Source organism: Tasmannia lanceolata, unplaced genomic scaffold (assembly GCF_043159265.1).
Source record: "Tasmannia lanceolata isolate RefF3 unplaced genomic scaffold, GAP_Taslan_0.1 ptg000037l, whole genome shotgun sequence".
NCBI classification, from domain to species: Eukaryota; Viridiplantae; Streptophyta; class Magnoliopsida; order Canellales; family Winteraceae; genus Tasmannia; species Tasmannia lanceolata.
In genome coordinates this window covers 127608-244422 of record NW_027518714.1, presented here as the reverse complement: position 1 = coordinate 244422, position 116815 = coordinate 127608, and the positions used below count along the sequence as shown (strand labels likewise).

At 40.1% G+C, this 116815-nt stretch overlaps 5 protein-coding genes and 1 pseudogene across 6 annotated transcripts; all 6 read right to left on the bottom strand.

Moving 5' to 3' along the window:
- Positions 1-6119: 6119 nt before the first annotated feature.
- On the bottom strand, positions 6120-7224 carry LOC143860097 (putative ubiquitin-like-specific protease 1B). Its single transcript, XM_077370618.1, has 3 exons — positions 7039-7224; positions 6851-6948; positions 6120-6765 (listed from the first exon to the last, which is right to left on the bottom strand). Exons 1-3 carry the CDS (start codon positions 7138-7140, stop codon positions 6618-6620), a joined length of 348 nt encoding a protein of 115 aa, XP_077226733.1. The 5' UTR covers positions 7141-7224; the 3' UTR covers positions 6120-6617.
- Positions 7225-18764: 11540 nt separating this feature from the next.
- On the bottom strand, positions 18765-69109 carry LOC143860772 (protein SGT1 homolog B-like). 2 transcript variants are annotated; one of them, XM_077371587.1, is made up of 10 exons: positions 68789-69109; positions 59694-59757; positions 37981-38105; positions 32590-32743; positions 24866-24962; positions 24482-24547; positions 23854-23992; positions 19880-19965; positions 19631-19735; positions 18765-19098 (listed from the first exon to the last, which is right to left on the bottom strand). In XM_077371587.1, exons 1-10 carry the CDS (start codon positions 68946-68948, stop codon positions 18991-18993), a joined length of 1104 nt encoding a protein of 367 aa, XP_077227702.1. In that variant the 5' UTR covers positions 68949-69109; the 3' UTR covers positions 18765-18990. The 2 variants fall into 2 exon arrangements, with proteins under 2 accessions (XP_077227702.1, XP_077227701.1); XM_077371586.1 differs by having other exon boundaries at positions 59694-59763; positions 68789-69107.
- On the bottom strand, positions 69058-80161 carry LOC143860227 (aspartic proteinase A1 pseudogene; annotated as a pseudogene).
- A 643-nt stretch (positions 80162-80804) lies between these two features.
- LOC143860226 (uncharacterized) lies at positions 80805-83851 on the bottom strand. The gene is made up of 3 exons (XM_077370789.1): positions 83471-83851; positions 81444-81896; positions 80805-81272 (listed from the first exon to the last, which is right to left on the bottom strand). Exons 1-3 carry the CDS (start codon positions 83849-83851, stop codon positions 80805-80807), a joined length of 1302 nt encoding a protein of 433 aa, XP_077226904.1.
- A 69-nt stretch (positions 83852-83920) lies between these two features.
- Positions 83921-86602, bottom strand: LOC143860225 (uncharacterized). The gene has a single exon (XM_077370788.1). It carries the CDS (start codon positions 86600-86602, stop codon positions 83921-83923), a length of 2682 nt encoding a protein of 893 aa, XP_077226903.1.
- Positions 86603-86985: 383 nt separating this feature from the next.
- On the bottom strand, positions 86986-94367 carry LOC143860224 (aspartic proteinase A1-like). The gene is made up of 4 exons (XM_077370787.1): positions 94317-94367; positions 93343-94134; positions 87295-87417; positions 86986-87183 (listed from the first exon to the last, which is right to left on the bottom strand). The coding sequence occupies exons 1-4, from the start codon at positions 94365-94367 to the stop codon at positions 86986-86988; spliced, it is 1164 nt and encodes a 387-aa protein (XP_077226902.1).
- Positions 94368-116815: the final 22448 nt, after the last annotated feature.

Here is a 116815-nt window from a genome sequence, read left to right as displayed (position 1 = left end):
GGAAACGAATGGGTGCTTTTTCATTTAGAACACCAAATGAGTTTTCTGCATCCTACAAAAACCGCAGACAACAAAGCCCTATTCTTTTATTTTTTATTTTTTTTCGAGCTTTTTTATAAAATGTGGTTCCCTAGTGGTTCCGGCGTATAAAATGTGGTTCTCTAGTGGTTCCGGTGTAGAAAACGTGGTTCTGTAGTGGTTCCGGGGTATAAAATGTGGTTCATAAAATGTGGTTTCGTAGTGGTTCCGGTGTATGAAATGTGGTTCCCTAGTGGTTCCGGTGTATGAAATGTGGTTCCCTAGTGGTTCCGATGTATAAAATGTGGTTCCAGACTGGTTTCGGGGTATAAAATGTGGTTCCGTAGTGGTTCCGAGGTATAAAATGTGGTTCCCTAGTGGTTCCGGCGTATAAAATATGGTTCTCTAGTGGTTCCGGGGTAGAAAATGTGGTTCCGTAGTGGTTCCGGGGTATAAAATGTGGTCCCCTACTGGTTACGGCGTATAAAATATGGTTCCGGTGTAGGAAATGTGGTTCCCTACTGGTTCCGGGGTAGAAAATGTGGTACCCTAGTGGTTTCGATGTATAAAATGTGGTTCCGGACTGGTTGCGGGGTATAAAATGTGGTTCCCTAGTGGTTTCAGCGTATAAAATGTGGTTCTCTAGTGGTTCCGATGTAGAAAATGTGGTTCCGTAGTGGTTCCGGGGTATAAAATGTGGTCCCCTACTGGTTACGGGGTATAAAATGTGGTTCCCTAGTGGTTCCGGTGTATGAAATGTGGTTCTCTACTGGTTTCGGGGTAGAAAATATGGTTCCCTAGTGGTTCCGATGTATAAAATATGGTTCCGGATTGGTTGCGGGGTAGAAAATGTGGTTCCCTAGTTGTTCTGGGGTATAAAATGTGGTTCTGTAGTGGTGACGGGGTATAAAATGTGGTTCCCTACTGGTTCCGGTGTATTAAATGTGGTTCCCTAGTGGTTTCGGGGTAGAAAATGTGGTTCCGTTCCGATGTAAAAAATGTGGTTTCGGACTGGTTGCGAGATATAAAATGTGGTTCCGTAGTGGTTCAGAGGTATAAAATGTGGTTCCCTAGTGGTTCCGGCATATAAAATGTGGTTCTCTAGTGGTTCCGGGGTAGAAAATGTGGTTCCCTAGTGGTTCCGGGGTATAAAATGTGGTTCCGTAGTTGTTACGAGGTATAAAATGTGGTTCCCTAGTGGTTTCGTGGTAGAAAATGTGGTTCCCTAGTGGTTCCGATGTACAAAATGTGGTTCCGGACTGGTTGCGGGGTATAAAATGTGGTTCTGTAGTGGTTCCGAGGTATAAAATGTGGTTCTGTAGTGGTTCCGGTGTAGAAAATGTGGTTCCCTAGTTGTTCCAGGGTATAAAATGTGGTTCCGTAGTGGTGACGGGGTATAAAATGTGGTTCCCTAGTGGTTCCGGTGTATGAAATGTGGTTCCCTAGTGGTTACGGGGTAGAAAATGTGGATCCGCAGTGGTTCCGATGTAAAAAATGTGGTTTCGGACTGGTTGCGGGATATAAAATGTGGTTCCGTAGTGGTTTCGAGGTATAAAATGTAGTTCCCTAGTGGTTCCGGCATATAAAATGTGGTTCTCTAGTGGTTCCGGGGTAGAAAATATGGTTCCGTAGTGGTTCCGGGGTATAAAATGTGGTTCCCTACTGGTTACGGGGTATAAAATGTGGTTCCCTAGTGGTTCCGGTGTATGAAATGTGGTTCCCCAGTGGTTCCGGTGTATGAAATGTGGTTCCCTAGTGGTTTCGGGGTAGAAAATGTGGTTCCCTAGTGGTTCCGATGTATAAAATGTGGTTCCGGACTGGTTGCGGGGTATAAAATGTGGTTCCGTAGTGGTTCCGAGGTATAAAATGTGGTTCCCTAGTGGTTCCAGCGTATAAAATGTGGTTCTCTAGTGGTTCCGGGGTAGAAAATATGGTTCCGGGGTATAAAATGTGGTTCCTTACTGGTTACGGGGTATAAAATGTGGTTCCCTAGTGGTTCCGATGTATAAAATGTGGTTCCGGACGGGTTGGGGGTATAAAATGTGGTTCCGTAATGGTTCCGAGGTATAAAATGTGGTCTACTAGTGGTTCCGGGGTATAAAATGTGGATCCGCAGTGGTTCGAAGGTATAAAATGTAGTTCCAAGAGTCTAACGTATTGTTCCAATTGTGGTTCTAACATTCTAAAGTGGTTGTATCATTGTAAATGGTTGTTCATAGTTTGTATTAAAATTTTATGAGGGTTTAATAATGGTTCTTATCCTAATAGGGTTTGCGAAAATGGTGGAAAGAAGGGCTTCTTTTATGTTACACGTTGATGGGTACTTAAAGGATGAAGTATCATTTGAGTATATTGGCGGGACGAAGATGTCTTTAATTGTGAATCGGCATATAAAATTTTCAGAATTTGAGACTCTAGTTCACCAAAAAATTCAGATCATAGCAACCGGTATCTCACAATCTATAAAATGTCGATATGTCGTGGATCCATAATAAATCTTGTTGTATGACATTCGAAATGATGATGACCTAGCTATGATGATGATGCTTTTTGAGAATAGTCTCTTCAATTGTATGAGCCTGTACATAACCAAAGACTACAAAGTAGGAGGAATTAGTTCTACACCGATCCCCATCCAGAGGTAAAATATTCAGTCAGGTGGAAATTTTCATTCTTTGAACTCTCATTCGATTACACTATTAGGTGATGTGAAATTTGTCATTGCTCAGGAACATGAGGGATAGAATTCAACATTATGAAGATCCCATTTTATATGGAAATATTTGTGAACCTTATTCTCGTCCTCTTGAACCGCCATTGAACCTCATAAATAATTCTATCCGTGCAGCCTCAGCAACACCTAATCGAAATGACGTTGCTGGTCCGAAGAACATACAAATATTGGGCAGAATCCGAGAAGATACCAATATTCCTCGGAATCCGAAAAGATATTCAGTAGACTTGAACCAAGACTATGAGGACCCTATTTTTAATGAGACAGAAGAAAATACAACTCAACATATGAGCACTGCCATGTAATATTCTAATTACTAATTACATTTACTTGGCCAGTTCTATGTTTCTCTCATACAATATTCATTATAACGTAGTCCCTACTGTGCAGGCACGATGCAGAGTTCAGCAGGGATTTCCATAGTGATATGCATGTTAGTGATGGCATTGAATGCGATGATGGTAACAGTATAAAGGGTGATGATTCATTTGATGATGATGACTTTGTTGAGGACAGTGTGCGCGAAGGTGACTTTGGTAAGGAAGATGAGTGTGAAGCTGTACGCCCCCTCGTTGGTCTACAGAACATTGTGGGCGACCCGTTGTGTAATACGTATATAAGGGAGCGGTTGGAAGTAGATGAGATGGTTGTAGATGAATTAAATGAGGGACGTATAGGACTTGAGGAGATGAAGGTGGAGGGAATCTTCCCGAATTTGAAAGTTTTTAAGAACAAAGTCAAAGAGTACACAATTGAACGGAAGTTTGTATTCGTCCCAGTAGATTCAAAGCCTACAAAGTATGCTGTTAGATGCAAGGATAAAAGTTGCCCCTTCAGAATCAGTGGGAGAAATTATTTGGATCCTGTTATGGTAAAAAGGTTTGTGCCAGAGCATACATGCTCACGTACTTTGAGGGGTAATGACCATCTCCTTGTCACAACAGATTGGGCAGCAGACACTTGCCTTGGGTTATTTTCCTGCCCAGGAGACGTGAGGTCTACTTTGATAAGAGCATACATCAAGGATAAGTGGGGTATAACCATAAGCTATGTGAAGGCTTTCAATGCGAAGGTCATTATACACGAAAAAATGTGTGGAAATGCCGAAGTGTCTTACCGCATCCTTCCTGCATATGCTGAAGAGATGGAGAGATGCAATCATGGCACCATTATGTGTGTATATCGAAGTCAGGAGCTATGGACGGGTGCGATGGAATGTATTAAAGCGAAGAACGCAAAAGCAGAGAAATGGATATCTGAGATTCCTAACGAAAAGTGGGCTAATGTATACTTTAAAGGGTCTAGGTGGAATATGTTGACAACTAATGCCGCGGAGTCCTTCAACAACGTATTAAAGGGCACACGGGAGTTACCGATCGCGGCTCTAGTCGATCACACTAGATGGAAAGTACAAGAGTACTTCCACCTTCGCCGCAAGGCTGCTTCTGAATGGAAAACGCATTTAACCCATAATGCAGAAAAATGGTTAGCCAGATCATGTCTGTATGGCAGTAAGTTTACACCCCGGCCGTGTAGTTGGAATGAATATGAAGTGATATCGTCAACTAATACGGATCGTGTGGACTTAGAGAAGAGAACGTGTACGTGTGGTCTTTTCCAAATTATGGGATTGCCGTGTGGGCATGCCATAGCAGCCATGGGAGTAAACAAGCCGGACAAATATAGGTACTGCCAGGATTGGTTTTTAGTTTTTGGCTTCAACTTATCAAACTACATATGACGACGTGATTCACCCTACTTTAGATCGCACACAATGGTCGGATCCATCCCATGTTTTAGAAGTAGTGTTGCCACCACGAGTAAGAAGACAGCCTGGACGACCCAAAAAAGTACGAATGGAAAGAGGGCTGTAATTTGGACAACATCACAACTGCAAATCATGTGGGGAACCTGGACACAACAAAAGAACGTGCAAAAATCCCCCCCTTGTAAATCGTCAGTTAAATATGACGCCCATCGGTCCATCCGCACCTATAGAAAATAGGCATGTCCCATTATTACTCACTCGATATGATTTCTCTATCAAACCCATCATTTTATTGATTGTTGCTAGTTTTTGTTGTAGGTCCGGTGTCTCATTCGCACCTCCTTTCTTTGCTTAGGGATGGAGTTGTTGGTTTGTTTGTACAAAGTGGCATTGATTTTGGGACACTTCATACTGCACATGATATTTACTCACACAGAATTTGTATAAATTAAACGTTATTATAGACTTATAGTATTACATTGGTTGTATAGCTGATTGTGACTGTTGTAAAAGTGATCATTAATGTATCATTGGTGTTGGAAATATCATTGGCTCGAAACACTACCGAAAAGTCAGTCGCCCCACATTGTTTGGATCATCCAAAGTGTTCATTTGATGGGCCGTCACATATATAGGGTGTGCTCAAATACGAGGGTCCATTGGATCATCGTAATCCTTCCATCTGTGGACGAACAAAGTGTACGTACGTTTACTCGAAAGTCCGAACCCAACGTCGGACTTCCGAATGAATTCCAGTAGAAGCGCAATTCCACTGGAGTTCCGTCGGAAGTCCGATACATTGCTCGAAATTCCGACTCAAAATTCCGAACAAAAGATCGAAGGTCCGACGGAACTCCAGTAGAAGCGCTATTCGACTGGACTTCCGTCGGAAGTCCGATAATGTTGTCGGAATTCCGAACCCAGCTTCGGACTTCTGAATGAAGTCCAGTAGAATCGCAATTCCACTGAACTTCCATCGGAAGTTCGAGACATTGTTCGAACTTCCGCCACGGAATTCTGAAATAATGTTCGGACTTCCGAATGAATTATAGTGGAATGGCAACCATACTGGAATTCATTCGGAAGTCCAGTGGAAATGCGCTTATGCTGGATCTCATTTGGAAGTCCGACGCTGGGTTCGGACTTCCGAGTCGGAAATCCAAAAAAAAGTCCGGACATCCGAAGGAGGTCCAGTAGACTTGCCATTCCACTGGGCTTCATTCAGAAATCCGAAAGGTTATTCGGATGTCCGTGTCAGACGTCTGAACACAGTGTCGGACTTCCGAGTGAAGACTAGTACAATAAAAAGCCCATTTCAGTGGACTTCATTCCGAAGTCTGAAACAAAGTTTCGGATTTTCGATCTAACACCAATTCAAATCCCAGTGTTTGGAAATGGGAATGGGGTTCGGAGGGGTGTATGGGGTCTTCATTACCATTGCTTGTGTTTGAAAGAGGGGGCTACCTTATACAAAATGAAACCTTTAAGAGGAGTTCGCCCTAATATCAAAACATTGTAGTGCCAATATCAGCGAAAATAATAAATTGCAGATTACATTTATAAATAGTGAGAGACCAATGGCGGAAAGAAAAATTAGCACCTACCTCTTGGCTTCATTGAACATAGGGACTGAAACAAAAAGTCCCAGCTGTGTCAGTTATGGGTTGAAAATAAAGATACAATCAACATTTAGAAGTTAAAACAAATAAAAAATTTCAGTGTGAACAATGAGTACTACTACTAAAAAATCATATGAGACAATCTGTTCTGTAACATCCACGACTTCTTCAACTTCCACTTCTTTGGCTTCATATTCTTCCTCTTCATCACTTGCTTCGCCATTTCATGCAACTGTCTCCAGTGCTTCTCCCATCTCTCCCATTCTTACTGCAACTTCTTCCGTTTCTCCCGATCCTGGTCACTCAGAAGCTTGCTATTGAAGAAGCAGATGTTGAAGCCATTCCTCACCCTAGCAGGTTGATTTCCGCCACCTACTTCTGGAACGAAGAGAGCAAGTATCGGATCAGCTGCCAAGCAATTGAAGTCTAATACATGTACAACCAACAACAATGTCTCCCAGGTAAGAATGTCAACAACTTATAGGGATACTGTCCCATAGACCCCATTCAACATTTTCGAAAGTAGCGAAGCTCGCATAGCCGTAATATCTTTCTGGGTGAAATCGAGGCTAGTGTCACGGGTAATGTATTTCATCTCTTTCAAAACGAACAGCCCACAGTCGTGGCTGCAAAACATGAAGAATATATGCAACAAGAAGAATTAATCGTTTAAGGAGGTTTCGTAAACTGAAGTAATTGCACGTAACGTACCTGTTACCTTGTATGGGCCGATCGACCACTACATCAATGGGGAATGCACTTATATCAATGTCTTTGACCCTTCTGAACCATTTAACAAGGTAATCGACCTACAAATAAAAAATTCCGTACGTTAGGGCAGTAGTCAGAAAAAATTAATTAATAATTGGCCTACGAATCAAGTTAAGAGTAATACTCACAAGGGGTTGCACCCTCCTAGAATCCGTGCGACTGTAAAGAGAATCGTAAAGAAGGAAGGTACGATGCCCCATATCCAACACTAGAAGAACCCAATGAACCATATCTATGTTAATTGGAATGAGTACTTTTCGTATGTCTTGAAGAGGGATGTTCTGTAGACGATTTATGAATCTGGAACATGCATCGGGACGTTCACATCTTTCGTCAAGAATAAGTTGCTGTAACCAGAAAAAGAAATGTTAGAATTGCCCGCAGCTTCAAAAACAAAAACCATTTCTTATAAGTGAATTTAATCTCACAGCTAGATGGGTAGTAAGGCAAATGCATGATTCCTTTTCTGTTGTTCGCAAACATTTGTCCCGCAAGTTCAAGTAATCCGTATATACATTAACAATCTACAGAACAGACCATACGTCAACGAGAAGGAATTTAAGAAGATATGTGTAGCGACGCATTATTCACTCTTTACGTTACTAACTGAACCATATAACATCTTACCGGAGATGATAACCACCATCTACGATCGGTTAGTATAAGCAAGTCTTCTTTACACATGTGGTACCCATCACTGTGAATGACTCTCTCACTGCAAATCCAGTAAAAAGTCACCTACCTTTATGGACCTTTGGTCATATAATTGTACTGAAACAACCTATCTATGAAATTAATCGGAGAAATTAGAATTCCAAAACAATGTAGGTTGTACAAAAATTTACCTAGGTTCTAGCGCTGCCAATGCATCCACCTTCATCGCTGCAGGCCCGGTGACATTGCGAAGAGCATAAATGCTTTTCCGGTTGCTTATGAGATACGGTGAACTGAGTGCTCTACTAGGTTGTAACTTCCTTCGACGTTGCTTCACATTTTTTTCAATGCTCCCAATCAATTTTTCATCTTCTTTCTTATTTGATTTCTTACTCTAACTGAGGTTCAAATCAGGACTGTCAAGCAAGATAACCATATTAGCTGCAGCATCCCTGACATCCCTAGTAATTAGGCTATCAATAGAGATATGTTCTATGCTATCATCAACTATGTGTTTCCCCATATCATCTACAAAAACTCCATCCCCTACTTCCCCCTTCGCAGTCACTATCTCGGCTTCCCCATCCATATTGTCGGCCTCTCGTTCCCTCTTTCTCGTTATCTTCGATGGGATATCATTCCCTGACTCCAAACCTTCCCTCTTTCTGGAATCTCTCCCGAACAAATGAGTTTTTATCTCCCTCATTTCACGTTCAACTTTGGTTATCCTCTCCAACAATGAACTCTTTGTAACAGATTTATCTACTTCGGACTTCTCATGTGCCCCACTTCCTCTCCTACTCCTCCTCCTTCTTTCCATCCCCTGCTCTGCTGTAGTTGGCGCCATTGAATCCCCCACTACAGGCACAATTGGACCCATGCCATCCCCCACTGACCTCTTTGTAACGGATTCATGTACCTTAGACTTCCCATGTTCCCCTCTTCCTCTCCTACTTCTCCTCCTTCGTTGCCTCCTCTGATATGTCACAATTGGCCTCATTGGATCCCTCAGTACAGGCAGAGTTGGACCCATGCAATCCCCCACTGCAACCACAATTGAACCGACTGAATCGTAAGGAATACTAGCATCGTCGTGTTGATCATCGACTCGAAGTAGAGATTCTTCCCTTGCCATAGCTTCGACCCTCCTAACCACCTGGAATACATTCCATATTATTAATTACAAATACGACTGTAAAAATAACACGAATTACATACAACGACCAACATGCATTATACTCTCACCTCTGAGGCTTTCACCGTCCCATGAAGAATACAGTTAATCAACTGTTGATGCTCCATCTTCTTCGTATTCATCTGAGCAGTCCACTTAAATAGACGCGGATACGCATGAGGAGAATTAGGTGCCCATAACGTGGTATGCTCAAATAGCCATACCTGATATCAAACTAGATTAGATTCGCATAAGATAGAAAGAAAAAAACTATATGCAATGAATGGAAAATTACCTGTAAAAGGATAGAGCAACCCAATATATGTCCCTTTCCACGGAGTGCAGCATGTGAATCTAATGATCTGACCAAGAACTCATCAACAGGATAAGCCCATGCAACATTTCCTACAGTCTGCAGATCAATATACATAAAGAGGCAAGAACATGCCTTGTGGTCCCTCTGCACAAACAAGACAGTGCTGTAGAATAACAATATCAAATGCTTCACAGTCGACTTCACGAAGGCTTCTTCGTCTGAATCCATATCGGCATGAATAATAACCTTGACCACCTCCTCAAAGGTGGCGGTTGGAGCCCCAAACCTCCAACCATCCACAGTATCCCTGCTACACCAATCTAATTGCGGTCTTTCCCCAATCATACTTAAACCTAATATTTTCGCTACATCACTAACTAGAAATGGGAGTACGATGCCGCCCAAACGAAATGCTTTCCGTTTGGGATCCCATTTATTTACCAATGTCATCAAAATCTTCTTCCGCAACTCCACATCTTCGAGGCCCTCATGCAGAATCAAATCTGTAAATGGGGTCTCCTTTATGAAATCCCTATGCACATCCCGTAACCGAATATTTTGTAGGGACTCGTGAAACCGTGACGGACAGCATCTAGATAAGACATATTTCGCCTGCAAAAAATGGCACTATTAAACAGTTGACGTAGAAACACAAGGAGATGCAGACGGAAAATAGAACAGTTACTCACCATGACGAAGATGGAAATAATTGATGGGAAAGATCAACAATTTTCTTAACTTCGTTTGTATTTGTCGAAACCAGTAACAATCACTTCAAACACAATATTAGTCTATTCAAACACAGTATTACTCAATTGAAACAACAAGGATAGAGAAACCATATGTAATCACTTGAAACAACACAGGGCTCCCCAAGTAACTTCAAACAACCATACGTAAAGATCATCAACACCAAATATGACAACCGTAGCTAATCCCTTCAAATATAAACAATCAAACATCGCTTCAAACAACATACGGCTCCCCAACTAATACCAACCATAACAAACCGTACGAGACTCAAGCTAAACCATTCAAACTTAAACCACCAAAAATCACTTAAAACAACCATAGCTATATAGATACTTGAATCAAATTCATAACAACTATCAGCATGCAAGCAAGACACAGAAATAGAACCATACTAACATTTCATCCATCCATCCATCCATAATAACATATGAAACCCGTATATAACATAACATCCATCAATCCATAAATCAACCACAACAACCATTATAATATACGATCCATATACATGCCAAAAACAGTAAAGAAAGAAAAAATTGCACAGCAACGGTCTAATGATCTGGGGGCAACAGACGGCGGACCAAGTTGGTGAGTGAAGAAACCTGCTCCGTGACTGAGGTGACCGCTGTGCCGTACTCCTGGCGGAGGGAGGTCACTGCTGTGGCGTAGTCCTGCCGGAGGGTGGAGACCTTGGTGTGTAGCCCAGTCAAAGCTTGATGAGTCGCCAATTGGTCCTGATGATGGGATTCTAGAAGCTGATGAACCGCGGTGAACTGCCCGTCAAGGTACTGACGATGTGCATGAAGCTCCTGCGCAACAAACTCCTGTGATGCAAAACGCTGACCCGGCTGACGAGGAGGAGGAGCAGGGCCCTGTATATCAAGCCGCATGGCCTTTATAGTTTTAGCATTGAACATAGTAGAGGGACTAAGCGTTCTTCACCACCTCGTATCAACTTCTCATGGTTGAAGACATGCGTGAGAAGCATCCCGAATGGTAGACTAGCCAAGGCCTTCGTCCTCGTGTCCTCCATGAACCTAAGGAGGATATAGCCAAGGTGAAGGGGTGTGCGGCGAAGAAGTCGGTGCATAATAAAAGCCTCAAAAGGCCGGACCATGTCAGCATTGCCTCCGCGAGGTGTGATATTGCTCGTCAAAATCTTGTGTAGGACTTTGCAGATAGGCCTGAGGGAATTGTACGATACTTAGGTTGACCCGTCAGTAGGTGGGCCTTCGCAATCAAGCTCCCCATAGGCGGCGACCGGATCATGTATACAGGCACTAATGTCATCCATATTACCGGGCCAAAAGTAGATTTTGTCGCCTGTGGTGGGAAGAGAGACAACTTCACAAAACTTTTCAAGTGTCATATGGATGGTTTTATTGTTTACTCTGGATTGGAACACCTTCAAATCTCTGTCGAATCTGTAATTGGCATAGAATTGCTTCACGAGAGTCGGGTACGAGTCACAGTGAATTTCGAGAAAATTGACCCATCCAAAGGCCAGAAATAAGGGTTTCACATTAAAAACTTCGACATCTTGAAAAATGACTTTCCTACCTCGGAGTATGCCCTTCGTTTCTATACGACTGAGGGACCCAATCTCTACATCTTCATCCTCATTGCCCATATCCGCGTCAGAGGCAGGAGGACTAGGGGAGGGCTCACGGATAGCCTTCCCACGCCGTTTGCGGGTGGAAGACCCTTCATCTACATTCACATTCTTCTTTCTTTGCTTCGCGCGCTGCATGACTATAGGGGTTTTGGCTTAGGTGCTTAGTGGGGTTCACAAAGTAAAAAGGGAGCCGCTTCCGGTCCTTATCTGCAGAAAGCAGGAGAATAAACTTGGAGGGGAAGATACTTTAAGTAGAAGATAGTTCAAAAGTTGAAAATAAAGATACTTCGAAGAAAACCATGTTTCAGATAGTTCGTACGATACCCAATATTTAGAGAATTCGAACCAGTTCAAACCAAACTTAGGATAGAGGAACTACGGAACCACATATTAGAAAGTTCACAAATACGATAATTGGAACCACATATTAGAAAGTTCAAACCACAATAACTGGATAAAGGAACTACGGAACCACAAATTACACAGTTTGAACCAGTATTACTGGATACAGGGTCCATGGAATACTGGTTCAAACTTGGGCAGAATATGTGGTTTCATGGATCCAACTTTCATGGAATAACGACTCTAACTTTGAAACCCCTAATTGAAACCCTTCAAACACATTCAAAACATTGCAACCATTGAAAAGCATTGAAAACCATGGAAACCCCAAATGAAACCCTTCAAACCATTGAAAACCTATATGCAACCATTGAAACCCTAAATGAAACCAGCCAAACCATTGAAACCATAAATGCAACCCTAAACCATTGAAACCCTTTGAAACCAAAAATTTAACTATTGAAACCCTTTGGAACCAAAAATGGTTCCAACTATATACAAAAAAGAAACCAAAGATGAACCCATTGAAATATGCCGAAATAGAGGATCCTTGTTACGTGCAGAATCTGTACCAGTTATTTACTTATTTTCTTTTCTGTTAAGTGTATGTAGGGTCAGTCCCATGTATGTAATGGAGTTGGTTTTCAGTCATTCTGGTGTCAGTTATGGAGTCCTGTTACTAGTACGTGGAGTCAGTTGTGGTAGTTGTCATTTGGAGAATTGTATTGTACTTAAACTCTTTTGTCATGAATGAAAGGCAGACAACTTTCTTCTCCTAAAAAGTATACTCTTTCCTGCAGGTTGGCTCCCTCGAAGTAGCCATATTTCAGGATAGGAAAATCCAACAGAAACAACGTAAGAGATTTGGTATCAGAGCTAAACGGTTCTGGTATGGCGGACGGAACCCGCTTAACAAAATTGGATGACCCACTCACAGAATTGAAGGAGACCACCATGAAAATACAGGGGGACTCTACAGCTTCAACTGATGAATGATTTCTCTCGAAGATTTTCCACACTAGACTCCAAGTACGAACAGCTTACATGAGAGCCTTTTCAAGATAGAGCGGAGGATTGAAACCGCCAATCCGTGAATAGGCAACCCACGAGTTCACCAACTGATGGGAGTGGGGGGATCGAAACGCGGTCTACCAGGTTGGACTTTCCTCGGTTCGAAGGCGCGGATCCATCAGGGTGGGTTTATCATGCGGAACAGTTCTTTCGTTATAATCAAACACCCCCCAATCAAAAGTTGCAACTGCCTTCTTTCCATTTACAAGGAAAGGGGTTACAATGGTTCCGATGGATGGAAAAAAACGGAGGTCTTACAGATTGGGACTCTTTCTCCAAAGCTCTTGAGGTTCGATTTGGGCCGACTGAGTATGAAGATCCTACAACAGCGCTTGCTAAATTGCTTCAGACGACAACCGTATCTGAGTACGAAACAGAATTTGAAGCGCTCGCGAACAGTACCGAAAGTTTGAATGAGTCATTTATGATAAGTTGCTTCATTGGTGGCCTTAAGGATGAAATTCGCTTCGACGTCCAGATATTTCGACCACTCTCCCTCTCAGCTGCCTTTGGATTGGCTCGATTACAAGAAGAAAAGATGATAGCCCGTCGCCAGCGAGGCCAAATTGAAGAAAGCAGAGCCTCTTTCTCAACCGGTGCATTGCTCCCTAAACCTTATAGACCACAAATTAAACGGCTTACCGAAGCTGAGCTGAAGGATCGACGTGATCGGGGACTTTGCTATAATTGTGATTAGAAAAACTGACCTGGAGGAACCTTTACTGGAGGAAGTGGAAGGAGATGCCAATTTCGAACCCATTGATGCAGCAAATGTTGAAGGAGATCCCACCGCCGAAATTTCACTACATGCCATTGCGGGTGCACCAACGCCTCAAACTATGAGACTGAAGGGTGTTATTGGTCAACATCAAATGCTGGTTTTGATTGACTCCAGCAGTAAACATAACTTTCTTCATCCGAGTATTGCTCGTAAGGTGGGACTACCAATTAGTTTGGGTGGCCACTTCAGGGTGACGGTGGCAAATGGAGAAAAGCTTGCAAGTGAAGGCTGTTGTTTGGGAGTTACTATAATAATACAAGGTTTTCCCATAACCACTGATTTTTATTTATTACAATTACGAGGTTGTGATGTGGTTCTTGGAGCCCATTGGTTGACGACCCTTGGCCCAATCTTGTGGGATTTTGCTAATCTCTCTATGCAATTTACAATTGATGTGAATACTCACCAATTTAAGGGTGAGGTGACAAAAAGAGGTAACTGTCACTAGTGGGGATGCAATCAAGACGGCTTCTAAAACTGAAACAAGGGAGTACTTCTCAAATTACTTAGTGTGGAGGGGACTCTGCCGCAACTAAATCCCAACTCATATCTCAACACATTGCTGGCTGAATTCCAAGATGTCTTTCGAGAACCAAAAGAACTACCACCTCAACGCCAAATGACCACATATTTCCTTTGCTTAATGGAACTCAGGCAATCAGTGTTAGGCCATATAGATACCCTCACTGTCAGAAATCAGAAATTGAGAAGTTAGTAAGAGAGATGATACAGCATGGTATAGTTCGACCAAGCGAAAGCCCCTTTTCCTCACCTGTCTTGCTAGTGAGAAAAAGTGACGGAAGCTAGCGTATGTGCGTGGGTTGTCGTTCTCTCAATCAGGCTACTGTCAAAGACAAGTTCCCAATCCCTGTAGTCGAAGAATTGTTGGATGAGTTGCATGGTGCCACAATCTTCTCCAACCTTGACCTTCGTTCAGCCTACCATCAGATTCGAGTGCATCCGAACGACATTTCTAAGACAGCCTTCAGGACTCATGAAGGCCACTACGACTTCCTTGTAATGCCCTTTCGGCTCACCAATGCACCATCAACTTTTCAAGGTTTGATGAACGAGGTTTTCAAACCCTACCTACGCAAGATTATTCTTGTTTTCTTTGACGACATACTTGTGTAAAGCCAATCATGGGATGTACACCTTTTACATCTTCGTACGACCTTGGAGTTATTAAGATCTCACAAGCTCTATGCAAAGGAGTCTAAATGTAGGTTCCGTTGTCACAAAGTGGAGTACCTTGGTCATGTAATATCAACAGAAGGAGTACCTGCCGACCCAAACAAGATTTCTTGCATACTTAGTTGGCCTTTACCTACTTCAACTAAAGCATTACGCGGGTTTTTGGGGTTAAGTGGGTATTATCGGAAATTTATAAGGGATTATGGTAAAATCGCAGCACCTTTGACGGCTATGCTAAAGAAGGATTCTTTCAAATGGTCCGATGTAGCAAGGGAAGCTTTTCAAGACCTAAAAAAGGCAATGGCTGAACCCCCAGTGTTGGCTCTATCCAACTTCTCCAAGCCTTTTCCCCATTGAGTCTGATGCTTCAAGAAAAGGGGTCGGTGGTGTCCTCATGCAAGAAGGGAGGCGGCCTTCTTCAGTCAACCTAGTATTTTCTTTTCATGTCTCTTTCCTCAAGAAGAAGTTGGGAGAGAGCATTCCAACCCAGACCTCGCTGCCACCAGTTACTGATGAGGGATTAATCCAACCTCAACCTGAAATCATCTTAGATCGTCGAGTTCTGAAGCGTGGGAATCGAACCATGACTGAAGTGCTAGTGAAATGGCAAGGAGCTGAAGTTGAAGATGCAACCTGGGAGTGCTACCATGATCTATTGAAGAGGTTTCCAGATTCAAACCTTCAGGACAAGGTTGCTTGAAGTGGAGGGGAGTGTTACGTATACAATCTGTAGCAGTTATTTAGTTATTTTCTTTTCTGTTATGTGTGTCTAGGGTCAGTCCCATGTATGTAATGGAGTTGGTTTTGACTCATTGTGGTGTCAGTTATGGAGTCCTGCTACTAGTACGTGGAGTCAGTTTTGGTAGTTGTCATTTGGAGAATTGAATTGTACTTAAACTCTTTTCTCATGAATGAAAGACATACAACTTTCTTCTCCTAAAAATTATACTCTTTCCTGGAGGTTGGCTCCCTCGAAGTACCCATTTTTCACCATAGGAAAATCCAAGATAAAGAACGTAACAATCCTTCAAACCACAAATATGAGGGTTCAAACCAGAAGTTACATAGTTAGAACCACAATTGAACCAAAATTGACAATTGAGATAAATATTTCCACAGAAGGAACAATAGGAACCACTATTTTCAGACTTCGAACCACTTCAAACACAGTATTAGACAGTTGGAATCAAAATCACTACTTACAAGGATCCTTGGAACCATACTTACTGGTTTCAACGGTTCTAAAGTATGAAAAATCTCAAAAATAATGGTTCTGCCTCTTTCCCTTCTGTCAAAAGAGTGCAACAGAAAATTGATAACGGTCCTTCTGCCAACGAAATCAAATGAGACAATTTGAAAACATAAATAAAACCCTTGCCCACCAAAATGAAACCCTTAAAAATCTAAAAATCTTGAACGAAATCCTAACAGACCACAATTACACCTTTCATAACAAATGGAAACCTTTAGAACCCTAAATGAAACCCTTTAAAACATAGAAACCCTAAATTAAATCCTTCTAAACCATAGTCAAATACATGGAAACTAAGAAATTTTTTGCTTTCTACAATATATTTCTTTCATTCCATCCAAACCCTAAAAAAATGAAAATCAACAACATCAAACCCTTTCCAAACCATTTCAAACCATTGATAATCTAGAAATCAACTCAAACCCTTTCAAACCCTAACAGAGGAACTAATTATAGCTTTATACAATTTCAATAATGGTTCCAACTATTTCATATCCAACCCCCCAACAACAAAACCCAAAAAATGAATCCTAGATTAAATGGTTTAAAAATAACCTTGGGAGAGTTCAAGTAGTGGGATTAAATGGTTTAAAAATTACCTTAGGAGAGTTGAAGTAGTGGTTTCCGCAAGATGAGCTACACTTTCCGGCGAGGAGTGAATCTTTCCGATGCCGACTGAAGCTTTCCGGCAACAATAGTCACCGTCGGTGAGGTAAAATGGGGAGGAAGAGGGACCGAAGCTTTCCGGCGAGGACCGAACCTTTCCGACGCCGACCGAAGCTTTCCGGCAAGAATAGTCACCGTCGGCGAGGTAAAAGGGTGAGAACGAGTGAAAAACACGAGTGAAGGAGTGAAAAAACAGAGAAAATGGGGAGAAGGGTAAAAACGATGGAGGGTATTTTTGTCATTTTACATACCCAAACGTACCTGCCAGCCCTTTTCTCCATATTTTCAAAACCCCACCCTTTATTCACAATTTCGAATAAACTTTGCATTTTTTTCATCATTTGCCCTTAAAAAAATCAGCCCATTCACTTTTCTGGTCGCACTTGTGGCCAAGAGGTGAAATCCAATCTCCTTCATGCCCCTTAACTTAAACTTTCCAAAATCCATTCACATTCCTTCTATAATTTTTTATATTTATTAGGGAACCAAGGTCGTGGGGCCCATTTTGTAGATCATCTGCTCACCAATTATATCAACAGACCCAATCACATGGCATGCTTTGGACCCAAAAATTGAAGGATTGAAAAAAGAAAAAAGAAAAAAAAAACCACACACACACACACGTAATTTGGAGAAACAAATAATTTCAAATGAATGAATGCTTTTGATTCATATAAATAAACTCATCCTCGTGCAAATATTCTTAAGAAGCAATAAATTCTTGGTGATGAAGCAACGAAGATGTCTGGGAATAAGCATCCACCAACTTTGTACTAGAACCCACAGTAAGATGGATGATAGATGATGATAAAAAGCTTAACACCTCTTATTCTTATTACTTCTTAAGTAAAAAATAAACAAAATAAGTTCTTATTGAAAACCCCAATTATTGCATCCGTTCTCTCCTACCCTAGGTACAAGGGGCCACATATGAACTATTCACATGGTGTGATTCACCTTAGGTTAGTCATAGGCTCATAGCTCAAATATCTTTTACCTTTCAATAAATATTTCGGTCATTGAATTTGGGCTGTTAAATGCTTATATGTTGTACCATTTTATTTATGGTGTTTGTCTGTTTGACAGGATAGTTGTATCACCCGATCTTAACAAATTATAGGCATGGAACCATCAAAGGTGAGTCCCAAAACATTTAACAATTTAGATAAATCACGATTGGCCCATTTGTACAATAGACACTAGGAAGTATGATAGCACAATGCATCTAGGTGTGCATCTGACCATTCCTCCACACACAGTAAGTATACATATTAATAATATTACTACAGAGAGAAGTTCCTATTATTGGGGATGTTTTTCACAGGTATAGCAAGCCAGGGTTTATTTTATACTTGGATAGGCCTGCTATCCTCGGTTCACAGCAAGAATAGCAGCAATGGGTACGATTCACTATAAATGCAGGGTAACCAGTCCCAGGAATAGCGTATCCAACATGGTGAACAGCCATGATGCATTAGTCATTGGGCCACATGTCAGCTATTATTATTATATCATAAACCATGGGAATGTGGTTGGTCCTATTTTTCACTGTCGGGAATGAAGTGAGCAGAACATACTACTGGCTCACAAGTTTTTGGAGAATCAACCAAGCCAAGAATAGTAAAAGTAGGTTCTTCGAACAAGTAATGAGAATCTATTATTGTTGGAAACCACGCCAATGTGATTCATTCCAGGCGGGGGAACGATATAAATAAATCAAAGGAAACATTGCCAAATGGGGGACATGAAAATAAGAGAATTGCCAACAGGAGACGCACTTTTGAAAAATTGTTAGAGAGGGACGAAATGGGGGTTGTCAAGTCTCTAAAAGGGGGTTATCAACCCTCTAAATGGGGTTATCAAACTCTCAAAAGGGGGTTATCAACCCTCTTTAACAATTTTTCAAAAATGTGCCCCCCGCCCTGGCAATTCTCTTATTTTGATGTCCACCATTGGCAATTCTTCCTAAATCAAAAGCAGAATGATGGCAATTACAAGAAAAAAAAAATATGAAGAGACAGAAAAATGAAAGAGAAACATGCAAAAATAAGCAATTCTAGAATTATAAGCTTATGACAGTGGACTGATTGAAACATGGACCAACTGTATGTTGAAGGGATATTACAAATTGAATCGTTCAGTTTAAAAAAAAACATTATCTATCCACACAATCTATCGCAAAAGATGACATTTGGCACCAAAATTCAACCCGTCCATGAAAATGAAAATAACCATGCAAGGGAAAGACAAAATACCCGAAAACAGTCAGTACTCCCATTTTTTCATCTCCATACCTTCGGGAGGGCTTCCCTCAACCTTCTTCGAACCTACATCTTTCCAATTCGTTGATAGCACTGTGCCATTTGACTCCACCTACACATAAAATTCAAGAAATTGAATTAAAAACGCAGACAAATAAATGAACATCATAAAGAAAAACAAATGAAAAAGAGGCAGCTAACAAGAAAGCCTAGAAAAAAGAGACTGCAAGAACACAACTATCACAAAACAGAAAATTAGGTTAGAGTAACAGAATAGGATCCTAGAAAACTGAAGGATGTCAGTGGCATAGAGATGAGTTCCAACCCAATTATGGGAGTTGATATGCAACCTAACCCAATGAAATTTAGTAAAGCTCCACGCCATTATTTCAATATTATAGAAAACGAAGAAAGCTCTTTCTCACACATTACTACAAGAAAATGTCTCTTTTTCTGATATTTTCAAAATTCAACTATTTTAGACCTGCTGGTTGATGAAACAGCCCACCAACCCCAACCAAGGTTAGGCTATCCAAGCTACAGACAGCCACATAGGTCAGTGGATAGAAAGAAAACATCCATAGAAATGTCACTCTTGGTATCGCAGTCATCAACCAAATAAGTAGGGTGGTGTCAGGAATTACAAAAGATTTTCTCATAGCCCGCCTTGTGTCCTCATCTGCATCTTGGTAAATGTCACGGAATAGTTTGTTTACAGCTGCATCACCGTCTAGCTTCTCTTCTTTCTCCTAAAAGATGACAACAGAAGTTACATCTCAATTGGAAAATAAGACAAGTATCTTATGTGTAGAGTGCAGCTTGTCAGCCATATCTCATATAAAAACTATACACCAAAGGAGATATAAAAGTCTACATTAAAGTCACTGACAAACCTCCATCTTGACTTGTGCTTCCAGCTTATCCCAATCAACCGCTCTTGATTTTGAAGATGGATACGTGGGTCTCTGGGATTGAAGACCTGCGAGTTTAACAGCAGAAAATGGAGAGGCATCAACGCCTACCAACTAGTTGAAAATAAGTATGGGGAAGAGCTGGAGAATTTTCACTTCAAAACTCAGCATAGATAGTTCTGAATTGATTTCATTACATTCAAGACTTCAGATTGTTAACTAACCAACTTCTCCAAAAGCTTAAGCTGTTGGAGAAAGGCGTTATTTATCTTTTATACTTTAACACTCCCCCGCACGTGTGGCCCACTTGGCAAACACGTGGCACATGTGGTCCCACTTTGGGCCGACCATCGCATGTGGATATTTGCTATCCGGGAGGTTTGAACTCGAGACCTTTGGCTCTGATACCATGTTAACTAACCAACTTCCCCACTAGCTTGTTAACTAACCAACTTCTCCAATCGTTTAAGATGTTGGAGAAAGGCGTTATTTATCTTTTATACTTTAACACTCCCCCGCACGTGTGGCCCACTCGGCAAACACGTGGCACATGTGGTCCCACTTTGGGCCGACCATCACATGTGGATTTTTGCTATCTGGGAGGTTTGAACTCGAGACCTTTGGCTCTGATACCATGTTAACTAACTAACTTCTCCAAAAGCTTAAGCTATTGGAGAAAGGCGTTATTTATCTTTTATACTTTAACACTCCCCCGCACGTGTGGCCCACTCGGCAAACACGTGGCACATGTGGTCCCACTTTGGGCCGACCATCGCATGTGGATTTTTGCTATCCGAGAGGTTTGAACTCGAGACCTTTGGCTCTGATACCATGTTAACTAACCAACTTCTCCAATAGCTTAAGCTGTTGGAGAAAGGCGTTATTTATCTTTTATACTTTAACACAGATCAAGGTGAAGAAAAAGGTCAAATAACGGAGGTTTGACGGGTCAAAAACAAATAATTGGAAAAATGAATACGAAAGGAATCTTGAATCACTTTAACGGAGATTACTGTTTCATTTCAATTTTCTTAATCATATGTGAGTCTGTGAACATACGCCTTCGTATACACACATGTTTCATTTCAATTTTCTTATCAAGTGAGTGGGTAGCTTGAGGGCTTTTGTAAAAGCCAAAATAATTACAATGAGAAAATACATTAGATTTTTTTCATTTGCAATTTTTCCTTGATTGTCTCTTACTATTCTTTGCAATTTCTCTTTTCAATAAAACGTAGTAGAGCAGATGAAAGAAAACTTCTCATGAGAGAACAATTAATAAGCTACAACAAATAAACAAACTAAATAGTATCGCATCATATTCCGAAATACGGATATTCCCGAAATTCGGCCGAAATGGTCGGAACGACAAAAAATGGAAAGATGTTATGATTTGCATTTCATTTCCTTTCATTCACCTAGAGAATGATATTTGGTAGGTGGCATCATTGAACTACACAACAAAGTAACAATATCTCATGCATGGGATGTCAGATCGGCATGAGATCAATAATAGCTTGTAACTCTATGTGGTATTGACATTGAGTAGGGGTCCTTGGAGGCGTGACGGGTCATTGTACTCTGTTATTGACTTTACTATTCCAGACATGTCACTAGGTGTTCAACGTGACTAAGCCATTATAGATGAGTTTCTTACTCATGTGATATATTCTAAGTATGCATATATGCTTATTCTTACATTTCCAAAGTTTCATCTTAAAATTTTATCATTTACATATGTTTCCATGATTTTACAAGATTCTACTGAAATTTTGGTTTCGGTCATCAACGAAACAGAAATATTTCAGTTTTGGAAAGAAATTTCGGCCGAAATCTTGTAAAATCATCACGGTCGAAATCCAGGTAAGATTTTTCACCCTTGGTTTTTATTTTATTTTTTGTCATATTTTAGAAATCTCTTAAAGGAATCTCTTTGCTCCTCTTTTAAGTGAGTGGAGTTGATTTTTGTCAAGGTTTATGTCGAAATACCGACATTTCAATCGAAACTTTGCTTTTTTTATCTGAAAGGTTGCATGTTTAGCATATTTTGGGCAAAATCCTAAAATTTCGAGTGAAATCTGATACTTTTATGAGATCGAATGGATTTCGTTTCGATAGTAGCCGAAATCGAAATATTTTGGCTGAAACAAAATGTTTCAGCCGAAATTTAAAACCATGGATGTTACTACTGTTGAGTACCTCGCCAGCTCCAGTGCTGCTAGCGCACGTGCACGTGTGGATGTTAAAATCTTCACAAAAATTTATCGGATGCAAATAACCCCCATTTGAGTCACAAATAAATAATCTAATCTTGTTTTTTTGTCTCTACAAATGTTTTCTTTAATGACAAAAATGCCACCGTAGCATGTAACGTGAAGGGAAACAACATGATTTCTTTCTTTCTTTTTTTAATGGTGGACATGATTTCTTCCTTTGACTTAAGATCATTCAAGAACTTCAAGGGGAAGGTCACTTTGGGAGAGCTAAGACTACAACTTTGCTCCAAAGATTACCTTTGGCAATCTTTGCGTAACTGTTTCAATTCATCAATCGATGTCATGTGTGCCACTATTTTTTGCCATCTCTACACAAAATACCTCTATCAGAAGCTCCTTAGATAGATGTGAGTATGCAATTTGTCATGTGCCTTCCAAAAACTATGTACGGATTTTGTATTTGTTGTAGTGGATCGATTTTCAGGGATGACGTAAATTGTAGCTTGCCACAAGAGATTGTTCGCTTAGTTGGAGTGTAAGCGAACAATCTCTAAGGAGTGTTAAGTTCATGTAAACAAACAATCTCATGGCAATCTCATGGAACTTAACACTCCATGTGAGAGAACAATCCCATGATTATTACCATATTTCGTCTTTGAACTCAGTCATCACAATTTCTAACTAAGACTTCAGATGCAAGAGCGTCATGACGATAAAAATGGTTGATGTGGATGTGTCCTCCAAAAGTAAAAAACTTTCTAGAGAATTGAACAATTGCACAAACTAAACAATAGATCTTCAATGCTCGAGGCAGATAAAATGATAACAGATGTGATCAAAATTTCATTAAAGTAGGGTATAACCCAAAACTCCATAGGCTCATAACTATACTTTTACCTCTTGAACAGTACGTCAAAACTTCATATATAAAAATCCTATATTAATCCTAACCATCTGTATGTGTTTAATTTTATCCCTTAGATCAACCTAAATAGCATAATTTCTATTTTAGAATAGCAAAAAAAAAAAAACAGAAAGTGTTCTACATGTTTTTTTTTTCAGTGGCAAAAGCGTTCTACATGTTCTTGCAACCTATTAAAATTTACCCAAGATTTAGATGAATATCATTCAAACATTAATAGTTTACCACATTCTCATCAATAACCATGAAATAGATATTAACTTAGAATATAGAAATCAATTAATGTTTTAACAACTTACAATCTGAATAGAGTTTTCTTTATATCGCACATTATATTGAAATATCAAAGATAGTAGAACTTCATTAAATATATATTTTTGACCAGTGTACTTCATTAAATATTTTGAGTACTAGAACCTAACCGACAAATACATTTAGCCGCATAAGGTACATAATATTCAATTTATGGAACACGCATCATGTATAATAAAATCAACAATCAATTCTAGAAATGAAAAAGGTCATATATAACAGCATGGTATGCCCATATGGAAAAGTTCAAGCGTCCAAGCACAACTAGCACACACAGAAGTACCAAATGCTACTAACATAAGGTACATAATAGTCAATTTATGGAACACGCATCATGTATAATAAAATCAACAATCAATTCTAGAAATGAAAAGGGCATATATAACAGCATGGTACGCCCAAATGGAAAAGTTCTAGCATCCAAGCACAACTAGCATGCACAGAAGTACCAAATGCTACTAACAAGCAAAGCCAGCATTATACATTCAGCAAGCATCAAGAACTACCTGAAGTTACATTTATCTTCTGAGGAACTGTATGATCCTTACTAAATTCCAAAGAAGGCCAATTAATAGCTTCAGCTTTTGAGAGACAGATCTCAATTTTGGTAGATAACAATTCATATCTGCATTTTTCGGGGATTATCTGTTTTATCACAAATCCATCAAAAAAGGCATACAAATTAGCCAACAAAAGCATAAACAAAATAAGTGATGGGTAAGAGAAAACTCACTAATCCTGTCTGCAAAAATTGGAGGAGCTTGTGCAAAGATTTGAAGAGCTTAAAAATAACATGTTTACTTTATAATGTATCAGTGCAGACAAGGTCAGATGATTTACTCTAAAAACGGCCAGAAAAGATAGGTAAATGACTATTAATAATACCATTAAAAATACAAGGAAATGGGGCATTCCTATGGATGCCAATTTTCATGGGAAAGTTTCATATTTTTAATGCCCTGGAAAAAAATTTATCATTAAAAAAAATACAATTAAAAATCTACATGGGTTAATTCTTTCTTGATAACAAAACAAAGAAATATAGTGCTCCAATATTTATAGGTAGGAGGCTTTAGTACATAACGATGGCGACATTTATTCGTAGATAAAAGACATCCGGGTCAAAAACATTACCTTCCCAAACAGACGTGGTTGAAAATGATATACATCTTCACCAGGGATATTGATGGAAACACTTAGCTGAAAAGCAAGAACATAATAGATGCTTTACAATCTTAAGCCCATTATTTTTTTTCCAAAATAACTTGGTCCCAAGCATTAAAAAGGGATTCGCTAGGGACCATCGCAGAAGGCATTTCGCGGCCCGGTTGTTGCATGAGAGAGCAGCCACATAGGCTCACTTTTCAGCAGATTTTGTCTTACTCATTTAATTCATCTGAGGTGGTTGCAATCTCATGCAACAGCCGGCCCGCGAAATGCTTTTTGTGATGGTCCCTAGCAAATCCCTTAAAAAATGTGTAAAATTAATGATACAAATTGTGCAAATGAGAAACATACTATCTGTTCACCAAATTCAATCGCCACATTTTTTGCAGGTACAGCCTTTGCAAAAATGGTTACCACTACTTCAGTTGGCTTCTGGTAATATGCATGCCTGCATCACAGGTTCTTTTGTCAATATAACAGAGATGCCAATACAAGTCATACATACTGGCAAGTATAAAGACACTTATCTACCATTCAAACATTTTTATTGATATTTACTATTTTAAGTTTAATAGAAGCCAGCCTAGGGCAAAAACATCCCACAAGTCCAAAGCCAACATGACTACCCAAATAGGCAAGCCAAATCCAAAACATTTAAATAGTACAAATCACTGATTAGCAAGAGAATCTCCCATCACATACGCCTTCTCATCAATATTGGTAATTGGAAAATTGATCAACTAAGAGAATGGGCGAGGTGCTCAACACTAGCATGAGGTGAGGCGTAACGTAGCCATCACGTTTTAAATTTTCATATTAAAAAATCTATAAAACTAAAGAGAACATAAAAGTATTAAGAAAAATATAAAAGTCTAATGAGGCAAGGCATACGCCTCAAGGGCCAAGGCAGAAACATCGTGATTTATTTTCTAAAATCTGAAAAAGGAAATATAAAGAGAACAATTAAAAAAAGAGAGAAACAGAAAAAAATAGTATATGTTCTAGGAAGAGAATGTGCTTCTTTTCAAACATAAATCATCATTCATCTAAGAAAAAAGAAAATAAACCCGAAGCATCTAAAAAGATAATACAATCTAGAAATTCAATCGTTTCATTCCACAATGTGTTTCAGGGAAGTGATGTGTTAGGCCCTTCACATCAAGGTTTTAAATTTCGGCCGAAATCTGAAATTTAGGTCGAAATTTCAGGAAATTGAATTTAAAAAAAAAAAATAGTATTATTCCGAAATATCGGTAATTTCGGCCAAAATTTTGGATATTACCGGATTTCGGCCAAGGCCGAAATTGGGACCGAAACCGAAATTTAAAACCATGCTTCACACCACCAGCATCCCTCTGCTTACATTCAATGAATGTCACAACAAAATCCTTTCCTCCATATAATACACTCCAAACTACTCTAAAACAACTCAATTATGAACAGATTAAATCTTGAATCTACTTCTGATATCCAATCTGATCGTAATATCATAATAATAGGTAGAAATTGGATCCCTAAGTCAAAATCACACAAAACAAATGGGAAAAGGGAATAGAACTTAGTAGAAGAGAAGGTAGAAAGGAAAAAAGTAAGAAAATACGATTTTCTTCTCACCGATGCAATAAGTGCTCAGCCACCACAAACCCCACATCCAAAAGGTAGATATTGAATAGAGAAATCGTCCCAACATAGCGGATTTCGATTCATTTGAGAAATGATGTGCCCCAAAACTACATTCAGTTTGCGAGGGTCTTAAAGACGGCCGAGTCTGGACTGGTTGTGATTATAGATCACACTAGAAAACATTGGAAGCACCTAGGAATTGTTAATTAGTTCTAATAGTCCCATATCAGTCCAAAGTCCAAACTGCCCTAAGCTGTAAGGTCTTGTTAGAAAATCCTTGAAAACAAGGAAAATAATTAGGTTTTTGTGTTAAAATATTAGAAAATAATAAATAATATTGAGAAAGTATTAAAAATCAAAATGGACAAGGAAATTATATAAATAACACAATTATAATAGGGAAATGATAAATGCGCCCCTTTTCATTACTTGGGACACCCAGCTATAGTGTATCTATGACTACAAAGGTGCTGATGTAAATCACATTTGAAGGAATGAAGTGACCTGATTGCCACGTACAATGCAGCTAGGTGTCCCAAGTGATGAAAAGGGGCGCATTTATCATTTCCCTTATAATATTATAACTTATTTTATACTTTCATTTAAAATAAAATATTAAACTTTCAAAAATAAATAAATTAAGGCACATGCAGATATAGCCATGGCCTATTATATATAAAATTTATGAAACATTTTCACTATTTATTATTTTTTAAATGTTCAATAAAATATAAAAAAACAATTTAAAAAAAAAAAAACATTTTTTGCCATCTAGTGTATTATGTGGTATATTTACTATAATACATGTCTTACATAATTATAATTATATGATTTACATGTGAACTGTGATATGAATGAGTGCATATTTTATGCATAAATAGTAGGCTTTTGCTTGTTATATGTTTTTTTTTGGGAACGGAAGGAAGATTTTATTGAGAACAATAAGGGCGATAGAGGGAGTCAACCCAAAGGATACAAAGACAGGGAAAAAAAACAAAACCAATATGTAAAAGGAGAAACTACAGAGCTATGCCCAAGTCAAGGTGGGAGATAATCAAAACAGTCCTAGGCCAACCTATCTATTCCCTCCTTTGCCAAGCGATTGGCCACACTGTTAGCCGATCTCCTCACGTGATAGAAAGTGATGGAGGATCCCTCAATCTTGTCAAAGATCACATCAAAATATTGAGCAAACGTCCAAGGGGGAACCAGAGATCCCCTTAACCATCGAATGGTATTTAGTGAGTCACCTTCTACTATCACCTTGTCAAGATTTTCACTTGCCAACTGAAGGATTCCTTGGTGAACGGCTCTAACCTCAACTTCACTAGCATCTGGTACACTGATTGGCCCAGAGAAAGCCCAAATTACTTCACCATTTTGGTTCCTTAGCACCCCTCCAAAACCCCCCAGGCCTGGATTCCCTATATTGGAACCATCAAAATTGAGTTTCACCAAGTCACGGTGAGGGGGCTGCCAAACTTGCACAATAGGAGATCGATGTTCCTCGCTAAGACAAATCTCCCTCCAACCTTCCCATATATCAAATGCTGATACAAACGAGAAAAGAGGAAGACTTTTCAACCACGCGATAATCAAGGCTATGACTTTGATGAAAAGATAATAGGATGATTTGGCTATCCCCATCAAAAACCCTTGCATTCCTTTCTTTCCAAATAACCCAAGGGGTTGCTAGGAGATACAAAGACCAAAGCACCTTCCCCTTTTTCTTCCACGGCACCAAAAACCAACCTTTAAGCAAGCCTGATAATTTGGAAGGGAAAACCCATGCAATGTCAAACCTGGAAAGAATGCTACTCCATACCGCTCTGGCAACTGTGCAATGGATAAAAATGTGGTCTACCGTTTCTCCAGCCACAATGCACAAAGTGCAATGATCAACAATCACAAAGTCGCACTTCCAAAGAAAGTCCACAGTTTGGATTCGATTCTGAAGTGCCGCCCAACTAAATGTACAAACCCTTGGAGGAGCTTGAATCTTCCACATTTTTGCTTCAATAGGGGAAGCAGGACACGTAACTAATTTATTGTAAAAAGATTTGACAGTGAATACCGCAGTAGAGTCCAAGATTCATACCCTGTTGTCCTCACCAGATCGACAAATATAACAGCCTTCTAACAACTCAAACAACCTCATAACCAAAGAGACTTCTCTATCAAAAAAATTCCTTTTGAACGCCAGTTTCCAAACCACCCTATTCCCAGTTCTCTCAAGACAATCCTTCACTAAGGCATCTTTATTCAGTGCAACAACAAATAAAGACGGAAACATGTCTTTTAAAGAAGACGGGGAGCACCAATTCTCATGCCAAAAGCTAATTTTGTCCCTCGAATACACTCTAAAACAAGTTCCTTGGTTGAAATGATGGCACATTCTCATAATGTCTCGCCAAACAGTGACACCCGGCTTTCTAAATAGGTTTTTGGGCTCCCAATGACCTGGCTCAGCCCCATATTTACTCGCAATCACCCATTGCTTGTTATATGTTATTTATGTGTTGTTTATGTTTTTCATAACTATCACTATCACCATACGCCCACGTCATTGGGGTAGGGATGGGGATGATCATGATATTGGTTGGCAACATGATCAACCGATTGATGACAATGAGCAAAGGACTCCACGCAATTATTGTGAGAAGAGCATGGCCAATGGTGGTGTTAGAAGATTAAAACAAAACATTATGGAAATGTGCAAAGTGCACAGCTGTCCCTAAGGAGGATAGGAAAGTCATCTCAAAGGCATTAAAGGAAGAAAAACATGAGAAGCAAGAAAGTGTAGAAAGAGGAGGATTTCATGGATGAAGATGATGATGATATTGCATATCAATCTGACATTAAGACAGATAGACAGACAAGATGAATTATTGAGGAGCCATGAGAGAGTCATTGCTTTTGAGTATGACAAGATGCAAAAGCTGAATATCAAGCCATGGCTACCACCCTAATTGACCATGCCTGATTTTAGACATTTCCTACAAGAAGTATATAATAAGAAACCATCTTCTCAACCATTCATACATCCCATACTCAATATTCTACTTCGGTTTTTCTTAATATGTATGTCAAAGATAGTTTACAACTTTGATAAACGATGTTTTGAGTGCATCCCTCATGTTAATTCTAGAGATTAGGGATGACACTGAATCTACTGATTCCATCATGTGTTTCATGCTATGTCGCATGGATTCTTTGCCCCCTATGTGGCTGTGCCAAATCCAAGTCGACACATTTCGAAACGCAAATCGAATATGGATTTGCAAGGGACACATCTGAATTCTTCTCGTAGGCGTGTTCCGCATGAATTCGACACATCATTGTCTCTTTTAAAATGTGAATCTTGTATATTTTTCCTTTAAACACATTTTCTTAGTTACATTTTTTTTTATAAAAGCACTGTCTGCCCTATCTTAATAAAAACCTAGTGCCACGACCCTCCACCCTCAAGCATTGACCCCCTTTCTCATTATTCGATTCTCTTAATAAAAACCCTAACGACTCGACCCTCAAAATTTTCATGAATATACCAATATATATAGAGGAAAGTGTTGGTGAGCTTAAGCTCACCAAACTTATGGCGAGCTTAAGCGCCCCAATCACATGGGTCCCACATTTTCTGTGGTGATCCAAACCATTCATTTGCAAGGCCCTATCATAGATAGGGTGTGTACCAAAAATCAGCTCCATAGGATCATCCTAACCCCTCCATTTGTGGAGGACAAAAATGGGCAGATTTGTGGACAAATAATGTCTGTCCATTTTGACCTCCACAAATGGATGGGTTAGGATGATCCTATAGAGCTGATTTTTGGTACACACCCCATCTATGTAAGGGCCTTTCAAATGAATGCTTTGGATCATCCTAACAAAGTAGGCCCCAATGTGATTGGGCGCTTAAGCTCACCAACACTTTCCTCATATATATATATATATATATATATATATATATATATATATATATATATATATATATATATATATTAATAGAGGAATAAGATTGTACGCTCGACCGTACCTAAAGTTAGGTACGGTAGAGTGCCAAATCACATGGGTCCCTCATTTTTGGTGGGCATCTAAACCATTCATTTGCAAGGCCCCATCATAGATAGGGTGCATACCAAAAATCAGCACCATTGAATCATCCTAACCCCTCCAAAACTGGAGGCCAAAATGGGCAGATTTGTGGACAAACACTGTCTGTCCATTTTGGCCTCCACAAATGGATAGGTTAGGATCATCCTATGGAGCTGATTTTTGGTATGCACCCTATCTATGATGGGGCCTTGCAAATGAATAGTTTAGATGCTCACCAAAAATGTGGGACCCATGTGATTTGGCACTCTACCGTACCTAACTTTAGGTACGGTCGAGCGTACAATCCTTTTCCTCATATTAATATTATATTTTAGTTTTATTTAATAAAAATTACTAAATCAACAAATCCTACTTTGGGGCTTGCCGAATCCGATACCTCGAACCCGCTTCAGAGTCCAACAGGGGAATCCAAATCCATGCAACACAGGTTTCATGTGATGCTGTAAATTTTATAGAACAAGTACTCTACGTGATTACCAATCTTTTGTAAGAGGCAGGATCCAGTGGATACACCTAGTGCCAAGCCTTCTTATCATGATACAATCCTTGCTGACAATAATACAACTAGTGCCAAGCCTTCTTTTCACGTTACAATTCTTGCTGACAATCATCCTCAGCTTTTCCCTCTCTTGATAAGTCCATGAAAGTGATCTGGATACGAACTTCCGAAAAGACTGCACCGCCACATGCCCAGACATGTTCCGAGAAGAGCCTTAGTGAGCATGTGTTCCCCATATTTACCAAAGGCATAGAGCACACGTGTTATTCAGTGTTGGGAGGTAGTGGGTCAAATAATACCAAAGCAATTTAAATGTGGACAGATTGGTCGTGTGTAGGCCTTCACATGCTTTTGGAGGACATTTTTTTTCCAAGGAACAGTTATTGTCCTCCAAATTTTTTTTTTGGGCGATGATATTTTCACTCCCCCTGCATTACTCATGTGCCCCCCTTATAATGTGATTTGACGTCAAAAAGCGTTAAAGTTGCCCACTTTTCAGGTCAAATCACGTTTTAAGGGGAGCACATACATAATGCATGGGGAGTGAAAATATCATCTCCCTTTTTGTTTTGAAGGACAGTTATCATGTTATAAAAAAGGCTTTGGAGACTTGTTTATTGGAAGAATATACGAAAAGGTGTCAAGAATCCAACCATCAATGATGTCACATGTATATTTGTCAAGCCCTTCAACCAGACGACTGGAATTGAAGCTCAACATTTATAGAAGCACACAGGCCATAATAATATGGTGAGACACCAGGTTGCACCATTGGACAATAGTGAACAACTATCATCTTATAACAAAGGCTTCCTACACAAAGTTATCGATTGAAGGAAAGTAAAAAGAAATGTACAAAAACCCATGCATATTTATCAAGCCACTAAGGGGATGGTGAAGTTTTAGTTTAACATGAATAGCATAGCAGACATAGGTCAGAATATGTTGAGAATATGAGGAACCTTTGGTTAATAAAGATGCAATGACGGTGGAGTCAAGAGATAACTCACGAATGACAACCCTATACTTGAAAATAGGTAATGTGAGTAATACTTTAATATGCCAAGTACAAAATCAACGCTAATCACTCATCTGTGCTATATCGATGCTGCATATGGGTATCATACCTTCTCATGGTTGAGATTCGTGTTACCATTATGAGATCAACACACTCTTGTATGAGAGATTGTCTCGATGTGATCAGCTAAGCAAGGTTGGATATGGTAAAGACTAAAGAAGAGCATCTCCGAACACTTACAACATCATCATTCCAAGGATTTCTCAAGCCTTGAACAACAAGTTTAAACTCTATAACAGTTACATTTTCTTTCAATTCTAATTAGAAAAAGGAATCCCAAGTCAGTGGCTATTTATTGGCACTTAAGTTTTTCATAGAGATAGTTACTGCTGTTGTGATTTCTTGGTTTATATGCATGTCCAGAAAGAAAGGTGTTTAGCTATAAAGAATGAAATCAATGCGTCAAAAAAAGCAGGTCAAACTATTTAATTCAACCTGTAATCTCCAATTATTAGAAAGGACTAATAGTTCTCATTAGACACCTTCTTTCTAAGGACTGCTCAATTAACAATGATATGAAAACCAGACGACATCTTATACATGGCTTTCCAGCAAGATCTAGGTTTTTTTATTCTTTTTATTTTTAAAGAAACAACATATGATCTAGGGTTGGCTCCAAAATATCATGAACATCACACAATCTCCAAACTCCCTGCAGCCTCAATAATCAGGCATGCTGCAAGACAAACTACAAGGTTCTTTTAGTGGATAAATGTAAGATCACAAACGAATAGCAACCACAATAGAAGTGCCAACTACCTGTACGTTGGTTTAGTTGATGTCGTCCCCATTGACTGACGGGATATGTCATGACATGGCCGGGAATCTTTTACAGTTCCAGAAATTACATCTGAAGAATGTGAGAATCCTGGGGCATTATGTATCACTTTCTTTGGTACATCAATAGTTTCCTCTGCATAAGCATACAACAAATGCATCAATGGAAGAGAGATACCTGATGTTCATAAAACATGTCATGGGAAAAACATTTCAGACAAAGTAAGCATATCAGTACGAGGAGTTTACAAAATAGTATGCTTTTTTTCGACATAAAACCTCTCTTAGACTTTCCTTCACCATTATCCATCTAGCAGCCCAACACCAAAGATCACCACATGTAAACAACTCTAAACATGTAGAGGTCCACTTCACTCCTCCATGAGAGACCTGAAATGGTCCTTCACTCCATTCTACTGGAACAAATGATGGGAAGGTGGGACCCATTACTTTCCCAATGAAAAGTGCAAAGGGCGTCCTCCCATGTAAGATGGGACTTTCCCCCTTACATTTAGTCACATGCCAATATGATACTTCAACTTTTTGATCAAACAGTTTGTTGAGAAAATCAGCCGGGCAAATCTGATCCAATCGTGCACAAATAAAAGTAAAAATAGAAAGTAAGCCACAAGATGAACACCAAGATTTACGTGATTCAGCCAAGCCTATATCCACGGGCGAGAAACACGATCTTCCACTATGAGAAAAACAATACACAAGGATTACAATGGATTAAACCCAAACCCACAAACCCGCAACCCTTTCCTTGCTTCTCAACCAAGACCGTACACACAAAAGAACCCCGAGAAAATTACCATGAGAAAACCCAAAAAGATACCCGAAGAGGAACCCGAAAAGAAACTCTCTCTCTCTCTCTCTCTCTCTCTCTCTCTCTCCTTGGAGTAGGCGACACACCCCAAGCCTCTTGTGCAGCTGCACACAAAGACTCTCATGGGTCTTCTTTTATACTTAGGTTTTCTAAAACCTAAAGGCATGTTTCTAGTTTGCTTACTTGTCTTCCCAACCAAAACCCAAGTGGGTGGGAAATAAGGCAACTTTCCCAACAATCTCCACCCTCGTTTATTTCCCAGATACCTGAAGATTTCCAGTTGATGTCTCCACCGGTCCGTTGTCGCCGCAAACCACCATGGGCTTTCTAAAGCACCAGCTACACACCCTAAAATCATCCTAGTTATGACTCCTCCCGATTCGATTAAAACGGCCAATGCACATGTGTAGCTGCCAACCCGTTGACTTGCCTAGTCAACCCTGGAGAGGGATCTCGATCATCCTCCCCAACGCAGGTACTGTCACCTTCTCACCATCGTCTGTAACTTGGAAACCTGTCTCCGCACCAACTCCAAAAGAGAACTTACGCATGCGCGCACTTCCACTCTGTTTAGTCACCGTGCCTCTGACCAGACGATATAACCCGCCAAACTTCTTTACTTTCATCAAAACGCGTGTGATTTTCATGTCTCCAGCCGCAGCTGAATACCTGCAACCCCTGGAGTCCAACCGGCCAACTGAAACTAGATTCTTTCGCATCGTTGGGACACATGCCACATCACCGAAAGTACAAATCACTCCATCGAACATCTTGATCTTCACCATTCCAACTCCCGTGACGTCACAAGTAAACCCATTAGCCAAGGACACCAAACTTGCCCTTGTCTCTTGGAACGTATCAAACTATTCGCTCTTGGAGCATACATGAACAAAGCACTGAATCTAGAATCCACTCATCATGAAAGTGTGATTAACTAAGGAGACTGTGAGAACGTCTCCAACCTCTTCGCTCTGCTCATTCGTTACTGCCACCACAGTATTTGTAGCACCATTGTCCACCTGGTCAGCTCGCTTCGAACAATCATGTTTGATGTGGCCATATTCTTTACAACAAGAACATTGCACGCCCTTTCCGATGACCCTGGATCTTGATCTGCCTTTTTCTGATCTCCTGCTAGACGACCTTCCTATTTGATTCCCACCATGAACAATCAGCCCATGCTCTTGACTCTCATTAAGAACATACTTCTTCCGCATCTCATTCGATAAGAGCGACACCGTGACTTCCTCCAACTTTACTGTATTCTACAACAAAGTCATCACCAGGTTGTCATACGAATTAGGAAGCAAAGTAAGAAGCAAAAGGTCTTCTTCCTTCAATTTTTCATCAACCTTGTAGAGCTGATCCACAAGCCTGTTGAACAACGTAATGTGATCCAGAAGATTCTCGCATTCCTGCATCTTCAACCCGTACAACTGCCGCTTCAGATACGATTGGTTGGCCAAGCTTTTTTTACATGTAAAGCTTTTCCAACTTCTCTCATAATTTAGGTGCTTCATCTTCTTCCATAACATAATGTTATCTGCCAGACATAGCTGAATCGTGCTGACCGCCTTCGACTCAATGTCTTCCTACTCAGCATCCGTCATCTTCTTCGTCTTCCTATTCCTTCTCTTCAAAACCTTAGCTAGGCCCTGTTGAACTAGGATGTCCTTCACCCTCATATGCCATAGGGTGAAACTGCCCTTTCCGTCTTGTCGATGTTGAATTGGGTTGAACTCGATTTTACAACCATCTCAAATAACTTCTCACTTCTCGGTAGCGATCCACATTGAACGAGAAATTTTCTTGGACAATCTTTCCACTCCCAAAGATCACACTAACAACGATCCAACCACAACATCCATGATCACTCCACCTGACCTCGACGATCGCTCCAGCCACAGCTCTGATACCATTTGTAGAAAATCTGCATGGCAAATCTGTTCCGATTGTGCACAAAGTCAAGACGCCCCCGTCTGCACTTGGTTCACCGGCATTTGGCTCCCAAGATTCAACCATCCTTCAAGATCTCTTCCATGCAGACGGAAAAGTAAAAATAAATCCTAATCGATTTTCATGGTGATAGGGAATAATGCTGGTCACATATAACCAAGGGCGGAGCCAAGAATTCGCTTCAAGGGGGGCAAATTTTTTTTTAATAGAATAATTTCCCTAAAATTATCTAGCAACCCACATTTTAACCTACATCAAGATTAAATTGTGCTCAAACATATATATGAGTTAATTGTGCATCAAGAACTGTGGAACCAACTGTACTCTACATTCCATAATTATAATTTTGTATACCTCTAAATTTGCTATATCTCATTCATTATGGCATAGCAATTTTTTCTTTTACTTTGAAGTTCATAGTAGACAAGGAAATAAAAAAAAAAGATTTTTCATGTTACTTTCTAGGTTCATCTTTGTATTATTAAAAATTACTTGTTTGTTGAGGCATAACTACTCTCTTTATGTATCTTACTCTTTCTCATGCCAAACAATCTGTCATTATTAAGGTCTAGACTTGCTGGCCGGTGCTAATCTACTATGGTTTTTTAACTTTTTAAGTATTTTACATATTATTTACTTACAAAATGAACATATGAAAGGAATTTGCCTTTAGCCGCATGAGAGAATTTTAGAAAAACAACCCTAAAATTCAGCTTTGGTGTGATTTTGGAAACGCCTGACTTTCTTTTGGCTTGAAAATGATCGAAATCTCCTTCTCCCCATGTAACTGTAAAGAATGCTTAGAAAAAGATCCCTAAAAATCAAGCATTTTGTGATTTTACAAAAGCAAGAATTCATATTTAGTGTGAAAGGGTAAAAATCTGACATAATTCCATTTGCCCCCTCCCTCACAAAAAGTAGGAAATTTAACTGGGGCAAAGGGTACTTTTGTCATTTTCAAAATGTTGAATCGATTTTTTTCCAGATTTTTAAGGGGGCAATTGCCCCCCTTGCCCCTGCTGGCTCCGCCCTATAACCCATGACAAATCTTAATCGATTCTCATACAGTGACATGCTCGACGAATTTGAAGCCCGGACAGATCGAATAGTAATAGATCAGCGCTAAGGGGGCAATTGCCCCCCTTGCCCCTGCTGGCTCCGCCCTATAACCCATGACAAATCTTAATCGATTCTCATACAGTGACATGCTCGACGAATTTGAAGCCCGGACAGATCGAATAGTAATAGATCAGCGCTCCCGGCAAAAATCAACGTTTGCACCCTAGAAATCACAGAAGCCTTAGGGATAAGCGAAGAAGAATTTACAGTCCCTCCCCCCGCAAACGCCCAAGTAAACATTACGGTGGTTTCAGAAGGTAGGATTCCTAGGGGAAGGAATTTAAAAAAGTTGTTACTTTTTTCGAAAGCGAGATCTTTCCTATGTTATTTTTTAAGAAAGATATTCATTTCACAAAGATACGGAGAGTTCAGCAAAAGAAGGTTGCAGGTAAGGTTTAGTTTTTCAGGAAGCTAGTTGATATTAAAAAAAAAATGGCTATTTTAGGGAGCCGTTGTTATATGTATTGGGGAGGGGATCTTTTTGGAAACACATATTATTATTATTATTTTGAAATGGCAATATATTGAAAGAATGGAACCGAGATGGTCCACAAAAATACAAAGAAAGAGAAAAGTTACATCAAAAGGACTAAAAATACATTTCACGGAGGGAGATAATCAAACCATTCCAAACCCTCTTTATGGACACCCGATCTAGCAAGGGAATCAGCTTCACCATTGGCTGATCTTCTAACAAATTTAAACACTATGGATGAACCTGAAACAAGATCAGCGATCTCCTCAAAGAAGCTAAGAAATCTCCACGGTGGTGCAATCTTCCCAGATAACCAACTGATTACGTTAGAAGAATCACCTTCCACATGTCATTAATTATTATTTTTGTATTGAATGAAAATAGAGTATTTTCTAATAATTTTCTACTCTCTTATAAGAGTGATGTACGTATAAATCAGAATTGTTCTCTTTACAATTTTTATGGTTCTGTTGCACTCACCTCTCTCTATGATTTCTTAGTAAACTTTGCCATTCATTGCATCAGCTACATGAAGGGTAGAAACTCCAATGATGCTGATAAAGATGAGTTAAAGATACTAGATAACAAAGTATGAAGTCTGCTGATTGATAGTGTTAGAAGATGATATTTGCTGCCCTGTCATTGACATCACTTTGTCCATTTGACGTAATGCTCTAAGTTATATAATTCACACACCGCATAACATAATTTCAACATTGGAGATAGGAAGAATGTTATATAAGAAACTGCTAGCTAGAGTGATTAAACCACCTGTCAACCAAATAGCACCAAATCACTGTGATCTGGTCTTCTTGTAGCCTTATAAAGACTGTATAGCATATTATGATGCCCACTTGACTGCTAAAGTTAGAGCCCAAAAATTTTTTGTAGCCTTATAGAGGCTGTATAGTATATTCTGATGCCCACTTGACTGTACGTGACTATGCTCTAAAGTTCGAGCCCAAAAAATTAAAAGTTACTAGCAAGTAGATACCTGCAATGCGCTCATCACATTCCTTAATCAAATTGGTGAATCGCAAATCATCAGGTGTTAAACAAGCACCAGCTTCAAGAGCTGCCTTTGCTGTCTGATACTCCTCAAGTTTAACACATGCAGTGCTGCCAACGGGAAATATAACACGTCAAATTTATGAAGAGATATACAGCGAGGTTATTCAAAATAAAGAAAGACAGTAATAGGCAATACTTAGAAGAACTGATGTACACTGCAAATTTAAATTGATAAACAGAGGAAACAACTAGTAATAATAAAACATGATGAGAGTTGAAGGACACCATAATGCGCATTTAACATGATAAGATACTTTGTAATGCTTGTGGACCATCTTGGTTCCCTTTAATTCAATATATTACTATTTCAAAAAAAGAAGAAGAAGAAGAAGACAAGGTAAAAACAAATTACAAACTAGGAATCTCATGCCGAAGATTCAAACTTGAACAAGAAACTCCAAAATTAGCCAATAAGTATGCTGAGGTATTTCTGGCCCTGTAAATAAGAGAAAATGTACAAAGGTACACTGTGCCCCTTAAAATATTCATAACAGTTGGAACTATTTCTACGGAGAAAATAGCTGGAGTTGCAATCACCCACGGTCAGCAACATTGAACTGGATCTTGTCTCCAAAATATTTCTTCCTGATCATTAATCTTGAACCACTCATTCTTTTAGGTCGTCTTAGTTATATGATCAGCTTCTGACAGAGGAGCTCTCCTCTTACTACCAAAGAGGTCAATCACATTTTTTTCTGAATAGTAAAGAGTTTATTAAAGAAAAGGGAGGAGTCAATCTCCCTTTTAATTGGTTTCTTCTAGATTGTAAAGTTCTTGAAACGAACCTGTTTGCTTGCCTTCCCGAGAAAGGAAAAACCCGCATTTTTTCCCGAGAATCGCGTTTTCACGTGTTCTGTTGGGTTGTCAAGAAAGTGTATTTTACAGACGTGGAAATACGAAAAAATGACGTGGAAAACGACATTTTCTCGCACTCACGGGATATGTTTTCCGCCCAAATTGGTGAGATTTTGTTTCATTTTCCCACGAGAAAGTAAAATTAGTCGAGGTCTTTTTTTTTTCCCTCACACCACGCGAACCAGCAAGAGAGAATGACGAACCAGCGAGAGGGAAACCCACTTAGTCGTCTTCTCCGCCTCCTCTCCGGCTTGGTACATCCTAAGAAGCACGGGTACTCTCCGGAGGCCCACGCACCCTTGTCGGGTTCGTATCGGGAGCGGGTGCGGGTGCTCTTGGGTACTCTTTGGGTGCGTACTGGGTACGCACCCAAACATCAAACAAAAAGAAAATTCAATTTGGGGGTTTGTGTAGGTATTGGGTGTGCACCCTGTTCGAATTAAATAAAAAATTACAGATTTACATTAGAGGAGCTGTCCCAATTAACAAAGGGGAGGGGGGGTTTGAATATATCAAAATATCTATAATATATATATTTATATATCCCATAATTAAAAACCTAACAACTTAAATTATTAGATTTTGGTGATTAATATTAGATTTTGGTGGTGGTGGTGTTGTTTTTTTTATTGTTCTCCAATTAAATTATTTGAATTCTTTAACAAAATATTTAATATTTTTATTTTTATAAATATATAATAAAATATAAAAATATATTATATTCAGCGTACCCCTAACGTTCCCGTATCCTTTTTTTTTTAAAATCATCTATCCACGTACCCGTATCGTGTCGTATCTACACCCCGTACCCGTATCCGTGCTTCATTGGGTACGTCTCTCTCTCTCTCTCTCTCTCTCTCTCTCTCTCTCTCTCTCTCTCGTGCGCACACTTCTCTGTTTCTGATTTTCTAGGGTTTTTGTTTTGTTTTGAAGGCATCTTCTCCGGCTCCTATTCGCCAAGGTACCCCCACTCCCTCTTCTCTCTCTCTCTCTCTCTCTCTCTCTCTCTCCCTTTTCTGATATTTATTTTCAGATCTAGGGTTCGTTTTTTTGTGTTTTGCCCCCAAATTGGGTTCGGATTTGGATTTTGTTCACATTGTTCAGATTTGGGTTCGGATTTTTGGGGTATTTGCAATGGGGTTGTAGATTTTGGATTTTTTCACTGATTTTCAACTTTTTTTGGGTGTTTTTTGTACAATAGGGTTCGGATTGTTGGGTTTTTTGCAATGGATTTGCAAATTATGGGTTATATCACTGATTTGTAATTTTTTGGGTCTTTTTGTACATTTGGGTTCGGAATTTTGGGGTATTTGCAATGGGGTTGCAGATTTTGGGTTTTTTCACTGATTTTGAACTTTTTTGGGTGTTTTTTGTACAGTAGGGTTCGGATTATTGGGTTTTTTGCAATAGAATTGCAGATTATGGGTTATTGCACTAATTTGTAATTCTTTGGGTCTTTTTTTACATTTGGGTTCGAATTTTTGGTATTTGCAATGGGGTTGCAGATTTTGGGGGATTTCACTGATTTTGAACATTTTTTTGGGTCTTTTTGTACAATACGTTTCTGATTTTTGGGCTTTTTGCAAAGGAGTTGCAGATTATGGGTTATTGGACTGATTTTTAAGTTTTTTGGGTCTTTTTGGGGTATTTGCAATGGGGTTGCAGACTTTGGGTTATTTCACTGTTTTTGAACTTTTTTGGGGCTTTTTGCATGGAGTTGCAGATTATGGATTATTGCACTGATTTTTAAGATTCTAGTTTTTTTGCATTGGTGGTTCTGATATAATGGCTTGGTTGTTGGGTGTTGATGATATGTGGGTGGATGGGTGTTGTACATTTGGGTTTGGTTTTCATCAAAATCCTATCTTGTTTTGCTGGTTTTGGGGTACTAAATTGATCTTTTACTGCATGTTCTGTATAGCTCTTTTTCTTCTTCTTTTCTTGTATGATCGCCTGATCGGTTATGTTTTTTGCTATGTTTATCACAATTTCAACCAATGAGTGTGGGGTAGATTGTTTAATGGATGGTTGGGTGTTGATGATACGGGGGTGTTTCTGATATAATGCCTTGGTGGTTGGGAGTTGAAGATATGTCGGTGTTTCTGATATAATGTCTTGGTGGTTTGGTGTTGCTACTATTTGGGTTTCAAAGTAGGGTTTTTAATGGATTGGAACTGGAATCTCTCCATGTAGGACTACCATCAAGCATCATGCCTCAAGAACCAGCAAATAGGAGGACGCTGATTATTCGAGCTGCAGCTTTACTAACGGCTACAGTGGCAGTTAGGATTAGACTTTACTTTGAAGAAAATATGACAAGAGCCCCTTATGAAAGTGGGTACCTAACTCGTAGGACGTTTGTTACACGTATTACGCATGCAGAGAATCATTGTGTTGCCCTTTTGCGTATGGATGTTCACTGCTTCCGCAGCTTCGTGTCCATATTTAGAAACACGGCCCTGCTTGAAGACACAATACACTGTTGTGTCGAGGAACAAGTGGCGGTTTTCTTACAAGTAATTGCCCACAGCCAAAGGAACCGTAGTATTAGGGCATCATTCAGACAATCAGGGGCGACTGTTTCGAAGTATTTTAACAAGGTTCTGGCTGCTGTGCTTAAATTGCAAGTCTTGTTCATCTCTCCCCCATCAAGAGACACACCACGTCACATTGCTGACAATCCGAATTTTATGCCGTACTTTAAGGTACTGTTCATTACCTACGTAGTGGGCATGTAAGTTGCATAACAAGTGACTCATTTTTTTTTTTGGTGACGTAGGGTGTCCCCACCCCTTTGGAAGTAGGACTATTCCCTACGGATGCACTAACATTTGACATTTTGAATGTCCATATTGTAGGATTGCATTGGTGCAATTGACGGAACACACATCCAAGCAACAGTACCCAAGGATATGAAACCTAGATTTATTTGTCGTAAGGGGTGGCCCTCTCAAAATGTGCTAGCTGTATGTGACTTCGACCTGAAGTTTACTTACGTGTTAGCTGGGTGGGAAGGGTCGGCATCAGACTCTAGGGTCTTAGCATCTGCTTTATCAAAGCCGAACGGGATTCCTTGTTAACCAGGTAGTACTGAGTTTGTCTTTTACTCTGTACCGTTGTTGTTGGTCTCGGTGATGAAACTTATATATATCCCTTCGTGTGTCTGTAGGAAAGTTTTAGCTTGCTGATGGTGGGTACCCATGCCTGAGAAATGTCATAATTCCTATCTGACGCATTGGTTACCACCTAAACGACACTAGAGGGCGCAGACCTCGAACTGCAGAGGAGTTGTATAATCAAAGGCATTCATCAACAATGAATGTAATTGAGCGAACTTTCGGTGTTGAAGAAGCGATTCAACATAATAAATACGCCACCCATGTACCCATTCGAACGACAGGTCGACATAGTGTTAGCCTGTTGCTGCGTCCACAATCACAGAAGGAGGGAGATGCCGAACGATACATACATTCCGATTGTAGACAATGAGTTGGGGATAACTGTAGTGGAGGAGGAGGATGAAGAAGAAGATCATTTTATTTCTAGGGCTGAAGATGTGAGAGCGGGCGGTCTACTTCGAACAAGAATTATGAATCATATGTGGAATGATTTCCAAGCACAATGACGTGGTCGTCATTAGAATGACATTTTTTGGGTTGTAATAATTTTATGACTTTCGATTAGACTTCTGCAACTAGGGCTGGCAACGGGGCAGGTCAGGGCCGGATGTTGGGGTCCCCTACTCCTTCCCCTCTGCGGGGAATTTTCCCCCTCCCCTTCCCCTCCCCACTGCGGGGATGGTGGGGAATCCCCCTCCCCTCCCCACGGGGAATATCTAATCCCCATCCCCTCCCCTTCCCCGCCCCGCATCCTTCGGGGACAATCACTTTACTTTGTTAAATGTTAGGTTTAAAACTAAAGATTTGCTAGGGACAATCACTTCAGGCATGTTGCGGCTTGGCTGTTGCATGTGAGAGTAGCCACACAACCCACATAGGCTAAGGTTTTGTCTTATTGATTTTATTAACATGGGGACAAAGGTGGTTGGTCTCAGATTCATTTAATTGATCAATAGTCCCTAGCAGATCCCTAATTCCCAATCCCACTTGCCAAAAAAGTACTGTACGTGCCACACCATAGGAAGATCCAAACCGTCCATTTGATGGGCACACCATACTACCATAGGCATAGGATGATCCAAACCTTCCACTTGATGAGCACATTGTAGGATAATCCAAACTGTCCATTAAATTGTAGCCTATCAAATGGACGGTTTGGATCAGCCTATGGTGTAGCCCATACATTACTTTTTGAAAAATAATGGACTATACGAGCGCACACCATATAAAATCTCATCACTCATCAGAGAGATGTTACCTTTATTTGGGGGAGGGAGATTTTCAAAGAATTTAATGTTGCCTTACAGTGATGGTTCGATGGAGAGATTTTAGGGATTTCTAAGGGTAAAATACTAATATAATGAGGGACAATGCCCAATGGATTATGGGTAAAAGAAAACATAAAAAGCTATTTCAAGGACAAAACTGTACTAATGGAAATTATGAAAATTTTGGGAGAATCTTGTAGGTATGTTTTGATCCAAGGGGTTTCTAGTAGTTTTCCCAAAAAAAAAAAAAAAAAAAAAAAATACAAGAAAAAAATGGCATTAATGCGGGGCGGGGTGGGGCCAACTCCATTTTTGGGTTGTAATAGTAATCTGTTTCATCGTACTCTATTTGATGATATATTATTGTGACTGATTATTTGGATATTTTTATACTATGTTTCACAATGTTGCAGATATAATGGAATCAACTTCAGTAGAGAAGAGGAAGAAAAACAACTCCTGGAGCGACAATATGGATAGGCATCTCATAGTAGCCATACAACATCAGATTGCCGAGGGCCAGAAGGCCCCCAACGGTTATAAAGAGGCTGCATACAGTGGCGCAGCACAGGAGCTTACTACGGTCCTTAAAAAGCAGATCACAAAGGAGCACGTTAAGAACCGTATGAAGACGATGAAAACCAACTATAGGATTCTTAACACTATCGTCAACCTGAGCGGATTTGGCTGGGATCCACAGCTGAAAAAAATATCCGTTGAAGACCAAGTGAAGAATGACTATTTGGCAGTAATTATAAGTCGTCATAATTCCTTCATTATTTTCATCACAATTTTGTCATAATCCTTACAATGCCTTGTTTTATTTTCAGAGGAATCCTGAACATCCTTGTTTCTTTAATAACTGTTGGGAGCTATATGAGGAGATGAAAGAAGTGTTCGGGGAAGATTATGCCACTGGGGAGTTCGATAGGGACAGACATGCCCCTTCTCAAGACACACAGGATGTGGAGGAGCCTTTCTCATTGACCCAGGCAGTAGGGCTCGATGATATGTTCGACGGTTCGACCCTGCTTTTACTCCTCCCCTAGCTCCTCGTGCTTCCAGATCACGTCATTCATCTCCAGTCAGAGACACCAGCATGGGCTTTAGTGACTCATTACCACTGAAAGCCCCAGCATCAGGTAGTAGGGGAAAGAGGAAGAGGCGAACAAGTGGTGCACAACTTTCATCTGATATGACTTACTTGTCAGATAGTGTTAGGATGGTTGTTGAGGCCATCATAACGACTGGTGAGGTCCATAGCCTTGCTGAACTGAAAGCCGCTGTGATGGGCATGCCTGGTTTCGCCATGATGGAGCTGATTCGGGCCTACACCTACCTGCACAAGTCACAAGGATGCTGAAGTCTTCCTTTCCCGTTCCGAGGATGAGCGTATGCATATGATGAGAGATATTATGGCGTGTTTGGCGTAAATTGATATGGGTTGGGGTCCTTTTTTGAGAATCATACGATCATAGGATATGATCGTAGTATGAGTTTGATACTTTCTGTATCTATATTTTAGAGGACTTGTTATGTTGATGTTGTTGGACTTGTTTTGATGTTGTTTACGTTGTTGAGCTTTATTGTGATGTTGTTTACGTTGTTGGACTTATTTGTCCGTCTTTTTTGTGGTTGGGCGCTTATCTTATGTGCTTGGGTCCTTATCCTATGTTATCGGATTTGTTTGTCGGACTTATTTATCCTATGTCGGACTTGTTAGACTTGTTTGTTGGATTTATTTTGTTGGACTTGTCTCTAATGTTTATGTTGTTACTTTTTAATACTTTATTTTCTATATTCTTGTAGTATTAGAGCAATATGTGGACTCTAGACATGGACAGGACTTTGCTAGCTGGCATGATGATTCAAACAGAAGCAAATAGAGGGATGAATGGATTCAATGACATGGCATTTAACAATGCCCTTATCCATCTCAACAATGCCCATAATCTGCACCTAAACATATCCCAAATCAAAAGGAGGTTGAGAACATTAAAAAAGAACTACAAACAAGTCAAGGCATTGTTGGAACATGGTGGGTTTGTTTGGGATTCAAAGAGTAAGATGATTTCCATATGCAATGAATTGGGCACATCACATATTACGGTACGTATGTCCATGCAGTATGTTTATGTTTTGTTCTCTTATAAAATTACAATACCTTCATCTCTTACTCTATGTTTTCCATGCAATCTCACCCTGAAGATTTAAGTGTGTTAACACAACGACATGACTTGTTTGACGAATCCCTTGTAGTCTTCGGGGACGATTATGCAACTGGGCAGTGGGCCCGTTCAGTAAGATCGCGCGACTAGGTTACTGATTATCTAACTGGGCAGTGGCATCTGTAGTCCAATAGTGTTTCTATTTATTTAGACTTTATGGATCCAGCTTTCCGTTCTGTTATGGCTCTTATTCTGTTTATGGCTCTAAGCCATGTAAACTTAAAGCCCCATACTCTGTTTATGTAGACTTTATGGATTCAGTAGTGTTGGCTATTTTGTTATATTTTATTTGCATTTCTGCAGGTTAATGGCAAAAAACAAGTTTTATGTGGTTTTTAAGGGAAGGGAGGTAGGCGTATATGACAGTTGGCAATACTCTCATGTTCAAGTTAACGGGTTTAGTGGAGCGTGCTTCCATTCGTACAGAAGTAGGGAGGAGGCAGAAGCTGAACTTATTGCGTTTTTACATGGCATTAGTGGGCCCAGCAAAGATAGGAAAGAAGAGACCAACATTCCTGGGGATTCCCAAGCCTCAACAAGTTCTACTGTGACCAGTTCCTCTTCCAGTTAGGTTTTATTGTGGGTTTTTTTACTATGATTTCCATTTTGTAGGCCTATAACTAAGTCAGACTATGCAATATGGTTCAATGTGACTCTTCTATTTAGCTTTCCCACTACAGTTTAATTGGCTAGTGAACAGGCGCAGGAAACCTTTTCTCTGGATTTCTCAGGTTTTCCTGCGCAAGTGAACAGTCGCTGGATTCCTTTTCCAGCACAATTTCTTTTCCTTTCCTTTCCTTTCTGCCACGTCCGATTCCTTTCCTTTCCTTTCCTTTCCCGAGAAAACAAGTGAACGGACCCTTATTGTATTTATGAGGAGAATCTTTCATGGCCTTAAAAAAAGTAGCCTTTCTCAGGCCATCTTCAGAGTTGAAGAGGCCCTGATGGGTTTGTCAAAAGAGAATTTATAAGGGCTTAATGGGCTTAAAATATTAAAAAAAAAATTCAAGATCAATATGCACACACATAATGAGGATCCTGATATTTACACTCCCGCTTTGTATTTCTATAATTTTGTTGGTAGCACGACTTTATGTTCAAGAGAGACACACAGAGGATTAAACAATGAAACATTAACTATTGTGGGTACAAGGTACGATTGAGCCTGGGAGAAACTATTTGTTGCTTTTGACAAGGTTTTAAGTTTCGGTTCCAGGATGTGTTTCTGTCGTGACGGAAAAGAAAACATGCCGGTTTCGGATGGAAATTTTGGTGGAAATCCTAGAAAATCATGGAAACGTACGGAAACATAAACAAATGATGGTCATTTAAGTTGAAACTTTGGGAAGTGATAGAATCAGCACAAATACACACTAAAAACCCATCACTTAAGGGATAGCCAAGAGTTGACATAGATTGAGCTATCAGATATTTTCACAGGTAGTTCAATAGGCCATTGTCCTCCCCAAATTTAGAAACATTGATAGCCATTCTCTCAGAAGATCAAGGGACGACCTTCAGCTTAGCAAGATTCCCCTGACTAAGGTGACACCCAGGTGGAGTCCCCCTCCCCCATACTTTGTTAAACTTAAATTTGATGGGTCAAGTTTGGGGAATCTAGGGGAATCTGGTGTTGGGGGTCTTCTGCAAAACTCAGATGGTGGTACGTCTTCTGCAAAAGTAAGACGGTGAAAATTGCCCAACTAGTGGGCCTTATTCGGTCCATTGGGCCGCTCAGATTCGACTAATGCAGAAGTGCATGCCCTCTTGACCGGCTTACGTCTTCTAGGGGAGCAGACCTCGATCATCTCATTGTGGAGGCAGACTCCCACAATGTAATTTGTTGGATTAGGTCAGGATCGTCCCATCACTGGAGATTCGTGAATGCGGTCGAAAAGATTTTGAACTGAATTGGAGAGGCATTCGATTAACATCTACCATATTTGGAGGTCGGCAGTCGGCTAATAGTGAGGCAAATAGGCTCGCTAGGGCTGGGGTGGACAAAAATTGAGTTGGAGTTATTTGACTTTCTCCCTCGACATTTTGTTCTTTTTTCCTATTTTAATTGTCCTGTAGCTGACTATCTCGATCTCTTTTATTAATAAAATTTTTGCCATCCAAAAAAACCACAATGGTTTAACAACATCAAACACCTTGTAACATGTGGTGTCTAAGACTCTAAGTACATACCCCATTTCACGGTATTTCATAAGCAATTCATATAAATATAAGAAAAGTATTTCTAGTCGGCAGACTAGAAACACTTTTCACAATTATTTAACACATTGGCATAGTATAGGCACTAATACAGTTACAATTTCGGTTTCGGTATGCGTTTCGATTTCAGTTTGTGTTTGGGTGGGGATGAAAATAGAACAATCTGAGCATTTCGTGTCGGTTTCGGTGGAAATTTAAAACCATGGCTTTTGCACAGTTACCTTTACATTTCTATAGTAGCAGTTGGGCTTGCCAAAAGTTCTATGTAACATATATTTATTTTGTGAATATGCACCACATTTGATAGAAGTTTCAACCTTAGTTATGACTTCCTTTTCGTTCGCCGTTTTGTTTGGCCACCAAAACGAAATGCTTCGGTGTTTTGGCTTGTTTCGTTCGGTGTTTTGACCTTTTCGTTTCGGTACGCTAGGACAATTGAAATTTTTTTTAATAGTCAAAAATATGAATAAAGTCCAAAAAAATCAGAAATTGTTAAAAAATAGAACAACTGGGTCATCCTCTACAACACAATCCATCATAACATCATGGTTGTAAAGATCCAACATTTACTTAAAGGAAAATCACTATCAACTGAAATGCCTATGTTGACCAGTGCCTGAGTATATGAAAAAAATTTAGAGACTAAATTATGAGATTTTTTTTACCGGACTTTTGGGATTTAATAATGTTTGGACATGATAGAATTTATGAATTTTCAAAATTGAAAAAAATACCACATTGTTTGGAAGTTAAGATTTTGACTCGGCCTGATTTTTTATTTTTTTATTTTTTTGAATTTTATACTAGAACTAGAAAGCTGACTTCTTATCCTTTTAGAATTGGGTCTTGAAACTATTTTTAATAAATCCAAATGAGCGGTATTCCCTTATTTCCATGTAAATCTTAAGTAAATGGACATTTAAAAAAATCAGGTGTTTCGGTCGAAACAGGGCATTTGGCCCTATTTCAACTTAAACACTCTGTTTCGTCTAGATTTCGAACAAAAGGGTAAACAAGGATTTAAATTTAGACTGAAACCCAAAATTTCGGGGTTTCGGTCGAGAGTTGAGACCGACACCGAAATTGATTATAGCCGAAATTTGAAATTTCAGTCGAAATTTCGTTTACCCCGAAATTTCCTTTGAAATTTAAGGGATTTCCCTCCAAAATCTAGTCAAAATTATGTAGGAGATAAATTACGCGTTTTTTTATTTCATCAGATTTCAGCTGAAACTTCAATTTCGGTGAGGACCGAAACGCATTTCGAAACCGAAATTTGAGACGGTAAAGACCGTGTTTCCGTTCCGGATATTGGTCCGGAACAAAATGTTTCGTCGAAATTCATAACTTAGGTTTCAACTGAAAAAAGAAATAAAATTAGGGACAAGGTAAGCATGAACCAATACTTCCTTCCCATCGAGTTCTTGGCATAAATGGGTGGGGTTGGAATCTATAAGCTATTTGCCAACTATGAAGCTCAATAGATGTCCAATCCTCTTGTTCTCTGCTCAACCACCTTCCCTTCAGTGACTTACCACTTCTAAGCAATTCCTGGAAGCCATTTAGTCCTCCCCTCCCCTAGGCCATTTCACCAACACAATGCATTCCAAAACAAGTGCACATGCCCTTCTGAACTTATATTCTCATGGGTTCTACACATCCATGATTTTTTTTCTTCCATGCACGAGTATTTTCCCCTCCTTATATGTTCCTTCCTTCAAATCTATCACCAACCCGATAGAGGGAACGTGATCCCACCATCTGCAATTCTAAAGCAAAAATCTGTACCTTAAGATGAGTCTTTAAGTTTTAAATACATTCCTTCAATGTTATCAAAAGGAGAGAACTCTTTTAGGAAAATTAATCACCTAAATAGGAAGCATAATCTAGATTAAGAGAAGTGCGTGGGATGAACACTTCTCGAAATTTGGAAAGCGGGAAGAATTTAGCTCCCGAAGTGAGCCTCACACCCAACTAGAGAGCTTCCATTAACTATGGTTTTTCCTTCCCAAATTTAACAACTAAAAGTGATGCCACACTCTAATTCTGATTAAACCAAGAGGAAATCCAAAATTTTCCTTTCAGGGAGCACATTAATGGCTCAATTGCTCATCCACAATCTCATGGAACTCATATTTATCTTTTGAAATGATTCAAATTTATTAATGAGAAAAAACCATGACTGAGACAGTCATGGCAAACATAGATTCCAATACAGAGGAAGGGGTGGATTGACGGACAAAATCTTATCAAGGAGGGAGAAAATTAAAAACCTCGAGAGTTGTTCGGGCCGAAACCCCTTCATGGACTCGACGATCTGTATCTCCATTAGCCGACCTCCTGACAAAGAGGAAGCGAACATGGTGTCCCTCCACTTGGTCCGATATCTCATCAATGAACTTTGAAAATCTCCAAGGATTGGTAGACCTACCGTCCAGCCATATGATAACATTGAGGGAATCACCCTCGAATCCTCGACTACGAGATTACCCAACTCGCTTGCCGCCATCAATCTTATGCCCGGTAATATCGCCCTCACTCCGCCTCGTCTGAATCCTTGATTCCAGTCAGCCCAGAAAACACCCACTTAATACGATCATTCTTGTCTCTAAGAATGCCTCCTATAGCTGTGAGCCCCGGATTCCTCAAGCTAGACCAGTCAAAGTTTAACTCCAACCACCCAGGCTCAGGTGGGTTCCATCTAGGCACAACGATCTCTTCACAGACCCTAGTAAGACAGATTTCTTTCCAATACCAACTAATATTTGTTGCCGAATACAAGTTGAAAGACGGGAGAGCTTTAACTCAAGAGATGAACTAAGAGCAACGCTCTTGAGTTCATTCTTAAAAGTGAGGGCGTTTATCTCTTTCCAAAGGACCCAAATGGTGACCAAAAGTGCAAGATTCCATAGCAACGTGCCCTTACTTGTCCATGGAGCATAAGAACAACAATCGAGGTGTTCATAAATATGAGCAGAGAACAACCAAGACATCCCAAACAAGTCCATTACTTGGCTTCATACATCTCAAGTGTACTTGTAGTGAATAAGCAAGTGGTCGACTACCTCACTAGCTCCCACACAAAGGGCACAATGATCAACGATCCACATAACAGAGATGATCAATGGACTACAACTTGCTCTGGAATGCTTTCCACCCAAACGCTCACACTATAGGGGGGCGGGATGCTCCAAACTTTTGATCACCACGAGAGAGGGGTAGAAGAAGCAAAATGGAGGTAGAATGACTTGACGGTAAATAGACCAGAGGCATTCAAGATCCAAACTTGTTTATCTTCTCCGGGACTCATATTCAAAGCCAAAATCATCGTTGGTACCAATTTTAGCAACCTCAACTCCCCCTCTATTTGTCTTTGTCAATTCGAGACATCCTTCGCCCATCATAATTTCAACTTGGAAATCAAACTTTTCAGTGCCCATCTCCTTTTACTTTGCAATGAATTCTTATGCCCTTTTGAGATGCAATTCTCCCTTACATCTCTTTAGTCCAACTTCATCGGAAGTTCAAACACCTGGTGTTCCTTACCAACCATGTTTATAGCCAACAGCCCAACTGCATATATCTGAGAATTTCTGCATCTCCTAAAAAATACAGTGCAAACAAAATTTGAGGAGACACATCTGAATATCCATATGAAACTCAACATTCTACAAGTTTAGAATCTGCATCAAGTCTCCATATTTCCACTACGGGTATCAGTTCAATGGCTCTCTAATGAACCTTCATTTGTATTCTGGGAATTCAGTATAACATTCATCTGCCGTTCAAAAAAAAAGTACAACATTCATTTCAGATAACTTGAAATCCTCTAGCCCTTTCAAATCATCTTCACTTTCATGTTTGAACCATGGTTTTAAATTTCAATTTCGGTTTCGATTTCGGTTGTAATGAAAACGGAAACGTTTGTGTAAATCGTGTAAAATCACAAAAACGTATGGAAACATACACAGATGATAGAATTTTAAGATGAAAGTTCGGGAAATGTTAAAATAATCACAAATACATACGTAGAAACCATCACATGTGCAAGACAACCATCCATAAAAGTTAACACCTATTAACATGGGTTGTCACACATGTCTGATAATTCAGTACATACTACATTTCACATGTAATACATATAAATATTTATACATAGTGCATATACCATATTTCACAAGAAATTCATATAAATATAATTGTGTACCTAATATTGATATAGTAAACCACTAATGCCCTTACGATTTTGGTTTCGGTATGCGATTTGGTTTCGGTATCATTTTGGTAGGGATTGAAATGGAAAATTTTCGGTCGTTTCATGTCGGATTTGGTGGAAATTTAAAACCATGACTTGAACATGAAAATATTGAAAAAAAAGAAATTTTCCAATTAGGCCTTTGAAAAACACTTCCTGAGGAAAAAATTTCTTGGGAAAATTTAATCTTTCCACGATTTAGATTTAGAGGAAAATGATATGATCATGGTTAATTTGAAGGAACGTTATCATAAATTGAAGATCCCTAAATAAAAGGTGAATAGGGTTGATTCAAGTTATCTTTTTTTCGTGTGTGTAAAAAAAGTAGAAAATTAGAGACGTGGTTGAGATGGACACAGCAATAGCGGATGACATTCCAGATCCAAACCCACTAATTTCCCAATTTGTTAGGCCAGGAGTAGAGCGTAACTCCATAGTAGTAGGATTCAGAGAGGAGGCGGATGGGAATTTGTATGAAACGGTTAGTAAGGGGCAAAACAACGTGGCAGAGAGCAGTCAAGATGAGGAGGTATCAGCAGTGTCAGCATGGCAGAGTGGAGAAGGATATATGATCAAAAATTTTGTGAATCGTGTTATTTCGGCTGCCTGTGTTCTGGGGTTATCACTTTTCGGGATGGAAGAGCAGCTAAGAGAATTAGTCAAACAGGCAGAGATTCGGGACTTTAACTGTAGGGATCAGTCGGATGTAGCTAAGTTGGATGCTACCAAAAGGATGCTTCATGAATTATCTCGGCTGCAATCCAGGATCAATTATGGGTCCTCTATACAAGTTTCTAAATCGGTAAAAGGCAAAGTTGGTGCGGGTAAAGGCTGCACTGGGGGGAGAGGTTCTCGAAAGCGATGTTCCCAATGAAGATACTTTCCTGGAATATGAATGGCCCTTGGTCATTGGAAAAAAAGGCACAGATGCAAAAAGTTTTATAGGCATCAAAACCTGATATAGCCTGCATTCTAGAGACCAAGTTATCTATGAAAAGTAGATCGAAAGTTAAGAGCTGTGGGATGCAAGGGCAATGGGAATTTATTTCTAAAGATGCCATTGGTGCGTGGTGGTTTTTTTTTTTTTTTTTTTGGCGGGGGGTGTTAGCGGTTTGGAACTCGAATGAAGTGGATATAGTGGACTCCTGGATTGGAAGCTACTCGGTGTGGAGCTTTCTATCTCCACACTCGGTATCCGTCATTCTGAAAAAAACAAAGTGATGATTTGAACTGGACCTTTACAGGTGTCTATGGACCTGTGGCAAGGTAGGAGAAGAATCTTTTCTGGGAAGAACTTGTTGAAATTAGAGGTAGTTGGGCCCATCCATGGTGTGTGAGGGAGACTTCAATGAGATTCGGGCCACAGAGGAAAGGGTGGGTTGCAGCTGTGTGAGCCAGAATATGATTCCATTTGTAAATTTCATTGCTAATCAAGAGCTGATTGATTTTCCATTGTCGGGTGCTCAGTTTACTTAGTCCAGAAACCCCAGCCGAAGTAGGATTGATCGGTTTCTTGTTTGCTCTAGATGGATGGAGCACTCATTATCCGACCCTTGCCCCCATTTTGTTGGACCCACGCCTCGAGACTTGGGGGCCTCCTCCTTTCAGATTCAATCTATCTTGGTTGGAGTATCCTAAAATGGAGGACAAGATGAGAGAGTAGTGGACTAATGCCAAAGTGGACGGCCTTGCAGATGTTGTGATCGGATCAAATTTGCGTCTTCTGAAACGAAAACTAAAGAATTGGAATTATGAAAGAAGTAGACAAGTATCTGAAAAGAAAAAATGGTTACTAGCCAGAATTAAGGAGATAGACATTGCTTTAGATGGAGGGTCTGCTAGCGCCTGGGAAGTGGAAGAGGTAGGGCGGTTGAAAGAGGAGCACAAAAGAATCCTCTTGCAAGAGAAGATATCTTGGAAACAGAAGTCCATAGTGATATGGCTGAAGGAAGGTGATAAAAATACGGCTTACTTTCATGGAACAACGAGTGCCAAAAGACGAAGAAATCGTATAGAAAGCTTGATGGTAAACAGGGGGCTAACGGATAGCAAGGAAGTGATAACGAAGGAAATAGTTGATTACTATAATCAATTATATTCGTCAAAAGCAGACTTGCGTCCTGGGCCGACGGTTTCTGCATTGCTTTTTTCAAAGTTGTTGGGAGTATGTGAAGGAAGATATGATGCAATTTTTCAAAGAATTTTATGATGGTCTGGAGTTGGATTGAGGAACAAGGGCCACTTTAATTACCTTAATTCCAAAGGTGAAGGTGCTTCATAAGTGTCGGAATTCCGCCCTATCAGTTTGGTTTGTTGTTTGTACAAAGTTCTTGCGAAGGTTCTAGCGGAGAGGTTGAAAAGGTCAAGGTCCCCCCCCCCCCCGGCCCCAAATCATTTCAGGAAGTCAAAGTGCCCTCGTTAATGAAAGGTAGATTCTGGATACCAGGAATCAAGAATGGGTATGGAAATCAAATTCCATTCCTATTTCATTTCCCATGGTAAAGGGAATGTGGATTCCAATTCTTGTGTTTGGTTACCCATTAACGAAGCATTTTCAGAAAAAAATAACAGGTTTAGGGTCTCACGTATGAGACGAAGCATTTGCCATAGAGAGAGAGAGAGAGAGAGAGAGAGAGAGAGAGAGAAAGAGAGAGAGAGAGATTTCCTCCCTTAAATCATGGAGATTCTTTCTCCCTAATTTTGTCAACAAAATCGAGTCTTTTTTGTGTTGGGAATCGGAGTACCACCTACCTAGGGCGGTTTCAAAATCCACCCAAGATTCCACCTAAAATTCCGGTTGGGCATTCCCTTTGCACCGAGTAAAATCACCCAAACACAAGAATCGTGGGGATAGAATCTAACACCGATTCCTTAATTCCGATTCCATCAATCCAAACACACCCTAATTGCTAATGAAGTAGTGAATTACTATTAAAAAATGGGCTACAGCGGTGTTGTGTGCAAGCTTGATATGGAGAAGGCTTATGATAGGGTGGGATGTAAATGTTTGGACTATCTCATGAGCACAATGGGCTTTGGTACAAGATGGAAATCTTGGATTGCAAAATGTATATCGTCTATACTGTTCTCTATTCCCATAAACGGCTCACCTAAAGGTTTCTTCAAATCCACAAAGAGTCTTAGGCAAGGAGACCCCTTGTCTCCCCTTCTATTCGTGATCGTAGCCAAGACTCTAAGCAGACTTATTGGAAAAAGGGAAAGAATGTGATTTATTATTTTTACTTTTTCGTTAATTTGTGCATGATTGGATTGGATTTGCCAGGCAGATTTTCTACAAGTGGTATCATAGTTGTGGTTGGAGCAATCGTCGAGGTCGGGTGGAGTGATCGTGGGTGTTGTGGTTAGATCATGGTTAGAGCGTATCTTTGGGAGTGGAAAGATTGTCCAAGAAAGATTCTCATTCGAGGTGGAGCGCTACACCGAGAAATGAGAAGTAATTTGAGATGGCGGTAAAATCGAATTCTACCCAATTCATCATTGACAAGTTTGACGGAAAGGGCAGTTTCACCCTATGGCAGATGAGGGTGAAGGACATCCTAGTTCAATAGGGCCTAGCCAAGGCATTGGAGGGAAAGGATAGGAAGACGAAGAAGATGATGGATGTCGAGTGGGAAGACATTGAGTCGAAGGAGGTCGCCACGATTCGGCTATGTCTGGCAAATAACGTTATGTATAACGTTATGGAAGAAGATGAAGCGCCTAAATTATAAGAGAAGTTGGAAAAGCTTTTACATATCAAAAGCTTGGCCAACCGATTGTATTTGAAGCGGCAGTTGTACGGGCTGAAGATGCGGGAAGGCGTAGATCTTCTGGAACACATTGCGGTGTTCAACGGGCTTGTGGATTAGCTCCACAAGGTTGATGAAAAGTTGAAGATACGCTCTTTTGCTCCACAACAGGCTTGCAGTGTTCAACAACCCTTTTGCTTCTTATTTCGATTCCTGATTCGTATGACAACCTGGTGATGACTTTATTGTATGGTAAGGATACGGTAAAGTTGGAGGAAGTCACGGCGTCGCTCTTAATGAATGAGATGCGGAAGAGGCATTGTCTTGACGAAAGTCAAGAGCATGTGCTGGTTGTTCATGGTGGGAGTCAAAGAGGAAGGTCATCTAATAGGACATCAAGAAAAGGCAGGTCATGATCCAGGGTCAACGGAAAGGGCGTGTAATGTTATTGTTGTAAGGAATATGGCCACATCAAGCGTGATTGTCCGAAGTGAGCTAACCGGCGTACAATGGTGTTACAAATATTGTGGTGGCGGTAACTGATGAGCGGAGCAAAGAGGTTGGAGACGTTCTCACAGTCTCCTCGGGTAATCACACTTCTCATGATAAGTGGATTCTAGATTCGGGGTGCTCTATTCATGTATGCTCCAGGAGGGGATATTTTGATACGTTCCAGGAGACAAGGGCAGGTGTAGTGTCCTAGGGTGACGGGTCTGCTTGTGACGTCACGGAAGTTGGAACGGTGAAGATCAAGATGTTCGATGGAGTGGGTCGTACTTTGGGTGGTGAGGGGTAAGTCTCAAAGATGCGAAGGAATCCAGTATCGCTTGCCAGTTGGACCCCAGGGTTTGCAGGTTTTCAGATGCAGGTGGAGCCATGAAAATCACATGCGGTTGTGTGGTTCTGATTAAAGGAGAAGAGTGTGGTGGGTTATATCATCTGGTCGGGGACACGGTGACTAATGTTCCTATGATCTCGACGGCTAGTTGGAAACAGAGTGATAGCGCTTGCACGCTTAGGGTCTCTTTCACAGTTGTTGTAAAGACAAGTTTCCAAGTTGCAGACGATGGTGAGAAGGTGACAGTACCTGCGTTGGGGACGATGAATAGAGATCCCTCTCCAAAGTTGAATAGGTGAGTCAACAGGCAGCTACACATGTGCATTGGTCGTGTTGATCGAATCGGGATGAGTCAGAACCAAGATGATTCGATGGTGATTAGCTGGTACTTCGGAAGGCCAATGGTGGTTTGCGGCGACAGCGGACTGGTGGCAACATCAACAGAAAATCTTCAGGTGGCTGGGAAACAAGCCAAGGTGGAGATTGTTGGGAAAGTTGCCTTGTTTCCCACGCCACATTCTCTGTGGTGGGAAATGGTAATAGGAAAATGGCTATTGTTAGCTTTTTGGAATCTTTCGTATAAAGAAAAAACGTACGAGAGGCTTTTCTCTTGCGTGAGGTCTGGAGATAGAGAAAGAGAGAAAGAGGACAGAGAAAGAGAGAGGGTTTCATCTTTTGGGTTTCGTCTCAGGTTTTTCTTCTTGGGGTTTTCTCTTGGGTTTTCTCTTGTGGGTTTCTCTAGGGTTATCTCTTGTATGGTCTTGGGTTTGAGAGGATAAGAAAAAGGTTGCGGGTTTGTGGGTTTTGGGTTTAATCCATTGTAATCCTTGTATATTGTTTCTCATAGTGGAAAATCATGTTTCTCGCCCATGGATGTAGGCTTGGCCGAACCACGTAAAATCTCGGTGTTAGTCTTGTGGCTTGATTTATTATTTTTACTTTTCCGTTAATTTGTCCACGATCGGATTGGACTTGCCTCGTGGATTTCCTCAACGCTTTTAATATGAAATACATAAGTAATCTTTGAGTAGATTCCTCAATGAGCAAAAGAGATACGAACCTACTTTCTGATGTGGCCAAAGGTTGGAGAAGTAGAGGGTAGAGGGGGAAAGAGAAGAATAGAAGTAGGGAAGGGGATGAGATTGGAAGAAAGAACAAGAAATTAGAGGGGAGAAATAGAAGAGTAAGAGGAGAAGAATATGAAAAGAAGAGAAAGGGAAGAAGAAGAGGGGTAGGGGAGAATCTCTGTTTTCAATTCATTAATTAATCATCAAAATCTAAAAACCCTAATACAAGAGGCCTATATATAGGCAATTAAAATAAGCTGGAAATAAAATAACACGGAAAATAAAATCCTTAAAAACTAAAACCTGAAAATAAAAATCCTAGAAACTCAATGACATGGAAATAAAAATCTTAAGAGCTCTAATGGGCCAAATATGCCACTTATTGGGCCTGCAATACGCATCACTTTCTTATTATATGAGCACAATGCTAATTGCACGAAAACCCATCAAAAAAATGCAGAGACAAGATGCTCATATAACCAAGAGAAATGAATTCAATAGAGATTTGTTCTACAGAATAAATTAGAACCCCCAAGACTTGAATTGATATATCCGCCCCTTTTCATTACTAGGGACACTCTTTTTTACTTTTAATACCAGCTAAGGCAGGCAGGCAGTAAGCAATAAGTGGGGTTTTCAAATTACGAAAATATCCTCCCTTCTCATTTTTCTCGCTTCCTCACGACTCTTCCCAAAATCCATTTCCATTCTAAGCATTGGTCTCTCTGTGACTGCATCCTCGTTGGATTATGACTCGCGTCAAATTTCTGACCCTCTACTTCATCTCTCTTGCAGCCGCATCGAATTTTTTAGGGTTTTTTCGTATGAAAAATGGGTCTGCATTAGGGTTTTTTGTCATGGACAATGGATGTGCACAAGGGTTTACGGATTGATTTCCATAGTTTTAAATTTCGACTGAAATCTGAAATTTCGGTTTGGACCGAAACCGAAACTATATTAGAATCAGATTTTTACATGATTTACCCGAAATTTCATTTTTCACCCTTATTTACAAAATTTCTACCGAAATGTTAAAGATTTCCACCGAAATTTCCACCGAAACCGAATAAAAAAATACGGTTACGGTAGTGGCCAAAGCCACATTTAAAACCTTGTAGATTTCTAGCCTCTTTTTTCATCTGATATTTGAAACTCTTTTTTCATACGCTGTGTTTCAAAATACCAAGAGATTGCTTTCCTACAGAAACCACTAATCATGAAACTCGTCAAGCATTCTCAGGCTCTCCTTGTCCTGTTGAAAAGGAGAAAGTAGTAAAATAAAATGGAGAAGATAAGAGTTTGGAACTGGAAGAAGAAGAAAACAATGTAATGAGAGAGAGAGAGAGAGAGAGAGAGAGAGAGATCCGTGCTTCAACTGGGAGTGGATTTTTGGCAAGAAACGGAGAGAGAAATAAAAAACGTTTTGATTTGGGTAAATGAGAGAGATAGGAGATGCGAATATTTTCATAATTTTCAAAAAAAAAAAAAAAAACAGTTCTTATCGGGTTACGAATGGAAAGCGGGTGTCCCTAGTAATGAAAAGGGGCGAATATATCAGCTCCCATACTTAAAATGTAATAGGGAAGATTATTATTGTTCTGATGCAGATATATCACATACACATACATTCCACTCTTTGGCTCCTGATGGATTTACCCTGATCTCCACCGTGTCTACAAGATAGATCAGGTAAGACAATTGTTCTGTATATTAATTTTTCAATGAACAAGAAGATAGTTTAGGGAATTCTAATGCATATTAATTTACTAAAGAACCAGTAGGAAACCCAAAAAAAGAAAAATAAATGCATCAAATGCATGACAATAGGATCTCTTTTCCATGCTTGAAAACGGGAAAGGTGATGGCAGCTAGAAAACAGCAACAGCATTTTGACTTTTCAGATGTCTACTTGTCCAAGTGCTTCTGTTCCTAATCAGCTTCTAAAAGAATACAAAAGGGACAAGAAAATGATATGAAAAAGCTACTCAAAAATCAAATCTGTGGGAGACAACTACTACCATAAGACCATAAAATACCCACCCCTTGCGCAAATAGGCTTTAGACATTGCAGGATCCAACTCGATTGCTCTGTTTGCATCAGCAACTGCCTCTGCCATGAGATTTCCATAGATTTATTATCAATTCCATGACAGAATAAAAATGCAAGAAGGAAAAAGTGAGAAAATTTTACAAATGATCATAGTAAATCCTCAATAAGCAGAAAACTGTGTCGCAAGAGGGTTCAGGTAAAATATATCTACGAATGAAATAGCCCCAACAGAAAGCAGGCAATAATGTCCAGCTAATAGGAAAACATAGAGCGCAATATTAACTACAGTCTGAACGGTTATTTATAATAAACATGAAAATGCAACCATTAAAGAATAAAAAATTAAGGAAAAAAATGCACACATACTTAATATGCAACCTGCACAAAATTTCCTCTAGGCAACAACATCGAATAAACTGAAAATGAACAAAGCAATTGGATATATATTATAGAAGTTAGAAAATGATTCCATAATGAAAAGGTCAACCGACAGAAAGTTGAGTTAAAGTTAGAGATCTTCTGGTGCGCAATCTGCAAATAGGTTTAACTTCTGCATAGTGAATACAAGCATGTCAAGCTTCCTCAATAAACTTCTTGAAGTGGTATGACGGGAAATGCTAGAACCAAAACCAAAGAAGCACTAGCCCAAATAGGTTGAGCTCCCCTGAGGAAATATTATATTCATAATGCGAACACCTCAGAAAATATATACTATTAAAGAATAAATCACCCTATTCAAAACATGTACCACTTGATAGGAACAATTTTCAAAACTGCACTCTTTATTCATCAAGTCATAAATTCGATAGCTATGAGCCTTATAATATATAGAGAGAAGTCCCACTTCTTGTCTCCTAAACAAACTTGCTGAAAAAATCATATTCTAACATATAAGCTCTAAAAGCTCTACTAACAGTCCTGATCAGCCCTGATTAAATAGGGATGGCAGCTATTTCTTTTAATCATGTAAAGAGGTTGGCAAATGCGGAGGCGGATAAATTGGCAAGAGATGGTGTCTCTACCAACAGTCCTGTTTCTAGGCGTGCCCTATGGCTTGGATAGCTTGGAAGATTAAGTTTAAGTGGTGGTTTGGGCGACGGCTAGAAAGATTTTTGGGGATACTCTTCTGATCAGATTCTAAGAAATTGGAAATTCACTTCGATGGGAAGAATCCCAAAGGCTAGGTGGTGATATCCTTCACCAAATAAAGGAAGTTGAATGTTGACATTTGCTCCCATGGCAACCCCGGTTCAGCGGGTATCGGTGGAGTTTTTTCTGACAATGATTGATGGCTGTATTGTTCACTCTTCTTCTGCGTCAATTGGCCATGCTAACTGGTTGGAGGTAGAAGCGACAACTTTGCATTATTGTTTACAAAATTCCATTATTCAGATGAACATAATATCATTAGTCAAATAATAATATGAAAGGCAACCTAGTTCTTGTAAATATGACTGGACAAGAGGTACCTAAGAGGGATATCTTTCATAAGGAAGGAGAGATTGAAGAGGATGTTAACCACAGAATAAGAGCAGGTTGGTTGAAGAGGAAGCATGCTTCAGGAGTTCTGTGCGATCGTAAAATACCTACCAAGTTGAAGGGAAAGTTTTATAAGACAGTTGTGAGGCCAGCCATGTTGTACGGCTCAGAATGTTGGGCCAGCAAGAAGCAGCATGTGCATAAGATGAGTGTAGCAGATATGCAAATGCTTAGATGGATGTTCGATCACACAAGGTTAGATCGAATTAAAAATGAAGACATCCGTAAAAAGGTGGGGGTGGCACCAATTGAGGAGAAGATGAGAAAGCACCACTTGAGATGGTTTGGACATATCCAACGTAGGCCTTTGGATGCTCCGGTGAGAAGAGGCGACTCGTGCCAAGTTGATGGAGTAAAAAGAGGTAGGGGCAGACCGAAAACAACTTGGGTAGAAATACTGACGAAAGACTTGATAGCTACGAACATAACAGAGAGCATGACCTTGGATAGGATAGAATGGAAGAAAATGATCCGTGTAGACAAACCCAACTAGTGTCGGGATTAGACTTACTCAATTTGAGACGGGTAGATCCTTTGACCTTCTTCATAAAAAATTTCGAAAGGATTCATTAACCGACCCCAACTCCGCTTATGTTTTTCACAGCCTGTCCTAAGCCAGGATAGAGCGTAGGCGTCAGGTTGGCTGCCGGCTGTAAACTTTGCAACTTTTCTATGAAATGAATCCTATAGAAAATTCGTTGGGGGCGTCACTCTCTTAGCGACGCGCTACATCGGCGCCTGGATGTAGTGTTAAATGAGCAAGAGTCTTTGCACCTTCACGGGCGGGTGCGAGGGGTGATGAGGCTAGTCTTGGGCCGTCACTCCCTTAGTGACACGCCACATCGGCGCCCGGGTGTGGTGAGAAATGAGCAAGGGTCCTCGCACTTTACTGGACGGGTGTGGGGGGCAAGGAAGCTAGTTCAAGAGAGTAGGATTCGTTTCGGCAGTTGGAACGTAGGTTCACTAACAGGTAAGCTGAGAGAATTAGTTGATACGATAAGTAGAAGGAGAGTTAATATAGCTTGCCTTCAGGAGACTAAAGGGGTAGGAGAAAAATCTAGAAAAATAGAAAATATGGGTTTCAAGTAATGGTATACCGGGAAGGAGAGGAATAAATATGTGTAGGGATTATAATAGATAAGAGCCTAAAAAGTGAGCTTATAGATGTCAAAAGGAAGGGTGATAGAATTATTCTAATTAAATTAATATTGGGTGAAGAGATGATTAATGTTATTAGTCCGTATGCCCCTCAAATAGGATTAAACGACTCGGTCAAGAGGCAATTTTGAGAGGATATGGATGAAGTAGTCCAACGAATACCACATGGAGAAAAGTTATTTATAGGAGGAGATTCAAACAAGCATGTAGGAAGAACTAGTGGAGGTTTTGAGAGGGTTCATGGAGGACTGGATTTTGATAATAGAAATAAGGCGGGAGAAGATATTTTGGAGTTTGCAGTGGCATATGATTTGATGTCAACAAATATTTTTTTAAGAAACGGGATTCACACTCGATAACCTTTAGAAGTGGCACCAACTGCAGCCATATAGATTTTATCCTCACTAGGAGAGAGGGCAGAGCTGAGTGTAAAGATTCTAAAGTCATACCCAGTGAGTGTTTAGTCACACAACATAGGCTGGTAGTGTTGGATATATGCATTAAACGTTGGAAGAGAAAAGATAGAGATGTTAGACATCTGACGACTAGGTGATGGAATCACAAAGGGGAAAAACTAAATATGTTTAAAGATAGACTGCTTAAAGAAGGACCCTGGAGTCGTGACGAAGGAACTAATATTATCTGGAATGAGATGTCTGGTTATATCAGGAAAGTAGCTAGAGAGGTACTTGGAGAATCTAGAGGGAGCGGGCCGCCATCTAAGGATACGTGGTGGTGTAATGAGGAGGTCCAAAAGGCGATTAGGTCTAAAAGGGAGGTTATAAATGTTTGCATAAGTGTAGAAATGAGAACATTGAGAAGTATAAATTGGCTAAAAAAGAAGCTACGAAGGCAATAAGGGAAGCTAGAGGCAAGGCCTACGAGGATTTGTACTTGTATCACAAGTTAGAGACGAAAGAGGGTGAAAAAGATGTTTATAAGCTTGCTAAGAGACAGAAATAGCAGGGACTTGAATCATAAAAATGCATCAAAGACGAGAATCAAAGATTTTTAGTAAAAGAAAACAAGGTTAAGGAGAGGTGGAGAAGTAAGTTCGATAAGCTGTTTAATGGAGAACGTTTAATGGAGAACCTATAACGAGTATGGGGGAACTTGATAACACTTTTGATGATACAAACCAGAGGTTTGTCCGTAGAATCCGAACATCAGAGGTAAGATTAGCTATGAAAAAGATGAAATTAGTTAAGGTTAACGGTATTCCTATTAAGACTTGGAGATACTTTGGTGATATAGGTTTGGTTTAGTTAACTAGATTATTTAACAATATTATGAAGACTAAGAAGATGCCTGATGAGTGGAGGAAGAGTATATTAGTACCTATTTATAAGAATAAAGGGGATATCCAGAGTTGCACCAACTACTAAGGAATTAAGCTAATGAGTCACACCATGAAGCTTTGGGAGAGGGTAATTGATCATAGACTAAGAAAAGAGACTAAGGAGTAAGAGAATCAGTTTGGCTTCATGCCTGGACGATCGACTATGGAAGTTATCTTCTTGATTAGGCGGTTCATGGAGAGATTTAGAAAAAAAAAGAACCTTCATATGGTTTTCATTGATTTGGAGAAAGCGTGTGATAGGGTTCCCATGAGTGTTATGTGATGGGTCCTTGAAAGGAAAAAAGTGCCTACTAAATAGTTGTATGATTAAGGATATGTACGATGGAGCAGTAACTAGTGTCAGAACTACTGATGGCATGTCTAGTGGGTTTCCAATTACAATAGGATTGCACCCAGGATCAGCTCTAAGCCCTTATCTTTTTACTCTAGTTATGGATGAACTTACGGAGGCTATCCAGGACGAGGTGCCGTGGTGTATGTTATTTGCAGATGACATAGTATTAATTGACAAAACCAAAGCAGGAGTTAATGCTAAGTTAGAGTTATGGAGACTAAGCAGAACTAAGACAAAGTACATGGAGTGCAACTTTAGTAATGTATGGAGGCGGGGCGACGATGTAGTAGATATGACTGGACAGGAGGTACCTAAGAGGGATATCTTTCGCTATCTTGGTTCAATCCTACATAAGGAAGGAGAGATTGAAGATTATGTTAACCACAGAATAAGAGCAAGTTCGTTGAAGTGGAAGCATGCTTCAGGAGTTCTGTGCGATCATGAAATACCTGTCAAGTTGAAGGGAAAGTTTTATAAGACAGTTGTGAGGCCAGCCATGTTGTACGGCTCAGAATGTTGGGCCACCAAGAAGCAGCATGTGCATAAGATGAGTGTAGCGGAGATGTGAATGCTTAGATGGATGTGCGGCCACCCAAGGTTAGATCGAATTAAAAATGAAGACATCCGTAAAAAGGTGGGGGTGGCACCAATTGAGGAGAAGATGAGAGAGCACCGCTTAAGATGGTTTGGGCATATCCAACGTAGGCCTTTGGATGCTCCAATGAGAAGAAGTGACTCGTGCAAGTTGATGGAGTAAAATGAGGTAGGGGCAGATCGAAAACAACTTGGGTAGAATCAGTGAGGAAAGACTTGAGGGCTAGGAACATAACATAGAACATTACCTTGGATCTAGTTGATCTACAGTTTGAATAAATTATAAAAATATATTCAGATCAAACCTTTAATCTACTCTTACATATACTGTTCATTGACTTCTTAAATATCATATCTAAGTTGAGATTAACAATCCATAGTGAAAACCAATCAAATCTAACCATTGAATCCGGAGACCGGGTCCATCTGTAAATCCGATGGTTGATATTAAGTCAATCCGGCTGTCAGATTCAAGATCAGAACTGTCCAAGAGGATCCTCCAAATTATTATAGTAAAACACTGTAATCAATGGTAACTTTAGAAATTACAATCACAGAAAACAAAAGAGTTCACGATATCCAACGATTCAAATTAATCAACACTTGAACAAGCTTTCTAAAAAAAATATTCAGATATAACGGTTAATCTACTCTTAAATCTCATATCTAAGTTAAGACTTAAGATTAACAAGCCATAGTGAACCAATCAAATCTAACCATTGAGTCTTGAGATCAAGCCAAAATATAAATCTGATGGTTGATATAAACTCTATCCGGCCTTTAGATTCAAGACCAGAACTGTTCAAGATGATCCTCAAGATAATTATAGTAAAACACTATAATCAAGGAGAACTTTAGAAATTACAATCACAAAAAACAAAGAAGTTCACGACATCCAAGGATTAAAATTAATCAATCCAGATATTGGAATCACGGTCGAAGTTGATAATTAGATCCCTTAGGATGTTTGGAAAGAAATTGCATAACTTAGTGAATGCATCAGTCTTCCTCCATTAATCCTACACCAGAATCACTCCAACTTGCAGTTTTACATCGTATCATACCATGTTGCAGCCCTAAGGCTTTATATCATCCATATACATTAATAAAGGACTTCTAGAGATTTTCCACAACTCAAACACAAGACAGATGGACCTCCTTTAACTAAAAATCCTAACTCTAGTAGGTTCCCACTTAAAACCCAATGAAAATAAAAACCAAAACATGTTGTGAATAGTAATCTAATTAGTAGCATGAACAGTAAATTAAAACTAATACAATAAAATCCTAAAAGAAACATATACCCTTACTACCATTCAAAAAAAAAGAAAAAAGAAAGTAACATATACCCTTACTAAAATAAAGGACAGAAATATCCCTACAAACAGAAGAAAAAAAAACTAAAGTACTAGCGATGGGCCCATCATCATATTTAGCCCTTTCTTGTTTTTCGTGAAGGATGGCCCCCATCATCAAGATGGAGGGAAGATTGCAGCGGGTGATTCCTCCAGCACGATAGCATGAACAAAAAGGCACTGCATTGGGACGTGTCATCTTGTGAGGTATATTGATGATATTTATGAGATGACTAGGGGTCACAAGATTGGCTTTTTGCACATTCAAAGGAGCAACAATGAATAAGATGATAAGTTAGCTTCGTCTAGTGTCTCTAGTCTACAGATGTATTCTGGACAGATCTTGCTCGTTGATGTGCATTTGTAATCTTTTTTCTCATTAATTAATTTCAGATATCGTGGTCACTAAGGAAAAAGACCAGCAATAATAATATTTATAATTATTGGTTTTCAAAAAATAATATTATATACATGGTTTTAAATTTCAGCTGAAATATTTTGTTTCGGCTGAAATATTTTGATTTCGGCTGCTACTTGATTTCGGGAAAAAAACACAAGATCTCACCAGAAATTTCAGTCAAAATATGCGAAACATGCAACTTCATATTAAAAAAAGTGAAGTTTTTTGGTCGAAATGTCGATATTTCAACAAAAACATAACAAAAATCAACTCCACTCGCAGAAAAGAGAAGAACGGCGAGACTACTTTAAGATATTTCTAAAAAAAACAACAAAAAAGAAAAAGAAAAACCAGTGGTAAGGAATCTTACCTAGATTTCGGCCATGATTTGGTGCCAAAATGTTTCTTTTATTTTACAAGATTTCGGTCGAAATTTCGTACCGAAACAGAAATGTTTATGTTTCGCTAATGACTGAAACCAAAACCAAAATTTAAAACCTTGATTATATATCACATCATGTAGAAAAACAGAGAAATACCTTCTCGGATATGGATTGAACACGATGTGCAACAAAAACGTCAAGAAACGATACAAGAAACACAAGATTCACGTGGTTCGGCAGTGCCTACGTCCACAGGAGGAAGATTTTCACTATTTCGGTCTATGGTTACAAACTCTCTTCTTCCAGGCCAAGAAACACAAAGTAAAAACTCCAAACCGTAACCCTAACATGTGGCTTATATATCAATGCCACTACATGAAGAAATTTACCAAAATACCCTATAGAGAAAATCTGAAAATCAACCCTATGAAGTCATACCAAAATCACTAAGCTATATCAATAGATAAGCTTTAAGGCTGCTCTCCAATATTGATATTTTAAACATTGGTAAAGATGGCCCATGCCCATATATGATTCATGACGGCAAGCTCAGTGAGCAAGAACAAAAAAATGGTATAAAAAAATCCATAAACTGCTTCCATAAGATGCACATTCTTTGCACATTTTCTAGAAACTCTCAATTGCCTATCTGATATAAAACCCTTCATCTTCCATTTACGTGCTATATCACAAGTTTAAGGACATATAAATCAGGGTCTTGAGAACACCATTTTGGTTTTAGTGTTTTAATGCTCTTGTACAGTCCAATCAACTGAACTCTCAACACACAAACATAGCACTATTTCCTTCGTGAATCCTGTTTACAATACTAATTGGCAAGGATTGTGTTCAAAATAATCTTGTATCACAGTCTCTTCTCTTATTGAATTGATATTTGAGACATCCCTTTCTATTAGGATGACATACAGGATCCTTTAGCATATTAGAAGCAAACACCCATATTATAAACCCATCTCTAAACAACTGCTCATTCAAGATAATCACATCATCATCGCATTCAAAAATTGTTCTTTGCAAGATCATTAACATCAATTGCCCATCTACCTTTTAAAGAAAAATGTGCTTCAGATTCTTCTAAATAGTGCACATAATGGAGCCATAAGGAACATCGATCACCACCGAGAGACTAACATGTGCAAAGAGGCCTCTTGTCAAACACTATGGAAGGCCTGATATTTGGGTTAAATGACTTTCAGGGGAATATTCGTACACCAGCAATATTACTCATGTCTAATTAAGCATAATGTTTTAAATTTAGATTTCGGTTTCGATGACCACCGAAAGGGAAAAAGCTTTGGTCTCGGTTGGAAACTTGGGAGGAAATCCTGAAAAATCATGAAAAAATAAGGAAACATATGCAAATGATGGAATTTTAAGATGGAAGTTTAGGAAAAGCTAGAATGAGAACAAATACACAACAGTGCCCTAAAATAAAGGACCAAAAGATCATTTAGTTTCACGATGAGGTACAAGGAGTCTGTAATTGGCTAGGGTAACGCTATTGGGGATGGCAATTTCTACCGCCCGCTCATGTTTACTAAATTATGGATGAGGGGAAGTAATTATGACGATTTTTTGGTGGGCGCAGCCACAGCACGTTAATATTAATTTAGAAAAAAGTTTCAACCTAAAAGTGCATCTGCACTTGGCTCTGGTTCTAGTGCCGGGCATGAAAGTAAGAAAATTAGAAATAAATGAATTCAGGGTAAACTGTGGCAGCACACGGTTTCCATGAGAGAATACAATAAGAAGGGCAGAGCCAATGATCACCGCAGTAGATAAATCGAATTTACCACTTGAAATCGGAACTCGTAAGAAGTTGCATCCATGATAAAAGTAAAACTAAAATATTAGGGCAGCGAGACCAAAAAGCAATTCGAGACCCTTTGTTGTTGGTCTATTGGCATCTATCTGGAAATAAATAAATATAAAATAGGTTACCGGTGAAGTTGTTAAGCTTGATGTTAGCCTGGGCACGGTCAGCGAAGAGGTAGGCGTTCCTGGGATCCATGTCGAGAGCCTGCGAGTAAAGATCTACGGCCAGTTCGAAGTTATCGTCCACGAATGCCTCCTTCGCCCTTTTCTCCAGATCGGACGCCATGGCCACCACTCCTACAGGGAAAGAACCCGTAAAGCCAACGATCTTCTACTCTTCCACCGATAAGACTCCCGACCCTTTATAAGCACGAGAGAGAGAGAGACTCCGCGACTCACTCGGTATCTTTCATAAGACCACGTTTGTCAATTGTCATGTCCTCTACTTTGCTGTATTTGCAAAAATAGAGTTATCACGTTTCAGAGAATTTTGCAAATCAGTCATGCCGTCAGTTTAATTTGTGACCAAAATACCCATGCTAGATTTCTTTTCAGTCACAAAAGACCAAAATTGTCCTTATATGTGAAAAAAAAAAAAAAAAAAAAAAAAAACTGCCTTCTAAAAGATCAGATTACCCATGATAATCACTCATATGTGTTGATAGCGTGGGTCCCACCGACTCAATTCAAACAAGTGCATCGGGTGGGGCCCACCATTTTGCCTCAAGTTTTGATGTGTAGGTCCCACGATCTCCACCCAAGCCATGTGGATGGTGGGGCCCACATTTTACACGTCATGTTTTGATGCCGTGGGCCCATCTTTTTGCACCCGTGCATAAGAAAGCTAATATGTATAGAAGGGGAAGTGATACTTACGCCTCTTTTGATTACTAGGGACACCCACCACCGTGGTATCAATGACAGGGGGGACAGCTAATGTACTTGATATCAGAAGAATCCAGTGGGTTTGATTGCCACCTACACCGGCACCGGGTGTCCTTGGCGATCAAAAGGAGCGTAAATATCACTTCCCTATAGAAATCATATTACCTCACCCTTCATTCAAAGCTAGTATCATCGACAGTCATGGATATTATTTTTATTTTTTTTACAATATAACTTTTTCGTCTTTTCACATGTAAGGACATTTTGGTTTTCTTCAACGTGTCGAAAAATGTACCATGCGTACTGCAGTCACAAATTGATCTCATGAACTGATTTGCGAAATTTGTGAAAGTCACTCTAACTTGACGACTCTATTTTCAGATTGTCAAACTAGAACTCTTTTTTACAAATATAGTAAGGTAGGAGACTTCTTTTGAAAATGCCCTTATTAAAATTCCACCTTTTATTTTAAATTATAAAAAAAAAAAAAAACCATGTGTTGTTAGCTGAAATATGTCAAAAAACAACCTTCACGGGGAATTTGAAGGATCTTGATGTAAGTTGACTTCAACTAAGAAAAAGATCAAAATACCCTTTGGGCATGTTTGGATGTAGGTATTTTTTTTAATCAGAAAAAACTTTGTCAGTAATATTAGAAATCCTTGGTTTGGTGATCTCACTTAATGATGATTTCTCTGTTCTTGAAAAAAACATTCCCAGAAAATAAGGAAAAAGAAAACCTATTCAAGATGCTTTGCCAATGCTCATCTTCTTGCCTTCTTCGAAATGCTTATCTTCTTCCTCCCTCCTCTCCTCCAAACCCTCACCCCTTTATAACCATGTGCAAAAAAAGAAGGAGAATATGTCGGCAAATATGCCTGAATGGCAGCCCTCTTTCATGTGCCGTTGGTTGAAAAGGACACCGGAAAATCAAACCCCCACCTTGCTTTGTTGTATCGTCAGTGAGTGGATTATGGTATCTTTATGTCATCATCGACCTGACCATGGACACTCTCTTTCAGCCCTCTTCCCTAGTTATGTCAATGTAAAAGTAGGTGGGTTTATGGGCGGGGTTGCAGATAATCTGTTACTTGCCTAGATGGATCCCACTAGAGTGGAATATATCAGGTCTTCTAAGACCTGGTGTGGACCCCGATCCGAGAGGATGGCGTGCCGAGGGACGCGAGATCCCTCCTGGCGTCCTCAAAGATCTCCACAATGGAAGAAAGCTCTACCAGGGAACTCTCGAAACGGATGCCACCCTCACAGCATAGCATGAGTGGCGATATAAAAAGAAAGAGACACATCCTGATCCGGAGTCAGGGCTCGAAACCAAGATATATCTAGAAATAACTCAGAGTCGCCATCCATGGACACGCCATGGAACCAAAACAAATGCTCTGTTTGCAATGGATAACCAGAGATACGAAAGGTCCGTGCCTGATGACGAATGGAGAAGGTCCGAAGAGCGCCCCCAATTCGCCCGAGTGCGAACACTTGGTCTCTTATGCCATTTATTATTAACCTTGAAGAGTTTTAGGCGAAAATCATGTGAAATGGGGACAATCCTCAGGAGTCGTCTACCTAAGCATGCATTTCCTGAGAATACAAATAATAAGCACACAAAATAAAATAAAAGATGTGTTGCCTAATGATTGCTAGGTTATGAGTGACATACCTAACTGGTGTCTAAGTTCTGGTGGACGAACACATGCATGCTACAGCTAAAGGTATAGTTCTGCACAAGAAAGTAAGAAAACACATCAAAAGAAATACAATAATTACACAACAAATCCTAAGACTCTAAATGATTAGCCCGAGTCCTCGGATGGTCTGATGTTCATCCAAAGAAGCCTACGTATCCCCGCCTCCACGAGAATCAAGGCAACGTAGTTCTTCGCGTATCCTAAGCTAGGATGCCTAAGACACCTGACCTCTATCTTAGACTCGATCTAAAAGACCGGACTAATTATTAAAGCTTCTTGAACGATTATTTAAATTCCAGTGAATTGTAGATTTTAGGACACCCTATATGCCCTAACTAAATGCAGGTTAGCCCTAAGCTAATGCAGGTGGTTCCTACAACCTATGTGTAACTAGGCTGTACTTCCTAAGGAAAACAATAGGTTCGCTAACGTATCCAAGACCTAGTAATCAGTCGGCGATGTGAATCGCCAACTGACCGGACGGAGGCGTAACAAACCCCTAACTCTAACACAAACACAAACAAACCACACAACACAAGACAAACTCCTAACTCTAAAACTCTCTATCTAGGACAAAGTCCTAACTCTAGAGGAAGATCTTTTCGAAAAATAATATTTTGGAAGATTTATATTTTTTTTTAAGGGTTAAAAGATTTATATACAAAGTTTGGCTGGATTTGAGATAAGAATCTCAAGCTGCACTACGTACCTCGTGGAAGAGGATCAAGCCAACGTAGTTCGAAACGAACTCTCAAACTACGCTTCTAAAAGAAACACTAACACTTCAGATTTTTTTTTTTTAGGATTTTTTTATATTTTCAAATGTTTTTGATATTTTTAAAGTTTTCAAATGTTTTTGAGATTTAAATTTCTAATGTTTTTGGATTTTAAAGCTTTTCCAATGCTCAAGACCTTTAAATGTTTTCAATCTTAAAGGGAACACGCAAGTAATACCATGAACTAAGGCAAAGCCTTAAAGCAAAAAGGGGAAACCCCAAACAAGCAACAAAGGTCTCAAAGAGACGAATCACAACAAGAAACTGGCGTCTCAAAGAGACAAACCACAACAAGAAAGATAGTGCCCCAAGAACAGAGAAAACAATCTAAGATCCTAAGCAGGGAAGGCTCTTATATGACTGAGTTAGTCTCTAATGGAAAAACTCCTAACTAATAACACTAGGGAGGAAGTACAAATGAGTCAGAGACTCTAATAACACTACAAAGGATGAATGAGTCAAAGACTCTCTAATCAGGGCTGACTCCTATGCGAATGGACTATCGAATAAGGAGAAGCTCACAAGTAAAAAGGAATAAAAGACCCTGTGCATAGTTGGCAAAGGTGAAACACCCAGCCGGGCCGGACAGCTACCTAGTCCCAGGGTGCAACAAATGTGCAACCCAATACCCATAAGGGTAGGGGTATGCTGCCAAGCCGAGTAGGGTGTTCTCCCAAAACCAAACGACGCACAAAGAGGAGGTTTAGCAAGAGAATGAGACTGGGCAAGTCTCCTATATACAAAGGAGAGGTATGCTACTTGGACTGAGCAAGTCCCCTAAGGATGGGCTTGGGCTAGCGCCTTCATCGCCCTCGCAATGAGAGGGGATTCTAGTATCTAAAGAAAATTAACAGAAATCTATAAGACTTTGTTAGTCTATCAAAGAGAGAAGAAAAGGCTACCAAATAATCTCAAATTTTCAATCAATTATTATAAAAACAAAACAAATATCCGCAAAGTATGATTTACAACTAAAGAGTGCACAATCTGTAAGAATATGAACCATAAAATGGTAAACAACATTAATTAGTCCAGACCAGCCGCTGGATAGCCTAATAAAGCAAGAAACAACATTAAACACTTCTATGCCCAACCACAAGTACCACTGCCCCAATATGGGGGTGAAATCAGATGATGCTAAAGTAATCATCTGATATCACAAATACACAGGATAATATTTCTAAGCCCGCCTTGAGATCAGACAGTACTCATGTCGATAATATCGAATAGAGTAGTCATCTGATCTCCTTCTTTCCTAAAACAATTTATTTAAATAAAAGACAAGTTTATGAACTTCAAGAGAGTCTCACCTGAGCAGTCCATTTATTATCATCTTCAAAACCTAACTCAAAGATTAGTACAAGAGAAGAATATAAAAAGAAAAAAAAAATCAAAAGATTATGATAATTCCAATTTATTAAAAATTTCAGTGCATACATGGGACATCAACTTGTGCAGATCCAAGTGCGAAGCGGTGAGCCACAAAACATAAAGACGGGCTCCAAGTAACCTTATCATTGCCCTTCACGATGATAGAATAGGGTTCTAATACCTAAAAGGCGTCTAAAAGACTAGGCAAGTCTACTATACAAAGGAGGGGGGATGCTACTTGGACTGAGCAAGTCCCCCTTAAGAAATGGGCTTAAGAATGCATAAAACCGGAGCTAAACTACGGGACAGATTTGTGCTAACAGTGGCTGAACCAAGGGTTCACATTAGGACAGATTTCAGGTATTTCAAGACAATTTAGACAAGAGAATAGATTGATGGAGGATACACAAATTTTCAAACATATAAACCCAAACGGGTACAAGGATGTACACGTACACACCTGTACATGAAGGCCAAGGGTTGGCCCAAGAGGTTGTCGTAATCGAACACGGTGTGATAGACTCCCATGAAGACATCACCCAAGATCCAGATAGGACCACGGGGAGGCGGTACATCCAAAGCAGTAAATCCACTAATACACTGAGTTGCAGGTCCCTCGCCCACTTTAAGGATGTACTGCTCTGGGGTGAGGTCAAATGTTTTGCCCCCAATGGTGAAAGAAACACCGGGCAGGGAAGAAAGAACACTGCAGTCGACAGCTGATTCTCCCATTGGATTAGGCAGTCGGTCGCAAAGCTCATTGATGTAGTTCAATATAAGATCCTGTGTCTTATTCTGCCTAAGCTGATTCTGAAACCATACAACCGTCATCTCACAAGCAGAGCACATTGGATCGCCCACACCAACGGATTTGCCCTTACCGCCCTTATTCACAACACTCTCGATTCCAATACTAACACTTTGGGTTCCATTAAAAGCGCACAAACTAATCTGAGAACAGATTTTTCTCGGATTTGCCTCACTCAAAAACATTTCCATTATCAGTTCACCATATTGTGACACTACAGTTTTGCACTCTCGGCTAACAATTCCAGCAGCTCCAACGGCATGATCGATTTCAGTAATAACAGTTGTAGGACCTGCAATCAAAGAAGCTCCAGAATCTGCAATTGCCGAACAACCTTCTGCACAGAATCCAGCTGCTTGATCACCAACTAGGACGTCTCCCATGTCAAATTGCCAGTAACCTTTCTGGGTCACAGGAACATAAGAGTAATATAACTAGGAAAAACACCACTCTATTTTGATCGTTGCATTGAACCAGCCTTACCTTCTCATTTCAAAAAAAAAATGAGGGGAGAAAAGCAACTAAATCAATGGTCATTGCAATTCCCAGTAATAACTTCAAGGAGCCAATAAAAAAAAAGCAATGAAAACTGGTTTTGAAATGAAAGAAAGCTACCTTGACATCCAACAAAGTAGATAAAGACAACAATGGCAATTGAATTTGCATAACACCTCAACCTATATTAGAAGAGAAGATTAAGAGGGTCACCTGCAGATGGGTTCTAGATCCTAAATTTCGTTGTCAGAATTTTCGGATGAACAAGACATCGACTGCGCTGTTTGCATGATGGTCCTTCTCTCACAGCCCAAGAAACCCTTCTCGATCAAACACCCTCACTCACAGTGAAGATCAATTGGATCCAAAGTGGACGGCCAGATCCGATCAAAATTCCATAAAGGGAAATACCACCGAGGGGAAGAAGGAGGGCTTTGACTTAGGAAAATGGGGGATTGGGTTCTAATAAGATGGGGTTTGAGGAGGTGAAACTGGTGGCTGGATTGGAGAAGAAAATGGAGGGTCATGCATGGAAGGAGGGTGGTGATTGGGACGGCTCAGATTCCGGTGGCTTGTGGTGGCCGGTGGCAATGGGGTTACCGGATTCCGGTGACTTGTGGCCGGAATTAATGGGGATAAACTCAGAGGGTGGTGAATGGGTTTGGGTGAAAATGGGGAGGGATTTACAGAGACTAGGGGTAGGTGGCTTCTCGCCGGATTCGGGCAATCCGGTCGGAGAAGATGGGTTAATGGTAGAGGTGGCTGAAGAGTGATCGAAAGAAAAAAAGAAGATTTGGTAGTGGGTTTCGGTGGCTGTGGGGGAGCTAGATGGTGGAGAAGGGTTTCAATGGAGGTTGAAGAAGATGAAGATGGGTTTCAAGGTGGGTTGGCCGGCGAGAATGGGCTTTGAGATGGGTTTGCAGCAAGATGGAAGAGGGATAAAAGAGGTGGGGATGGTTGAGGTGGGTTTGGGTTGATGCTAGGGGTGGGTTGGATTTAATGGATATGGAGGTGGGAGATGGGATCTGCCGGCGGGAATGGGCTGGCCGGAGAAGACGAAGTGGGTTTTGGGTTCAAAGAGGTTCAAGGAGGTGGAGGAGAATCCGGTAAGGGTGATGGCGGCCGGAGGAGATGGAGGTGATGGCGGAGATGATCGGCGAAGATGGAGAGATGGGTTAATGGGTTTGGATTTTAGGGATTTCTCTTCTCTTCTCCCTGCTTTTGCTCTTCCCTCTCTCTGTTCTCTACGAAAATGAGCTCTTTCCATTTGCTTCGATGCTTTTTTTTTTTTATACAAAAGAAAAGATGTAATTAAACACACCCCTTTTCTACTTGGACAACCACCTCTAGTGTAATTTTTAACAACTTTTTAACTGGCAGGGGGTGCCCAAGAAGAAAACGAGAAATGATATATTTGATATCCCCAAACCTTCCAGGACACCCCCCTTGGCAAAATTAAGACAACTATTATTCCGCAAGAGGCGGCCCAAGCAGAAAACAGGGGGAAAAAATTTGCAAAAAAATATCTTCTTTGAAAAATGATCTCAACCGTTAAAATCACCTTTTCACTCAATGGCTGAGATCAAAAGAAACATAACCAACTAAGATTCCCTCTAACTAATCCTAGTCCTAATCACTCACTAACCTAGCTTAGGGCTTAATGGTGACTTGGAGAGGAAGAAAAGCATCTTCGCAAATTACGAAATTGCCCTGGTTCAGGATAATACACCCCTCAATTAAGTTGTACACTAATCTGCATACCCCTATATCTCCCCGGACAGCCCGCCATGGCTAATTTGAACTGGTTTTTGAGATTCCAGCACAACCCCTTTTCTGGCTAAATCGCCACTCTTCTGAACTTGCCCCACGACACTGCCTTAGCTCGTTTGCTAGGCAAAGGGGCTCGGATCGCGATGAAATTTTACAGGGACCTTGGTGGGACCCTAAGCTAGCCTAGGGCGTAATTTGGGGTCCACACACACTGATTTGAAAAGGTTATGCACAAAACAAGGAGGTGCAGGGCACGGTCAAAATGGGGTGTCTACAGATGCCCCTCTTTGGCAGAGTGTGCTTGTCACACGAATGGCAAAGCTGACAAGACAACACATTTTGGCCGGCCCGAAAATAAGAAAAAGCAAATTTTTGGGTTTTGATTTTAAAATGATATTCACAAGGGTGAAACAACAAAATAACACTACGAGACTCAAAGACTGAAAACAAAAGGGAGATAACCTCTCACCGACTCTTAACTCGGTGCTTGCATAGAAGAATGAAGATTTTGATTGACAATTTAACCCAAGAATCACTTGGCTAATTATCGAGTGCTAAAACGAGTAAAGAATACTTGAGAAGACTCAAAACCGGATTATGAAATTACCAAGACGGGTAAAGAAGTATTTTGAGGAAACTCAAACTATCAATACCGGATACATCGAGTTTTTATCCTGGAATCGAGAGCCAGATCATTCGAAACGGGTAAAGATTATTTGAGAAGACTCAAATTTTCGATACCGGATTACAAAACGGGTAGAGAATGTTTGAGAAGACTCAAACTTTCAATACCGGATACAAAACGGGTAGAGAGTGTTTGAGAAGACTCGAACTATCAATACCGGATACAAAACGGGTAAAGAATGTTTGAGAAGACTCAAACTATCAATACCGGATACATCGAGTTTTTATCCTGGAATCGAGAGCCAGATCATTCGAAACGGGTAAAGATTATTTGAGAAGACTCAAATTTTCGATACCGGATTACAAAACGGGTAGAGAATGTTTGAGAAGACTCAAACTTTCAATACCGGATACAAAACGGGTAGAGAGTGTTTGAGAAGACTCGAACTATCAATACCGGATACAAAACGGGTAAAGAATGTTTGAGAAGACTCAAACTATCAATACCGGATACATCGAGTTTTTATCCTGGAATCGAGAGCCAGATCATTCGAAACGGGTAAAGATTATTTGAGAAGACTCAAATTTTCGATACCGGATTACAAAACGGGTAGAGAATGTTTGAGAAGACTCAAACTTTCAATACCGGATACAAAACGGGTAGAGAGTGTTTGAGAAGACTCGAACTATCAATACCGGATTTCAAAACGGGTAAAGAATGTTTGAGAAGACTCAAACTTTCAATACCGGAATACAAGACGGGTAGAGAATATTTGAGAAGACTCAAATTTTCAATACCGGATTTCAAAACGGGTAAAGAATGTTTGAGAAGACTCAAACTTTCAATACCGGAATACAAGACGGGTAGAGAATATTTGAGAAGACTCAAATTTTCAATACCGGATTTCAAAACGGGTAAAGAATGTTTGAGAAGACTCAAACTTTCAATACCGGAATACAAGACGGGTAGAGAATATTTGAGAAGACTCAAATTTTCAATACCGGATGGGGTGATGAGATCTCGAGCTTTTTATTCTGAAAATGACGGTCAGGTCGTTCCTAACGTAACCTCCTAGAGGTTAGAGAGGAGGAAAGATAGTTAAAACATAGCCCAACTGGAATAGATCTAGAAATCATAACCTTTACCACAGGTATAACTCAAAGGCATTTGACGAAATCTCGCGGGCATTGGCCCCTTTAAACAAATAAACCAAAACTCTGCCTATATTTTGAAAAAAAAATGCAAAACTCAATTTTAAATTCCAACGAGGATTGGATTTTTCTGAAGAAACTGATCAAGGAGCCTAGCTCGAAAAGGGATGTTCGAGCTTCTCTTATCTTTATTTGACAAGAATAGCCATCTCAACCCTAAAGTTTTGTTCGACGTCTTTTATGACTTGGGAAACCAAGTCATAAAAGATGCCCCTAGTATGATTTTATTTCCATTACAAGATTCATAAGAGAGCCAAACGCAAGGGTTCAACTGAAGGCTTTCATTTCAAAGAAATACTTGAGGCTACAAAGCTTTTACAAATACAGGAAAAAGGGTTCTGCTCAAAGCATTCTTCCTCCTGCACTTCGTGATAACATTCCGAATAAACTTGAAAAATTGCCCCTTCTGAACTCTGCTCTGTTCGGCTCTGTCCGCAGGAGATGCAACTTCTTGCTTTTAAAGTTTATCGCCCCAGCCTCAAGAGAAGTAAAGGCTAAACTTGACCTTAAAGACCTGACTTTGACCTGACAATGAAAGATTCTGACACACGATAAACGAGACTTTGACAGATGACAGACGAAAACTTTGATAAATGCACAACATAGACTCTAAAAGAGACTGAATCTGCTTCTTAATTTGATAAATGTTTAAGGTGGTAACAGTCTACCGCTCTTAGGATCTTTTGAATACCGCATCTAAAAGTGTTTCATTCCTCTTTTCGGTATTTCAGTCATGGTTATTACCTCCTTTGGATTACTTAGTTTTAACCACTTTAAATTGAAGAAGTATCGGAAGAAATTATGCTGGCGCTTACTCAGACTCTGAAGTAATGCCCAAAACGGAAGCACAATCGGCTTTCAAAAGCCATCCTTCGTGAAATCCCTGCCATACTGAATTGCCCCTTTTAGGGTTTCGATTCAGCGGACCGCAGCCTTAATTTTTGCCTGGACTGTCTGCCCTTGCAGCTTTTTCCATCCAGCAGGCTCAGCACCCTGATTTTTGCCTAAGCCGCCCTTTCGGGTTTTCAACTTAGCGGGTGAATGACCCTAACTTTTGCCTAGAACGCCCTTGCGGGTTTTCAGTCTAGCGGGTCCAAGACTCCATCATTCTTTCCCTTTTTTTTTTGCGAACCTGGGCTAATAACACCAGAAGGACTTTTAGGTAGGCTCGGGTTCAAACATGATAACATTTGGTAAGTTTTGAGCAATTAGACCGAATCTGGACTATCCAGACTGCCTACGTATCCCCAAAGAAAATGGGAATCAGGTCCCGCGTAGTTCGAGGTTAATATCTTTTATGACGAAAGTCATAAAAGATGCCCCTGGTTAAGTTTGATAAGGAGGTTTTGCTTTTGGCTCAAAGGAGTTTAGCAAAAACGGTTTTCATTTTTGAAATCTGGGCTATTGGCTTAAAAAGCTCAAGTCGTCCAAAGATGGCCTTCTAGTGTTTTTAGGTGTAATATTTCTTTAACTGATCCAGGTTTGTAGGTTCTGTTAATTTTTCTCCATTTTCATTGAGGAGTCTTACAGCTTTTCCCGGCAGGACTTCATCGACAATATAAGGACCAGACCAATTTGGACGAAACTTCCCTCTCGGATCAAATACCGGTGCCCTATAGGACTTCAAGACAAGATCCCCTGGTTTCAAATCTCGGACACGAACCTTCTTATTGAACGCCCTTTCAATCCGCCTTTGATACCCCTGGATATGATACAGAGCTCGTAGCCTCTTCTCATCTATCATCTGCAGTTCCTGATGCCTGGCCTTCGCCCATTCAGATTCCGGCAAGCTTGCCTCTATCATCACTCTTAGAGATGGAATTCTAAGTTCAACAGGCAAAACTGCTTCCATTCCATACACTAAAGAATACGGAGTGACACCTGTAGAAGATCTGATCGACGTCCTGTAAGCCCACAAAGCATAAGGAAGCTTGTTTGACCAGTCTTTGTAAGTCTCCGTCATCTTACTGATGATTACCTTGATATTCTTGTTTGCTGCTTCAACGGCTCCATTCGTCTGCGGCCTATAAGGAGACGACTTGTGATGCTTTATTTTAAACTCTACACACAAGTGCGCTACTTCCTTCTTGAAGTGAGAACCATTATCTGAGATTAACTCATGAGGTACCCCATATCTGCAAATAATGTTTGCGCGGATGAACTTTGCAACTGTATTCGAAGTAATGGAAGCATACGAAGCGGCTTCAATCCATTTCGTAAAGTAATCAATTGCGACCAAAATGTATTCATGCCCGCTCGAAGACTTTGGATGAACCTTCCCAATTATGTCAATTCCCCATACTGAAAACGGCCATGGAGAAGTCATGGAGTGCAACTCCGAAGGAGGTACATGAATAAGATTAGCATAGACTTGACACTTATGGCATTTCTTCACAAATGCGAAGCAGTCTGCTTCCATTGTGGGCCAATAGAATCCAAGTCTCAAAATCTTTCTTGACAACATTTTCCCATTCATATGAGGTCCACAAACTCCCTCATGCATGGGTCTGCTCGATAAGCTCAACTGCTTTGTCTTCATCAACACATAAAAGCTGGATTCCATCAAAGGATCTGCGATATAACTGATCACCACAAATAACAAAATTGGCAGCTAATTTCTGAAGGGTTTTGCGCTCTTTCCCAGAAGCCCCCAGTGGATGCCCTTCACCGGATATGAGATTCTTGATGTCTGTATACCAGGGCTTTCCATCTGGACACCTAGCTGCTATTTCGATAACGTTCACATGCGCTGGCTCCCATTGCAATCGCACTGTAAGCGGCTGGACCTCCATTGTTGCTGAAATGTCTAACATAGAAGCCAGTGTAGCCAAAGCATCAGCAAAATGATTTTTTGTTCTATACAAGTGAGTAAATGTAATACTCCTGAACTTCTGGACCAAAGATTCGAGATATGCATTATACGGGATCAATCTATCTTCCCGAGTCTTCCATTTTCCATTAGTCTGGTAAATGATCAAGATGGAATCTCCAAACACATCAATGTCTTGAATCTGCAAAGCTAAGGCTGCCTCCAGTCCGGCAATACAAGCTTCATACTCCGCCATGTTGTTGGTGCACTCAAACTGCAACTTGATAGATATAGGAATATACTCCTTCTGAGGGGATACGAGTACTGCTCCTATTCCTTGACCCTGGTTATTGACTGCACCATCAAAATACATTGCCCATCTTGTATTTGGAGTATCCTCTTCAACATCCATAATCTCTTCATCAGGAAATTCAGCCTTCAGGAATGCGTTCTCTTCCACAGGTGAATCAGCTAACTGCTCTGCAATGACCCGCCCTTTAACAGATTTCTGAGTGACATAAGTAATGTTGAACTCAGATAACAATAACAGCCACCTTGCGGTTCTTCCCGTAAGAGCAGGCTTCTCAAACAAATACTTCAACGGATCCATCCGTGAAAGCAGAAGTACCTTGCTTGATAACAAATAATGTCTGAGTCTCTGAGTTGCCCAAACTAATGCTAGACAGGTCTTCTCCAAGATTGTATACTTCACTTCGTATTCTAGCATCTTCTTGCTGATGTAGTATACAGGCCTCTCCTTCTTAGACCCTGAATCTTGCTGAGCAAGCATACAACCCATCGCTGTATCCGTGATGGATAAATACAACAACAATGGCTGACCCAGGATGACAGGAGATAAAACAGGAGGTAAGGACAAACACTGCTTGATTTTTTCAAAAGCCACCTGGCATTCTTCGGTCCATTTCTTCGATGAATTCTTCTTTAGAAGCTTGAAAATAGGCTCACAGGTCATAGTTAGATGAGCTATAAACCGTCTCAGATACTGAACTTTTCCGAGAAAACCTCGGATCTGCTTTTCGGTCTTCGGCGGTTCCATCTCCTGGATCGCTTTGATTTTCTGAGGATCTACTTCAATTCCCCTTTCGCTCACCATGAATCCCAGTAGCTTTCCTGAAGTAACCCCGAATACACACTTGCTGGGGTTCAGACGAAGCTGATACTGTCTGATTCTTTCAAAGAATTTTCTTAAAGAGACAGTATGCTCCGGCCGAGTCTTTCCTTTGACGATCATATCATCTACATAGACTTCGACTTCTTTGTGGATCATATCATGAAGAAGAGCAGTTGCAGCTCTCTGATAAGTAGCGCCTGCATTCTTCAACCCAAAAGGCATTACTCTGTAACAGTAAGTTCCCCACTGAGTAGTAAACGCTGTCTTGATCATATCCTCCGGCGCCATCTTAATCTGATTGTATCCCGAAAACCCATCCATAAAAGATAACAGAGCATGACCAGCTGTATTGTCCACCAGAAGATCAATGTTCGGAAGCGGGAAATCGTCCTTCGGACTCGCCTTGTTGAGGTCCCTGAAGTCCACACACATCCTGACCTTTCCGTCCTTTTTGGGCACCGGCACTATATTCGCTAGCCATTCTGGATATTCAACAACTTGAATGAATTTTACTTCCAATAGCTTTTTAATTTCATCATGAACTTTTAACTCCCATTCTGTTTTAAGTTTTCGGAGTTTTTGCTTTTTTGGCTTCGCGCCAGGGATTAAAGGCAACCGATGCTGGACAATGTCTTCGCTCAATCCCGGCATGTCATCATAAGACCAAGCAAAAACCTCCTTGAACTCCTTAAGTAAAGTGATTAATTCCTCACGCTCTTCGGGAGATAAAGTTTTGCCAATTCGTATTTCCCGAATTAAGGTTTCGTCACCAATATTTACGGTTTCAATTTCCTCTTCAAGCGGTCTTGCTCGGCGACTCTCCTCTTGTTGAATCAGATGTTTGATTTCAAGGGGAGTTTCGTCGGCATCCTCATCAGAGGGGGAATATTGATTATCATTATTAATATTATCAGTTTTAAGAGCAGAATCAGTACTTGAAATGGAAACAGGAGAAACAGAGACAGGAATGTATGTAAAAGAGTCTTTCATTTCATTCATAGTATTGATTACATCAAGAATGGAATAGCCCACAGCAGGCATTGTATTGGACTCTAACGATGTATTCACAGACTCAACAGACAACTCAACATTGAACTCAGCCAACTCTGGCATATGTGCAGTTGAAGAAATAAACTCATCATCTAAAGTACTCTTGGACTTGACCTTATTAGAAAGAGACTTGTCACCGACTCTGGAACCAGATCCAACTTCTACAGTACCTGGGAGGTCCAGTTGGTCAAGGGTCCCTTGGCTGGGGTGATTAACTCTGCGGGGTTCAGAATGAATGCATCTCTGCCTATCACTGCCACCTCTGACGCTTCGGTCTCACTGCCAACCACTGCTGCCACTGGATATTCGATCTGAAACATGCCATTCAGACAGCCCGGCTCTAAAACATCGGCCCAATCAGTTTTCGGTGCTGCCTCAGTAATCTGCGCACTCATTGGCGCTTCTGATAACTCTAGGTTAAAGAAAATTTCAAAACCTGGAAACCTCTGCCCTGTCACATCATCGGTCCACGGCTCAGCAAACCCGCAAAATGGAAAATCTGCCCCCTCTTTTCTGAAAATGCCATTTCTGATCAGACTGATTGGCCCCATAGGCAATTCTAAACCCCGGCGGCGGCACTCGGCCCATTTCAGCATGTATCTTTTCATTTCCTTGACCTCCTACTCGGTCGGCTTATATCCCAAGCCAAAGAGACCATTGAAAGTTCTGAGCACAGGCCACTCAGTAGGGCCTTGATGATATTTGCCCAGCCCTGCGCCTGGAATATAACCCTGTTTACGGATCATCCTGACCACATTCGAGTTGGTGCTAGTCAAGAAGAAAACTTCTTCGCCCATGGCTTCTTTCATGGATATGACCGACACCTCCAGTGAAAAACCTGTCAAGCTGACATCGGCTTCTTTCCCAACTACGAGCTCCTGCGAAATCTGTCCAATTTCTAAATCCGGGTCACCCTTCACAGTCACTACCCTGTTGTTATGAACAAACTTCAACTTTTGATGAAGGGTAGAAGGGATAACTCCGACCTTATGCAGCCAAGGTCGACCCAATAACAGCAAGAAAGAAGCTTTAATGTCCAATACTTGAAATTCGATGTCAAAGTCTTCTCCCCCAATCTGAATTTCAGTGGCCAGGGTTCCGATGACATCTCGCCGGGTGCCATCATATGCTAATATACCCTGCTCTGAGGGAATAAAATCTCCAGGTCCAAAGTCCAAAGTCGCAGCAGTACTCAGAGGACAGATATTCAGAGCGGACCCATTGTCGACCAGTACTTCGGGTACCCTTTTCTTGTTGCAGATCACGGTAATTTTGAGTGAACGAGCATGGTCACTCCCTTCAGGAGGTAAATCATCGTCTGTGAAAGATATTACCTTGGAAGTCCTAGTTACAGCGACTAGGCTTACTAACTCATCGGGAGTGATCTCAGTTGGCACCTGAGCAGCATTCAACTCCCTGAGTACAACCTTCCTGTGCTTAGACGAAGACATAAGTAGACCCCAAATAGAAACGTTTGCTTGGGTCTTCTTCAGCTGCTTCAACAAATTATCTTCTTCCTCATCTGCACTCGGCCTATTCTGCCCCTGATTCTCGGCTGCTCTCACTGCTTCTGCAGGGTTTTCTGCTCTCAATTCCGCGGGCTTGAACACACGGCCACCCCTGGTAACGTGACGAAGCTCGTCACACTGATCTTCTAACAGAAGCAAATCATCTGCATCCATTCTCAGAACATACGGAGCTTCAATTGCCTCCTCTTCTTCAAAATCACTCATCCTTAGAACATAAGGCGTTTCCTTTTCTGCCTCAACATCCTCACATCGAAGGACGCATGGAGAGGATGTCTCTGCCAAACTGGTGCTCCCCCTCCAGAGGGCATAAGACCTTTCCCTTTCCATCTCCTCGATCTCTTCAGGATCAAATCTTAGAATATAAGGTTCATCAGGAGTGATTGCGCAAATGAGAATGGATGGATCAAGAACCGGCTCCTCGACAAAAATGGCATTCGCTACATGAGGAGGAATTGCACGATGATTGGGAAGGGGATTCCGAGTTACATTGGGCCTTTCCACCTCAAGCTTTCCGTTCTCTAACATAGTCTGGAGCGCATGCTTTAAGGCCAGACATCTTTCAGTGAGGTGACCCGAATTTCTGTGGTATTCACAATACTGGTCTGCTCTCCAATATGGGGGTAACGGGTTAGGTACTGGCCTAATATCAGGTAGTCTGATTTTCTTATCCCTGATCAACTTTTTCAGAATCAGAGGTAAAGGGTACGGTAAGGGATCAAAGTGCCTCTGAGGTTTCTGCTCTACCGGGGCTGGCGCTGGTCTCGCCACCTCTGTTACAGTCCTGGCCGCTGGGCGAACATTGTTTACGTGGTCAACTTCTTTCTGTACGACCACGTGTCTCTTTCCTTCCTTGATGTCTGATGGAAGTCTGGCCCTCAGACCCTTAGCTATTGCATCCTCAGTCCTCGTCCCAGTCTTAATCAGATGGTCAAAATCGGTGTAATGCTGAGGGGACATAAAATGGAAATACTGCGGCGACAAACCCTTGATCACCAACTTGATCTGATCTTCTTCTGATAGCCTCTCGCTCAGCTGGGCAGACTTTCGACGCCAACGACGGATGAAAAAGGTAAAGGTCTCCAGAGGACCTTGCTTTAACTGTTTGAGATCCCTCTTGGTAACCTCTATCCCTTCTTCCATAGAAAACTGCTCTACAAATTTGTTGGAGATGCTTTGTAAGGTCTTCACCTCTTCGGGTTTCCGACGCAGAAACCACTTCTTCGCCACCCCAGTAAGAGACATTGGAAAGACCCTGGCCATTTGCTCAGGAGATAGCCCACACTGCTGCGACATCTCAATAAACCACCTCATATGATTCCGGGGACATCCAGTCCCATCATATTTGTCATAATCGGGGGTTTTGAATTTAGGGGGCAAGGTGACTCCCGGAGACATTATCAGCTCAGATATATCGAACTGCCTTGGGCCTTGATGTTTCAAGCTTTCCATTTCTTTTGTCAGCTTCTCCAATTGATCAGCTACCTGCTTTTCCTTATTATACCGGGCCACATCTGGAATGCAATATTCTTCAGCGTACTGCCCTTCCTCTAGGTCGACGTCTACTGGTGAAATGAAAGGATGGTTCAAATTTGCAGGGCTCGGATTTACCGGTATAGCGGGAGAGGGTTGAACTGCAGGTGCTCTAGAAGTAGAGACCTTTTCATTAGACTGGGCTTTCATTTGGGCCATCTCTTCTTTCATAAAGGCCATATCCCGGGTAAGATTCACCATCATCTCTTGAATTTTAGCTAACGCATCATTGGGTTCAGCCATTTGGACAGATTCTAGAGATTCAGATGATTCAGATAAAGAGGATGCAGATTGCTCAGGTAAGGTTAGCGGTTCAAATTGACGAATGAGTCTAGACGTGGTTGACTGTCTAGACCACGCAGGTTGACTTACACCTGAGGGAGCGATGTTTGCTCGATTTTAGAATCCTGAATTGGAAATTAACATACTAAATTAAAACAATAACCATTGAGATAGAGTATTCTGTACCAAATAAGATAAGAGAAAATCACAAATGCTATTCCATTGATCAATAGTCAAAATGCAGTTACAATCAAAACATTAGTCTTTGCTAACAATTGGATGAAAGTAACCATTTACAATGAAATTTGAAGAAATTAAAATGACAATTTCATGAAAAGGAATCTTCAAAGCTCTCCGCTTCGAGCTCTCCGGTTTGCAGGCTCCTCCAGTATTTCTCCCTTCCGAAGTTTAGATGCGAAAGCAGATCTCCTCTCCGCGATTTTGTCTCTCCAAGCAGCTACTATGGATGCAATGAGATCAGCAGTAAGGTTTTCACAGCTAGGTGGTGTGATAACCTTAGGAGTACAAGAGTGTGCGGTAATCTGACAAGGGAAGCACAAAGGTGCATAGAAAGATGATTTCTCTAAACCCATAAGATAAACAAATGAGTATGGGTAGGTGCTGGTGATAATTTGTGGACATGATTGACTCACCCAATGAAATTGGTTTTCCCTTACATTCTGCAGCCAATGGTGCCATTCATTAAGCTGAGATTGCTTAACCTTTGTCTTCCAAGAATGAAAACTCTTAAGAGTGTACTCAATGCTGTTTTGTGGCTGAAGGATAGTGAGTTTCTCACATAGCCACACATATAACAGCTTAGCACATCCGAAAAAATTATCCTGCACCTTTTTACTAGCAATGAGGTCTAAGCCATAAAAGGTTTCGGCTAGCATTGTAGGGACAGGATTTCTCCCCTCATTTATCTGATCTACTATCGCCAACAAAGTGAAAGGGGCGGCACTAGAGTCTCTGCGAAGGACATGGCGTGCAAAGACAGCAAAGACTAAAGCATTACGCCGACACTCCTGAAAACGGGAGTCAGTAGGATTGACGTTTTTGGAAAACAACTCAATGAGGGTCTGAAATTGCACATTTTTCTCTGTTAAGCAATGCAAAGTTTTCACAACCTTATTTTCGAATAATCTGCGAAAGAGATCATGAGGAGAGTCTATGCTCGAAGGTCGGATCCAAAGTCCCTCAGGAGGAAGCTCTAGCAAGGCACATCAATCTTCAAATACAGGACAAAGTTCAAAAGACCCAAATCGAAAGACATGGAAAACAGGGTCCCAAAATCCAGCAGCTGCTTGAAGAAACTTCTAATTTATACCGCGACTATTCAGATGGGTAAAAGAAACGATGAAACGCTCAGCCACACTCCTTTCTTCACATCTCAACGGAAAAGATTTAACAGTCTCAGCTATCCACTTGTCTAACAAATTATTCGCCATGATCAGACCTAAAATTCAGATAGGACAAAGATCAGGAGAGAATGGGGATAACCTTGCATAGACAAATGACCAGGGTAATCTGAAAATCAATTTCATTAAAAGGATGAACTCTGTGACAATGACTTTTTCATCAAAGATGAGAGGTAGCCAATAGATCAGAAAAATAAACCACGGCCATAAGATGACAGAAGTAGGTCATAAACCGGATCTAAATCTGGTGATGAATACCAATAACTGTACGATCAAGAGGATCAATCATGCTAGACCATGGTCATAAGGACAGCGAACGAGCTATCGGCCAGATCTCAAGACAAAATAGGTAAACAAACGAGCGCATACCCTAATGAATAATAGATATACAAGTTGAATCTATGACACAACAAAAGAACAGATATACAATCCAATGGTAGCAAATAAAACTGTGACCACGAGGACGACATATACAGGCCACGCACTTAGTGAAGCAAATACAGCTGACCAAACCTGAAGTTCTTACTAAAAATTGGGTTCTAAGCTAAATCAAGGTTATTCAAGGGAATCGAGACAAGAAAAACTGACTCTAAAGAATAGCCATCATGCTAAAAATGTGCTGCGAAAAATTCGACAGCATAACGGCTAGACAAAGAAGTCAAGATAAGGTAAACTCATGGTTTAACTAACTCTAAAGGATAGCGGTCATGCTTAATATGTTCTGCGAAAAATTTGACAGCATGACGGCTAGACAAGAAAGTCCAGGTAAGGTAAACTCATGGTTTAGCTAACTCTAAAGAATAGCGGTCATGCTCGAAATATTCTGGATAAAATCCGGCAGCATGATGACGCTAGAAAGGATTCCCACAACTCAACCGAAGGTATATAAATAACGGTGGTAAAATCGATTCATAATCGGTAAACGAAATAGGCTACCAAAGAAAGGTAAACAAATGAAGGACTGACCACAGGTGGGAACATATAACAGCGGGTCAGACCTTATAACCAACAGATCGAAGGGCCGATCCTGGCCAGGGTAATGGCGATCAAAAACCACTGACTAGATCTAGATCTGAATAACGAATGGATACAACTGATCGAAATGAATAAGGAATTCTAACTAAGAGGAGAACCCTAATATATATAATCAGCACATATATATACACATATACATATATCCTACCCAGGGGCACCAGCCCTAATCTAGTCTAACGGAGTCGAGAAAGTCTCGACTCAAGACAGACTGATGAGTGTACTAGGACCGTGTTGTAGCCATATAAAATGAGCTACCCTAGTCTACAAATGGGACAAGGCTCCTAACTCTAGGCTCCACATGTGTGAGCAACACATGTTCGACCCCATATGAATGCAAAATATACATATACAAACACGGGTACTTCCTAGTTGGATTTCACTAAGTCAGTACGTATATACATAATATATAAAACAAAATAGGGCTCCGGACTCAATCTAATGGGTACTATGCGTATGAAACATACTTAATATGTATAACAAAAGTACGCCCAATGTTATACATAGTATGCTTCATTGCTCATCGGCTGCTGTAGACAGAAGTACGCCCAATGTCTACGGTTGCAGCACCGGCGCATAGCTTGGAAATAGATTCAACAGTACCATCAAGGTGTAATGACATCCCAGTCGGGCACGCATTGAATCTATCCCGTGGAGCCAATAATGAAAAACAATAAAAGAAACAAAAAAATATGACAATGCATGATGTGCAGTGTGTGAATCCCTTGTTTTAATTACGCACCTGTCTGGTGCCCCTGGATTCTAACGATAGAGTTCCCATTTAAAATGATTTTAGCTCAAATTTCTCCAAAGTTAGTAAAAATGGCATTTTTATAGAGTTAGGCAATGTTTCAAGAACTCCCCAGTAGAGTCGCCAGCCTGTGGACCCCGATCCGAGAGGATGGCGTGCCGAGGGACGCGAGATCCCTCCTGGCGTCCTCAAAGATCTCCACAATGGAAAAAAGCTCTACCAGGGAACTCTCGAAACGGATGCCACCCTCACAGCATAGCATGAGTGGCGATATAAAAAGAAAGAGACACATCCTGATCCGGAGCCAGGGCTCGAAACCAAGATATATCTAGAAATAACTCAGAGTCGCCATCCATGGACACGCCATGGAACCAAAACAAATGCTCTGTTTGCAATGGATAACCAGAGATACGAAAGGTCCGTGCCTGATGACGAATGGAGAAGGTCCGAAGAGCGCCCCCAATTCGCCCGAGTGCGAACACTTGGTCTCTTATGCCATTTATTATTAACCTTGAAGAGTTTTAGGCGAAAATCATGTGAAATGGGGACAATCCTCAGGAGTCGTCTACCTAAGCATGCATTTCCTGAGAATACAAATAATAAGCACACAAAATAAAATAAAAGATGTGTCGCCTAATGATTGCTAGGTTATGAGTGACATACCTAACTGGTGTCTAAGTTCTGGTGGACGAACACATGCATGCTACAGCTAAAGGTATAGTTCTGCACAAGAAAGTAAGAAAACACATCAAAAGAAATATAATAATTACACAACAAATCCTAAGACTCTAAATGATTAGCCCGAGTCCTCGGATGGTCTGATGTTCATCCAAAGAAGCCTACGTATCCCCGCCTCCACGAGAATCAAGGCAACGTAGTTCTTCACGCCTATCCTAAGCTAGGATGCCTAAGACACCTGACCTCTATCTTAGACTCGATCTAAAAGACCGGACTAATTATTAAAGCTTCTTGAACGATTATTTAAATTCCAGTGAATTGTAGATTTTAGGACACCCTATATGCCCTAACTAAATGCAGGTTAGCCCTAAGCTAATGCAGGTGGTTCCTACAACCTATGTGTAACTAGGCTGTACTTCCTAAGGAAAACAATAGGTTCGCTAACGTATCCAAGACCTAGTCATCAGTCGGCGATGTGAATCACCAACTGACCGGACGGAGGCGTAACAAACCCCTAACTCTAACACAAACACAAACAAACCACACAACACAAGACAAACTCCTAACTCTAAAACTCTCTATCTAGGACAAAGTCCTAACTCTAGAGGAAGATCTTTTCGAAAAATAATATTTTGGAAGATTTATATTTTTTTTTTAAGGGTTAAAAGATTTATATACAAAGTTTGGCTGGACTTGAGATAAGAATCTCAAGCTGCACTACGTACCTCGTGGAAGAGGATCAAGCCAACGTAGTTCGAAACGAACTCTCAAACTACGCTTCTAAAAGAAACACTAACACTTCAGATTTTTTTTTTTTAGGATTTTTTTATATTTTCAAATGTTTTTGATATTTTTAAAGTTTTCAAATGTTTTTGAGATTTAAATTTCTAATGTTTTTGGATTTTAAAGCTTTTCCAATGCTCAAGACCTTTAAATGTTTTCAATCTTAAAGGGAACACGCAAGTAATACCATGAACTAAGGCAAAGCCTTAAAGCAAAAAGGGGAAACCCCAAACAAGCAACAAAGGTCTCAAAGAGACGAATCACAACAAGAAACTGGCGTCTCAAAGAGACAAACCACAACAAGAAAGATAGTGCCCCAAGAACAGAGAAAACAATCTAAGATCCTAAGCAGGGAAGGCTCTTATATGACTGAGTTAGTCTCTAATGGAAAAACTCCTAACTAATAACACTAGGGAGGAAGTACAAATGAGTCAGAGACTCTAATAACACTACAAAGGATGAATGAGTCAAAGACTCTCTAATCAGGGCTGACTCCTATGCGAATGGACTATCGAATAAGGAGAAGCTCACAAGTAAAAAGGAATAAAAGACCCTGTGCATAGTTGGCAAAGGTGAAACACCCAGCCGGGCCGGACAGCTACCTAGCCCTAGGGTGCAACAAATGTGCAACCCAATACCCATAAGGGTAGGGGTATGCTGCCAAGCCGAGTAAGGTGTTCTCCCAAAACCAAACGACGCACAAAGAGGAGGTTTAGCAAGAGAATGAGACCGGGCGGGTCTAAAAGGAATAAGAGACCTTGTGCATATTTGGCAAAGGTAAAAACACCCAGCCGGGCCGGACAGCTACCTAGCCCCAGGGTGCAACAAATGTGCAACCCAATACCCATAAGGGTAGGGGTATGCTGCCAAGCCGAGTAGGGTGTTCTCCCAAAACCAAACGACGCACAAAGAGGAGGTTTAGCAAGAGAATGAGACTGGGCAAGTCTCCTATATACAAAGGAGGGGTATGCTACTTGGACTGAGCAAGTCCCCTAAGGATGGGCTTGGGCTAGCGCCTTCATCGCCCTCGCAATGAGAGGGGATTCTAGTATCTAAAGAAAATTAACAGAAATCTATAAGACTTTGTTAGTCTATCAAAGAGAGAAGAAAAGGCTACCAAATAATCTCAAATTTTCAATCAATTATTATAAAAACAAAACAAATATCCGCAAAGTATGATTTACAACTAAAGAGTGCACAATCTGTAAGAATATGAACCATAAAATGGTAAACAACATTAATTAGTCCAGACCAGCCGCTGGATAGCCTAATAAAGCAAGAAACAACATTAAACACTTCTATGCCCAACCACAAGTACCACTGCCCCAATATGGGGGTGAAATCAGATGATGCTAAAGTAATCATCTGATATCACAAATACACAGGATAATATTTCTAAGCCCGCCTTGAGATCAGACAGTACTCATGTCGATAATATCGAATAGAGTAGTCATCTGATCTCCTTCTTTCCTAAAACAATTTATTTAAATAAAAGACAAGTTTATGAACTTCAAGAGAGTCTCACCTGAGCAGTCCATTTATTATCATCTTCAAAACCTAACTCAAAGATTAGTACAAGAGAAGAATATAAAAATAAAAAAAAAATCAAAAGATTATGATAATTCCAATTTATTAAAAATTTCAGTGCATACATGGGACATCAACTTGTGCAGATCCAAGTGCGAAGCGGTGAGCCACAAAACATAAAGACGGGCTCCAAGTAACCTTATCATTGCCCTTCACGATGATAGAATAGGGTTCTAATACCTAAAAGGCGTCTAAAAGACTAGGCAAGTCTACTATACAAAGGAGGGGGGATGCTACTTGGACTGAGCAAGTCCCCCTTAAGAAATGGGCTTAAGAATGCATAAAACCGGAGCTAAACTACGGGACAGATTTGTGCTAACAGTGGCTGAACCAAGGGTTCACATTAGGACAGATTTCAGGTATTTCAAGACAATTTAGACAAGAGAATAGATTGATGGAGGATACACAAATTTTCAAACATATAAACCCAAACGGGTACAAGGATGTACACGTACACACCTGTACATGAAGGCCAAGGGTTGGCCCAAGAGGTTGTCGTAATCGAACACGGTGTGATAGACTCCCATGAAGACATCACCCAAGATCCAGATAGGACCACGGGGAGGCGGTACATCCAAAGCAGTAAATCCACTAATACACTGAGTTGCAGGTCCCTCGCCCACTTTAAGGATGTACTGCTCTGGGGTGAGGTCAAATGTTTTGCCCCCAATGGTGAAAGAAACACCGGGCAGGGAAGAAAGAACACTGCAGTCGACAGCTGATTCTCCCATTGGATTAGGCAGTCGGTCGCAAAGCTCATTGATGTAGTTCAATATAAGATCCTGTGTCTTATTCTGCCTAAGCTGATTCTGAAACCATACAACCGTCATCTCACAAGCAGAGCACATTGGATCGCCCACACCAACGGATTTGCCCTTACCGCCCTTATTCACAACACTCTCGATTCCAATACTAACACTTTGGGTTCCATTAAAAGCGCACAAACTAATCTGAGAACAGATTTTTCTCGGATTTGCCTCACTCAAAAACATTTCCATTATCAGTTCACCATATTGTGACACTACAGTTTTGCACTCTCGGCTAACAATTCCAGCAGCTCCAACGGCATGATCGATTTCAGTAATAACAGTTGTAGGACCTGCAATCAAAGAAGCTCCAGAATCTGCAATTGCCGAACAACCTTCTGCACAGAATCCAGCTGCTTGATCACCAACTAGGACGTCTCCCATGTCAAATTGCCAGTAACCTTTCTGGGTCACAGGAACATAAGAGTAATATAACTAGGAAAAACACCACTCTATTTTGATCGTTGCATTGAACCAGCCTTACCTTCTCATTTCAAAAAAAAAAATGAGGGGAGAAAAGCAACTAAATCAATGGTCATTGCAATTCCCAGTAATAACTTCAAGGAGCCAATAAAAAAAAAGCAATGAAAACTGGTTTTGAAATGAAAGAAAGCTACCTTGACATCCAACAAAGTAGATAAAGACAACAATGGCAATTGAATTTGCATAACACCTCAACCTATATTAGAAGAGAAGATTAAGAGGGTCACCTGCAGATGGGTTCTAGATCCTAAATTTCGTTGTCAGAATTTTCGGATGAACAAGACATCGACTGCGCTGTTTGCATGATGGTCCTTCTCTCACAGCCCAAGAAACCCTTCTCGATCAAACACCCTCACTCACAGTGAAGATCAATTGGATCCAAAGTGGACGGCCAGATCCGATCAAAATTCCATAAAGGGAAATACCACCGAGGGGAAGAAGGAGGGCTTTGACTTAGGAAAATGGGGGATTGGGTTCTAATAAGATGGGGTTTGAGGAGGTGAAACTGGTGGCTGGATTGGAGAAGAAAATGGAGGGTCATGCATGGAAGGAGGGTGGTGATTGGGACGGCTCAGATTCCGGTGGCTTGTGGTGGCCGGCGGCAATGGGGTTACCGGATTCCGGTGACTTGTGGCCGGAATTAATGGGGATAAACTCAGAGGGTGGTGAATGGGTTTGGGTGAAAATGGGGAGGGATTTACAGAGACTAGGGGTAGGTGGCTTCTCGCCGGATTCGGGCAATCCGGTCGGAGAAGATGGGTTAATGGTAGAGGTGGCTGAAGAGTGATCGAAAGAAAAAAAGAAGATTTGGTAGTGGGTTTCGGTGGCTGTGGGGGAGCTAGATGGTGGAGAAGGGTTTCAATGGAGGTTGAAGAAGATGAAGATGGGTTTCAAGGTGGGTTGGCCGGCGAGAATGGGCTTTGAGATGGGTTTGCAGCAAGATGGAAGAGGGATAAAAGAGGTGGGGATGGTTGAGGTGGGTTTGGGTTGATGCTAGGGGTGGGTTGGATTTAATGGATATGGAGGTGGGAGATGGGATCTGCCGGCGGGAATGGGCTGGCCGGAGAAGACGAAGTGGGTTTTGGGTTCAAAGAGGTTCAAGGAGGTGGAGGAGAATCCGGTAAGGGTGATGGCGGCCGGAGGAGATGGAGGTGATGGCGGAGATGATCGGCGAAGATGGAGAGATGGGTTAATGGGTTTGGATTTTAGGGATTTCTCTTCTCTTCTCCCTGCTTTTGCTCTTCCCTCTCTCTGTTCTCTACGAAAATGAGCTCTTTCCATTTGCTTCGATGCTTTTTTTTTTTTATACAAAAGAAAAGATGTAATTAAACACACCCCTTTTCTACTTGGACAACCACCTCTAGTGTAATTTTTAACAACTTTTTAACTGGCAGGGGGTGCCCAAGAAGAAAACGAGAAATGATATATTTGATATCCCCAAACCTTCCAGGACACCCCCCTTGGCAAAATTAGGACAACTATTATTCCGCAAGAGGCGGCCCAAGCAGAAAACAGGGGGAAAAAATTTGCAAAAAAATATCTTCTTTGAAAAATGATCTCAACCGTTAAAATCACCTTTTCACTCAATGGCTGAGATCAAAAGAAACATAACCAACTAAGATTCCCTCTAACTAATCCTAGTCCTAATCACTCACTAACCTAGCTTAGGGCTTAATGGTGACTTGGAGAAGAAGAAAAGCATCTTCGCAAATTACGAAATTGCCCTGGTTCAGGATAATACACCCCTCAATTAAGTTGTACACTAATCTGCATACCCCTATATCTCCCCGGACAGCCCGCCATGGCTAATTTGAACTGGTTTTTGAGATTCCAGCACAACCCCTTTTCTGGCTAAATCGCCACTCTTCTGAACTTGCCCCACGACACTGCCTTAGCTCGTTTGCTAGGCAAAGGGGCTCGGATCGCGATGAAATTTTACAGGGACCTTGGTGGGACCCTAAGCTAGCCTAGGGCGTAATTTGGGGTCCACACACACTGATTTGAAAAGGTTATGCACAAAACAAGGAGGTGCAGGGCACGGTCAAAATGGGGTGTCTACACCTGGTCATTGGATTGCCTGGATGGTAGATTAGGCATGTAAATACCAGTCATGTTGACACCCTGTTTTTCCAAGTTCGGACTGATAATAGTTTTTTTGAGCGATGATGATTCCAATTATGAATCCGTGCTAGGAGAATTGATGCTTATCCTTGTGGTATATTATCTCCAGCATGAGAACCGGGGAGTTTTGGCATTCCCTAGACAATAGAACCATGATCTATTGTAGATATAAAGAGTGGGAGAATTTCTGCACAAAAACCTTTGTTTGATCCCAAAATATCATCCAAAATTAGCATAAAGTTTGACCCAACCAGTTTGCAACCATAGACTTGAGCTGATATTTCTGAGATCCCTGAGATTGAGCCCAAAAATTAGCAAAACATCACAAAGCTAGCCAGTTTTTTAGCTCAGTTGAACCTTTGTTGAATTTTCATACATTCCTAGGTGTACGAAACTGATAAATATGTACGAATTTAATTTGTACATTTAGAAATGTACGAATGTCTAGAAGTTTGGTGAAATTTGCTTTGAACAAAATTTGCATTCGTATGCTCCCAAAACATACGAAATTACCGTACTAAATTCCAATCGTACGAAAATAAAATATGTAACCACTTTTCAAATTTGTGCGGAAATTTTCCATCTCATTTATACCTATAAATAGGCCCAAGTTCTAGAGAATTAGAAGTTAGAAATTTTTGTTAGAATTTTGGGTGGTTCTTCCCTCCAAAATTCTTCCCCCCAAATTTTCCCTCCAAAATTTTCAAAATGGAAACTCTTGGCAAAGCTCGTCGGAATCTGATCGGAGAATTCACAAGAAGAATTTCAAAAAATACTAAGGTTCTAAAGGCCTAGTCCGATCTCCTTTCTTGAATTCTTTGCCGAATTATTTGTGAAGATTAATTGAGAAATCGGAGTGCCGCCGGAATTCTTATCAAAGCTTCGCGGATTTTGTTGTCCTTTTCTCATCAAAACAGGTTTCTATTTCATTTCATTTGAATTTCAAGTTGAAAACAATCAAGATCTAGAGAATTAGGGTTGTTAGCCCTAATTCTTTAGATTTTCACCTCAAATATGTTAGATCTAGGTTAGGATTTCAAGAATAAGGTTCTAAAATTCAAATCCTATTGAAATTCAAAAGAGAACTTGTGAATTATGATGAATATTTTCATAATTCTCAATTATTTTCAATGGAATTCAATATAATTTGAATTCTAAAGAGATCCAGTGGGTAATTCATTAAAATTATGTTTCTAATAACTCCTATAACGTCACTAGATTTTGGATCTCAAAGTTTTCAAATAATCAAGCGAGAATTATCGAAGAAATGGAATTTCGTAGGAATTTTCAACCTATTTTCGTATGAAAATATTTGTACAAAATTAAAAATATTTACGAAAAGTCAGTACTCCCGAGAAATTTCCAACATTCCAATTTAAACGAAATTTCATACGAAATTAATGTTTATTCTGTACGAAATTACAGAAGAAGTATAATTTCATACGAAATTTCAGAACAATAATCAAACTAGTGAGGCTTTTGAATTCTTATGCAAGATCTGTTTCTTAAGATCAGGATTTCATGAGCGGGAGTGGTGCCTAACATCTTGCACTCGCGTAACCTAGTACGACTTAGAATCTTGGTGAAGCCAAAGCCTCATACAGAGTTAACAAAAGGGACCTAGGCCCAATTCTAGGTAGCGACTCTACAGTCTTCATCAGATTAATTTTTGATGAAGATCTTGATTTGATTTTCAAACTTTAAGAATTTCAAATCATTTCAAAAATACCAACATGGGAGATCTAAGGACCAAATCTGTAGGGGGAATGCTGCAATCAATATTAGATTAATCTTTATTTAGTTATTGTCATTCTTATCACCAGATCTTTCTAGATCTTTCTATGTTTATCTCTCGAGTATTTTATATAAACACTTATTAGCTTCTCTGTAAAGGGAATGAAGACTTTTAACCCAAAATTTGTGTTTTTGCACACGAAGAGGACTGACCCTTCCCTCGAAGCGGTTCAAGAGGCTGATCTTCCCTCTAAGACGATCAATTCTGTTGCAAAACGATTGTAACAATTGATATCAGAGTAGCATGATCCATCCTTGTGCAAGAACAAATTGAAGGAACAATAGATCAATGGGAGGAGACTACGAGATAGATCAAAAATTATTGATTGGCATTAAGTTAGAAGAACGTCCATATGTGCATAACTTAAGAAAAGAGTTCAACGGGAGTACCATCAAGAAGACTTGCACAATTAAAAAGAAATGGTGAAACAAAAAAGAGGGGAAAAAAAAAAAAAAAAGAGAAGGTAAATAGAAGAAAAGAAAATCACAAAAAAAGAAAGGCCTTAGTGTTTTTTTCCTTGTGGACGTCGTTGACGGAAAATCTGTCATTTCTCTCGGCTTGTCCAACATCATTGAGAAGATCCTCATCCATGACCACTCGTGCGTCAAAATGTCAATCATTTCAAGAAAGCACGACAAAAGAACTTTGATGAACAACAAGATGAGATCGGTTTGAAAATGGAGCTGCCTGATGACGACATGCGAAATGATGGCTAATTACAAGATGAAGAGAGGAACAAAGTGAGGGAAAAAGACAAAAGAAAAAGAGAAGAGATAAGAATTTTCGGAAGTCTTGCATAAGATCTCCTCAAACTCCTTAACAACTGGTCAAGGCTTGATCTTTAACCTTGAGGACAAGGTTGATTTCAAGGCGGATGGAATGTTATGTGCCTACATGGTGTGGATCCCGTCGGAAGGTCGTCCCTTCCGTAACTCACGAGTGTTTGTTTGTTTCGTAGCGTTTGCTCTTGTCTTGAATTTGAATTTGAAAATGCTTTGCTTTTCTTATGAATTTGAGATAAATATCCGAACTTCACAAAAGAAGTAATTGACCAGAGTCGCCACCTAGGTTAGGGCCTAGGACCCATGATTAACTCTGTAGGTTTGGTTTACGAATCAAAGTTGGGTAGGTTGCCTGGTTACAAGATTGGAAGGTGTTAGGCACCAATCTTGCCCAGCAAGGCCTGTCATTACCTTTTAAAAGCTCTAACCGTTTAAGTTTTAACTAAAAGGGATAAATGCGAGTTTCGTTTAAACTAGCCTAAGGCTTTCTAAGGATTTGGCCGTTCACATTTTAGACTCATGCGGGCCAGGAGTTGTGACCCTAAATGCCTACCTAAAATGCTTAAGTGCCTATGTGAGTGTTTTTGACATTTTATGAGATTGATGATGTTTGGTTTGAGTTGAATTTGATTAATTGATTTGAGGTGAAGTGAGCAATGCTATATGAACCTATAACTAATGCAATGACCCTAAGTTGCATTTTCAGTATTTTTGTGAAGTTTGGGATCTAAGAATTCTATTGGGTAACCTAGAGTGTCATCTATAAGTTTGGGACCTAGAACTTAGTTTATATGTTGGATTTTAGGATTTAAATTGTGATTGTACAATTTTAAATGATTACATGAAGTTCCTAGATTCTTCAAGATTTATGAATTATTTTGAAGTTTCAAACTTAACAAGGCAACTAAGCATGCAAAGAAGTCAACAAACATATGAAAGAAAGCAAACAAACATGCAGGATCTAACGAAAACAAGCAAGAGGCAAAAGACTAAAATAAATAACTGTAGCCACCCCACTTTGACCGGACCCTTTTTCCCAAAATCGAATAAAATCCCAATCCTGAAATTCCCGAAACCAAATCCAAATGCTAGAAAAGTCCAAAATTTTATCCAATTCATCTTGTTCTTCACTGGATATAAATCTCCCGAAAAACGGTTACTGCTCTAAGGAATACCCCTGCAAATTTTCAGAAAAATCGAACAAAATTTGGAGGAAAAGACAAGACAAGTTTGTCCCATTATCAATTGCGCTAAGCAGAAGAGGGGTCAATTATTGAAGCGGGGGTGTGCCACTACCAATACCCGTGTACGAGCAAATAAAGTAGACAAAAAGCAAGTGGGGTGTGCAAATATCAAGGCAAGGGTGTGCTAATATCAGCACACCCTTTTCTTATAAGAGGCCCATCGACTAGGGTTTTAGAAGAGCCCCCATTTTCTAAAAAAAGAAGGGAGAGCCTCATTTTTGGGCAGCTGCAAGAAAAGAGAGGGAGTAGCAGAGAAGGGTCTTCAGCTCCATCGGCCACCATTTTCGCCGGCCAACTTTCTCCCCCTTGCCACCATCTTCCATAGCCACCACCACCAAGCTACCTCTTCCTCTTCTGCCCTTCTTCTACCTCCACCATCTCCTTAAGAATTGGTTTGGGAATTGAAGAATTGGTTTAAATTTCAAGGGTAGATGAGTTACAGAGAAGAAAGAAGAAGAAAGAGGAGATCGATTAAGAGCTTCTAATTTTTCTTGGAGGAGGAAGAGCTGATCCAATCCGCAAGGGTAGCATCGAGATTAGAGATCCAAAGCTAATCTATTTGATCCAAGACTCAAGTAATCTCTTCCTTTCTCTTTAATTCAAATCTAATAGGCGAATCATATTGTTTAGAATGATGTAGGTCTGCAATTTTGGTTTGGTTATTGTGGATGGCTGAGATCGCTTAATCTGTTAGATTTCTTCGTGTAGTTTAATTGTAGGAGTTAAAAGGGGTTGGATCTCAATTGGTTCAAATTATTAAAATCCAGTTGTGTATAAAAAAGAAGCCCCATTCCTTGACACTGTCTCTGGGCTATACATCAACATACCCATGTCTAATGATTCCATAGAGTCTTTCCTATTTTGATTAATTCTATGGAGTTTCCTTTGTATCCTTACCCCCTTACCCTCCTTGTCCTCTTCCTTATACTTGGATTTCTCATAGGGGTTTAGGGATTTCTCTTTCTTTAGGACCTTTGTTTCTTATAGGATTCAGGGGTTCTACCTTGTCTTCTTTCGGGACTACTCTCCTCATGTTCCTAGGGATCCTACTCGAGCTTCGGGATTCTTTCGACTATAGGGACATTTTCTTGGGTTTCTTTTTCATTCAGAGTCATTCTCCTTATGTTCCTCGGGATCCTTTTCGAGCTTCAGGATTTTCTCGATTACAGGAACACTCTCGTCGGGTTTAGGCGATGACGGACGGCAACCTCTTGAGCCAAAACCCCTTTCGATCAAAAGGGATAAAATACATAAAAATCAAATAACAAAAATTCAAAAAACATCAAAAAAACACTCGAAGCGTATTTTGAAATGCTGTTTCGAACTACGTTGGCTTGATCCCTTTTCACAGGGTACGTAGGCAGCTTGGGATTTTCTTCCCAAGTTCAGTCAAACTTTTCAATAAAATCATTTAAACCCTTCAAAAAATCATTCAAACTTTTCAATAAAATCATTTAAACCCTTCAAAAAATCATTCAAACATTTTCTAAAAAATCTTTCAAACCTTTCAAAACAAAAAATCAAAATGGGCAAGGATGGTGATTGCCAGGTCACTCGGAGCCTGCTTTTCATTCTATTACCGATTTCGATTGTTGTTTTCCGGTTTTATCAGTTTTCTGACGTTTTATCGGGTTTTGGGACGGGCGACGACGTAGCGTGGCCCCTTCACAGGGATTGTCCTCGCTGAGCCCAACGAGAGGCTATGACGATCGTGAGACTTATCTGATCTTTAGCGGATCAGGATCGCTGAGCTTGATTCATTAGAATCGCTCCCTGAGCCTATCGTACGCTCCCCTTTTTTTTCCCTTGCATTCTTGGTCCTCATGTACCATTGATTTTCTTATTTATTTCTTCCCCTGTATCTTTTAGCTCATTGTGTGTTTATCTTTGACTTCTTATGTGCTACTGTTAGCTTGCTTACTTTTCTAGCATGAGATTGATTATTACTTTCTTAGCATTATCTCTTACATAGGCTCGCATGCTAGTGTGTTTATTCTATTGCTTTGGTAGTTTACTGCTGGCTTATCTGTCCTCTCACCTGCTTAGTTGTAGCATTTATTTATCTTATCTTGATTATCTGCTTAGCTGTAGCTGTGCATGCAGATGTTACTGCTTTCCTAGATGTGATGGGTTAGGATTAGATGTGATGGGTTAGGATTAGATGCGGTGAGTTAGGATTTGGATATTTATTTTCTTTCGCCCATCCCCGGGTCATGCATGCTTAGATAGACGTTTTCTCGGGGATACTGGTTCCCATTTCACATGATTCTAGCCCAAAACTCTTCAAAATTAATTAAAAATGACATAAGAGACCAGGTGCTTGCACTTGGGCGAATTGGGGGCATTTAACACCTTCCCCATTCGTCATCAGGCACGGACTTTTGTATCTCTGGTTATCCGTTGCAACAGAGTATTTCATGGGATCCAGGGCCCATTTCCTTGGATGGCGACTCTTCTTTGTTATAGGTACATCTTGGCTCCGGGCTGGTCCTTGAATCGAGAGGTATCTCATTTATATCGCCACCCATGTTGTGAGTGGCATCATTTCGAGAGTTCTTTGGTAGAGCTCTCCTTCACATTGTGGAGATCTTAGAGGACTGACGGGGGATCTCGTGTCCCTTGCCCACCGTCCTCGGGATCTGGGTCCACAATAACCTAAACATGTGATTTCTATTATGTGAAGACAAGTCACTAAACATGCAATTAAGTATAAAGCAAACAATGCAAAAGGTGAGTTCCAGAAAATAATTAGATTGTGAAGGGGGGATGGAGAAGGATAAAGAAGGGTGTGGTGAATGGGAAGGATAAATAAGGGTATGACTGAACTTGGTTTCGCCAAGTTGCCTACATACCCTATCCAATAGGGATCAAGCCACACGTAGTTCTGTTGGGAGGTTGCTTGGATTTATAATTGGGATTAGAATTTGGATTGAGAGCTTGAGTTTAGGGATTGGCTTTTAAAATTTCATAATTGGATAGGCTTTGGAAACCAAAATGGATGTTTGAAAGGAGGATTGGGAATTGAAAGCTTGGATTGGGGATTTCGATTTAAGATTGGGGATTTGAGTTTTGGGAAATCAAGATTAAGAAATGAGTATTTTGGAAACAAAGATTAAAAATTTGGATTTTGAATCTAAGAGATTCAGCCAATGGTTTATTGAAACAAGGTTTGCCAATTGGGGTTGGATCTAAGGATTGTGTTTAAATGTTTGGACTTTAGGAATTCGGCCAATTGGGTTAGATTGCAACTAATGGTTTGGTTTGCACTAAAGCTAGAGGATCTAGGAGGAGTTGAATAGGGGTTTGGGTTGCATAAAGGAAAGAAAAAGAGAAATGAGAGGATAGATAAGAGATATGCAATCTTCATGAATTTCCATTATTAATGAATAGCATGCAAATTTAATTAAAATCAGACCGTTTAAACAATTTTGGAAAGTTTCCAAATTCAAATCATTTTTCAAATTATTTTAAAAAATTTTGAAATTCAAAGTTGTTTTCAAAAAGTCTCCAAATTTGGAACTACTTACTAAATTTCAACTTGTTTTTCAAAAGTTTCCCAAATTTGGAACCACTTACCAAATTTAAACTTGTTTTTCAAAAGTTTCCTAAACTTGGAACCACTTTCCAAATTTAAACTTGTTTTCAAAACTTTGAAAATTTGGAACTTGGTTTGAAAAGTTTCCCAATTTAGAACAAGTAAATTTAAAAAGTTTCCCTTGTCCGATCAAATATGTAAATACGTAAAGCTTCTTTTTTTGGAATCAATTAAGTAAATTTAGAAAGTTTTTTTTTATAAAATATGTAATTTTAGAAAGTTTCCAACTTTGGATCAAATATGTAAATTTAGAAAGTTTCTAATTTTTAATCAATTATGAAAATTTAGAAACTTTCCAATTTTGAATCACTTTTCAAATTGAGACTTTCTAAATTTAGAACTTTCTATTTTTGAAATCTTCTTTTGAAAACTGAAAACTTTATAGTTTGAAATCTACTTTCTAATTTTAAACACTTGCTATTTTGAAATCAACTTTTTAATTTTAAAAAGTTTCTATTTGGGAAACTTTCTATTCTTGGAAATTAAGCCTCCAAGTTGGAATCTTTCATTTTGAAAACTTTATATTTTGCAAAAAATTCTTTTTATGTTTGAAAACCTAATTTCCAACTTAGAACTTTCTATTTTTGAAAATCAATATTTCCAACATAGAAATTTTATTTTGGATACTTTTTTGTAAGCCGAACGGCTATCGATCACCTAAGTTTTGATCGAACCAAACCCACATCAATTGACCAGTTATATCTAATGTCACTTGCCCATGAAGTTATCAAGGTATAATACATCGCATCCATGCAAAGCGACTCAGACATTGCAAGATCCACGGAGCTTTGACGCACATAGCGTAAAATGAAGTCCGAAGATTCATGAAGGCCAAGAAGAGAAGATCACTTAAGGCAAATTAGTTTGTAGGATCTCTCTTGATAAGTTTGAATGGTTTTTACACTTAGGGAGTCCCCCCATTAACCTTAAATATGTCTAGGAAGAACACTCCCCAAGTAGGTTAAACTTCCCTTGATAATTCTCCTCAGAAATGTGATTTAAAGTTTCCAGAGAAATCACGGACATCCGGGATTTTGGCGTACGTCTGTCTGTAACCTGCCCAATCATTAAAAAACAACTGAGGTGATCACGGACGTCCGAGATATCCACGGACGTCCGTTTGTAAGTGGACTCAAAAATAAAAGAAATGGCCGAGCCAAAGCCGGACGTTCAGGAAACCGGCGGATGTCTATTTGAGATTTGATCTGAAAATAAAAAACGGCCGAGCCGACGTCGGACGCCCGGGAAACCGGCAGACTCTGTGACGGAACTGGGCGCGCTTTTGAAATTCAAACGGTACTATTTGCCAGACGTCCGGACTTCGTCTGCGACGCCCGTGAAAGCCTAAAATTAGGGTTTCGTTGCTACACCACTATATATACACTTAAAAATACCCTAGAACATAACTCTTGCAAATTACTCTCTACCTACACTCCCTTTACTCATTGATTCAAAGAGAATCTATATTTACTCCTCTCTAAGTGCCATTACCTTCATCTTCTAGAGGGTGTTTTGAGGGAGACAAGAGCTATTATACAAGCTTATTTTTTTTATTAGCTTAAAGAAGAGGTAAGAAAGCTTTATATTTCTTTTTTCATTATAAAGAATGGTTGTGACCCTTGGAGAGTTTGAAGACTCGTCGATTGTAAGGAGGCCTCAAACCCGGTCGTGGTGTCCGGAATAGTGAAGAAGCCCAATGATGACAAACTTGGAAGAGTGGAGTAGGACTTTTGAGAGAAGACCAAACCACTATAAATCTTTGTGTACTTGTGGTGTGCTTCTCTGTTTCTCTCATTGCTCTGTATGATTGGTAATATCATTAAACACTACTCCTTACATTCTTAAAGTAACAAGGGTTAAAATTAGTATTTAAAAGGAGTTGAAAACGGGTGTTTTTGCAAAAATAAGTTTTCTAAACAACGAAAGTTTCTATTATACCCAATTCACCCCTCTCTTGGGTTGCTTAGTTAAATTTTATTTGATATCAGAGCAAGGGCTCTTAATATAAGCTTTTATTTTTCAAAATCTAAAAAGAGTAAAAGATCATGACAACTCCATCTCATTCTCTCACTCCTCACCCGAGCCATTTCTGCTCAAAATTTGATTTCACCATCAACACGAAACTTGTTCGTGACAACTTTTAGAGTATATCTAGGATACTTTCAGTAGTCAACAGTAAGTGTAAGCACTACAACAATTAACTTTGGGAGTCCGTCTGTTTTGGTCCGACTACTGATCTGAACCATCCAGGAGTCCGATTTCAGATCCGCGAGAAGCATTGTATTCCTTTCGACATGACATACAGATCAGACGGTTGATTTTACTTTTTTCGACACCGGTTTTTATGGCTCCACCATTTGTTCTATATTTCTATGGTTATGATGAGCACTACTATACCTATAAAGATGTCGATGATGCGTTTCTATAATGGATCGAGGCACTTGATGCATATCATAAGTACTATGGTTATAATAATGAAATAAGTATTCGTTGTGTCAAGGATTCAGTTTGCAAACGCCAAGTCAAAATGGCAATTCTTCGTGCTAGAGCGCAGTGACTTAGGCAAGCCACAATTCCGTCTATGGGAAGAAGTTCATTATGAATTTATGATCATTTATGGATATTATTATCAGCAGAGATTAAAACGTGAGCCAACAATGTATAAATAAAGATTGATTGGCTTCTCCCCTCTACAAGTTTCTTCTCCTTCTTCTATTCCTCTTATCTTATCTCCTAATTTCTTCTTCGTCTCTCCCAGATATCTTCTTCTATTCTCTTCTTCCCCTATTCATCTTCTCTTGTATTCTTTTTCTTCTCTTCTTTTCTTCCTCTATTCTTCTCTATCTTCTCTTCTTCTTCTATTTTCTCTCCTTTCTTTTATTTCTCTTTCCTTTCTTCTACTTTGCTTCCCAGTCCTACATCAAATTATTGGTATCAAAGCAAAAGATCCAATTGTCTTTGACGATTTTCGAAAGTGTTCTCCATCTACTCATCCTTACAGGTTGCATACCCACAACCCATCTTTTATTAACAGCTGAAGCATCACTATAGCCCCTTGTGGACCCCGATCCGAGGGCGGTGAGGGAACGAGTCCCTACATCCTCTGGATCATCCACAACGTGAAGGAGAGCTCTACCAGGGAACTCTCGAAACTGTTGCCACCCTCACAGCATAGCATGAGTGGCGATATAAAAGGAAAGAGATACATCCTGATTCGGAGCCAGGGCTCGAAACCAAGATATATCTGAAAATAACTCAGAGTCGCCATCTATGGATGCGCCATGGAACCAAAACAAATGCTCTGTTTGCAATGGAAAAACCAGAGATACTAAAGGTCCGTGCCTGGTGACGAATGGAGAAGGTCCGAAGAGCGCCCCCAATTCGCCCGAGTGCGAACACTTGGTCTCTTATGCCATTTATAATTAACCTCGAAGAGTTTTGGGCAAAAATCATGTGAAATAGGAACAATCCTCAGGAGTCGTCTATCTAAGCATGCATTTCCTGAGAATAGAAATAATAAGCACACAAAAAATAAATGAGAGAGGTGCCACCTAAATATTGCTAGGTTATGAGTGACATACCTAACTGGTGTTTAAGTTCTGATGGACAAACACATGCATGCTACAGCTAAAGGTATAGGTCTGCACAAGAAAGTAAGAAAACACAAAAAAATATACAATATAACAACACGACAAATCCTAAGACTCTAAACGATTTAGCCCGAGTCCTTCGATGGTATGATGTTCATCCAAAGAAGCCTACGTATCCCCGCCTCCACGAGAATCAAGGCAACGTAGTTCTTCGCGCCTATTTTAAGCTATAATGCCTAAGACACCTAGACCTCTATCTTAGACTCGATCTAAAAGACCGGACTAGTTATTAAAGCTTTTTGAACGATTATTTAAATTCCAGTGAATTGTAAATTTTAGGACACCCTATATGCCCTAACTAAATGCAGGTTAGCCTTAAGCTAATGCAGGTGGTTCCTACAACCTATGTGTAACTAGGCTGTGCGTCCTAGGAAAACAATGGGATCACTAACGCATCTTAGACCTAGTCATCAGTCGGCGATGCGAATCTCTAACTAACCGGACGGAGGCGCAACAAACCCCTAACTCTAACACAAAAACAAACAAACCACACAACACATCAAAGACAAACTCATAACTCTAAGATTCTCTATCTAGGACAAACTCCTAACTCTAGAGGAAGATCCTTTTGAAAACAAGGTTTTAAAGTTGTTTGAACGATTTTTTGAAAGATTTAAAAAAGTCTATTTACAAAGTTTGGCTGGACTTGGGATAAAGATCCCAAGCTGCACTACGTACCTCGTGGAAGAGGATCAAGCCAGCGTAGTTCGAAACGAACTTTCCTAATACGCTATAAAAATCAACACTTTAGATTTTTTTAAAGGTTTTTGATATTTTCAAATGCTTTTGATGTGTTTTTTTATATTTTTGGTGATTAAAAATGTGTTAACACCCTTCAGCTAAAGGGGATCCGATAGAAGAGCCTCTATACCCACCATATCGCGGTAGAGTATTACAGAGGGAAACGGGATCCCTAAAGCCTAAGGGAGAAGAAATCAAAACGGGAGAACTAAAGTCCCAAGGAAAAAAACAATCTCGAAGAGACGAAAACAAAACTAACGAGCCCTAATCAATCCCCAAAGGAGACGATATCTAACCCGCGAGGGAAAATCCTAAACAAACGATAGATGAAAAGCTTCTAACCCTAAGGGTAGACTTCTAAACAAAAGGGACAGACAAAAACCCTATAAGAAGAATTATTAAACAATCAGCCACTGAGGAAGGGTCCTAACTAGCTAAACACTCTAAGAGGAGAGAATCCCTTAACCTGCGAAAACTCTAAGGCAGGAAGGGAAGAGGCTGGCTCAAGAAACGTTCCATCGTTGCCATTACAATGGAGGGAAACTAATATCTGAGGGGATCTAAAGGTCTGAGAAATCTCTATCCTAGAGAAAGAGGGAATAAAAGGAAAGAGGGTACTACTACGATCGGGTAAGTCCCTTCAATGATAATCCCTACTTCACTTGCTTCAACTTTTTAGCCTATCCCAACAACTCAACGAAACTAAAATAACCATGACCAATCATTGGAAGAACCCAAGAAATGGATCTAGTTTATGGTCTAAACAAGATGAAGAACAAATCCATAACCTTGAAAATTCCAAATACCAAAATGAGAGCCCATGAGCGAAATGAAAGATATACATTGAACTGTTATTCTAAAAGTGGAATACCTCTATAGCTCATGATGACATCATCTATATTATAACATTTATGCCAATCTGAACTTAATCACAAATGCCAACAAAATAACAAAATTTGATGCAAACTGCTACTAAAACATAATGAGGAAAACCACAATAATAAATCTGCCAACAGTTTAGAATAAACGCACATGATCTCTTTTAAATCGTATACGCGGGCATTAATACACCTAACCCTTCTAGTATTTCAGCTCAGAGAAATTACTTAAAGATCGAATATCATATGCAGATTTTGCTAAGGAATTTCATAGGGAGGCATTTCACAGCCAACAGAATTCATAGAACAAATAGTAAAGCAATCAGACAAGCTCCATGAAATGAACAAGCTAGAACAGAAACTTACCTTATTCTGATCTGCAAATGACTTGAATTAGTAGATCAAGATCCCTTGAAAGATTCAAACCTTAGAACATGACCGGAATCCAGTCAGATCTTGGTCGGAAGACATGGTTGAAGAATAACAAGGTTAAAGTTAGGGTTTCGAAAAATGGAAATAAAACAATCGGTGAAAGAAAAGAGGTGAATAGAAGGTAATGATGAAGGTGATGGCGGACGCTAGTATGAGCCAAAAAATGGCCGGCTGGAGCTCCGATGACCTCACCGGAAAAATGGAGATCTCTTCTTTCTCAGCCTCTCAAACCCTCTCTCTCTCTCTGCTCGTTCTCTCTCTCTAAATCTCAGTTAAAATGAAAACGAGCTCTGTGATGGCGAAGAAAGATTGGACGGCGGTATGGATGAAGAGGGTTTTGCAGAGGAGATGGTGGAATATGTAGGGAGAAGGACGATGGGGATGATCGAAATTAATGGGAGTTGTGACCGGATTCCGGTGAGATTCCCGGAATTAGAAAAAGTTGATGGTGAGTTTGATAGAGATGGGGTTTTGCCATGGGTGAAGGAGGGTTTAATAGGGATTTAATGGAGAAGGGTTTCAATAGAGGTTGATGGGGAAAATGGAATGGGTTTGAAGGTGGGGGTTTAGGGTAAATGGTTTTGGGTGGCTCGGCTGGTGCAGAGGAGAGGAGAAAATGGTGGCTCGGTGGTGGTGGGGAGTGGAAATGGGTTTTGATTGAAGAATAAGAGATGGGTTTTTATGCTGGAAATGAAGGTGGGGGTGTGGTGGAGGAAGAAGAATAGATTGTGGCGGCGATGGCTTCGCGGGATTCCGGTGATGGCCACCGGAGAAGATGGACGGATTCCGGGCCGGAATCTATGGATCTTGCTCGTGAATAGGAGTTGGGATGGAAAGAGATGGTGGTGATACTTGGGGTAGATGAATAGGGTTTGAAGAAGGAGATGGTGGGTCGGCCGACGAGGGGATGAGGTAGGGTTGATGGTGAGGTGGAGATGGAGGCCGATCGGAGTTGCAGAGATGGGTTTCGGCTGGGGGTAGAGATCAAGAAGAAGAAGAAGAAGAAGAAGATGGTGGCGATGGGGTCGATCGGAGCTCCGGCCAGCTCACCCCTTTTCCCCCCCTTGCGGCTGTGAAAACGAGCCCCCTCCTCGACGAAAATGGAAGCCCCCCTCTTTGTAGCCCTAATTCGATCATCTTTTAAGAGGAAATGACATGCTTACCCTTCTATTCCTTCCCTTGGACAACCTCATCTATTGTACTCATACAATTCTTTTGCTCTATAGGGGGGTTAGGTTAAACAATGGGGTTAAAAAAAAAAGGAAATGACAAATTCGACCCCTCCCCCCTCTGAACTTGCACCACGACACCGTCCTAACACGTTCGCTAGGCAGATGTGGTCGGATCTTGACGAAATTTCACAGGGACCTTGGTGGGACCCTAAGCTAACCCAGGGCGCGATTTGGGATCCTAACACACTGATTTGAAAAAGTTAAGCACAAAGCATGGAGGTGCGGGGCACGGTCAAAATGGGGTGTCTACACCCCTTTAATTCTCAACGAACAATTCCTGTTACAAAACTACCAAAACCCAAATCCAAACCCATCAGTTTGTTAGTAGTCCATACTCTACATTTCCACTGTCCCTAACCCCAAAACCCATCTCCTTTTCACCTTGAACCTTAGTTTAACCCAAAACCTTAGTTATTAGGCCTGAGATTCCAGCCCAAACCTGTTTATTTATTTTGTAGAATACCCACACAAACAATCCCCAAATTATAAAACTTGCAAACCAGTCCCAAAAACCTATAGATACACCCCCAAAATGTCAACCCAAATCAGCCACCTTCTTGCCTTGACTTCAGCCACCTTCTATCAACAACAGCTGTTAAGAGATTTATTAGGTTTGACGCAGTCGAACTCTACGGTCACAAAGTACTTATCTAAGTTTGAAGAGCTTATGCTACGATGTGATGTCTTTGAAAGTACCCCAGTCCTAGAGGTAGATCGCCCCAAATGAGAGAGACCCAAACGACTAGATCGTAGTCATCACAGCAGACTGGTACAGTTGTCCAGTCAGGTCTAGTTGCTTCAAGAAACACCACCAATGTTTTTAGAGGAAGCAACAACTTTGGTCCAGCAGTTAGCACTAATCGGGATAAAGAACCGATAACTTCTACTTCTCTTCTTCAGTTCTACTCTCTCCTCTTCTCCTCTCTCCCCCTGTTCTTCTATTCTTCCCTCTCTTCTCTTCTCCTATTCTTCTTAGACTTCTCTCTGAATTCTTCTCTTCTACTTTAATCTTCTCTTCTTCTTCTTTATCATCTTTCTTCTATTTCTCTCCCCTTTCTTCTATTTCCCTTCCTGGTCCTACATCACCATCCTATTTAATGGATCTAATTATGGGTGTTAGAAGACCCGAATGACCTTCTTCCTTCAATCTCATGATTATGAGATGTGGGAACTAATTGAAAATGGATACATTCATCCACGACTAATAGAAGTGAGTGGTCGGCTGCCCAAAAGAAAAGGGCCACCTTGAATGCCAAAGGATTTTAATCAATCTTTTGTGCGTTATCTCCCAAGGAGTTCAATCGTGCCTCCACTTGTAAACGGCCAAAGAAATTTGGACGATCCTCGAAACTACTCACGAAGGAACCACTCAAGTAAAAAAGACCAAAGTAAATCCTCTTGTTAGTGATTTCGAAGCTTTTAAGATGAAAAATGATGAAACCATTTTGAAAATGTATACTCGATTTTCTAATATTGTCAATGAGTTGGAAGGATTAGGTAAAACTTATTCAATTGAAGAAATTGTGAACAAGCTACTTCGATCACTTTCCGCCTCATGGGAGCCAAAGATCACCGTTGTTGAGGAAGCAAAGAACCTTAACACCATTCTACTAGAGGAACTAGTTGGCTCCCCCATTACACATGAAATGAAAATGAAGAAGAGAGCGGATCAACAACAAGTTCAAAAGGAAGACACCAAAAAGAAGGGTATTGCCTTTAAGGCAAAGCGGGTAGTGAAAGTGAGAGTGAAGGAGAGAATCTCCAAAACCTAGGAGAAGGTCTAGCTCTCTTTACCAGGAGGTTCCACCATTTCTCAAGGAAGAAGAAATGCAACTTTAAGAAGGACGAGTCGACTTGGAGAGAAAAGAAGGAAAAGAAGATGATCCACCAAGGTGCTTTCAATGCTAGAAAGTCGGACACATCCGACCGAATTGCCCTCTAAACAAATAAGATGACTACTCAAAGAGAAAGAAGAAGGACAAGAATAGAAGCTTTGGCGCAACATGGGACGATTTAAGTTGCTCATCCCGAAGCGAGTCAAGCGAAGAAGAAGATCCAAACGTGTGCTTCATGGCCATCCAATCCAATCAAGATGAGGTACATATTGAACCCTATGATGTTGATATTGACAATGATGCTAGCAAATCATTCACATATGAGGAACTCTTTGATACCTGTGAAAAGTTTCAAGAAGGCCTCCTTCTTGAAGTCTTAAAGAAAAAAAAAATTGAGAATTTCACTTGAAAATAAACTAAAGATTTTGGAATTCTAAAAGGAGAATTGGACTAATATGATTTAACTGTTGGGAATCTTACCTATGAAAACAAGTCTTTAAATGAAAGAATTGACAATCTTATCTTGAAAAACAAAGAACTAAAAGATGAAAATGACAAAGTGTATGAAGAAATTGAAAAACTTCATTTCCACAAAAAAGAATTAAGAAAAGACAATGAATAGTTTCAACTAAAGTTCTCTTGTGGAAAAAACAAGCTTGATTAAATACTTGAGAGCAATATTTCTAATGGAATGGTTGGTACAAGAACAAGTTTGTTAGATACATACATGAATTATGCAGAAAAAGAATCAAATCTAGAGAGGACTTAATTGAAAGTGAGGGATTCTAATGGCTAGTCATTCTGTTTTAAAATAAAACCTCTAAATATATATAATTTTAGTTTTCATCAACATGTAAGATTAAAAATTATCTACCTTGTGTTAAATTTTGTAATTAGATATTTTTATCGTAGATCTAATCAGTCACCAAGGCAAACCAATTACCCTCCCCCAAGAAGAATTGTGCTATCCCCCCCCCATCCCCATCCCTATATAGAGAAAGAGTTGCCTGGTGATCCCTACATTGCAGCACGTCTGGTCGTTAACTCCTCGCGCCGCTGCCGAGGCCTTTTCGAAGTTATAAAGCCGCAAGAATCATGAATTCTAAGCAAGGAATCTTTGAATTTTTTTAGTTTAAACGAATATAGTCGCATGTGCCTGACGCACGCACATTATTTTACTAGTGTGTGTGTGTTCGCCATCGAAAGTGTCGGCAGCCAAAGCAGTTCCAGTCAATCACTCAACTCTAAAAGGAGAGATTCCATCAAGCGCTCAAGTCACAGTCCAAAGCGTCAACGGTAAAGATTCCATCAAGCACTTAAGTCACTGTCCAAAAGCCTCAACAATGAAGATTTAAATAGCATTCAAATCCATCAAAAGCATTCACATAGTCGACGGCCAGCATCATCAAAGACAGTCGAACTAAACCAAGATTCCAAGAAGTAATCATTTCAAGGACCCAATCTAAAGCTCAAAGCTCTATTTAAAGGAACATTCGCCAAGTGTCAAGAGGAGAACAACAAAGAGATCAAAGCTTACATTCTAAGAGTTCTTCCAAGCCTTTTCCCTTAGCCTAAGCCGTATACCATAACCCCTTAGCCTTAAGCCTTCCCTCTTAAGCCTGCTATGTTACTTAACCTTTGAGCCTTCATCCTTAAGCTTCTTCACCAACCAGGTCTAAATTCAATAATCTTCTACAAAAAACTCTATCAGACTTCGCAGATAGCAATGATGACTTCCAAACAAATGATGAGGATGAATTCGGTGATTTCTAGAAAATCCAAAACCACCATTAGTGTCTCCTCAAAGCTAAAGCCCAAGTCCAAGCTCAAAGATCCAATAATCAAACGGAACTCGCAAGTCAACACAGGACCCACGCATCCAAGTAGCATCAAGTGGGACCCATGAACAATCTTATGTTGAAACCAAACATTTAACCATAGAAAAAGAATTTGTCATCAACAAACCTTTGTTAAGTAAAAACTTCATGTCAACAGAAAACACTGAATAAAGAGACTGATATTTCAAAACATTCACAAAATTCTAAACTTATTCAATGACTGAAGAATATTTCAAATTCAACGATGACTTCAAAATTAATTGTGGCTGGGCACGGGAGAGCAACCAACTCAGATGTGTGTGTATCCTAATTACTGTAATTTTTAGCAATCAGTTCGGTTCTGTAGTTAGTTGTAATCTCCCACGGCAAGGTAGGTTTATTTGATAGACATATCAGAGATCCTGACATTTTCCTAAGAAAATGGAGAGACGTTGGAAATCAGAATACAGGTTCACATGAGACTCTAATTAAAAGAGAATATTATTTTGATTGTGGGACAGGTATGTGACGTTTATTTTTTCTTTCGTATCTTTCTAAAGTTGTTGTTGCTTGGTTGTGTAGCCATAAGCTTTTCCTCGCTTACTTTTCCTTTTATCACTTCACTCTTCAGGGAATTTATTTTAGGGGTTTTTGTAAAAAGAGTCGCCCACTGTGGATTTTTTGCAGATAGAGTCGTGTAGTTTGACATTTTGCAATACGAGTCGTGGCATTTGGCAACGTTTTGCAAATCACATAATGTTAATTGTATCTGGACGGAATAAAAACAGGAGGCCATTTTAAATTTGAAAAGGACAGAACTAGCCTTTATTCCCAAACTGTAAACACCCTAAGCTCCCGTTTGGATGCCGAGAAGATTTTGATTTGGATTTCTCACATTTGCAGTCCTTTTTGCATTGTAATTTGGATCGGATCAAATTCTTGGATTTCTAATTCAGCAGCTGACAGTGAAAAAAATCAGATTTCTAAATATGCTGTGGAAATAAGAAATTGGAAATCCACAAATGTGGTAGTTTCCTTCGCCCTCTTTGCTCCTCAACCTCTCCCCTCCACTAGGAAGTACCCCCTTCCCTCTCTGTCTTCCTCTACATGAGCTGCCAGATCTATTCATTTTGTATTAAAAACTCAATTCCAAATCCAAATACAAAATGAGAGGTATCCAAACGGGTCCTATTTATTTCCTAAATCCAAGTATGACAGGGAGACAAAGAGACGCGGGAAGAAAGAGAGGGAGAGGCTTTCCTATTTCCTCCGAGATTACACAAATTCATTTTTAGGATTTGCTCAATTGTAATTCATTCTCAATTTCTTGAGACAAGTAGATTTTTTATTTTATTATCTGGTTTCCTACAAATCGACCCAAGTTGCACTCCCAAAACTAATAACAAACAATACACATTAGTTGGATGTGGGTGTTACAAAGAATTGGCAAGCAAATGAATGGTTCGGATCAATCAAATTTGTCTTGTATCAGTTTTGGTTGTGTTGCATCGGGTGTGCCATGTTACATCAAAGAATGCCTCTCAATGGGTGCCATTATAATAACGAAGTGGGGGTGGGAAGATAATTTTATCTCACATAAGTGAAGAATGAGGGAGACGATTTTTACCCCCCTCCCCCCCAAGGATGATGCGTCCCCTTTAAAGTGAATTGTGGGCAGACTTTAACGCTTTTTGACGTCACATAACGTTGGGGGGGGGGGGGGGGGGGGGGGGGGGGAGGATTTACACTTGATGGGGCCGGACTAATTTACAATTGCCTGAATTGATTATTTTGCGCGGGTGGGGGGTGCATGGCCACTAAGCATGCATGTAAAGCCAGTAAGCCACTACTAAACTAGCTAAGCATGCATGTAGGGCCATAAACCATAAAAGGAATTTTGCAATTCATTGGAGGCCATGGCCCCGTCATGCTATATGTGCCTCTGCCCCTTTGGGTGAAAAAATCATAGTCCAAGAATGAGAACTTCCAACAACAAAACGAAAACAGTACCTCGAGGGACAAAATTATATTAGTAAAAGAAATGGATTGCTGTGGCTCTGTTTGGATTGAAAGAAAAACTTTTTTGATGGAAAAATTTTTCTCTAGAATTTTTTTTTCTTCCCACAATTTAGAGGGAAATAATATGATTCTGGTTAATTTAGAGGAATGTCATCATCAATTGAAGGTCTCTCTAAATAAAAATTGAACAAGGTGGGTTCAAGGTTTTTTTTCCATGAGTAAAAAGTAGGCGATTTTACATTTTTTTTTTCCTTTCCATACTTTTCCACAAGATTCCAGAAATCCAAAGGAGGGGTGGGAAGATCATAATGCCACCCATAGGCCATACTACTCTCTAAATAAAGGGTATTCCTGTCTTTTTTGAACTTAAATTATCTGCCGTTTCAATACCGTGAAGTGACGATGGAATTTACTCCATTTGCAAAGCATGGCCAAATGCCACGGCTCGTTTTGCAAAATATCAAACTACACGACCCTATTTGCAAATAGTCC

Bases quoted from the DNA above. Each gene is read 5' to 3' on its own strand.
- LOC143860097 (XM_077370618.1), bottom strand. From the start codon at position 7,140: ATGGTTCATTGGGTTCTTCTAGTGTTGGATATGGGGCATCGTACCTTC. The intron at 6,949-7,038 runs GTGAGTATTACT...TTTTATTTGTAG, and splicing joins CTAGGAGGGTGCAACCCCTT to GTCGATTACCTTGTTAAATG. The intron at 6,766-6,850 runs GTACGTTACGTG...CATGTTTTGCAG, and splicing joins CGGCCCATACAAGGTAACAG to CCACGACTGTGGGCTGTTCG.
- LOC143860772 (XM_077371586.1), bottom strand. From the start codon at position 68,948: ATGGCGTCCGATCTGGAGAAAAGGGCGAAGGAGGCATTCGTGGACGAT. The intron at 59,764-68,788 runs GTAACCTATTTT...ATCTCATGGCAG, and splicing joins CAAGCTTAACAACTTCACCG to AGGCAGTTGCTGATGCAAAC. The intron at 24,548-24,865 runs GTATGTTTCTCA...CTTGCTTTTCAG, and splicing joins TTGAATTTGGTGAACAGATA to CTAAGTGTTTCCATCAATAT.
- LOC143860226 (XM_077370789.1), bottom strand. From the start codon at position 83,851: ATGGGGCCAATCAGTCTGATCAGAAATGGCATTTTCAGAAAAGAGGGG. The intron at 81,897-83,470 runs GTACTGTAGAAG...ATGCTTGCTCAG, and splicing joins TGACCAACTGGACCTCCCAG to CAAGATTCAGGGTCTAAGAA. The intron at 81,273-81,443 runs GTACTCGTATCC...ATCATTTACCAG, and splicing joins AGGGTCAAGGAATAGGAGCA to ACTAATGGAAAATGGAAGAC.
- LOC143860225 (XM_077370788.1), bottom strand. From the start codon at position 86,602: ATGGCTGAACCCAATGATGCGTTAGCTAAAATTCAAGAGATGATGGTG.
- LOC143860224 (XM_077370787.1), bottom strand. From the start codon at position 94,367: ATGCAAATTCAATTGCCATTGTTGTCTTTATCTACTTTGTTGGATGTC. The intron at 94,135-94,316 runs GTAGCTTTCTTT...TGTTTTTCCTAG, and splicing joins CTACTTTGTTGGATGTCAAG to TTATATTACTCTTATGTTCC. The intron at 87,184-87,294 runs GTGAGTCAATCA...TTCCCTTGTCAG, and splicing joins GGGAAAACCAATTTCATTGG to ATTACCGCACACTCTTGTAC.